Consider the following 144,179-nt stretch of genomic DNA (forward strand, 5'->3'; position numbering starts at 1 on the left):
ATACAAAGCCCATTGAACCAACTGGAACACTACATTAGGTTTCAGTTTAGATGATGCCAGTATAAATTTATATATATTTTTCTTAAGTAGTGCAGATTCACTGTTTATTATCCAATTAACAAATCAGTTTACACCGTAACAGATTCTGTGGTTTTGCAGCCACCGAAAATCATCTTATTCACAGCACAGCAAACTGGTACTTAGAGCGATGTCAATAAATGCTATGGTAACTATCACATAGGTAATTAATGATATTTGATTAACAAGTGCTATTGAGGTATGCAGAGAGTACACATTTTGCTCAGGTGTAGAGTGAATCACATCAAATCTGAGTACAAATCACAAATCTTCTACCTCATAAATTATCAAATAATTGGGCCAAATAGAAAAGCAATGTTCAGTACTTTGCAGCAGTGAGCTGTGCCAGAAACATTAAGATAAAGAAGACATTGATTTTACTTTAAAAGAAACTTAAAGCATGAAGTTTGGATTTTTACTGTTTACTATCCGTGCAGTCGAATAATAATTCTGATTTTAAGATGCATAGAATACATGGGAAAACTTAAAAGTCTTTCAAAGAGATAGACAATAAAGAAAGTTTGAGTAATTAGGTACCAGATACTGTAATGTAGGCTCTAGCAGAGAGTTTGGTGCAGCCATTAAAACAGACAAAAGATTCTGAACATTATTTTCCTCCTCAACACTGTCAGTGGCTCTCTACCTCCAACCTTTATGACTCAAATTTACCTTTTCATGAGCCACTTTTGAGACGCTTGGAAGAGAAGCACTGAGTTCAATGTATTAATGAGCAGGAAAACAAAACTCCATAATAGCTGCTTTCTGAGAACAAATGAAAAAATGAAGCAACCTATTGAACACTTCCAAATGCAAACAGTGTTTCCCTCTTCATCACCAAGATTCTTCTCAGTTTGCCTGGATGGTATGTAACCCTTTCTTACTGCAATAAAGGTACTTGCAGGTATCCATTTCTTTCTGTCTTGGCCTGGTGCCAATTGCTCAAAGTTGTTGAAGAGCTGGAAGTAAGACAATGCCTTCCTAGTTTTGCGTGAAAAAGAGCCCACAGATCATTTGTTAAAAGATTTGTTCTTGTCATCTATCAGCTTGTGTTGTGTATCTCTAGCTAAAAGCCTGTATGAGCGTTATGTGATTGTCCTAGTTTCAGCTGGGATAGAGTTAACTGTCTTCCTAGTAGCTGGTACAGTGCTATGTTTTGAGTTCAGTATGTGAAGAATGTTGGTAACACTGATGTTTTCAGTTGTTGCTAAGTAGTGTTTAGACTAAAGTCAAGGATTTTTCAGCTTCTCATGCCCAGCCAGCGAGAAAGCTGGAAGGGCACAAGAAGTTGGCACAGGACACAGCCAGGGCACCTGACCCAAACTGGCCAAAGGGGTATTCCATACCGTGGGACATCCCATCCAGTATAGGAACTGGGAAGTGGGGGCGGGGAATCGCCGCTCAGGGACTAGCTGGGTGTCGGCTGGCGGGTGGTGAGCAATCACACTGCGCATCATTTGTACATTCCAATCCTTTCATTATTGCTGTTGTCATTTTATTAGTGTTATCATTATCATTATTAGTTTCTTCTTTTCTGTTCTATTAAACTGTTCTTACCTCAACCCTTGGGTTTTGCTTCTTTTTCCCGATTTTCTCCCCCATCCCACTGGGTGGGGGGGGGAGTGAGTGAGCGGCTGCGTGGTGCTTAGTTGCTGGCTGGAGTTAAACCATGACAGTGATATAATTTACCCACTTATGCTATCTGAAGAAGTTGTTTGACATATTTCAAAGGTTACTCAATTATTATATTCTTTACTGTACAAGGAATTAATTTCTTTCCCTAGTTACATAAAAAAAAAGAACAAGGACAATGCAGCTTCTTTTGTAAACTGAAAATATGCAGGGAATACAGAGGTGTGCTAATAATGCTTGACATTAGGAATGTTTTCCATAACAGAAAATAGAAAAGAAAAAGCACTTGTATGCCAGCTAGGCAAAGATTTTAAATGTGATAACACTTCTATTGCACTGTGTAGTTCTAGCATGCAGTTACAAGTACCCAAATACAGTAGAAGAGCATTCTTCAGGTCTAGCTGGGGATAAAGCATCCATTAAAACTTTAAAATTACCTATCATGAATATAAATTGCCTTGCTCTTCATGTACTATAGAAACATACATATGCCATTAAACTAAAATGGATGAAGTCAGGTAAATTTTCAGTGTAGGTATTATGGAGGTGAAATGCTGAAGGGTTTGACTCTATAATGCCAAATGAAATTATTTACATAGCTGCCCATGTTAGAAAGATCCTTGTGTTATATTCTCTTTTTAAAATAAACAAGTGTGAATCTTCAGCTTCGAAGAACACTAGAAAAGGCCAAGTATGAGTAAGGAGGAACTGCTTGTAAATTTCTAAAGAAAAATAGTGCCTAAATACAAATATTTCTGTTTTATCTTGTGTGGAAGTTAGCTTTTATTTTTCAATTTTTTATTTATTTCAATCACAACAAAGTTCTCTCAGATCATGAATGTTGCATAATTACTGTGAACCACAGATAGAAGAAAATGTATTTTAAATATTAACATTAACAACATCTCAGTCATGCTCCAAAGCTCTTCCCTTGTTTGAAGCACTTGAGTAAAAACTGTTGGTCATAGGCAATTGTGTCATACTAAATCATACCGAGAAACTATGTAGTTAAAAACCCCACTACATGCCTATTTCTTCTGATGATTTTTGACCCAGAATTGCAATTGACAGTAATATATTAAATATTGTCACATTTTTGAAAGTTCCATAGTGCATTCTTTCCATACACCATATTTTCTCTGGATTTCATCACCATTAAAGGCTAGCTACCGTAATGAAAGATTATGATATTTAGCTGGTTTTTGACAGCATACCAGAGATATAAATTTTTCAGATCCTATTAACCCATTCAACTGAGGCTACACTTGGTCCAATGTGTTGGCAGTCAGGAACAGTGACCCATTCAGCATCCTTTTAGGAAAAAAGAGGGGAATTTAGAGAGGAAGCCTTGAATAATGTATGACTTAAAATATTCTTTGCACATTTCAAACAAACCTTCTTATTAATAAACCATCAGTGCTGTTCATTTAATCAAGGGAAAGTCATTACTGTGATGTTGCTCTACCTTCCTGTTATCTTCCTCTTCTTCTTCGATGGCATGTTCATTTCTTCCTCTACCATTCAATTCCCTTGGTTTCTTCACTGCAACTTCTTGTCTTTCAGAGTGGTGGGAGCTATTAAACACTTCTTAGACAAATTTATTCAAGCCACAGAATTTCATTCAATTGCCACTTAGTAACTACACCTATAAACTGTGCCTTATTATGCTCTGCATTTTGGAAGGGACCCAATCACTAGCAGACTGTGGATGCATCTCTTCAAATTTTGGCCAACTGCCTTTCTTTACTATATTTATGAGCTTCAGTAGACCCAGTATGTTCTATATTTTATCCCATTTATACCAATAAATATATTTTTCTACCAAAATTAAGTTATTTCTGTTTCTTATTAGAGCTAAACAAGGATTGGGTCTTGGCAGTGTGTTTCCCTAAACTTTGAACAATTAGCAAATATTTTCCCACATTTTCATTTTTCAGTGCTTTGCAAGTGTTGATGTTGGAGCTGTATGTAGAGCTCTGACATCAGTTTCACAAAAATGACCACTCTACATCTACTGATTACTACCCTATTTACATATTTCAGAAAGTTAGCAGCATTGTTGTTAGGGCGGAAGTGTAGTATTTATTTTGAATTGCTGGAAGCAGCTGTAAAGGTAGCAAATTCATAGCAAATATGTGAACAAGTCAATATGTTTACTATTAGAAACTAGCATTTACAGCCAAGGCTTTATTTTGAACATTTCTCCCCAATGATGAGGGATATCATACTTGATACCAATTCTTCTTCTCACCACGGCGTCTTGTGTAAAAGTTTGTGACCTTTGTTTTTATGCCTATATCTCAGTACTGATACCCATGTTGTCACCTGACACTGATTTTTATGATCTCTGTTTATCAGCCTCTAACAGCAGCCCAGGATGAAAACCAGTTTTGAATGGGACAAACTCCTCAGCTCTGTTCATGAACCAACAAATTGTAGAGGTGAAGAAAGAGCATAGACATTAAAAGATGGGGGAAAAAAACCCTCAGAAATCTTCAGACCTTTTTGATAGCCTAAGCAGGTATTGAGGAATGGAATTCTGATCAATTCTTAAAGAACAACCACAGGTTGTCAGTATTAATTCCTCTAAATGTCAGATCACCTGCATAGAACTATTAGGAAAGATTTCTGGATATATGCAGCTGTAACATAAGAGAAGCTGGTCAGAAATGTAGCCATTCTTTTTTAAAGATAAAGTTTTACAAAGTAAAACCAGCTGTGACTTCTTATCAATGTGGTTATTTATGCTTTAGCCATTTTCAAGATGTCAGAAACTATGTTAAACATAGTCACACAGAAGCTTACACAAAATATTTTGACTGGTAAATCAGCACTTTGGAAATATATTTTGTGGGAAGGTTTAGCTTTCTTGCTCTTAACTGAAAATAATAAAAACAGAAACTATGAGATGCTCAGACAAGAAAATGTCTTCAGACCTAACGGGAAGAGAAGAACAAATCCTGATGCTTTTCCTCTTATTACTCTGAGAGAAGAGCATTCAGTCACAAGTTTCTTGCTTCTTGTATTTCCTTTGTGTCAAGCTGACCAGGAACCTTGGATGGCATCCTGCTTGATACCAACCAGCCAGGAATTTCTAATTAACCTTTCTTATCACCAGAGTTATTCACCAGACTCTGAGTCTTCATCATCCCTTTCTATCTCCCTCTCAGTGCAGACCCCCAGTAACTGGTTCCAGACTACAGGACTGCTAAACCCAAGGATACCAACTGCATAGGGTTAGCTGTTCCTAAATGTTGCTAATGCAAGAGATTTAACCTGTTACTTTCTCTGTAAGTGCACTTGAGCAGCAGCATCTGAAGGTTGTCCTTACAGTCAAGATTGTCAATACAGAGCTTAGTACTGGAGATCTTTAAAAGCAAGTCTGAATAACATACTATTATAGAAAATATACAGAAAACCTACTTAGGCCAAGGTTAAGATATACTGGGTATTATGTAGAATTGTGTCTATAGCTGCTGAGGATTGATATGCAAAATTACTGTAGAACTTGCACCATGCCAGGCATAGTGTTAAAAAAAACAATATAGAGAATTTTTTCCTCTTTCTATACTAAGTGCTGTAGAAATAAAGTCAAGTCACTAATTGCCTAGGCATAGGACCAAAATACTTGAAAGATAAAGGACATGCGCTTACCCTGTTGCAGCACACTGCTAAGCGTAGGCAAGAGTTACAAATTTATGGGATTTTAAAAAGTGCTTTTCAGCTAGATCCCTGTTGTCTGAGCATCCAACACAAAAAATAAAAAAAGCTTTATGAAGTTTTACAGAATGTTAAAATGAGGACAAAGGCCAAATGCAAAAGAGTTGCAGAGGCTACTCTGATATGTAGCCAGAAGAGGGGAAAAGGAGTAACTGTTTTCAGGCTCTGCTGGAACATGAGCAGATTCTCAGGGTTTATGCTGAATACACAAGACAGATGTGATGACAGGAAAAAATGAAAGTAAGAAGAATAATCTTGATAACAAAGATGCAGAATTTGGTATTATCTTTATCAAAATTATGTCCTTCAGCACAAACACCTTAACAAGTAGGTGTGCATCTTCTACATAAACAAAAGTTATCCTCCATACAAATATGAAAGAAATATAAAATAAGAGGCTGTTGCCTCAATCTGCAGACTGGAAAACTAGTACAGGGGCAAAGACATGGTGCAAGTTGTCCAGTAATTTTGCATATCAAAGCAGCTATATATACACCATGTTACATAATAAGCAGTATAGCTTAACCTTGGCCTAAGAACTCTTCTTGTAGTTAGGTGACATCTCTGAATTACAGAAATACTCAAGAGCTGATCAATAATTGTTTGTCAGAAAAAACTGTTATGACTTTTTAAATACAAATTGTTTCCAGCAGCATTTTTCTTAGAATACCAACTCAGAGTATAATACCTGAAGAGTGTAAGAGTAATACTTTAAATACCTTTTTCCAAAGTTAGACATATTCCCATATTTTTTCATTTTTTTGTTTCACATGCTTTCTTATCTACTGAAACCTGGGCAAAACATGGCATATAAAATGTGGAAGAGAGAGAAAATAGCAGTCATTTTACTTCAAAGTGTATAATTTAAATACAGAGAGCAGAACATTAAACCTGTTCACTCTCCATATTGGGTCAAAGGTAAGAACTTAAAAAAAAAAATAAATTCTCCAATGCTGAGATGTTTACACAAAACATTTTAAAAGTAAGAGAAAGCTGTAATCCCTCACAGAAAGGGAGAAAATATTTTCAAGCAAGATAACTTCTATTCTTTGATAATTAATACAATGTCATGGGGGAAAAGGAACACCAGATAACATGACACAGATGAGCTGACTTTATTAAAGTGGATGATTTGGTGGGGTTTTGGTAGGGGCGGAAGGGCACAGGGGTGGCTCCTGTGAGAAGCTGCTAGAAGCTTCCCCGGCTCCAAGTCAGACCCGCCTCTGGCCCAGGCCGACCCCATCAGCGACGGTGGCAGCACCTCTGGGAGAACAGATTTAAGAAGGGGAACTGCAGTGAGTAGGGGATCGGAATGTGAGAGGAACCCCTCTGCAGACACCGAGGCCAGTGCAGAAGGAGGGGAGGAGGAGCGCCGGAGGAGGGGATGCCCCTGCAGCCCGTGGTGAGACGGCAGGCTGTCCCCCCCCAGCCCGTGGAGGGGAGCAGATGCCCACCTGCAGCCCGGGGAGAGAGGAGCCCACGCCGGAGCAGAAGAGTGAGAAGTCCTTCCCCTGAGGAGGAAGGAGCGGCAGAGACAAGGTATGATGAGCTGACCCCAACCCCCATTCCCCATCCCCCTGCACTGCTGGGGGGAGGAGGTAGAGAAAATTGGGAGTAGAGTTGAGCCGGGAAGGGGGGAGAGGTGGGGAAAGGTGTTTTAAGATCTGGTTTTACTTCCCATTATCTTTGTTTTGATTTGATTGGTAGTAAATTAAATTGATTTTGTTTTTTTCCCCAAGTTGAGTCTGGTTTTGCCCGTGACCATAATTGGTGAGTGATCCCTCTTTGTCCTTGTCTCAACCCACGACCTTTTTGTTATTTTTTCTCCTCCCCATCCCACCGGGATGGGGGAGGAGTGAGCGAGCAGCCCCCTGGTGCTTTGCTGCTGGCTGGGCTTAAACCAAGACAGTGGACCAAAGAAGTAGGATAAGCTGCATCAGGTAAAGGATTGTGCACACGCACACACATGCATGTGCACACACAGACACACACACACAGAGTTAACATGCATAGTTATGTGCATGATTCCCCCACTGTTTCCATGCCAGAAAGTTGGGACTGCAGAAAAAGTGACACTCTCCAGCTGCTCCATGGTGGGCTCTGCCGGAGGGCTTGGCAGGCAAGGTTTTAGCGGTTGCATCTTGGGTCCTCTGCTTCTACATGGTGTGAGATGTCCACATAGCAGCTTTTCCAAACTCTATTGCTGGGGGGGTGGGGTTATAGCCAGATGCTGTCTCAAATCAATACACGATGATACCACACTAGGCCTTTCCAGCACTTTCAGGTATTGTTCTCCTAGCACTTGTTGATCATACCATGGTTCATCCCACCTCAGTTCTTGCTTGCTTGCTTGCCTGTCAGCCATGACTAATTATGTTTAGTTACTTACTTATGATCAGGGCAAAGGCTGTGATACTCCTGCAGCAAATAAAAAAGATTTTAGAGACAAAAATTTCAAACTAAATATTTGGAAAGGAATGAAAGTTTAAACACCCTATAAAAAGGATTTGCCTTCAGCCATCACAAGTTATTTTGCTGTCTGTATGTCCAGAGATTTTGGAAATCTATCATAACACAGAATATCCAAATAATTTGGAGTTGGGTCTGCCTTGTCCTTGGAAACCCAGTGTTTTGTAATCCTGACAGGTTTAACTGTACGGAATTCCCTTAGGTCTTTAGGAACCTAGGGAACCTTAGGAACTAGCTGAAGCAAGTGCTGTCATTAATGATGCTTTGAAAGCACCCAGGAATAAAGACAGCAAAGATAGGTTGCTAGAATGGATTTTCCAGAGCTCATCAACAAAACATTTCTACTTTGCACATTCAAGATACTTGCAAGGAATGTGCTGACATTGTCTGCCCACAGCACAGCTTTTATGCCTTTCCTACAACAGTTGTGTACAGGTGGAAGCAGAAGCCTGTACCCATGGAGCTCTAGCCCCAGTATCCATGGAGCTCTATCTCCACACTTGTGGTTTTTACTTATTTTTCTATTCCAATGAAGCAAAAAAAGACCTAGTTTCTTTTTGTCAGACTCTTTTGTTTTCTTTTTAATTCAAGGGTTAAAATGATAACTAGGGGTAGTGAAAGTCTCAGAAAAAGATGTCTCTGTGTGCCTCTGGGCAAAAACACATTTTACAAAGCACTGGCATTGCTGATGACATCAGCCCAGCTCTCTGGTGGTGCCACACAGGACACACATGGCAATGATTTGCCATCATTGCTCCTACCTTTGAAATCCTGAGTCCTCTCTGCCTTGTCAAAACCAAGCCCATAATGCCTCAGGTTATTATCCACTTGCCCCACACACTGTCTCCTTTTGCACATGTGCATGAGGTTGATATTCTTAAAATTTATTTTTGAGGATCGTTTTAAGATTTCACATGAAGAGTAGTTGTTTCAGCACTTTTAACAGGCACTTTCAGCTCAGCTGTTTGCCAATATGAATCACTCTTGGAATGTCTCTGGTGAACCTATCTTTACTTCTGAAAACACTTCTTGATCTTTATTCTTATACTTACCTCTTAGAGTCAAGTTACAGATTAATTAAATTCTTAGACATTATTACTTCCCACTCCTCTTACTCCTAATACATTTTTAGAGAAGCAAAACAAAACACATTTCAAATTACCCTAATCTTAAAGTGAAAAGCAACGAGGCACTGAGACAACTACTTCAAGACACGCTTTGGAAAAAGTGGGTCTTAATCACTTATGCCTCAAGGGCCCATATGCATATTGGGTCTAATAAAAAGATTTTGCTACAAGAAGGAACCTCAATTAATATACTCAAAGTATTTGGGGAACTTCAGATGAAAGGTTCTATACTGTCAAAACATTCATATTCTAATATATTCCTTGAGACAGTTTGGCCCAAAGTAAGCATAACTCTCCTTCCAGCTAAAGGCTGACAGATGTATTTCATAATGAATAGTTTATGTTTGAATGAACAATTTCAGAAGCTATTCTGATTTTTTTTTTATTTTATGTTTTCTGAAGGTGAGCATCTGCAATTCTAGTATTATATGGGGGAGAGGGGAGGACAAGCTACATGTAAGCATGTGTGTCTGATTGAAATTATAAAGCTTTGTGCTGGAAGGATCTGTAGCTAGGAGACAGCTAAAAATAACTTTATTCAGGACAGATGGGTGACGTGAGTATGTGGGTGCTATTCAACTGTTTTACTGGACTTTTCAATCCTTAGATGTGTTTTATTAACCCATTCTGAAGATATGTATAAAAAAAAATTTGCCTACATTATGAAAATACAATAGATGAAAGTAGGTAGGGTGAGCTTTAGCAATTTCCACAGCTTGGGCTTCTGGATTGTTTGGGGATTTTTTAATTTTAATGTTCAGGTTTGGGTGATATTGGAAAAGCAAGTTTTCATAATTAGCTTTGCACAATGGCCCTTTTCTATAGAATCTCTACGTTTGTTAACTGTACCCTTTAAATTTCAGAAAGAAAACCTATCTATTTAAAAGTTAATAATACTAAAATTAAATGCCAGCGTGCCCTCTACTGGCTCACAGTATTAACACCAAACAGTAACAAAAATCAAGTATTTGTAACCTGGCAGGAATCATGGTCCAATATCTAAGAGAAGATTGCCAGCTGCATTTAATTTGAAACATGCTGGAGTTGTTAAAAACAGATTTGGATCCCTCCCACGTCTTGAAAAGGTGGTGGCAGCGTAGGCTGTATGCAGCTTGAAGAAATTGACTGGCTTCTCCAGTGGCTGCTGACTGCATGGTAGAGCAAACCACATTGATATTGCAGGAACAAGGCTGCAACGTTATGCATCATCAGTTGAAAAAATGCTTCCTGGGGTATGAAAATAGAAAAAAAGCATGCCCTGTTATATTTTCTACAGTTCATCAAAGCATACAAGTTCAGCAGGGATTGTGAAATTTCTGCTGTTGCATAGTCTTTCCCTGTTCTAGTGCCCCGCAAAAGCTATGACAAAAGTGGTCTACTGGCCTGTATTAAGTTTAGAAACAAGACTGATAGCTGCACACTATCAAGAGTGAGGTCTTCACCTCAGACACCAGGTAAGAAGCTTCTTGAGCAAACTGGAAATACTTGCTCAGAGGTGGCAGCAGGTGATTGCTGACCTTCAGCAAGCAGTGTCCCACACAGGAGGAACATTTTAACACCTGTCTGTGCTTCCAGTTTCGCCTCCTGGTAATCTCTAGAGGTGTGCATACAGTGCTACAAGCCACATCAGCAGACTTGTTTCTTCATGCCTCTTCATACTGCAATATTGCAGATAGCAGCAGGAAGTGAGAACTTTTCTTGGTTTATAGGGAATTTTGGAATTCCACAAACTTCCTTTAGACATAAAGAAATGAAAAATATATAAAATAATGGGATTGTTTATTACTTTTGCAAGCTGAGAAGAAGAACAGAAAAAGAACCACTGATGCTGGTTGCACTGTTACTTGATAGGCCCTCTGACATGAGGGTGTGGAGGAGCACATCTACAGTTAACTTCACAGTCTAGACAAGTGCTGAGGTTGTAACCTCCAGACATCTACTTATGAAACTGTAGTGCATTAATACCTCTAGCTGCCAGACATCATCCCAGTATTCAGTGGAAGTTACCTTCAGCTTAATTCTGTTTTCAGACTCTCAACTGAAAGTTAGAGTATTAATGTTTAGTAAATATTCTTAAACCAGCAAAAGTAAAACTTTTGGCCTTGGGTAAAAGCAGAAATTTTGTTTTGGCTGGATTAATACCATAGTTGTACAGAACAAACTGAACAGATTTTTTCCTCAAATCTACAGTGTAAAGTCTGAGAGCTTTGTGCACATTAATATATATTCTCAACAGCTCTGTGAAATATGGAATTATTAACAGCCCTATTGTACAGTTGGAGAATTAAAACTAAATTCACTGCCCAGTTTCTGGCAACAATTCTCTGCCAGCACTAGAAATCAAATCTATGCTGAGTCCCATCCTAGACCCTTAAACAGATCTGGAAACACATGTGATGTGACCTTGGTGACCCCATGAGACCCTGCTAGACTTCCAGGCCAAAGCAAATAGTAACTTCATGATGCTCCAAAGTGAAAGCAAGGAGCAGTTTCTGGGAGAAGGAGTGTTGTGGACAAGGTGAAATGATCTATAATGTCGCACGCCTTTGGAAGCTTTCTCATTCTAAACAGCTCTCTCAGCTTTACACACAGCTGAGCATAGCAGCTGCTCTTTTGTAGCGGACGTTGCGAGCTAAGTTGTTTTCATGTGGTGTGCCAGCCTTTTTATCCTCCTGCTCAGAAATGTTAAAATGATGGCATAAACAGTCCAGCTGCCTTAGCATTACTCTTCCCTCTACCCCACTCATCACACAGGAACCAGGTACAACATTGGACCAGAAGACTGATGAAGCTGATGCATCTGCAGTTTTCTTTGGACATCAACACTGATGCATGCTGATGTCTGTCATTGCTATATCGTTTCCTGAATGGTTCAAGTTTGCATTATGGTAACTGTGAGCTGCTTACAAGCTACTTCAGCCTACTGCAAAAGGACTGTCAGAGGCCACCTCCTTCTCTCACTCTGAAGAAGTAAAGTATGCTTACAAGGTTTTCTATTAATGACTCTGTTTTCCTCTTCATGTCAGTATTTGTTTTACAAGCAGCTCTGATCACATTTCACTTAAAGGCTAAAATCAGAGAAATTCCAGGAACACAAGTCCCATCTCTAGAAGAGTAGGAGAAGCTAAATAAAATCCCTTCCTCTTTTTCTTACTGAGCACTCTGCTGTTCCCTCATGATTTAGGAAGTATTCATTTCCCAGCATGACCTGAAAAGTCAGCAATAAGAGATGACAATTCTAGCTCTGAAGCTTCCTATTAGCAGATTGAACATCTTTTCTGCCTCTGCTAAAGTTGCTTTGTTCATCATGCAACTCCATACATGGGCTGAATCTTCAGACAGATGATAACTTCTACATTACTGCGGGAGCTTCTGGGTTTCTTCCTGTTCTCATGATCTCTGGAAGGTCCAGGCGGATGGGGATATAAAATGTTTGACTGGGACTGCCCAGCTAGAGTTAGTGCTAAATTTTTGCTGACGGGTTTTAAAGATCAAATCACCGAGCAGATCTTGACATAAATTTAGAAAATATGACTGCATACTGGACTAAGTTTTGCTTGCAGTATTAGCAGAGAATTATCTAGCTCATCAGTTGCAAAGGGTCACAGACGAGTTTTGCCAAGGCTTCTGTGCTTCTGGGTGAGAAACGCAGACACTTGAGGAACTTTAGAAACAAAACCTGTAATGACCACTGGGCTAAGTGGCAACTCAATGGGCACTTTGAGAAACCAAACCTTAGACACAGGCACTCAGAATGCATGTAAAATCTTTGAAACCTAACCAAGGTATTTGTGGAATTCTCCTTATGCAATTAACTCTGTGTAATTATGCAAGCTGTGTATTGTCATTTCCACCATTAATGCCTCAGTACCCCTCAAGTACTTCATATTGTCAACCATTATAGTCATAACTGTTACATGGAGTCATAACTAATCTCCTTGTCACTACACATAGCATACAAGCTTTGGAAGCAGCCACTACAGCAAGCACTGAAGACCTGTGGATATCCAAGTATTCTGATGTACAGCATATAGCAGCTAACTTTTACAGTGCTGTGACCTCACTATTTTCAGTGGAAATTAAGGATGTTCTACCTCTCTGCAAAAAACAAGTTTGGGGAATCTGCAGCTCCAGCTTGGATATGTTCAAGATTTAACTGGACATGGCCCTGAGCAGCATGATCTAATCATAGCTCCTCTGAGCAGGAGGTTGGACTAGACTCCACAGATGACTCTCCAAATCTAACATGAAAGTAGATGCCAGACTTAAAAGTGTTCAATATTTAAGAATCTACCCATTATTTAAGAATCCAAATGTTTTAGGAGACTATGGTCAGCTTTATATAGAGGGAAGTACTACAGAAATACATACAATTTATTATTTTGAGAGTCTTGTGGTGTAACATTCTCTGTGGTTTAACACCCTAATAGACAAACTGATAAAGTATGAGTTAGATCAGGGGACAGTGAGGTAGATTAGATTGAAAACTGACTGAATGATAGCCCAGAGGGTTGTGTTCAGCAGCACAATGACTAGCTGAAGGCCAGCCATGAATGGTGTACACCAGTGGTCAGTAGTGGATCCAGTCTTGTTCAACATTTTCATTAAAGTGAGTCCAGAGGAGGGCCATGAAAATGGTCACAGGGCTGGAACACCTCTCCTATTAAGGGAGGCTGAGAGAGTTGGGGTTGTTCAGCTTCGAGAAGAGAAGGGTCCAGGGAGGCCTTATTGAAGCTTTTCAATATGTAGAAGGGGGCTTATAAGAAAGACAGAGAGAGACTTTTTACCAGGGCCTGTAGTGACAGGACAAGGGACAACTGTTTTAAACTGAAAGAGGGTAGATATAGATTGGACATTAGAGAGACTGTTTTACAATCAGGGTCGTGAGACACTGGAACAGGTTGCCCAGAGAAGTTGTGCATGCCTCCTCATTGGAAGTGTTCAAACTCAGGTTGGACAGGGCTTTGAGCAACCTGATATAGTGAAAGATGTCCCTGCCCATGGCAGGGTGGGAGGGTTGGAACTACTGATCTTCAGAGGTTCCTTCCAACCCAAACCATTCTATGACACCATGATTCTATGATTAATGGTCTGGAAGATTAGGCAGAGTACACCCTCCATAACTTTGCAGGTGGTACAAAACAGGAAGGAGTGGCTGATACAGAAGGTTGTGCTGGCATCCAGAGGGACCTGAACAGGCTGGAGAAATGGGCTGACAGGAACTTCATGAACTTCAGCAAAAGGAAATGCCAAGTCCTACCCCTGAGGAGAAATGTTAGACAGTGTGAAGGTTACATGTCACAATAGAAGTCTGTAAGTGGGACAAGAGAGTTTATGCATTACACTGAATTTGGGTGTAGGCATTAAATGGGTATATGGTTTCAAACCAAAGTATGTGGTCTTTGTGGGGCAGGAGCACAGCACCTAGAGTACAGCTAACAGTGACCTATGAGAAGTCTCTCTTGCAGCCTGTGGAGCTTGGTGTTGATGCTCACCACAGCAGGTAGAAGAAATGGCAAGTAACTGTGGGCTGCCAAGCATGCCCATAGTCCAGGGATGTGCAGACACCCAAGGCCCAGGGAAAGGGTCCCCTTTTAGAGCCATGCCCTCCCTCTGCACCAGTTCTCCATGTCCTCAGTGAACCTCCTGCCACTCTGGTGTGGGAGGAGACAGAATGACTATGGGGATCATTAGAAATTCTAGTAAAATAGCTCTCTTGGTGATGTGAATTGCAGCTGGCGTTTACTGCAGGACCTCACTGCCCATGTGGATGGTCTCTGCAAAGGACATGCCACAGGTCAGTGACTGTAGAGGGACAGGGAAGTCCCACAGAGGAGTACTAGTGATGGTGGTTGAATAAATGGCTGAATCCTCCAGTTTCAGGCAGTGACCCAAAGAACCACCCATGTGTTTCTGCAGGTACCTGGAAAGCAGATATTTTTCAGGGAACTGCCCAGCCCCTCCTGGAGCCTCCCAGCTCATAGACAAGTAGAGACACAGGAGCATGAACACTCTTTTCTTTCCCTGCTTTGTTTGTGCTTCTTTTCTACTCCAGGTTTCACAAAAGGTGAAGAGAGTGAAAGACACAAGCCCCGAGCACTGTGCAAGCGAGTGCAAGTAACATGAGGCTGGCTGCCACTAACCCAGCAAATGAGCTGCAGGCCTGGAGAGGGCTCCTACTGCAGGGACTTCAGCTCGTCCACTGTCTGCCCCAGCAGCATCTGAAAGGGCTATGTTCTGCGTCCCAGAGCTGCCGGGGCTTTCCAGAGCCAGTGGCTCTAGGAACGCATGGCAGAAGCTGCTGCTTCTTTGACCTGCTCCCCTGTGCTTTATCTCCAAGGAGATACTATTAAAGGCAAATACCTTAGAATTTATCTGTAGTTTACAACGCACAGCAAGAATTTATCACAAAGCTGTTCCCATCTTCTGCAACATTTCAGGCCAAATGGTAAGAAAAGACAGCAAAGCCTTCTGGAAATTCCAAGTCTGTGTTTGAACTACCAGACTGCTACAAATTTACAATTAATAAAATAATAATTACAGAGCCTTCTAGAAATTCTGAGCTTGTCTAAGACAACCTACTGGTGCTTTATAGAAACTTAAGATATGTTCATTTCCATAGAATGCACTCAGTTTTATACAGTGTAACCTGGGAATATGCCCTAATTCATTACTTCATTTGCCCATCTCAAACTCAGCTGGGAAGAAGACATCTACACAGTGACTTACACATAACCTGTCCCCTGTTTTCCTAAGTCTAGCCAGTTTCCTCAGCCTGTAGATACAGCAAGTCTAGGAGACATCCTGGAGCAGAACCATTGCTCAGCCTAGTGGTAGCTGTAAAGATTTGGAAGACCTAAGAATAAGAAACCAGGAAAGAAATCGTCATAGCGGTTTTCAAGTCTTGTACATGTAGTTCATGTGGCAAAAGCAGTATGATTATCTGTAAAGAGAGAGTTGTCTGTTTAATCACTAAGCTGAGATTCAAATACAAATTTCTCAACTACCATCTTTCTGGAGGGAAGGGGATATTTTAAAAGGGGAAAAAAACCCACCCTCATTTGCTTTAATCACTTCTTTATTTAAATGGAGAACTATTCAGGGAACTGTTGGGGTTTTTTGCTGTATTTTTCGGAAAGTTTCACTTTGCAATAAATGAGAAAGTCTAAGAAGGTAAAAGCTTCAAGAAACTTTAGGGTACAACAGGAAAAAAAACCCAACATCAAACCCAAAACATTTAGCTATATTCGGCAGCTGATAGCTCAGCACTGGAAGACTTCCTAATTTCCTTAGTGAGGAGCAGCAGTTCTACAGCCAAGTTTGGCAATTAAGAACCCATGTCACATATTTGAAATGTTTCTGAAAACATACGCCTTAAGAACCAGGATGACAGAAGTTTTAAGTCTGCCAGTGAAAAAAGGATGTCACCTCCACCAATGTCTTATGTGCTTTTAGAAGGCAATAGTCACAGGGCTCTGTAGGCAAAGCTTTGAACTATCTTGGGATGTAAAAGCAAACAGCCTCCTCCTTTCTTCCAATCCCTGGATCATACCCTTAATCCTATTACTGAAGCTTTAGATGCAAACTTTTGTCAGACCTGGTAATCTCTGTCTTGGCCAAGTCACATTTTGATCTTGCCACCTGAGGAATAAAGAGTTCTTCAGGGATTACCTATATGAGACAGAGAACAGAGCAATACGGAACTGCCAAGAATTGTGTAACATGTCAAGACTGCGCCCATGTCATCAAGTGATGGCATATAACAGATTTTTTTACTATTCTGTGCATTCCTTCTGGCCCCATTTGTTGAAATACACAATATTTCCCTACACCTTAAAAAATAGGCCCCCTCAGCAGGGTGGGACAGCACTACACACCAATTATCCTTTTCCTCTAAAACACGTAAAATTATCTCTAAGACAGTTGCCTTATGTTTGCACACCCTCCGCAAACACTACAAAATAATAATTGATAAAATAGGGGTGTGGCATGGCCAGAAACATGTGTCTCAGATCCAGTGGCACTACCTGTGACTGCTAGGCCTTGATAATTAATATAGTTAATTAACTGTAACATAGTTCTTAACTGTAGTATGTCACCATTAACGCATCTGTTAAAAGTTTCAGGGCCATCGAGTTTGAAACAGATTGCTTCCAATCACTGACAGAAACTTACTTAGAGGCCAGTCCTAGAATTTAGGCCAGAACTGTAATAAAAAGTAACAAGTAACAGGAGTTGCGTGTGTATACACACACACACACACTTTTTTTTTTTTTCCCAATAGTTTGGGTTGGAAGGGACCTTTAAAGGTCATCTAGTTCAACCCCTTCTGCAATGAGCAGGAACATCTTCAACTACATCAGGTTGCTCAGAGCCCCGTCCAGCCTGACCTTAAACTGAGCCTTGAATGAGGCTCCATGTTTGTCAGACTCTGTCTTGTTCTACTCTGTCAGAGTCTCTGTCAGTGTGCGTATGGACATCCCTTAGACAGGCCTATGGGGTTATGTGACAAGGCACTGGCAGTGGGGGGCTGCAGGGCAGCCCCTGTGAAAGGCTGAAGCTGCCCCGTGCTGGACACAGCCCCAACTGACCCACCGCCAGACACGGCTGAACCCCTGAGGTGAGATGGTCGCAGCTCAGAGAAAACGTAATTAAGAAAGGGCAAAACACACTGGGCAGAGAGAGGAGGAAGGGAAAAATAAGAGAGTGAGAAACAGTAGAGGGAACACCAAGGTCAAAGAACGATGAGGAGGAGGCGGTCCATGATGACACACAAGCAGATATTCACACCATGGCCTGTGCAGGGACCCACCACTGGAACAGCAGAAAACCGTCAGGAGGAAGGAGCAGCAGAGAGGAGCTGTTATGGACTGACCATAAACCTCCCATTCCACATCCCCCTGAGCTGCTGGTGGGGAGGAGACAGGAGTGAAGGAGTGAATTTGAGCTTGGGAAATGGGGCAGGAAAGGTGCTATTTTAATGTTCGTCCTTTTTTTTTCTCACTACACAAATCTACTTAATTTTGGTAATAAATTAGTTTTCTCCAAGTCAAGTCTGTTTTGCTTGTGACAATGACTAGTAAAAAATCTCCCTGTCTTTATCTCAACCCATGAGCTTTCTTATCCTCCCACTGAGGAGGAACAGTGAGTGAGCAGCTGGGTGGGTGTTTGGCATTTTGTCAAGGCTAACCCACCACAATATGTGTACAACAAAGAATATAAAATGAAATAAAATGCTGTGTCGTATGAAAGAAAAAATAAATAAGTTACCATGTCTTCAAGCTCTACTAGGGTGTTTGTGAACACCAGCATTCTTTAATGAGAAACAACCTGTATCCACAAGATCGCATGCTGGTCATCATGACAGTAATTTAATGTACTCAGTGTTCAGTTTATCCTGTTTATGAGGGCCATTATACATATGAGTTTTAGTTGACTGAAACAGTATCATAATGACAAAGTATTTTTCACATTTGCAGGAAATGAGGAATATGCTTTCTGAAATAAAATTCTTGTTAGCTGAAGTTAGCACAACAGATTTGAAAGCAACAAAGTAATAATCCACAACATTATACTAGTTATTCTCTCAGCATTTATTTGAAATATCAATACTTTCCATGATATAGTTTATAGATTAAGCAGTAGCGAATTGTCTTCATTTCACATCATCCAGTACTGAAGTGGCACATTCGAAGCAGCACATTAAACCTCTGAAAGAGTCTGTACAATTTAGATAAATAGAACTCTGGATAACTAAACTAACAGAACTTCTGCGACTGTTACCAAAAGAATGCCAAGAAGCTAGGCACAGCACTGTACACACAAAGTGCAGGAAGGAGGAACACGAGAACCAACTAAACATATGGGAAATGTTTTTGCATATACAGCCACGTGTCTTCAATTGGTCAACACAAGAAAAGTTTTATTTAGTCCTCATTGAGGGCAGAATATGCACAAATGATGTTCAAAGAACACATGCTAGACAGAAACAAATGAAGTAAGGGTCATGTTTGGTTGGTTACTGTATTCCTCAGTGAAGGAGTATACAAAGGATATCTGGTGCTTAAGCAGCATGATTTTGTGCCAAGACTTGACAAGAAACAGTTAACAAATGCCAGTTTTATTCCCCATCTTGCCCTCTTACTGGCATTTTGGTGAGCATGCTCAAAGTTCCTGAAGGGCAAATTCAGGTCGTTTGTGGTCCAAGGTTTTTACTATAGGAATCCCCATTTTATGGTTTACAGCTTACCTCTGGATGGAACTACGCCTTTTAACAATAATTAAGAATACAAAAATGAGAAGAGAGCAGCAGGACACACAGTACAGCGGTTCACTTTGTAAGAAACCAGAGGTTGTACATTTAGACTGTCTCTGTGAGAACAGCAAGCCAGTTTGGTTGGAAGAGACAATTCTGGTTAGTCAATGTTAGACCTGTGTGAACTGTATCATTAGGAAGGGAAAGATGGAATGGCAAGAACTTTTCCCTCTTTTTATAGAGAACTAAGACTGAAAAGTAATACAGTGGTGATAGGCATTATCTTCCCAATACCACCTTCACTTCCTGCTCCTTCACTATGAGTTACCTGCTTTGCTTGCCACCACCTTCCCAGCTTCACCTCAGTAATGGCTCTGGTTACCACCAGGCCAGCATGGCCAACAACCTAACCCACATTATGCTGGCTCAGAAGATACCACGCATCACCACCACGCAGTATGACAACATGTAAACCAAAGATGCTCCGTGGGAATCAATGACACTAACCACTGCAGTTTGCACTTGTAAGGTGTAAGAAGCAGCATTTTGAAAGCAGTGGTACTGACACAACTATCTGGGTCAGAGGTGGTGGATCAGCCATCCTAATTGGGTAATGGAACTAGAATATCGACATAATTGATGGGGAAGAAACCTGACTGGCCATGAAGCATCCCCTCATACCAGTTTTCATCAATCTGGTTAGTGAGGGTAATGATATCACCCTCTTTAAATCCCAGCTCCCCTTCATTTTCTGGTTCAAAGTCATACAGAGCTCGGCAGCATGGCTGATCCATGTGAACACCTATGGAGAAGAAACACAAAGAAACAATGTGCTTAAAAAACTCAACAGTTCAGTATCCTTTTTACCATTGCACCTACTACAGATTTTGCTGTTTCTGGTGTCACTTATATGCTGATGACAGTTCTTTGATAACATCTAAATTTGGACTGCTAAACTTCATTAGAAGACAGCTGTCAGCTTTTGGCAGCCTTCAGTTTTCATATGTGACTGCCAGTACATGTCAGAGAATCCTAAAAGAACCACGCTACAGTCAAGCCCACACCAAAAAGCGTGGCTACAATCAGTTTGGAACATGATTTTTATCAGTTTACAACATACAAAAAATGAAGAAAAAGCCCTAGTGTATTTCCAGCTTTCCTGGCACAGAGATGCTTTGTCTATTTACCTCAGGTAAGTAATGTAAGGGGTAGCTCAAAACAACAGTGAAGATATAACTGTGTCTTTGTCCTTTATTTGGAAACTTCACTGGAACAGCTATACTGTAAACCACTGTATATGCTCCTAATCCTCTGAATTTTAGCATGAGGTTTCCAAAGACCTTTTCTCCCCATTCCCATAAGACACTCGATTGCAGGGCCACCAGTATAGATTCAAAACAAGTTTGAAATTGAAAGCTTTCTAATATGCTAGTTCACGAACATCTGACCATAAACCCTTTACGGTGGCTAATGGGTATTATTATAAGTCATTAGTTAGATTAGATTTTCAAACGTTATATGAAATTAATAAATATTCCTCCCATCCCCCATATTCTCCCCCTTGCCCCAAAGTCTCTATAGCTTCAAGCCTACCAAAAGCAAAATTGTAACTGGTCAGAATATTTAGGATTTAGCACCACTAAATTGTAAGGAATCTTACACCCCTACCTGACTTTCCATAGTAAAAGTTCATGTACTTCCAGTGGTCAGAATGAACCGACACATGCCACTCCACCAGAATGGCACTTCTAAGAGTATATATTTCAGCTTTTTCATGTATACTGGCTTCAGGATGAGTAAGTTTGATTCAAACTTTTTGCATATTCATTTCAACCACTCATTATGGCTAGAAGGCCCATGCTTGAGCTATTTTAGGACAAAAATATTCCATTCCTACAGATCACAACAGAGCAAGTTTTTCAAATACCAGATTTAATTTATTAAATTCTGTAATGAAACCTTCTTTACATATTGCTTATAGTGTATTTTGCTTTATTTGTCTTGAAGACTATTTTGCTGGCATCAACAAGCCTTACAGCATGTGTTTGGTATCCTCGTTGCTACCAGCTGAATTTTTCAAAGACTTAGCAAATAAACTCAAATGACCATAGAAGATTGGAGCCTTGAATGAACCAACCCAAACATATATTAAAGAATTTTCAAAGAAGGCATTTCTATGAAACCAATAAACACTTCAAAAGAAAGAACCCCTATTGCAGAAAATGCTAAATACTGCTCCCTGAAGACAAAAACACAAGAAGAGACACAAGAACATCAGTCTGCACTGCCTTAGCACAGACAAGTGTACATGACAGTACAAAAACGAAGTGAAGAAGAAAATTACTGGTGGCATGACAAGAGCTTTAGCATGCAAGACTCGAGCCATGCTCATGCACAAGGCATCCCCCTTCTTGCTAGCATAGTGAAGACATTACTAGGAGTTTGCAAGATTACACAAGACAATTTCCAGTTGCAGGTGCCACATGGAGATACTGTTGCTGCCTATAACTGGGAGAACATAAAACATTCACATCAGGATGTGATGGGAAGGAAGGAAATCCTGATTAAAGATCTAGTGAAAAAAATCCAGTCTTGCAGGGTGGAGTGTGCTAGCAATTGTCACTGAGGTAAAATGGAATAACTGAGGTCAGGGTCTTAGCAGAGGACAGCCGTCACCATGGCATGCGATAACAGACAATCACTTGTGAGAAACAACTAATAACGCTTTCTTAGTATGTGCAAATATGAAATAAACACTTCTTTAAGATAATAATTATGCATAGTCAAATGCTTAATCTTGCTTGTGCCACTCCCAATTGGACAAAGAAAATAACTCAGATGGCTTTGCTTTTCTTTTTAGTGATTTTTCCTTTCAGAATCTTTGTGTTGTAATACCTGGTTTTAAAAAGCAGGATAAGATTACAGAGGTTTTGAGGGTGTTCAGGATTCTGCATTTTCATGGAAACTTCCAGTTGTTCTTCCAGTTTTCTAAATGCCTATTTTGTAAAGATCTATATTTCAAGGTGAATTTAGTACGGTAGCATCTCTTTGAGCTTCTAGGACTAAGGAAATTTTTGACCCAAAGACTCACTTAAAGCAGTGGATGATCCATGCCTGTTCTTCTGCCTGGGGATGTGAATGCTTTACAACAGTCCAAACAACTGTCTCCCATACTATCCTCATTCTCATTTTACCTCACTATGGAAGAACTGATCTCTAGATGAAAGCATGGAACTTCTGCATTGTAGCAAAACTTTGACAGAGTTGGCTTTTCTTACATTGCTACTGCTATTACCTGATGGTTTAGGTGTGGTGGCATGGGATATTCCCCCATTGTGCTGAGTATTGTCACCAGTTGTGAAATCCAGGCTCATACGGGGTTTGGGCTGGTATTCTCTCCTGGGCTGAGATGATGCCTCTTTTATTCTGCCAAAACACGAAGTTCAATGTCAAGAGTTAGTTTCTTGTTAACAGATGAGTTGCACCAAACATTTTTATTTCCATGGCTGAAGCTCCCATCCACCAATCATTCAGACAAAACAAGTTTTCACATTTGGAGTAATTTTTTGTTTACAGCATTAGTTTAAATTACCAAAAACCACCTGATGTGACTATTCCATGAGGTTGTTAATTTTTCTTTCCCTCTAGGAACCTAGCATTTTGTCTGGATTCCTTTTCTCTAACAATAACAAAGAGCTTCTAATGGAGAAAAACTAGTTATGTGATTAGCAATGCTTACAGAAGAGCTGTACAAACATGTCTGCCCCCATTTTTAGTGTGATTTTTGCTTCTATCCCTGGCAAGCCTTAACTATTCAGTTGGTCGATGCCAACTCTTGTCATTTTGTGAGGAGACTGTGTAGGAACGTACTGACTTCAGTTGCAGACTTAGTTAATTTGTAATTTGGAATACTTGTTTCACAAAGACACACAACTCCAGCTTTCCTGACTCTCAAAATAAAAATATTATGCATCATTCATTCCAACTTATTCTTCTGATTGAGAAATCTAGAATTTCTAGGAAAGGGTACATTTTCAGATTCTAGGGTAAAATCCAGGGAAGGGATGATGACAGAATCAGAGCAGCTTATGCACAACAACAGCCACATATATTTCTAATACCGGATATGGAAGAATGCTTGAATCAAGACCTCCATATTTAAAGGACAAGTTGGTTTCTCTAACCTTCTCTAGATCTGCCCCAGACTTGCTGTTGGTAGCACATTTTGATTTTTCTATTGAAAATATCTGCTTCTAACTTAACTAGTTTTGGTCCTGATAACACTGGTTTCCTCACCATCCCAAATATTATCAATATTAGTCAGTCCCCAGAAACTGCTTTTCTTCTTCATAAACAAAAACATAAGCATATTGAAAACTTAAATTAATGAAGTTGTCAAAATAAACTTAAATAAAAAGGCTTTGCTGTGTTTCACTCATTAACAGAAGTTACTTTTTCAAAACAGTAGTTTTGAAGAAAAAAATACTTAAACCAAGTTCTATTACACTTAATACTTCTGTGAAACAAAAACCATTTTTTACAATTATGAACTAGAAGGCAACAGTTCTAGTGACTTGCTAAAAATTACCCAAAAGCTCAGCATGAGCCATGTTTCTTAAGAAAAGAAACATCTCCAAGGAAACCAGTCCTGCTTCCCAGCTGCTCTGTCACGATACTCTGTCTTGAAAACTGCAGCCTCCTTCTGCTTGATGAAAAAGAGAGTTTAAAAGGAAAAGCTTTTGCTGACCTTCCAGATCTTATTAATTTTATTGCAAGTCTCCCAATGTTTGCCAAGTTTCTAAAGTCCCAGTTCATGTAATCATGGTGTTTTAAGGAAGTTTATGCTTTCCGTTAATGTGTAGAAGAAAAATGAAAATTCTTTCAGTTCCTGAAGAAAGTTTTGAAGCCTAAAGCGCCCAGAAAGAATAGAAGACTTGAGTATATTTTTAAATTTTTCATGGTTTTTGCAGTCGTAACTCATATTATTTTAAAATTCTTTGGGCGATATTTCGAACAGGACAGTCTTAGCAGTTAGAAGACATTGTCCATGCCAAACAAGAGCATGAACAAGTTCCATTCACATCTTTTAAAAACTATGTGGAAAATGGGCAGTATGTGCTGTAGACATCACTGAGAGTGAACTGTAACAAATTTGCTCAGCTTAAAAGTAAAGCATTACTTATTTTCTGCTCCATATGGTCAAAAAAACAGCCCCCAAAACTCAGGGCCATGCATTTTTTGCCACCTGCATATCACCAGCAGGAAAAGACAAGTAGTTCAAATAGTCACAGCTCTACATCCCTGCTTAATCCCTGGCATGAGCATATCATAGTGCTCTAATTCGCGTCCAGTGGTGTGGACAAAGGATGATTTAGCCAGTAGACTCTTTACAATTAGGGATGCATAGTAAATTTTTGTAAAATATTTACTTCAGCTGATCTATAATAGCAGTCCGATGCAAGGTTCTTGAGAAGCTAAAATCATTTAGCTGACGATGAAGAGCTGAAACTTAAAGCAAAGATACTGACTGTTTAGCAGAAGTTTCAAAAGGGCAAATGAATTGATACAGGAAGAGAAATTTGTTGGAGAGAGAGGTATGTTCACTTTATGGCATAACTTCGGGACTATAGAACAACCCACCTACTCCTGAGGATTTTTTATTGCCTCTGTAAAGTAAGTGAACTAGATTTTTTAATGACTATATAAAGTAAGTGAACTGCAGTATTCATTCGGAAGTGCTGAAAATCATTCTGTTAGCTGTTTAGACAGTACTGTAAACTGTATCCAGAAAACAGCCTGCTGGGCAGCCTACCTACCAAGTGCTGCTCCTAATCACAAAGAAATTTTAGACTTAGAACTGGATGAGGCTTACAGACTGTGTGCTCTGAGAAAATAAACACTGACAGACCCAGGAGCACCAGAAACTAGATCTACACTAATGACATCAGAAAACAGCAAAGCATCATGCATGATTAAAAAGCTGCCTTCACACAGTATGTGAGCATTATCAGCTCTTGGGAATTACATCCAGCTTTTAGGAAGAGTCTTCCAGAACTATGTGGACTAAAGAAATCTTTCATATATGTTAAGTTTCCTTGAAGAAGGATGTGTGTGTGGGAAGCTGATAAACTTCTACAAACATTATTTTCCTCATTTCAAGGGGGTACAATCTGGTTTGTGTTGATAGAAACAAAAATTCAAAACCAAATATTCTAAAATTCTATTAAAAACATATTGTATCAATTGTGAGACAGCATTCACAGTTACAGAAAAGGGGATGGAAGAGGTAAATTCAATTAAGCCTTGTACTAAATTTGATCTGGCAATACAGCTGGAAAAAAAGAAGTATTTAATAAAGTGGCAAATGATGGGCATCTCACTACCTGGCTTAGGAAGATGTTCAGGTAGATGAGAATATAACAAGGTACTTGCTTTCAGTTAAATCACATTTAACAGCTTTAGTAAGCTGAGATGCTTTCCTGAACTCAGTCCTCATTCAGTCATACTTAGAAGTATATGCATCTCCAAAACATACAAATCTTAGCTTGCAATTACCTAATGAAATGGCCCTTGTTTTCATAAACATACAATTACCAAGTTGCAAAAGATAAGTGTTGCATTCTACTCATAGGTTTTCTGCCTCTGTAAAACAAAAAATCAGTTCAACAAACTTACAAAAAGTGCATTACCTATCTTCCAGCTTAGAAGTAACTCGCTGTAGGATCTGTGTGGCCTGCTTGTGGTACTCCAGTTGGGCTTGTACAAGAGCAGAAAGCTGGCTCACTTGCTCAATCTGAGGATTGACATTAAAACATCAGACCTTAGGTGATTACTAACAGCTCAGTAATAGCGAGTAAAGACCACTGTCATGCTGACACTGCACAGGCAGTTTTACTTATCTCTCTAAAACCTTGATTCATCTTTGTAGTTCATAAATAGTTACATATCAGTCTTTATTCATTATCATGTCTGGTTATGACCTGATCTGGAATGGTAACTGCAGCTCTTCTGCACTGATCATTTCCATGGCTGATTTGCATGAACAGCAGCCTGCAAACCTACCTCATTCAGTGAACACTACGAAAGCAAAAATGACATTGTAATGAGAACGTAATACACCTTCTCCCTCCCTGCATGTGAGGGGCACAAAACCATAGGAACTATGGTCATGCTTCAGTTGTATTCTGGCCTGTGAAGCAGACCAAAACAGGAGGATACTATATACTCTTGGATGCACAATATCTGTAGTGAAGGCAGGTAGCATTCTACTTCATGAAGGAAAAAACATCCAAAACTCTTGTGTGGGCAATGCAATTGCTAGCAGTTTCCATAATACGTAATGTTGCAATGGTCTAATGTAGACCAGCAGTATCTGGCCACATGGAGTTGGAAGTTACTACAAGGATTAAAACTACAAACTTGCTATACTTCTTTCATTTCAGCACAGCTATATTTAATTTCTAACATACAAATATTTTCAGGTTTGTTATGGCCCCTCTACAGCCATCTGGTAACAAAATTAAGAATTAAATTAGGTGTGTATTTAAACTTCAAATAAATCCAGTCATTTACTTCAATGGAAATATTTAAACTGAGTTTGCTTTGACCACATATTTTGTAAGACAGACTTCAGCTGAAATGTTTTTTTCCTCCAAAAGAGAGAAATTTTTCTTCTCGCTTGATTTTACAGTTTCAACATTTATTATAAATCAAAGTTTAAAAAAACTTAATAGATGCTCAATCCTAAACCACTCTGTAAGCAAAAAATATGCTGCAGAGTCAGATTTGAGCAGTCACATTAACTTTGGCTTTCCTATTCACTATTGCATCTGATTATAGCATAGACCATGGGGTTGTGAGTTCATCATCTCTGATCTTTACCAATCCTCTCAGCAGCCCACACACTTGAGCAAAAGCCTTGGCTCAAACCCTAGAACTACAGCTAAGTAAAAGTCATGACTTACATTTACATAATTTTAAGAAGGAAGCTATTTTAGTTTTGTAAGCACATCAGTGCTTCAGAGGATTTTTGTTCTTTATCTCAGTTACCTATAAAATTAGTCCTTCATGTGCATGCTGTACATTACTATAGCTTCTGAGCCTCTCACTGAGTCCAACAAGGAAGTATATCCTTCCCCATTGTACAGTGACAGGAATCTGTGGCATCATGGATGTAATAAGGCTTTCAAGTTTTAGACTGCTTTAGACTGCCTTCGCTGCTGAACCAGTATCTGGCTCTTCTTAAGATTCAGCTCAAAGATGAACAAGGGATATCTTACATCCATCTCCAGAAGGTTGAACATGCTTGACTCAGCAATTTCTTTTGACTCATCAAATTTCTCCAGAGCCTGGCGAAGTTCTTCATCAGGGAGCTTGCCCTGTCTTTTCTTTTTGTAATCAAAATCCAGACGTCGACCTTCCATTTTCTTTAGGTGATGCTAAAAAACAAAAACCCAAACACAAGCACAGAATAAAGGATGCTCCTCGACTCTCCTTATACTGCATTCTAATCAGGTAGTCCATGTACATTTGCAAGCATGTGCTGTTTGCTGTACATCAACCCTTCCTCAGAAGGGGGAAATACAGAACAATGAAGTAGGTGGTTTTACATATCATTTAAGAAGCTATGGTGTGCTGCTGTCTAAATGACAGACCTTCAACATTAAAAAAAGGCCACGCAGAATGGATAAGTGCATTCACCACCTGTATAAAAGGTATGCGAGTTTCTAGCTTTTTAATTCTGATGCAGAATTACCTGAACACTACGGTTTTTCCCTAGATGTTTAAGAGAAAACTCTACTAAAAGCACAAGTCAGTACATTTTTGCCTGTGTAACAGTTCTCATAAACAAAGCAACACAGAAAATATTCTTATCATTTCCATCAGACCACCAAAGGATCTTAATGTTATCTTTTACTAAAGATTTTCTAGTTTGTTAGCTGATGTAACATTTATGTCAATCTGCTTAGCAGCTGCCACATCAAGCTGGCCAGGAGTTAATGCTACCAGCATAAGCATGATTACTTTAGGTGTTTACTTTCCCTCAGAAGAATCAACTTGTCATCTGATATTTATAAATTTGTCAGCTGTGTAAGTTATATCAAACTGCCTAAGGTATCTTTCTTCCACACCTATTTAACAATATGAAAGCCTTACTGAGCTCAGAAGAACAGTTACTTATACAGATAAGCATTGCTGAATTGGGAGACACTTCCACAATTACAAAAGTAGGTTGTGTCTGCAGAAGTATGCGTGCAAACAGATTTTTTTCTGTAAATGCTGTCTGGTTCCTGGATTACTAATTACGTAATTCATGCAAGCAAACAGTGTTTGTGTTCCAAATTCCTGGGAAAGTTTCAGACACAGTCTTCATACAGACAAAAGGGTAGTGCCAGTATAGAGGCAACTATCAAAACGCCCTCACATGTCATACACTAGAAAATTGAATGTAAACATCTGTTCGTTTATTTAGGGAAATGAGCTTTCAAATGGTAGGATTAGAGTACTGTGCTCATGCCTGCTTAAACTTGGTGATGCTACCGTCAAAAAATGTTAGAATTTCAATCTTTCCCTTTCTAACTCATCAACAAGACAGACAGAACTGAAAAGTAAAACTCAAGACAGAACAGACTAAAATCAAATCATCTGTGAATCTGAAAGCCCATTTTAAGCTATACAACTAACATAAATTTTGAACAGTCTGCACATTTGGCATTATTAAAATGTCACATTGAGGGCAATACCTGTATTTCTCTCAGATCTTTGTCATGGAGATTCTGAAGTGGGTCAATGAAGTTTTGTTTCACTTCCATGTCTAAAGAGTCCTTGACCTCAGAAAGTTCCTTCATAGCTTCTCCCACATCTGCAAGTGCTGGTCCTGAAATAAAAGATGTCCGCTTATCTCAAAATAACTTAGTTCCAAATCACTGTAGAATGAAACTGAGTCATGGAAATTTCAGTTAACATTTCATTTTAAGTCTCAAGTTTAGGAAAGAAACAAAGTATGACACACTGTGTGAAACAGCAACATGGATTTCACACTTCTGCAGCCCCCAGAGTCTGCCTTGTAACACAGCTGAACTTGAGGATCCACGCTGCATCAAGACAGCCTCCTCCACACCCCTTGCTGTCTGTTCATTCCTCACACCAGTGAAACAAACATGCTAGAAAAGAATTACCTGTATTTGCTCCAGTGTTGCCATCACCAGACACTAGACTGCATACAAAAATAGCTCTAATGGAAGTCTAAGTCTCCCTGTTTGTATCAGTGAGACTAGTGACAGTATCAAATTAAAAAATTCTTTAAAATTTTGCAGAGTTTTTTTTTAATGAAAGATTTTTTTGATGAAACTATCGACTTCATACACCTACTCAACTTATAAACTTCAGTAAGAATTATCTGCCTTCTGAGATTTCCTCCAAGATTAACTTGAGGGCCACAAAAATTACCACTCTGCTTTACCTCCTCTCCATAAAAACAAAAGCAAGAAGCTCAAAAATACCCTCCTGGTTTGAGGCGTAGGTTGGTGGAAAAAAATCCACTTTCAAGGAATACAAAGCACCTGAAAACCTGGAAATGTGAGAAATCAGAAGGAGCTTTGTCTCCCAAGCAGGGGATGCCAGCAATGCACTGCAAAACTAGAGAGCCTGCCAGACCCAGGTGAAAAGTGACAAACAGCCACAATGGCTGCTGTTAGTTAAGAATGTGAAAATAATTGCCATATCTATTCTGTTGCGTGCTAGTGCAATCATTAGGGAATACATAGCAATTTGCACAAACTAAATTCTATTAGTTCTTCATTTTCCCTTCAAAAATGTGTTTGAAACTTAGCAAATGAGAGGCAACCAATTAAAAAAATAAATTCAGTAGTCTTTAGCACAAATCAACCTACATCTGCCAAGCTAACTAGTAAATTATATAAAAACCCCAAGAAAGTACCTTTCTCGTTGCAGATGCCTTTATGCCAGGAGCAACATTTTATGAAGATTCAAATAGGAAATTGGATTTTCACAGTCCTATTTGAGGGTCCTGTGTGTTATCATATAAAAATGTCCACAGAGAAGCCCACACAAATAGGACAGAAAGACAAAGGATCCTGTTGTGAATGTCATCTCTTTTAGTCAGACTTCTATTGTTGAAGAACACACTTTTAAGTCTCAGTTTAACATTTTTAACTCAGGCAGCTGTAAACTGGGGCTTGGAGGGAGGAGCAGTTGACAGGTAAGACAGGAATATTCACTAGTGCCTTAAAATGTGGAATTTGGTCAGAAAAAAATGTCACAGTCTATTAAAGACCTATTAGCCTTTATTCCTTGACTGCAATGAAGACAGTAACATTTATTATAAGGATTCTGAGGACAAAAGGGTTTTATTGCACACATGCATAGACAACAATACGATTTCTGAACATGTACATCTTTCATCCCAACACATCCCCAGTAACATAATCTATGACAGAGAGCCTAAGCCTATATGGATATGGGTCCAAGTGGAAACAATTTGACTTTCATACACAAGAAAAAAATCTCTAGTCCAAATCCACAAAAGATACTCAATAGGCCTAAACTGACCTTAAAGGAGAAGTCTGATGAAGCAGAACTCTGATGCTTCCTGCAGAAGTTCTTCCTTTGTAAGAGCGCAACACTTTAATAATGAGAGTTCTATTACATTTTACTGCCATTTTTATTGCATTATAACAGAAAGGGAAGTAATCAAGTTACCAAAGTTGCATTCTTCTCCAAGTTCTCGGCCAAATTTCAGCATCGCGTCTGCCAGCAGGGCTTCAGCCTGAGGGTAACCTGGTCCCTTTTCCTGGCCTCGAATTTTTGACATAGTGTTGATCATGCTGAGTTTAGCTCTGGAAGCTGAAGCAGGCAAGTGACAGAGGTTACAAGCACGCAATAGTTTGACTACACAGACAAGAATGCACTCTTTAAATTTATCTGAGCTACCCACAATGTATTTGAAGGACATTATCTAAGTTTAGGATTAAGCCCTGTTTTTAATTAATTATTTTTAGAGCAAAGGAATGAAATGTTGTTGGTCACTGACTTTTTTCTTCTGCTGGTAGGCCAGAGAGGAGGCTCTGTCCTGAACTTTAAGTCAAAGCTTCCCTTGAAATGACTTGGACAGAAGAAAGCCCAGGAACACTCCCAAGATAGCATGTTTGACGTGCTACAACTCAGGTAGAAAAATATTGAAGCAGTCCCCAAAGCCTTAATCTTAAAATCCTCGGGTACCAGATGGATAGCAGATTGAGCCAGCCTTCCTCTTAAGAAAAAGTCCAGACTAGGTACACTCACAATGAAACTGTGGTGCCCCACATTTTTTAAACATTTGAAAGTTTTTCTGTTGTAGAATATTAAATAAAACCTATGTCCCCAAACGTGATGCCCAATAAACTTTGAAACACTTTTTGCTTTTTATGGGTATTTGGGGAAACTCCTACTTCAATACAGTTTTCAGCTGTACTTTAGCTTGTATTTTATTTCAGATATACAAGTGCAGATCAGAAGAAATCACACAATTATCATAATTGATGAAAACAAAGACAGCAAACATAAAAGAACTAAATTGTTTGATGATGTGCTTTAGTGAATTTTTGCAGCTACAGAATGTGAATGGCCTGCAGAGAGTGAATTAATTACTGGCACTTGACTTCAAATTTTGCCAGCTATATCCTACTGCCAGCAAAGCTGACTCAGTGGCTGTTTCTACCTACATTATTGTGTATGCTACAGGAGGGCAGCTATGAATGCCTCTACCTTCCTCCTTGCAAAGGCTTGACTTTGTTAGTTACTCTTATGAGTTAGCATTTCTGTTTACAAAACATTAGCAGCTCATTTCATTGGTCAAAACTTGACCTTGCACACATTTCTGCAACAAAACAAAACATTAGCAGACTGGAGTCAACAAGTGTTTTGCTCTTAATTTATTGTTGAAAGTGCCTGTCAAGAGATGGTTCTTGTTGCTGAATATGTTTCACTTTGTGGCATAGAAATGTATGCACATAGACACAGAAACAGACACAGGAAAATCAGGCAAGTGTCATAGTACTTATTTTGCCTGAGAAGCAGCTTTGAAAGGATAACATACTTTTAACATATAGTAATTATGGTTTTGATAACTTTCTCACTACCCTTGAGTGCCACCAGATCATGCTTTTCAGCATCTGAACTTCTTGATGCCTTCTGTTTCCACCCGCTACAAAACTACAGTCAGCAGACTGGCTGACTGTTCAGTATAAGAAATTGCATTTTAATGAAATGTCTGGCCTTTAAAAATGGCATTGAAATGATGATGGTGATAGGAAAATACAGAAGCACAAAAGAAACTAAGGCACAAACAGAATCAGTCAGGGGAATGAAGGCAGCAAGCTGAATTAAAACAGGAACAAATGGGAGTATTTTCAGAAATAAAAGGAAAAAATGAATGAGGGAATATAAAAAATGAAGTGGCTATATTCTGGACAGGCAGGTAAGAGTAGAACGCAAAAGATACAGGAAAGAATGACAGATGAAAGGACAATAAGGCAAGGGCAAGAAATAAATCATAAAGAGAAGAAAGGTAAGGATGAAAAATTCATGCTTCAATGAATCATTTAATCATTTAATAATGATTACATTAGAACCCTGATTTAGTAGGAAATCATAGAATACATCCACCAGTGGTCTCACTCCTTCTTTAAAGTTGATTCCAGTAACTTCCATGGGAGGAGAGGTAAGTTTGTGCTCAGTCAATCTCAAAATCCCATCCTGAGCCCTTTCATTTCTATTGCTTTATTGTGCTAGTGCCATGTGCTTTCTTCCCTAAGTTATGTTTCGACCTAAGTGAAGACAGGCAGAGATGTACAAAAAACCACATGGAAGTGACCCGAACACTTGATTCTTTTCCCAGTTGCACTCCCTTTCCTTTACATTGACTTTCATGGTGCCACTAATGATTCACCTTAATTTTAAGTGTTAACAGAGCCATGGCAAATCATAAGAACACTGCCAAAAGTCTTCAAAAGTAATTTCAGCAGTGGGTTCAATTGCTCATTCTTTGTACTTTCAATCTTGTTCATCTGGCACACCTCTTTTTCTTGAAATTATGGTCATGTACCTCTGCATGGAAAGTCTTTCAGCCTTCATCATGTTCAATTTTAGTTATTTTCAGCTGTCCTTCAGGTCTTTTTCATAACTGAGAAGTCTACAAAGCTATCTTTTTCATTCATACTAACCTCAGCCCAACACCTCTTTCAATAAATTCACATTTGTCTTTAATATCCTCTTCCTTTCCCTTCCCTTCCCTTCCTTTCCATTGCCTTCCCTTCCCTCTTCTTTTTTCCTTCCAGCATTAGTTAATTTAACTGTTTAGTAAAGTTAGACAATGCTTCATACTTAATTTATTGATCCTTCAAAACACCATGAAGCCATTTGAACTCTAGCACTGCAGTACTATGTTATTCAAGCATATTGATGTTTCCAGGGCACATCTTACTTATCAAGGAATGTCTGCTACATCCCAAACCCTCTTCTCCCTACCAAACCCACGTAAACTTCTAAAGAAATTCTTCTGTTAAACAGTGCCTTTAAAGAACTTTTTTTTCCATTAAATTTCCCCCTTCTCCCCAATGTAATGTTTCTATTTTTTATGAAAATGAGAAAGCAAACAGGAAATACTGGAAATCAGCATTTTTGGTGTCCCAGATAAATTGTAATATAGTTGTAGGGAGAATTTTAAAAGGAAATTTTTTATTTTATTGAAAAAAGAAGTAATTTTCCACGCAATTCTTCTCACTGTAGGGAGCCCTTTTGCAATTGGCATAAAACAATCTAAGATCAGGTGAGAGCTGAAAAGAGTCAGTCCCCCTTTCCTCTTACTCCATCTGTTACCCATTGCCCAGCTGTGGAATGAATAACGTGATCTAATTTGATATGCAGGAAAGTAAATCTTCCTCCTGCCTATTACAATTTTAATTTTCTGATCCTACTTGCACCTGCCACAAGCAGATGAGGGGATGTGTAGCTAGAGTATGGAAACTGCTCTTTCCTGCAGCACTGCAAACTTACATCAGCCTGAGGTGCCTGAAATCACATCCTTAGCTATTTCCAGAAATTTTGCTCTCTGCCATTGCTGTGAGCCTCCTTCACAATTCACAGCAATCATTATCACTCAGATGTGTCAGGAAGGCAGCCAGAGAGGGGCTGAGCAGCCAAAGCTTACTACTCAGTCTATACGGTGTTGCACAACAGCAGCTTGACAGCAGTTAACAATTTTATCACTAGCCTCATAATGTTTGTCAATCGTATTGCTTTTCCTGTAGAGTGCTTGTTGACTATGAGCAAGGAAGCTGTGGACTCAAGTCATAAACAGTATTTCATCTGTTGACATAGAAACCGTTCTAGTCATCATTATTTTCTCTCTAGCAGTTCTTAGAACTCGTAAATATTATTCCTCCTTTTTTCAATCCACTGGCAGCATCACCAAATTATCCTCCTTTCCTCTGTGGTCTAACATAAAAATATCACCAGTTAAGCTATACTAGCAACAGTCCTTCATCCTACCACACTGGAGTTAAAATATTTCACACTGGTTCAAATTTGTTTCCAGCAATTAGGAAACAAATTCCTCACAGTGAATGAGTGAATTTGGTTTGTACTTCCATGAAACTCTAACATACTTACTATAGGTAGAGGGCTCATTTTACCTTCCTGCTAATTTTATACAAGCATAACTCCATTGACACCGTCAGTCAAGCTGGCATTGACTTATGCTAGTATCAAAGCCCTTATGTTCCTAGATCACTATGGAAATCTCCAAGTTCTTGAATTTAATGGTTTACTTGATTTTAACAGCTCCAGATCACCCCTCCTTGTGAGGATCCTTTGGCAAGAAAGGAGCATGCAGCTCTCCATCAGCCCAATCACAAAACCTTTCTTTCATCTCCCCAATGAAACCAATCATTCGTTTCTATTTTGAGGGTTCAATTTAGTCATCTCTGATTACATCCGTTTAACTGCCCTTTTCTCCAGTTTGGCATCAACACCTGTTTTCCACCCACCCTTTTGTAGTAACGCTAATGAGGATGGGAAATCGCGAGAGGACCAGGTGAAAGGTGTTGTTACACCTTTTCCTGTGCCCTGGAGGAAGCTGCTTCAGAACTTTGTCTTTCTTCCCACAGTCTGCAAGGACTGCCCGGTCCTTTTCCTTCACACAGGGTAAATGACTGGAACAGCGGCAGAAAGAGATGTTTCATGCAGACACCCTCACCGTGCTTGATCCTGATCCCCACCTGTGGGCTGATTGCCTGGCCTCGGCCTATCCCCATACCCAGGGAGGTGCCTGATGCCCAGCGTTGCTCCTGCCGCCCCAGAGCACCCGGGCTGCCCTGCTCCTGGCTGGAGCAGTGGGATGGGCCCTGACTTCCAGGCCCTGCCCTGCCACCCCTGGGGGGTCCACAGCCATCTCCAGCTCCCAGGGAGCCCCCCCATGCTCACAGTGCTGACATTCAGATGCCTGCAAGTAAACACGCCTGATTTCTAGGCATATGCTGCTCCCTCACCTAAAGCAAGACAACACAAAAGGAAAACAGGCCTCCCAAAGCCAGTCTCCATTCCCTCTGACAGCCTAACACAGAAGCCTCTACTCATCTCTGTCTTTTACTTGACGATAACTTCACCAGTTTTGTCTTAACTTGCACCAGTGAGGATGAGATCTGTCATACTCTATTTTGGTGAGAAAGAGTATTTTCAAAAAGTGCTGCAAGTACTGTGAGACTGTGCAATTACATTACCTGGATTGGGCTGAAGATACTCTATTGTCTTTGCCATTATTTCCACAACTGCCCTGCTGGTAACATCCACTTTCTAAAGGACAGAGAGTTAAACAAAAAGAAACATGAAAAAAAGATGTTAGACAAAAGGAAAATGTTTTTCTCTCTTCTTTTTGTTCTTATAAATTCTTTTAACTCTTCTTATAATTTTATTTTTGTTTCCCTGACAGCATCCCTGGTACCAGAATGCTGATAATACCTGGAAAACTACCAAAGCATGAGTCCACCATTTCGGTTTATAGCAGATCCATTCTCAAGTGAGGCCATTAGTACAGAGTACCTGAGGATGTGTCAGGAATTTGATACGACTCGTTGTACTGTGCTGATACTTTATGTCACCCTGGGAAGCATCCACAACAGGGAAAACTTTTTGACAGAATGGTCACTGAAAACTATTTGAAGAATTAGCCATCTTTGATCGCCTAATAACTGGCAAAATGAGGGGAAAGCAGATGTCAATCAAAACCAACCACTGATGAGAAAATGGGCTGTCTACCTCTTTCAGAGTGAGGCCTGGTAAAATTGGGGTAAGGAAGACCAGGTATCACTTAGTTTCCAATTTCAAGAAACCTATCAGCATGGATGCACTGACCATTTATTTCCCCTAGCTGACTCCAGGAAGAATTATTTTATATTTAGGAATTTAAAATACTTAGAACTGAATAGCATTACTTTTTTCTACTGTAATAGGAATTCTTGCTTTCTTAAGAAGTACTCTGCATCAGCTTCCTACGCTGCACGTAGCAAAGTATGCAACTATTCTCCCTCTCAGAATCAGGCCTCAACGAAAAAATGCTGCTTTGGCAGATTTGGGGATCTCCATAACCTGTCCTGTACTCTGCATTTATGAAGACACATTGCATTTCTCTGCATGGTAGCTTGTGTCTCACAGGGTGAACTCCTCTACCATAATGGCAAGTTCCTATTTTAAAAAAATAACACCTGAGATGGGTTGGTTGCAGCACGCTGTGACTGATGTCTTTCCTGTTTCCTGTTGCCACTGCCATCTGCCAGGTCTTGCTCTATGCTTTACACAAAGAAGCAGAAGAGGTCTGCCAGCCCTGGGTTAGTAAGTAGCTGAACTGCCTGGTAGGGACCGCAGAAATGGCTAGAAGGCTGCAGAGGAGAGTGGGGGGTGAGGGAACAGAAGGCCAGAGACAGGCAGAAGGAGCATGTCCGCTGCCTGCAGAAAAGCTGGCAAGGAACACGGGGCCAGGCAGGGAGCGTGGAGGCAACTGATGAGTTTACTCCATTCTCTTCTCAACTCTCAGTGCTCTTATCTCCTGGACTGCCAACCCATGCCGCCCACAAGCACTACGTGGGACTCACCCCTGGCTGTTGCAATGTCCTATTTTCCACTCTAAACCTTGCATCAGTTTTCTGAATCTGTTAACATCTTCCAGTTTTGACGGCAGTGCCTATACTTGCAGCACATTTGAAGGGAAGCTGGGCAGAAGGGGAGAAACCAACTCTGCAGTACTTTTGCTGTAAGAAGTACAAAGGATATGCCCTTCTCCTTTATTTTTCATCCAAGGTTTTTTTTCCTCATCTCACCATACAAATGTACAGATAAACAGCTTCTGTTTCTCTTGACCGGAGTTATGTATCAGATACATACCCTACAAATCACCTAGCAGTAGCTTGTGCTGCAAGATTTGATAGTACCTTTCAAAGTTGAGGCCAGAAAAAAACCTGCCCCTACTGATCCTTCTAACTGAAATATTATCACCACCACACACAGCTGTGGCTTCCCCTCCCATAGAAACACTCAGTGCTACCACTGCCTGCCTCACCAAGCAGTCTGTTGGGGGGTTAGCCGCATCTACCCAAGGCACTCTGCCAGTGGAGGCTGCCTAACAGGATGTCTGAACCTATGAATGAATATCCCAGTGCCATTGTCAACCCCCTTTGGCAGACAGCTCTTGCTCCTCTTGACTGATGCTCAAGGTGCTGAGAATGACTGGCACCCTTTGCCATTGAAATTACCATCTTGTAGACAGACTCTGTTTTCAGAGATCCTCTACAATGGATTAACTGAAACTAATTTGTAGCTGACAACAGCCTCAATCTCTGAATGAAATATTGGCATTATAAAGAGTGCCATATACTACATATGCCTTGGTTAGAAAACAAAAAGAGGTAAGAAACAGAAAGCTCAGTCCTGCTAAATATAAGTTAAGTCTTTCAAAATTATTCAAGTGATTGAAATTCCTGTCCTAGAAAGGAAAAATGAATGGTAATAATGAACAGACACATCTGTATTTAGACTTACCCTTTCCATTTCTTTGAAGTCATCATCTAGCTTGGTTCCTTCTGCACCTCCTACTTTTTCACTCACTTTCTGCAGTTAAAAAAAGAACAATAAACAGATTCAGCAATAACTGAAAAATCTAGCCACCGTGTTTTCCTGGGGAAACGTTTTTTTTTCTCTAAGTTGGTACAACAGTCAGACATATTATTCTTTCTGAAAAACTTACTTCAAACACACTTTAACTTAAGTTAAACAAACAGAAAACAATATATTACTGCTTAACTCTCAGAGACCCAATCTTCTGCTGGTGTCAGAAGTACATACTATCACGTCTTTGCCAAGGTCACACCTCTATTTCTCTGTTGAATGAATATCTGTACCCTCGACCTTATCAAGCAAATAATCAACAATGACAGATCTGTATTCAGCAGACAGAAATATCCATGGTTGTGTGTGCTGATGAAAAAGGAGGTGACTTGATAGAATGAAGTGGGGAAAGAATTAAGGCACTAAAAATTTTCTCACCAGAGCTGAAAAAAGGCCCCAGCTCCTTTGTCCAGCCTGTATCAACAAAACATCATGGGTAATCATAATGCCTAAGCACAGAGCAAGAAGAAACTCCCAAGCCCTGACTCTAGCCACCCAGAAGGCAACAGGCACCCATGCCAGAGAACTCTCAGAAACATACTGACTCAAGCCACAACCAGACCTTCACCATCAAAAATCAAGTTTATAAATAAAAGTGATAGATACAAAAACCCCTACATTCACACCATGCAAGAGCTTTGAGGTTCACATGAGTCATATATAAAATACCCAGCTGACACATCTGTTAGAAAGAATGAAAGGGGACTTTGGTGCCACGCCTTTAGCAAATAGCCCATTATTTTATAAAACACTCAGTTTGAAAACTAATTAGAAAATGTTTTTGTGCTACCGTTCCATTTCCCTGATTCAGAGGAACACATCGAACTGAGTTTCCCTCTACTGTCAGTAAAAGTGACAGCAACAGATTTGAATGGTAACTGCTATGCAGCACCATTCAAAATGGATGTTAGCAATTGCATTGTCAGTCACAAAGTGTTTTTAGTGGTGTAATTCCACAACTAAGTCAGGTGCATATGATCCAGTGAAAGTACTAATCTTTCACTGGGATGTTTATTTGTCATAAGAAAGTCATCAGACATATGACTTTCTGTTTCCTATCCATTTTTATCTCTTTGTACTGAACACTATTTAATTTTACAAACATTCCTAGATGCCTCTGAATCATCTTTAGACTGTTTTAACTAAGTGTAACTACTGATTTCAGTGAAGTGACTCCTGCAATAAACAAGGAGTAACGGAGGAAAAATTGCACTTTTTTCCTCTTGGTTTCAACCACTGTGTTAACTCTTCTATGGCTTTCTTTTACTATAAAGGAGAAGACCCACAGTCAATCACTCACCTGCTGTTAATAAAATCCAGACATTGGATTAATTTCAAATTCACTACAGTTCAGTCCAACAAAGCTGCAAGTGCAGCATGGCCAAGTACTTACTAATGCAGGCTATAATTATCTGTGCAATAAGAAATGGCTGTCAGTTCTGTTTGTTTTCTGTCAGCTCCTTGCAAATTGGTACCCAAATGGTGCATTAATGAGCCATCAATACTATGAAACATCCTGAAAAAAAAAGAACTTTATTTATCCCTTCTTTCCTATACAGAAGGAAAATCCACGCAGACACTATTTTATCGTTAATCTGAATGCAGATCAGTTTGTGTGGTCTGTATGACTGAAGTTGTTCCTTACAGAGATTAGTGAAGTGCTACAAAAAATTCATAGATTTCAAATTCAGTGCTGTTAGGAACAATTCTGCAGTGGACAAGGTATAGATTTAATGTCCTAAAAGGTGCTATTCATTTGCAGTTTCTGTGAAAAATGGCAACAAAGGAAGCATAAAAGACCAGAAGCTTTCTTCACCAATCCATGAATGAATCTTCTGCAAATGGACCTCCTACTACAAATGATACAGCAAAATCTGCACAGGACTCTCTACCACAAAGATTTCAGGTCCCTAAAAACAACAGTATGCAAATATGCCTGTACCTAAATATTCAAAACAGATTTTGAATAACTGAAGTTCAACTCTAAGGATAAAAAGTACCCAAAGGTAATTAATGTTCCAGCCCTTTTTAGCTGTTGCTTTACTTTTCATCATTTTGAGATATTTTCATAGTTGATGAGGATTTGCAAAGACATGGCACATCATCCGCACAGATGCCCTAAAGATCCCATCTCACATCTACAAACCATAGCAATTACTCCTTCCTCCATATTCATCATTACTCTAAGCTGAGGAATGTATGACACTCTCAATAGTGCAGTTCTGTAGCCTGCTGGAGTGGTCACTGCTAAGTCAAAAAGGCAGGTCATCCCTCTCTCCTAAACATGCTTCCATTTCCATTTTGTCCGTATTAGCCTCACATCATGAGTCACTCATTTAAGGTGACTAACAAAACTATGTACCAAGCAGAAAATTCATTTGTAAAGCTCTGGGTCAAGTACTGTTACAGAGGACAGAGGTGAGTCAAATGAGAGACGAGCTGTGAAGACTTCAGCCCTTCTGGAGCTGGGTGACTCTTCTTTCAAGGTAGTTACATCATAGGCCCTCAAGGAAGTACTTTCACCTCCATTATCCAGGAAAAAATCTGGTTTGGAGAAGCACTGACAGATCACAAGAAAAGAGCAGCCGAAGCAAAATCCCACTTGAAAATTCAAATAGTGGCTTTTTTTCCTGAAGGCCACAGGCACTCGCAGTCAGAGATGAGAACTCAAATTAAGGATTCAAATTTAAGAAAAAAAAATATTAAAAAATTAAACCCTCAAAAGTTCTTTCCTGTTAGGGCAGAAGGGGGAAATCTACTCAGAAGAGGATATTAAGCTCCCTTTACAAGGTCATTATCTAAAGTCGTCAGGTGGGAGCAGTGGGCCTGAAAAAGGCAGCCTAAGCATTTGCAACAGAGCCTACATCTATGTCATCACTGTATTGATTAAATTTAGAGATATTCTTCAGCACGTTTATATCCATCCTCCAAATCAACTGTTAAAGCATTTCATTAAGGCTACTGCTCCACCATGCTCTAAAATTGCCAGATTTGATTATCCTCGGTCATGAAGCTATGCCAGCTAGAACAGCTGGGGATCTGCTCTCGTGCTAAAGATTCAGAAGCAGTCAGAAACATCAGCAGCTAACAGCTACAGCCAGCCAGAAAACAAAAGACTCCTTTGCCATGTCATTTGAGTCAAGGTTTCAACATTTTGGTTCTTGCTTTACAACAGAATGAAAATTAGGCCCTTTAAGATGTCTTTCAAAACAGTAATACTTCGGCTCCTCCTAGTCCAGTCCAGTCCAGAATTAAAACCTAATCTGATACCACAGCCAACTGTAGTTATTTTGTGATCATGCCTTCTCTTTCAAATGTTGATTACCTATTCCACCTTGCTTCCCAAAAGCCTTACAATAAAATTATCATTAAAATATCAATATATTTTCATGAAAAATAACAGAGTCAACATAAAAATATTTTCTGGGTGGGGGAAAAAATGTCATGAAAACATTTTTTTATGCATCAAAAATATACAGACCTTTTCTACACCGAAAAATGTCGTGTTTTACAGCTGGGATCTCCATATTTTATATGACTGAAAACAAGTGCTATGTGCCTTAGAGCAAATTCCAATTTTATAAAGATCCCACTTCCACTCAGGTAGAATATTAACTTAACATCTGCTGGTCAGAATGGTTTCAGTAGGGACAACAAAAGTGGCATGAATCCTACACTTAGGGGAAAAAATAGACTTGTTTTTTTCCTGGCAGATAATATTAAAAAGGCAGGTTTTTGGTAAATGCTGACAGGATCTCAAATATAAGCCATAGTGGCAGGATTGTGGTTTGGTAGATGGCTTTCATGTGAAACAACAAAACTTATTAGGTCTTAGTTATGGAGCCATTTCTTTCATTTTTCATACAGTTGTGCAACTGACCTTTTTTCTGTATTGCTGTGTCATGATGCAGCATGTTATGCAGGACAAAAAAATGCTTGTGCAGTCACTATGAATATGCTGAAAATTCCAGTTGCCTTTTATAGAATACACTGATGATCACTTGTACAATATCCCATACAGCAGTCCTCTAACGACGATGTGAATCTGATGCTCTCGTCTGTCACTACTCACAAGACATTAATGTAAATCAAATGTGCATTAGATAGCTATTCCATGAGAATTACATTCTTCAGTACTATGACACTACATTGTACTAGAGTGCCTTCTGAACAATTCACACTTCAACCAACTGCTACCAGAAGGCCTTGCACAAGTATGATATGCCACTACCTACTTGAAAATGCAGCAAGATCAGCATTAAACCACAATAGTAGTCACCTGAGTCTGCGGCTCTATTAATTTAATGAAATACTAGTTTGGCAGCATGTATAGAAGGCAGCTTTGTTTCTATACAGGAGTAGAAAACCAGCTTTGAATAGATTACAAACACAATACACCACCTTTTCCTTTGATGCAAATTGAATGCCCTGTTTGCAAAGCAGTCACACCACAGTAAGACTGAAAAATGTAACAGTCTCTTCATGGCATGCATTCATAGCTCCAAATATGGAGCACAGCAACATTTTTACTCAAAGCACACAGCAAACTCTGATCTACTTCTTTATACCTTTTATCATTACTGCCATCCTAGACTAGTTTTCCCATTCGGATATTTTGGAGATTGTCCTTCCACAACGTTTCTTATCTACCACACAGTTCAGTTGCCATAGCATAACTTCTCTATCCCTAAAAGGAAGGCTGTTGACACTAAGTCCTGTCAAATTGCCACACAGTGGACAGGGTGGTAGGAAAAAAAATGTTATTAATATGAAAGCTACAGGAAACAGTAATGAATGGACCTTACAAATTCATGATGGAGAAAAATAATGCTCCTGTAGTTCATGCTTTTTAAATGCAAGTCACCCTGTTGATTTCTTATTCCTGATTGCTTAGCATCTGTTCCATTTCCGTGCGTCTTCCATGCAGTTTTTGCCTTTTTGACTTTTGCTTGTCACTGTAACTGTTCGTGTTCTGGAAGCACAGCAACAGAATTATCTTCAGGTTTGTTAAAGATTTTCAAACAGGCTCTAAAATGCTGTGATGCTTTGTTAGCTTTGCAAACACAGGGAAGACATAGCTGACTTGCAAAAGAAAGTAGTGAGAAATACACATTTTAATAAGGAGAAGTCTGTGTACACATGGTGAAGGTTTGCCAACACTGTAGGCTTTTCAGAAGGAGAAAACATTTTAAAAATAACATTTATAAAAAGCACAGTGTCTAATCAAGAATTTTTTTTATTCTCTCTGTCACTTCACATGCTAGAATAAGATAAAACTGCCACTTGCAGGCTAATTTTTCTGTCTGTTTGATCCTGCACAGTTTGGCATTTATGGTATCAGAATTTGCTACCACAGAAAACATGTGACATCTGCAATTCAGATTTATGGTCGTGGCTCTGGCTCTCTGCAGATAATGAAGCATATTTCCTTGTGGCAAATCACACTTGTGGCAAACCACATTCTCGGCAAATCACACTCTCGGCAACAACAGTAAGCAAGAGAGGAGATTTTCTACTGATTTCAGATAAATTAGAACAGGGACTAAAAGAAAAACTCACCTCAAAAGCATATGTAAATTAGCTGTATTTTAGACTTCTCCTCCTTCTCCAACTAACATCGGAATATAAAAGAAAAGAAGGACCTTTTCCAGATTAATCTGGAGATAGCTTAACTTCAGAAACATTAAGAGGCTGTAGAAAATACCAGTGTTGGTTCACTGCTCCTTATCCTGTACTGGAAAGGAATTAAAAACTGATTTCAACTGAGGTAAAGTGATCTTGCTCAAGCTTTTCCAGAACAGCCATCTAGATGAGGGAAGTCCTGATTTACAAGTCAAATGATGTGATATCATTAGTTTTGGAAAGCTTCAGGAAACTCAACAGATGTGATAAATCTCACCAGAAGCCAGAAGTGTCTGATTAGCCTTACACTTACATTGCACTCATCGTTAGAGAAACTGAGCAAAACTCACACTTTCATTAAACACAAAAGATTTCACAAGACAGGAAAGCTTATCGCCCTCTCCCTTGCATTTCAAATTCTTTGAATTTTATTCTATTTTTCTTTTAATTTGTAAACACCTTGTGCAAAATAGGGACTGTCAATAGGACATGGCATGAGAATGTAAAATAAGCCACTTCAGTAGTAAAATGAAAATAGGATCCCAACTTAACACACATTTGAGATACAGTTATGCCCATTTACATTTCATTAGAAAATTTCTCTTCTTCAGCTGGGACAGCTAAAAGGGCAGTCTGCAATGCCAGCTGGAGCTCATCAGCAGAAGATCCTTCCCTTGCAGAACTGAGGAGCACAGTGACTCCACTGCTATCACAGAAGCTATAAGGGGATATGAAGACAGGGTGAAAGGCAAAAGGGAAAAAATGGGAGATCCATGTATCTCCAGGGAACTTCACTGTTTATCTCCTGTTTGCACTGAGACTTTCATTATGCCATTGAAGCTTTGCTTTCTCCTTTGGCAAAATGAAGAAATACACTTGCCTACCACATGGGAAGATTGTGAGCAATAACTCACACCTGCCACTGCTTGCCATCAGGAGCATACCTAACAGAAATGTTTGTGATGCAGTTAAGGTAAGCATCTGCCAGGCAAGCCTGAGATTGTCTTTTCCTTTTCCCTCTGTCACTCAGCAAATATATTTAATCAGACAATAATATACTCCCTCCCCTGATAGCACTGAAATCACTTTCTTCCTGCTAGAAATCTTTGTTCGCTGGCCTGTTCCACCACAACACCACACCAGCCACAGGCTGGGTAGGTTTATTCTCCCTTAAAAGCTCCCTTGACTCCGCTGTTGGATGCGGAATGTCAACAATAAAGTGCATGATTCAAAGATCAGGAAGCGAACTGAATTTTGGAATGTCAAGAAGAAAACAGAAGGCTATGACTGGACTCTAAAAGGCTTGCTGCCTTCTGTCACAAAGCATTTTCTAAGTACCTTTTATATGTATACAATAGCTTTGCCTTGCTAGTCCTCACAGCTACTAGTAGTAGGGCCCATAGCCCTGTTTAGAGCCCCATTAACAGTCTGAAGGCGGTCAGGAAGCCAGGGAAATTGGCTATAGATGTGACATACATAAGACACAGGAACTGGCAATGCTAAAGAAAAGCCATTGCTAAAGCTTGTCAAGTCATGAAGGAAATTGTTCATGGGATAGGATCTCCAGTAACGCCAGTGATAGTCTGGACCAAAAGCAAATTAGCACAGTGGAACTATTTCTCCCCCAGAAGGACAAAAAGAGATCAGGGTACCAACCTCGAGCATTGTTGCAGTGTAAGAAATACACATTTTGAACCTGTCCTGCATTCTTACTCTTCTCATTTAGAATCAATCCCTAATTTGCCTTTTTTTTTTCATTTTCAGCTAAACCTGTCAAAGGGGAGGGAAGAGGGTGTCTGGATCAATCCTTTCTTCAACCTGTCTGATCTAGCATTTTGCTTGCTAACTACTAGCAAGGACCACACTGCAGAATTCCTGCAACTCCAGCATCACAGGGGGAGTCATTCACATTCAGCACTAGCACACAATAAATACGAAAGAATGCCGCAAGCTTCTGCACTGACAGGAGTTACTGCAGAGCCTCTGCTGCAATGCCGCTGCATCACACTGGAGGCTGTCCACTGGTAAGTGAAATAAAGCAGGGTGAGAGCAGGGGAAGAACTGCTGAGGAAGTGCTGGTGTAGTAGTGCCCTGTGCTGTATCTCTGTATGGAAAGTCCCTGCACAGAGGCACCCACCATGACAGATGAGGTAAGTACTACACTAGGGCAGACAAAAATTTAAATCAGTATTACACATTTCAGGGACAGAGGTGTGCTGATAGCTGAGACACCACAGTGCATCCACAACAACCAAGAGAATCCATTTCATACATTTAAACTTATTACTGAAGTTTCGCATTGTTTACCCAACACACACTTTAGGAGGTCAGTCCTCTGCAAACTTTAAGTTCAGCCAGAAATCTGGTCACAACCCCCACACCTTTGCAGTTTAGAGTGGCCTCAGGAGTTGGCAAAGAGAAGCTGGCAAAAGTTCAAAAGCTGCCAGAGAGCTGAGGACAGTCAGAAGACCGTGTGCTTTTTTAACACGCTCTGTCCCCAGCAGGGCAACAGTATGAGAAACAGAGAAGACATTGGAATTAAAAAGGTGGCTGTATTAGCTAGAAGATGTGCCAATCTCTGCCTTTTTTTTTTTTTTTTTTTTTTTTTCAGTACAGAAAAGAAGCAGAGAATCTATTCCCATATGTTATCTATTCCCACATCATATTTCTACTTCTGAGGACAACAGTCCCTTTAGTGGACCTGTGGGCAATAAAATGCTCAGAAATTTTTTTAGTCCTATGCAAAGGGATCTGGATTCAGACCCACAATCCTTATGAGTTCTCCACAAAGCAGTAGTGGGAGCCCTCCCCTACACTGCACTGCACAGACAAAGAGGACATCGGTGCTCTACTTCCCAGAGTGCCAAAAAAATTGGTAGCTACCTGAGTGTTTCTTCAATGTAAGTGGCTCACACAGCTGCATGGTGATACGGAAACTCTGAGAGAGGGGTAAAACTAATACAAGAACACTAAGAGTTTTGGGGGTTCTCAGAATTCTTGCCTTCTTGCACAGCACCAGCTTTCTCACCTGGACCGCTATGCATTGCTCCTGACCTATCACGCTCTGTTACCATAAATAAATAATGTTTTTGTATTTTAGAAGGAGAGTGTAAACCATCAAATTACATATTCACTCAAACTTCATACTTCTCTCATGTCTCAAAGGAGGAATTTTAGGAAGCTTTAAGGGGAAGATGCTTCCTCTGGCTAGATAGAATTGCAGCTTTAAATTTTGTTGCTGCACTTTCAGGCAGGTGAGCTGTGGATCTTAAAACCGTATACAGAGGTGTATGACAGTACACAGAGCAGAAAAAGAGAGAAAGAGAACACAGAGCATGTATCCATCCAGCTAGCATCCTAATCTGGAGCCCAGGTACAGCATGCTTATGCATCACAGAATCATAGAATGGTTTGCATTGGAAGTGACCTTAAAGATCATCTAGTTCCAACTCCCCTGCCATGGGCAGGGACACCTTCCACTAGACCAGGTTGCTCAAAGCCCCATCCAACCTGGCCTTCAACACTTCCAGGGATGAGGCATCAACAACGTCTCTGGGCAACCTGTTCCAGTGCCTCACCACCCTCACAGTAAAGAACTTCTTCCTTACATCTAATCTAAATCTACCCTCTTTCAGTTTAAAGATCATGATCCACCTTATCTCAGCTACATACATTAAGACATGCTTGCTCCATCCACATAGCTTCGAAGTTCAGCAGAAACAAGGATCTCTTCCTTCCCACTGCTTCACTTGGCACAGGCATACCTCATCACACAGCAGACCCAATCTGGGTACAGGTGACAGGTGGCTTAAACCATCCCATGGTTTCTCAAACCATGTCACCGGACTGCTTGAGCTCACCTACTCCATTTCAGCACAAAACTGTTTCCTGCAGCAGTGGTTTAAGCTGCCAGCTGGGAGGCAGAGTTCACATTCACTCCTCATGAAGAATGATGTTTAGCCTTGGCTACTGATCCAGCTAACTTACATGCACTAAACATCAACTTTGAAAAACACTACAGTATTTCACATGCACGTATAGTAGGTGAAGAGTGCTAGGGCACAGTTTATACCTTGCTAAGATCTCCACAAAATGTGGAGTCCAAATATCTGATCAGCATTATGCAAGCAGTGATGCAACGATGTACTGTTGATTGGTAAAGCAGACTCTACTATACAAGACTTTGTTAGGCAAATTAACTACTCATTTTTACAGAGTATTAAAGCTTTGGGGGTGTTGTAATTTCTTTCTCTAAGTACAGGAATGAATTAAAGTTTAGCAGAAATAAATATGATATATTCAGACCAAAAAAAAAGGCAAAATAAGAGCATGAGAAATTTACAGCAATTAAATCCCATAGGCATATTTTATAATTCTACATAATGTACACCAGTCTGCATGTCTTCTGCTGAGTGAAAGTCAGCCTAGTCCTTAACATCTGGAAATGTGAGAATGCCAGCAACATTCAGAAGCTGCTAGAGGCCAAGAGAACAAAACATGGCTTAAATATGATTCATCGATTTAACAGCTGTACAAACTGCGCTATTGTGAACTCATCCCTACTACATTTGAAAGTGCTTTGCTAGAATCTGTCAGTGAATTGTTATCTGCCAAAGACAAGATGTTTAAGGGAGTTTGTGAGGAAAAGCACGTCTATAAGCTGTTGCTGGTACTGATGTACATTTTATTTCTGGTTGTTCCTATTGCCACAATGTCTAAAAGATTGCAGTCTGTACAGCACAACAAATTGCCAGTCCAAACTATTTGTATATCTTATGCTGTTGGCAGTGTTGATAATTATTAACTACATACAGAGCAACCCAAAGCCATCTACCACTTTCAGTTTGACAGCAGCACATTCAGAAATTGCTGAGATCTGCTTTAAGCTTTAACTTTTTTACATGAGCACTACATATATTAAGCTGAATGATCTTTCCTTAAATTCATGTCCTGTATCTCACACTCACTGTGTAGGAGCAATATGTGCCAAAGCACTGGCCTGTTATCAGGGGCAGGTGAGCACTACAGTACAACAGTAATGCTCAGACAAGCTCTGGCTATTTCTGGCGTGACACCCTTGATTGATTGATTGAAATTGTGGTGTGCCTTTTTGCGCTTCTGAGATGTACGCAAATGAAAAAGATGAGAAAGGGGACTGCATGTGTTAGGACTGGATGAAACATATCCAGATATAAGAAAAAAATGACCAACATCACCACCTAGCCTGACTGTGTACTGTGTGTGAGCATGCTGCACAGCACAATGGCCAGGACCAGATGCAGCCTTGCTTCAGCAGCTGTAGCAAGGTCAGCAAAGGGATTCTGTCAAAGTCCCTAGTGGCGAGGAGAAGCAGCCCCTTCCTAACAAAATGAATGCATAGCCACAGCCCTAGAGGATTAATAATTAAATTTGAAGATGATTATTTTCCTCCTTTCACCACTGTGTGTATCAGCTACCAGTGACAAAGGACATTTTAAAATGTAAGGAAACAAAACCTGCATAAACAAGAGACCCAAGACTCGGCTCTGACCTAAACAACAGCAATTCACCAGCAGCGCCCCTGAAGTCCCGGTAGTTACGTAAATATACGTGCATTAAGCAAAAGCAGAGCTAAGCCCAGTGCTCTCTGATACTTACTTGGAAATTCTAAGAGGTACCGAAGAAATAAGAAAAATGACTACAAAATCCCCCTGGAAACAAATTATACTACAGCAATGATCTCACTAACAGGCTCATGACCAGTCAGGACTAGTCATAATACAACACGGATCAACACAACAAACTCTGCTTTAGAAGCAGTAATAGTAAGTGTCTATGGTTCTAACTGGTATTCGACATGTTGATGCTCGAAGGCGGCTCCTCAGACAAACAGAAATGAAAACCTTTCACTAGGTTTTTACCTAATTTACAAAGTAGTGTCTTAATACCAGGAGCGATATAGAGATTTTTGAGAGATAACAATGAAATAGGCATTCTTTGCTAACATTACCTCACAATTTGTTTGAATGACGGAATCCACATGAAAATATAATAAAAGAGAATATTGGGCCTGGTAAAAGGACCTGTGGCCAGCTCAAAAACTGTAAGTATTTACACTTTCGACTACCTCAAGGTATTTACACTCTTTTACGGTCTTTCACAGTCAATATTTCGGTCTTTTACAGCAGCTGAAGCTCTGAGCCATTGTGGATGAAATTACATACATACCTGAAGTTTCTCAGAAAAGAAAAGAGAAATGTTCTTCTTACAGTGCAAAGTCAATTGCTGCTTTTTGCCAGGTTATATCCCCAGTAATTATAAAATCACGTGAGCATAAACTATGGCAATGAATAAGTTCAGTTTTATAAAGCTATTAGATTCCATTAACTGTTCCTAAAACTATTATGAAATCTTCATGAACTGGCTGTGCAGGCTCATTTACAGCCCTTGAATTTTAAAAACAGATTAACAAGATGCGAAAGTGGAACTGCGTACATTTCTTGCTTAATACAAAAATATGAAAAGTGACAACAGATTCTTTTCTGAATTGCCTTCTGAGAGTTAATCCATTGTTACATTCTTCTCTGCCCTTAGTGTCTGGGAGTCCTCTGCCAGCCCACTATCCATAATGAAAGTATTTTCACACTGCATTAGCCCATGCAGAAAACTAAACAGGCAAGGTAGATTCCAATGTGCACATGCACATGCATGTAGACTACTTTCAGAGATAAACTACATCTGAAAAATACTGAAGCCTCCATAAAAAATAAGACTTTATGAACGCTGACATTTCATCCTTCCTAAATCGCACCATAGGCATGTCCCATCTGAAAGAAGGGCAATCACCTTTTAGACAGTGCACTACAAAATAAAACCATAGCTACATAAAGGGAATAATATTCACAGCTCAGAGTGCAGAAATGCATGCATGGTAATATACTACTTGGTACTAAAACCCCACCTGATTCTTTCAGCATGCTAATGCAGGTGAAAGGCCATCTGAAGAGTGCCTTTTTAGAAAGACAGCTGCATATTCATGTCAAGTACAGTTACACAGCAATAGTTTAAATCGGTCTCATGCCATTTAGAGAGACCACATCTGTCTTTGACAGACTAGGAAAGGCAGCCCCTGTGGCCCACTCCCACAGACCCTGCTTGCCTGCACATCCACAGCCATCTCACTGACACCTCTTTTCTCTGGACTGAATCTATTTTGCGGTACATAGCTGACATAAGGCAGGCTATACAGTCCTTCCCACACGCACAGGGACTTTCCAGCTTCTGTAAAACACATAGAGATTACTACGTGCTACCTGCAAAAGAGTTACTACCTGGCAGGAGGAGAGAGGGGATGTAAAAAGAGCAAGGAAAGCAAAGTACAGAGGAGATACGATCTTCTGTTGGTGTAACATACACAAATTGGCTTCCATTTTACAACACAAGTAATCCCAACACATGCTCTATCCTGCCCCTGTTAGTGAAAAACCCATCTCCTTTCATTTTTTTTCTTAAAAAAGTCTATATTATGTTGCCAGGTGCTGATCTGTTTTGTGCCAGGTTCTATCCCAGAGGTACCACATTTCATCAAAAGGTATCCACGTACTTTACAGAATGAGATGTAAGGGACATGTAAAATAAAGCTTTTAAATGCATAGGATTTCTCTTCCATTTGAAATAACCTAACAGAAAATGTTTTTAAAGACAATCACCTTACACTACAGGAGAAAATAACACTTTTTCTTCCCTCCCTCTTCCCCATATTTCCCATACTGGCAAGTACTAAAATTTGTCTTGAATTTTAGGATGTAAATGTCTTGCAGTCTGCATGGGATATTAAAGCCTGTATGATCCTTTATGTCAATCTGCTAATTAAATTCAATAGAACATTTATATTCAATACGAAACTTACACAAAGTTATTCTGTGGTGGTGCAAAGGCAAAAAATAACAAAAAATGCAGACCAAGTGAGATTTTCGAATGTCTAAATTCAAACATCACAACCACAAACAAAAATACAGCAGTAGCCTCTTGATGTAATTAGTTAATGAGCCTAATTAGCCCAACTACCCATGTGTTCAGAGTTACTGTCCATTGTGCAGACAGCTATGCCACTAACATGTTCATTATGCCCAAGCAGTTTTATCTTGGGGGAAGACTAAGTTGGGTTCTGTATCTTCCACAGACTTCAGACCTGTAGTTGGTTGTAAAAGAAACGCAGAGATAGAAATGCTACTAAATACTTAACTGCGTTACTCTGCCTTGGAAGCTGCTTAGCAGTATACTCAGTCCAAGGTAAAAAGTAATTCTTGAGAAATCCTACATCTTTTACACTGTTGTTTCTTGCTTTAAAATCCTGTGTTTGAATTAGTTTTCAAAGGCAACATACAAGCAGAAATTATACACAGAGGTGGTTGGCTTGAAATGTATAAATATGCTTTGCTAGTTTTGAGCTGTCTTAATGCACCTTCCAATCTAAGGAAGATCCTACACTAGCCTGCACAAAACATTCAGTAACACGCACAAGCTCCTGGCATTTGTCACAGTACCACCCGCAGCTTATTGAGACTCTGAGGAGCACAGATTTTTCACTGTTACCTGCTTATGATGGTATCTCACATTTACATAGTTTTAAAAATACTGTGAACTCATTTATCCTCACAGCTTTCTAGAAAGCCAGCAAACAAGGAAACCCTGTATTACAACTGATACTGTACCCCTTACAGACAGCTTCAGACACCACTTCTGCTCATATGTAGCCACCCATATGGGTCTCTGTTACGCCACTGGCTTTACAGCTTTTTTCTGGTGAGGTATCCCACTGACTGAGCAGGACCTATGCCAAGTCATTTAAACACCTGTGATCAGATTTCAGCATGTACACGTTCTTCCCTACACCACATCAGCAGAAGGGTGGATTAATTAGCTAGGATCCCAGTTTCCACCACATCTTGGAGTTAGAAAGTTTGCAAAGTACAAATTTTGTTAGTGGAAAGGTAGCAAAACTTGCTTCCTAGCAAACATGCTGTAGCTTCCAGAGCTGACCTTTTACCACAGAGATGGGCAGAAAGATTCCGAATTATTTAATTCATATAGGATCAAGCAAACCAGCAGAAGTGATGGCTTTTTAAACATTTGACCTGCTCAATGGATGAGGGAAACGCTGTGGATGTTGTTTGCCTGGACATTAGTAAAGCCTTTGACACCGTTTCCCACAGCACTCTCCTGGAGAAACTGGCTACTCATGCCTTGTACAGGTGTACTCTTCACGGGGTAAAAAACCGGCTGGATGGCTGGGCTCAAAGAGTTGCGGTGAATCGAGTTAAATCCGGTTGGCGTCCGGTCACAACTGGTGTTCCACAGGGCTCAGTACTGCACCCAGTTCTGTTCAATATCTTTATCAATGATCTGAATGAGGGGATCGAGTGCACCCTCAGTAAAGTTGCGGATGACACCAAGTTGGGTGGGAGCGTTGATCTGCTTGAGGGTAGGAAGGCTCTACAGAGGGATCTGGACAGGCTGGATCGATGGGCTGAGGCCAGTTGTATGAGGTTCAGCAAGCCTAAATGCCGGGTCCTGCACTTGGGTCATGGCAGCCCCATGCAATGCTTCGGGCCTGGGGAAGAGTGGCTGGAAAGCTGCCCAGCAGAAAAGGACCTGAGAGGTGTTGGTCGACAGCCAGCAAATATAAGCCAGCAGTGTGCCCAGCTGGCCAAGAAGGCCAATGTCATTTTGGCTCGTATCAGAAATAGTGTGGCCAGCAGGACTAGGGAAGTGATTGTTCCCCTGTACGTGGCACCGGTGAGACCGCACCTCGAATACTGTGTTCAGTTTTGGGCCCCTCACTACAGGAAAGACACTGAGGTGCTGGAGCGTGACCAAAGCAGAGCAACGAAGCTGGTGAAGAGTCTAGAGCACAAGTCTTATGAGGAGTGGCTGAGGGAACTGGGGTTGTTTAGTCTGGAGAAGGGGATGCTGAAGGGAGACCTTATCGCTCTCTACAACTGCCTGGAAGGAGGCTGTAGCTGTAGCCAACACCCTCCAGGGTGTTGTTCTCTTCTCCCAAGGAACATGTGATAGGACGAGAGGAAATGGCCTCGAGTTGCACCAGGGGAGGTTTAGATTGGCTGTTAGGAAAAATGTCTTCACTGAAAGGGTTGTCAAGCATTGGAACAGGCTGCCGAGGGAAGTGGTTGTGTCACCATCCCTGGAGCTATTTAAAAGACATGGAGATGTGGCGCTTAGCGACATGCTTTAGTGGTGGACCTTGGCAGTGTTAGGTTTATGGTTGGACAGGATGATCTTAAGGGTCTTTTCCAACCCAAATGATTCTATGATTCTGTAATAAATGCTGCATTCTCCTTATCAGTAATTTCATTTTTAAAGTTAGTCTTATCAATGTCAAGGTTCTCCTCATAAGTCACTGATCTTAAGTTCTTGAATCTCTTATGTTAACAAAAAGATAACTGGAGTTGATAATGTACTAACCACATTTCAGAAATACCAGCCCCAAATGGAACAGCAATGTGTGGTGGGTTGACCCTGGCTCAACGCCAGGTGCCCACCAAAGCCATTCTATCACTCCCCCTCCTCAGCTGGACAGGGGAGAGAAAATATAACAAAGGCCTCATGGGTCGGGATAAGGACAGGAGAGATAACTCACCAATTATCATCACAGGCAAAACAGACTCAACTTGGGGAAAATTAACTCACTTTATTACCAATCAACCAGAGTAGGGTGATGAGAAACAAAACCAAATCTCAGAACACCTTCCCTCCACCCCTCCCTTCTTCCCGGGCACACCTTCACTCCCGAATTCTCTACCTACCCCCTGCAGTGGCGCAGGGGGGTGGTGAATGGGGTTTACGGTCAGTTCATCACGCATTATTTCTGCCACTTCATCCACCTCAGGGGGAGGACTCATCACACTCTTCCCCTGCTCCAGCGTGGGATCCCTCCCATGGGAGACAGTCCTCCATGAACTTCTCCAACATGGGTCCTTCCCACGGGCTGCAGTTCTTCACAAACTGCTCCAGCATGGGTCCCTTCCATGGCGTGCAGTACTTCAGGAGCACACTGCTCCAGCGTGGGTCCCCCATGGGGTCACAAGTCCTGCCAGAAAACCTGCTCCGAGGGCTCCTCTCTCCACAGATCCGCAGGTCCTGCCAGGAACCTGCTCCAGCGCAGGCTTCCCACAGGGTCACAGCCTCCTTCACACCCACCTGCTCCGGCGTGGGGTCCTCCACAGGCTGCAGGTGGATATCTGCTCCACCGTGGACCTCCATGGGCTGCAGGGGGACAGCCTGCCTCACCGTGGTCTTCACCATGGGCTGCAGGGGAATCTCTGCTCTGGCACCTGGAGCACCTCCTCCCCCTCCTTCTTCACTGACCTTGGTGTCTGCAGGGTTGTTGCTCTCACATGTTCTCACGCCTCCCTCCGGCTGCCGTTTCTGTCTCCCAGCAACTTTTTTTTCCTTCTTAAAAATGTTATCACAGAGGCGCTACCACTATCGCTGATTGGCTTGGCCTTGGCCGGTGGCAGGTCCGTCTTGGAGCCAGCTGGCACTGGCTCTGTCGGACACAGGGGAAGCTTCCAGCAGCTTCTCACAGAAGCCACCCCTGTAGCCCCCCTGCTACCAAAACCTTGCCACACAATGTTAGACATTTTGAAAGAGAAACTTTTAAAGAAATGTCAACCTTGCAATGGTTTTGTATTTCATTATTATCTATCAGCTGCTGTTTGATACAATATAATACAATTAGTATTTAACAACTATAATGCAGTAGTCCACAGTTAAAGCCATTAGCCTCTTTGCTTTAAGCACCATTTTAGTTTATTAATAAGAATACATAAAAGCTTTGCCTGCTCTAGGGAGTCTTTTGCAAAAACACCTCCCTTATGGCTAGAAGCACCCTGGCTCCAGCAGGCCTTCAAATGCTGGAAGTACACTGCTGCCAATTGGAACAATGCTACTTCCAACCCTGCTCAGAAGAGGTTTTCACTATGCAAAGCCAGGTGACCTCCCTACACCTGGACTCCCCATACAGTCAGCAAAGCTGGAACTCAACCAGTTTAACACTTTTTTTAGATAAGATATAGTAAGAACAACTTAGACTTGAAGATGGCTGCTGGAATAAAAAAAAGCAGTAGCATAGTGGCTTGCTGAATTAAAGCTACCATTGCACATGGAAGGTGGGAAAGAAGGAATGAGTGCAAATATAGCTACACTTTAACCATTAACATTCTAAATATGCAAATGAAAGCATTTTGATCCTCTAAATTAGATGCAAATGTGGAAGGTCAGAAATTGTTTCCACAAAATCCAATGCTAGCAAGCACCGTAACAGTATGCCACCTGTTTCCTAGGTGAATTATCCTCAATACTTAGCTCTACAGGATAATGGCATTACAGCATCCAAAAAAATAAAAATTGTTCCTTCTCCTTAAGCATAAAGAACTATTTGTGTCTTCAGCTTCTACATTGCCAACAATAATTTGGTGTGAAATTTTCAGCATAGTTGTTCATCATGTAGTCACATCCTAATACAGGCATTACAATACATATGAGTACAGATTAAGTTTGGTTTTTTTTTAATAATAATAAAAACTATATAAATATATATAATATACATACAAAATGTAGACACGTAAGTGCTAGTATTTCTGTCTTTCACTATTAGCTAATGGCAATGCAAACCCAAGGATTTTAGTGGTTGAAAAGTATCTAGAACTGAAGCTAGGGAGTATGGAGACAGAGAAGTCATACTGGCTTTTGCAATATCTCATTTTTCACACTTTATTTATGCTGAATATGTCACTCACTTTGAAGTTGTGTAAACTGGTGGACAATAAATAAGCCATGTTGTGAATATGCATGAACCTGTGAATAACATTTTCTCTGTGTCCCAGTTCCTTAGCTACTGTGTGAAATGATAATACCCAGAGGAATAAACCATTTTTGTATCTTCTCCTTAAAGTATGCATGAGCTGTGATGGGATCTACAAATCAGTCGTGTTTTGCCTTCTTATTATGATCCAATAATCTCATATGGCAGCCACCATATGCCAACACAAGCATGAATAAATGCTAAACAAGAGCTACAAAAAGAGAAGATTCTTGACATACAAATTTACCAGCATTTTTCAAAAGCCAAAAGAATGACACACACATGCAACACTGTGAAAATAAGCTTGGTATACGCAATCTGACAAATCGGGGCAGATTAAAAAAATTGTATGGGTACATATACTAGTGGTGCTCTCAAGACTTATTATCCACTTACATCCTTCAAGCCTTACATTCTCCATTACCAGCGTGTGGGCCATGACAAGGTGGGCAATGACCCATTGAATCCTGTCTGTGTTAGGACTTCCAAAAGAGCCCCATGGGAAAGCAAGCTATGGCCTTAGCAGTGGTGTGGAAACAGCAGCCGGGAGAACACTGCCTTCCAGCACCACAGAAATGTTCAATAAGACAACTGGTACTGCCACTACACTTCTGAAAGGGGACAGCATGTTGGGGGGGATTAGGAGAACCAAGGCCAACAGCATCTCCTTTTAAAGATGCCAAAACCGCACAGGTCAAAGTCTTCTTTCTAAGGGAAAAAAAAGACTACCCCCAGCTATACATCATCTCTTGCTCTTCCCCACGAACATGAGGCAATGTGTAGTGGTGGAGCTGTCAGAAAAATCATTACAGGCTCTCATGACCTTGTGGCCACTCAACCATTTGCTTTCATTTCCAACTACCACATACCACACTAGAATCTGTTCACGTATCAGTTCTGCCACAAGCCACCCTGACTTTGTATTTTTACAGTTTCAGCATCACTACAACTGGAGTCCTTTGCTGAGATAACCTGGCAGTGCACTCCACTCTCATGACTGATGACCTACTTTATTTAGCAGAAAGTGGGAGGATGAGAAGTCTTTGCTGCTCTACAGTTTCCATTTCATTCTCAAGCTTATCTTACCACAGCATAGCCACTCTGAGGGATAATGCTACTTTAAATTACTGAGGAAATTGAAGAATTACTGTGCTTAATGCAAAAGAGCATGTAATTTCATCTTATAACAAACACTGTACTTATCTTTAGCAGTAACTGATAAATTTCTAATTCTTATTTGCTGTATAACGTTCTCTTGCGAAGTTGGGGTTTTTTCCAGTTCACTTTTCCTTTAACATACGAAGTTGCTTCTGTCAAACAGAGCAAAATGAACGGTTAGAATTGCAAATGAGTGTTTCTTTCTCTTATACTGTGGGAATATCAGTGAAAAAAGACAGTTTAAAATAAGGACATTATGCCCTGAATAGCTTATCAACAATAAATTTTACAATTATAAAATTTGAAGCTGGAAAAATAAACGAGCACAAAACAATTAAAGTTCCAATTTTGCTGTCCTGACACAGGAAAAATTCCTAATTAAAATTCAGAGAAATTTTACCTCTAAAAGACTCCAGGATTGGGACCAAATGCACAAACCATACAAGCTGACAGAGCTAGCTATTTTTTGAAATGAGGCTGCTAATGTTTCTATGTCAGTGTTCTCTGTGTGAAGAGTAGCACTTACTTTTTCCTCAACTTTTCTCTCTCTTGTGTATTTGAGCTGTAAGTCTGTCTGGGTAAAGCTGAGACTATTTTTATGCAGAGTATACATCATCATGCTAGTTCAGCCTATCAAGACTATAGGCTTGGCACTGCCTAGGCACTAGGGCCGAGGAGATGTATAACTTCATTTTGACAACCAAAATGCAGCAAAACTTTTCCAGCATCAAACTGCCCGAGTATATGTCCAAAAACTAAAAACCTCTCACATTCCTCATTACATGTAAGCTTTATAGCCTCCTGCAAACTGCAGACAAAAGCAATGAAAGTGAAGCTATTATGACACTAGGCGTCTCGTGTAAGACAATCAAGGAGATGACTGATCTGAGGTCTGTTTAAACAGCTCAAATGATACAGCATGACAATGTCTTGTTCCTCCCTGGAATCTTCTATGTAATAGCTTCTGATCATTCTGATGCCCTTTGTAAAGACAGTTGGGAACCCACAAGATCAACGCCTTTAATAACTGCAGAAAGATTTTTATAATTTAGGGCATGTGAATGATAACCAGAAATAGTAACTGCCAGTACACTATAGAGTAAATTTAGAGATGTTTAGGATTTCTCAAACAGTTTGACAGATCATGCCAATTGGCCAAAAAGACTTTTTTTGGACAGGATTCTACCAGTTTCACTATGACCTGAAAAATGTCTTCTCCACGCCAGGACAGAAATTCTGTTCAAAACTGCACATAGGAAGTGACCCTGTAAGGTCACTCAGACAGTCTCTTTTACAAAAAAAACTAAAATGTGGGTCTCTGACATCTCACAGCCTTAGCCATTCAGTAAAAAAGTTATGCTTGGCCAAATTAACATTTGGAGGCGAGGAAAAGGGAGAAGAAGGAACTCACACAAAGTGGAGGAGGTCCAAAAGGAGAGATTAAGGTCATCCAGTTCACAGGAGAAATTTGCGTGAACAGAACAGTACATATCTAAGTAGGCTGCTCTCAGCTTTTTCCACAAAAATTCTGTGCTACCTCAGAACTGTTTTCAGCATCAGGCAAGCTAGGAAATTTTCTGTAATCTCAAAAAGCTGCACAGGGCAAGAAAATCATGCTCTTCCTCGTTTGACGAATTTGTACCTTATAGAGTTTCTAGGTATGTCATGTTTTTAATAGACCCTAGGGAAGATACCTTGCTCTGGAGGTTGGTGACAAGTTGGTTCGCCAACACCTTTCCTGTCACGATACTGATTGCACTGAGAACTAAGTCAGCAGATAGTACGTGCAGGTTACAAAGTAAGGTAAGAAAGAAAGGTGGAAGATAACATTACAAATGCAGAATGTGTGAACCCCTCCATATGTGTAAATTAAAAAACACAGGCCTGGTTTGCCCTACCATGGCATTGGTGAGGTTTCATTGTGTGATTCCCACTTAAAAAGGTACCAGAAAGAGCTACAGTAACTAAATACACAAGAGAAAAACAATTTGTTTGCACAGCAAAAATATCAAGGAAAATTGTTCATGATCTGTGAACTTAATTATATAGCATTTCTTAATTTAATTAGCCATTATAAGTCCATTCATCTATAGCTCTTGAGAAACTAAATGATAACTGTGCTTACTCAAGCAAGAGCATTCCGGCACTCATTACAAAGTTTGCTGCTGCTAAGACACAGAGATCTTCCTTCCATTTGTATATAACCACAAGTTATAAACTATGTATTTTGATTGCACTGTAATAAGGTGTTTGAATTACTTCATGGTAGCCTGCTGCACCTAATAAAAGGTTTTACTTTTAAGTCATCACCTTTTACAAAGGATAAAATAAGTGCCAATTATTCACAGCAGAATGGTAATTTCCCATCACTTCTGTCACGTCTTTCCAATGGAGAAAATGGTAAGGGTTTTCAGACAGGCTTTGCTGCTTTGTGGAGGTTTTAGACAAAAGCACCAATGCAGTGCACAGGATTGGTGGGTTTTACCCCAGCTGGTATGTGTAAAATTTTTTAAGGACTAAACAGCAAGTGAAACCTTGGTGTCTAGGCATCCCCCTCTCATGCTTTATCTTCAATTCTATATGCTTAATTACCTCATGGAAATACTTTGACCAACAGAAGCAACAAAACTTGCTGATGTTAAGGATGTTGACAAAGCTGCAAAATTGTGATTAGTATCAAACATGTCTTGTTTGACACTGCTGAGGCACACGTGCATGTCTGTACTGCATAATGCAGCCCCATGTCAAAGATACCCAGCTACCTCTGGGAAAGCTGGCTTATCAACAAGAGCATAGCACAGTGCTGTGGTGAGCAAGTGACCTCAGCTTGTTCAGGGAAATGGTAGATGTTGTCCACAGGAGGTGGTGAAGGAAGGCAAAGGTGTGCAACAAGCCTGGCAGGCCTTGAAGGGCAGCCACCTCTGAGCACAGATAAGGTCTCCATACTCAGGATAACAAGCAAAGACATCAGGAGATTGGCCTGGCTAAGCAAGGCACTCACAGCTGAGCTTCAATGCTGTACACAGGAGATGGCAGCAATGAGAGGCTACAAAGAAGGAATATAGAAACCTTGCGTGGGTGTGCAGGGACAATGTTGGCAATCTTGAAAGCCCAGCTGGAGCCAAAACAGGCAAGTGACACCAAGAGATGCAGGAAGAGCTTCTATCACTGTATTAAAAGAATACACGAGACAAATGGAGGCCCCTTGCTGAACAGGGTAGGAATTATTGCAAGGGGTGCAGATAAGGCCAAGATACTTGGTGCATTCATTGCCTGGGTGTTCACCAGTAACGTCTTCCATCCAGAAAGGAGCTACTAGGAGTGGAAGAAGAGTAAGTCAAGGCTGTCTTGAGAAAATGTGATTACTATGAATCCATGTGACCAGATGGGCCGCACCCATGGCTGCGAAGCAAGCTGGCCAATGTCTTAGCAAGGGTGCGCTCTACCATTTTGGAAAGGTCATGGAGATTGAGGGAGAACCCTTCAAAGCAGAAGTAGTGCAAATATTGCACCCATCTCCAGACAGGACAGGAAGGCAGATCCAGGGAACCACAGCCTCATTTTAGTCCTTAAGAAAATCATACAACAGGTCCTCTCAGTAGCCATTTCTGGGCACATGAAGGAGAAGGTGACTGGAAACAGACAGCATGGATTTGTCAAAGGCAAACCAACGTGATTGCCTTCTGTGGCAGAATGACTAAATCTGGGCATGAAGAAAGCACAGCAGATGTCACCTATAGTAATTTTACCAAGACTTTTGAGAGCATCCAAGTAACCAGGCCGAGGCGCTACAGTCTGCATGAACAAGTAGATGAGTGAAAAAATGGCTGGATCATCAGTCTCACAGGGTCATGGTTAATGGTTCATACTCTACCTATAGGCTGGTAACAACTGGAGTTCCTCAAGGGTCTGCCCTGGAATCTCATCAACTATTCATCACCTGTATCAGGGACATGGCTGCCTGGGGAAGCAGCTCTAGGGGACAGCCCTGGGTGCTGGTGGGTAGTGAGCTGAGCCAGGGCCAGACATGTGCCTGGGCAGCAACAGGAGTCAGCAGCGCCCCGGGTGGTATGAGCATGGCAAGGCCCATAAGAACAGCGGCACAAGCTGAACACAAGAGGCTCAGGCAGGAAATAAGGTGAAGCCTTTTCCCCAGGAGGACTGCACAGCAGTGCAGCCAGGGCAGGGGCCTGGACTAAAGACCTCCCGAGGTGTGTCTGTCACAGGCTAGAGCTGACCATGAAGGAGTATACAATTTCACTACAGTGACAGAGACAATTGGTCCTTCTGAGCAGGAGTAGCTTAAACCCAGACTTCAAAAGTTTGAGCCTTCCTGGGACATCTGTTGAAGTAATTTATGGAGCTAAGATTTAGGTTCCCCAAGTCAAACAGCCTTTACTAGAGTGAGTGTAACCAATCTTAAATTCTGCTGAAATCTGTGCCTCAAATTTTGTGCCATAATCATAGAATCATAGAATCATTTGGGTTGGAAAAGACCCTTAAGATCATCCTGTCCAACCATAAACCTAACACTGCCAAGGTCCACCACTAAAGCATGTCGCTAAGCGCCACATCTCCATGTCTTTTAAATAGCTCCAGGGATGGTGACACAACCACTTCCCTCGGCAGCCTGTTCCAATGCTTGACAACCCTTTCAGTGAAGACATTTTTCCTAACAGCCAATCTAAACCTCCCCTGGTGCAACTCGAGGCCATTTCCTCTCGTCCTATCACATGTTCCTTGGGAGAAGAGAACAACACCCTGGAGGGTGTTGGCTACAGCTACAGCCTCCTTCCAGGCAGTTGTAGAGAGCGATAAGGTCTCCCTTCAGCATCCCCTTCTCCAGACTAAACAACCCCAGTTCCCTCAGCCACTCCTCATAAGACTTGTGCTCTAGACTCTTCACCAGCTTCGTTGCTCTGCTTTGGTCACGCTCCAGCACCTCAGTGTCTTTCCTGTAGTGAGGGGCCCAAAACTGAACACAGTATTCGAGGTGCGGTCTCACCGGTGCCACGTACAGGGGAACAATCACTTCCCTAGTCCTGCTGGCCACACTATTTCTGATACGAGCCAAAATGACATTGGCCTTCTTGGCCAGCTGGGCACACTGCTGGCTTATATTTGCTGGCTGTCGACCAACACCTCTCAGGTCCTTTTCTGCTGGGCAGCTTTCCAGCCACTCTTCCCCAGGCCCGAAGCATTGCATGGGGCTGCCATGACCCAAGTGCAGGACCCGGCATTTAGGCTTGCTGAACCTCATACAACTGGCCTCAGCCCATCGATCCAGCCTGTCCAGATCCCTCTGTAGAGCCTTCCTACCCTCAAGCAGATCAACGCTCCCACCCAACTTGGTGTCATCCGCAACTTTACTGAGGGTGCACTCGATCCCCTCATTCAGATCATTGATAAAGATATTGAACAGAACTGGGTGCAGTACTGAGCCCTGTGGAACACCAGTTGTGACCGGACGCCAACCGGATTTAACTCGATTCACCGCAACTCTTTGAGCCCAGCCATCCAGCTGGTTTTTCACCCCATGAAGAATACACCCGTACAAGCCACAATGACCATCTCATGTGCTTTTTCTCTGCCTCTAGCTTTGTTTATGGACTACAACCCTGTTCTTAGGACTACTGAAACTTCTGTAAGCTAAGAACTGTTTGACCTACTAAACAGTAGAAACATCAGTATATATAAAGTAGATATGGTGAAGTACCGATTTTGTACATCCTACCAGATTGGATGTATTACATGATCTCTGCCTAAAACTAGAATAGGATGCCCAGCTTTAGAAAAAAGCTCAGGGAATTTAAAGAATCTTTTGGTAGAAAAAGCAAATTGGAGAGATCTGAATTTGAGTGATCATTAGTGCAAAATTACAAGAACAGTTTGTTTGTTTAGAAAAAGCAGTGGCTAGACAGCTGATTTTCTGGGCAAAAAAGAAAGCAAATGCCCACATCATCTTGCAGAGTATGTAAATACTCTAAAACGTAATTTAGGAATTTTTAAGTGAAATTTGCATTTGAAAATCATAAGCGATGTATCTGCATTCCTAAATGAATTACCATTAAGGGAACAGGTCAAGCCTTTCCCCTACAGAAACAAAATTTTGACCAGTGCAATTAACTTGTAAACTGTGAAGCAGATTGTAATAAAATAAGAAAGTAATAAAACTTACAGCAGTTTGTAATAATCTGTGGTAAAACCCATCAGCATAGATGGATACTCTGCATGCTGATTGTTGTAGAAACTTACCAGAAATTTGTATTTAAGCTTCAGACTCTGTTCCCAGTAAAAGTCCAGTTGAACATTATGCACAGAAATGCAGCATACCAAATCATGTAATGTTTTATACAATATAAGATAGAATTATTACTTATTGCTGTAGCAATTGCTGAGGACTTTCTTTTGGGTTATATCTGCATGTAAAAAAAAAGTATGCAAATACACAAATATGTCCCTGGACTGCACACATTTACTACCATTTTTCTATTTAAAGAATTGTTAAAGAGATGAAGGATAATATTTTCACTGTATGGGTCATTGCTAAACTAACTTTTAATTGCTTTCTGCTACAATGCAACTGGCAGGTCTCACTGATTTGAATATAAGGTATTTCCTGACAGGTGAGCAGCTGTTGCACTTACACAATGCATGCAAAACCAGACCTAAGTTCTTGTCTCCAGGCTCATTAAGCTGATTTCTGCATTAGGCCAATTTCAGTAGAAATGCCACTGGCACATGTTTCCTAAATTAGCTTGGCTCAAATGAAATACTTAGAGAAGAAAAGCTTTTAAGACAGTAAGGCATCACTAGGCCACAACACCAATGCAGAGCTACAGAACTGTCATCTCAAACTACATGCAGAAAAAGAAATCTGCTGGCTTCAAGGTTGATAATCATCAAGCACCATAGGTTAATATAAAGTTTCAGAAGCACAGTACATCATCCTGTACTGATTTATAAACTGTGAGTATGCATAGAAAAAAAATTGAAAAAAGACAACCACCTTTTTAAAAGTTGTACTCTCCTATAGTGATGGCTGTTGAAAACACTGGGACATAAGACAGATCCCTCAAATCAGTGACGAGTGAACTTTTTTGTTGTTTTTCTTAAAAGAGCACTAATAATTTGACAAAATGGTGAATTCTTGCCAAGAAAGGTCACTAAGTCACACAAAAACACTTATTCAAGCAAAGCAGTGGACATATGCTTTATTTTTACAATCTACCTGTCACCAATTTGACATACAATAAAGCCCCACTCCTGTGTTAGACCTAAATTAGGATTGCACAGAGGGGAAACAGTATTCATCATACAGAGATTTGTACAATGTCTTCAGTAACCATTACTGCACAGAAGTCAGCATAGATACAGTTTTATTGCAACAACTCAGAAGTAAAATGTGTTTTCATTCAAAATTTGGTTTACTTTTTTATTACAATTGTACAATTTTAGACTTTATAAAAATTTATCTCTCAGAAAAGAAATATACTACCAATATAGGAGTAGAAAGGTTTAAAACCACTATCCACACCACAAGTTGGTTCTGGTTTTCTGCAAGCACTGTCAATGGCAGGTAAAGAGCAGAGAAGTCCCAAGTATGCTGTCAGACATACAACCATCCTGACATGGCTTTCTCCTGTGTTTGGATTTGAGGGGCACTCTCTGAGGTATCCTAACTCAGTCTTATACAAACAATCTTGCTCTCACTTCCCACACAAGTAGCATTTATTACTAGCTTGTCTAATTTATTATCAAGTCAGCCACGACTGTTTTAGTTTTGCTTAGGAAGATGTTAGATAAGCCACGAGTCACAAGAGAGACATTATACAATGCCATGAACAACTATTGACAACAGGGATAACTCATAACTATTCTTTGATATTCAAGATGATGATACAGAAGATCTTATTTTCTTGGGAATATCACCATTATGTGAAGCTCTACATTGATTATTTTAAAGACACAGAACATACTATGCTATTGTCTGCCGCAGCTATTACACACTTGTTAAAAGTTATTATGTTTGTATAAAGACTGTTCAGGATGAACCATGCTCCAGCTTCATTTTGCAAGGCGCTGCATTTGTACCTGAGCTGAGCTAATCCTTCATTTGAAAAATTGCAAGATGTATCTCTGTACACAGTTTAGATTCACCTACATCAGCTATATGAACTGTGGTAGAGCTGTGACTCAGTGAATGCTATCTTTGAGCTGTGTTTCATAACCAGGACACAGCTCTCTCCTCGTTACAGATGGTGGTGGGTTTTTTTCCTTCTTGGACATGCCACTGACTTATTGCAAGTTCACCATGCTGTTAACATCTAACACTACTGAACTGAAAAGTTTTTTAGAACTTTGTAAGGGCTATATAAAGACTTTTCAGAGAGTAGCTATAAAAACAAAAATTAAGAACAGCAGTAGATGCTTCAATGTCATTCTGTAACAGACAATTAAAGAGCATCCACAGACTTTGTGCATGAAAATAATTCTCCCTGGGTTGTTCACCTTTTGCAGAGTTGATGTGTGTACACTATACTTTCACTTCAGTGCTTAATTCCACACCCTGTTTAACTCTACAAAGAAAAATGTGTTTGATTTCAAGCCTACTTTTAGAGACCACCTGTTCATAGAATGAAATCATTATTTAGGGTTAATAAACTCTGTCTAGGAAAGGTCCCAGAATGGCTGAAGTGCATTAGCTTCGATGGAGAGACTGCTACTGGTCATTATCTAATGCTACCAACCACATGACATTGTAAAGAATTCACATGCACCGATTAACCCTCTCAGTGACCTTGACATTAGTAGAGGTGGTGTGATCTGAAAGCCCAAAGGCTTAGAGATTTTCAGGGCACTGTTACTAATAGCTGACCTGCCAGACACTGCTATGCCTTTCCTACATGAAAGCTCTTAAAAAAAAAAAAAAAAAAAAAAAAGAGAGAAAAGAAAAGAAAAGAAAAGAAAAGAAAAGAAAAGAAAAGAAAAGAAAAGAAAAGAAAAGAAAAGAAAAGAAAAGGAAAGGAAAAAATAGGGGAAGAGAGAGAAAAAGAGGAAGAGAAAAGCAGGAAGCCATCTTGAAGGTGCAAGAGGTACAAACCAGCCAGGGAGCAAGAGAGGATCAGGAAATGGGACAGGTCAGACTCTTAGACGCAGAATGAAACAAAGCACGTATTCCTTTGTGTAGGATTTAGTGGTATTTCCTCTCTTTCTCTGTTTTTTCTCTACTATGGATTATGATTGCAATTTAGCCCCACTTCTAGAGAAAACAAGCCGTTGAAAGAAGTTCACTATAACATCCTCTCTCTCTTCAGATGCTAAAAAACTCAGGTTAAGTGTTGTCTTTGTCAGATCCCTAAGCAATGTCTCAAGCTGGGTTCAAGGACAGTTCTACAATACTTCTCAAACCTATAATGTCATTTTACAAATCTCAAACTGTCAGTAAAGTTGCCAATAATATTGTTTCCAAGAAATACAGGTTAAAATTTTACTTTTTCTGACTTCTGAAATGAAAGAGATACCTACTGAAAAGTACAAATGAAAACCACACAGAACAGAACTGTAAAGGCAATAAAAATAATATTCAAAGCTGCAGGAAAAAAGAAAAGCAAATTGTACCAAACTAATGAATGATGAAACTTTGAAAGTGCAGAAACAGAAAACTGAAGGTAAATTGCTACAAGCAAGAATAAAACAACTTATAGAGAGCAAAAGAAATGCCAATGCATGCAGAGATTTTTCAGCTACACAAATCTAAATTGGAGAAGGATACCCAAAACAGCAATGTAAGCATGGAGCTGTGCAGCTCATATTCACCAGCATAAAAAGTACCAGCCCAGGTGGTTTGAACATGAGGGAGGAGGGTCCCAGAGAGTGTGGAAAATGACAGCCAATCGGCAGTTTTCAGGTAAGGAGGCAATATGAGCAAAATCTCTAGCAGATTAAGAGAATATGCACAATTGTCCTTATTGTGTGGTCTACATTTCCGCTAAGCTGGACAGGAAGGAAAATTTCTAGTACATTTACTTGAAAGAGACTGGACTAATTTCTTCTTGGGGTGAATTTTACCTTTTTTTATAAACTGAAGGTCTCTACTCCACTTACAGTTCAACACAGAGCTGAATCCACCTCTGCAATAGGCATCAAAATGTCTCAGGTAGTGAGAAAGGATTGATTTGAATTTGGCTAGCTGAAAGACAGTGCTAGCCCTAAGCAGCCTGCCCTGAGACTTGCAGTACCAAGGACACCACCCAGTCACACCTGCCAACAGAAAGATGTGTTGCGCATACTTTCAGGAGGATCTTTGTGATTAATAATGCTGACATAGCACTCTCAAAGCTATGGGAGGGTCTTCTGCAGAGCTGAATCCTTCACGTTTTCCACACTCTGGTTTTCATTTTGTGACTGAGTTAAGGTTTCCTAATAGGCACCTGGTGAATTACAATAATTCTATTAAGTAGAAACTAAGTAAGAAAGGGGTGTGTTGCCACAGACCCAGGAATAAGGATTTTAATTCAAAAAATCCGTAGGGCTCTAGACAGGGATCAGGATCTTTTTGTGCTATTAGAATAGTTAGATACAACAGAGTATTTGTTGGAGAAGCAGCAAACATTTATTTTTTAACTTGGACCTAAAAGGAGTAAATACTGTGTTAAAATGCTTTATCATTCCCTTAACTGAACTCTTTCCCTCTCTTTAATAACCACCTAAACCAAGTTTCAAGTTATTATTTTTCCTCAGTCTCACACAGACCCAAAACATTTTTTTTAATCCAAGCAGTATCTAAAGCTACTGGACAAGGATTACCTCCCAAGCAAATATTCAATATCCTGAATGGATTCAATGTTTGTTTCTGTTTCAAATTAATCCCTCTGTGCACTGGCTGGCTGTCTAACAGCAAGAAAAGATGTGCACGATTGTAACACTGTCTTTCTGCAGTACTAATGTTAGGACTTTTGTGAAAAGAAATTACCAAAGTACTTCCTGTATTTGCACGGGAAGTAAATTCAAATAAACCATTAGGTAAGATATTATTCCTTTGAGTAGGAAATGAAATTTACAGTAAAACTTGGAATCTGAAATAGTACAAGCTAGGTTTTTTATACCATCCCATTTAGCTCTTCTTCACTATCTAAAATGTTTGCCGTGTTTATTTTTATGATGGAAGAGATCTTTCTGGCAACAAAAAGCAAGCTGAATTTTTGCAAGACCTTGAACTGGAAGAGCATTTCAACATCTGCAGTCTCACCTTCAGCTAAGCACTTGGCAATGGTCTTAGCAACACATTATAATTGGTTTTGTTTCACAGACTTCCTGCAAAAGGAGTAATTTTGCTTATACTTGCTATTCTTGCATGCAGGATGGGAAGCCTCTTGAGTCAGAGAAATTTCGTTGTTTCAAAATGATCTTTTGAAGGGACATAGACTGAGAATGGACTAAGTTCTGCAAGAGTTCCCCCCCAAAAGTACAGGATTTCTCTGCTGTCAGTTCAAACCATATGGAGGACCTCCCTCAATTAGTTAGTGAGGTCAGAGTTTTTTCCCTTAGATTTTGCACTAAGTACAACAGTCCAACCATTCACCTCTGATGGTCTTTGATTTTATTTGGTGGGTTTTGATGCCAAGTCCCTGATTCAGTGTACTTTGCACTAGGTTATAGGGGTTCCTCTGCCCATCATCATTCCTCTGATCTTTCCCTGAGCCTTGGTGGGTTTTTGTGTTTACTGTGATCAGCGATTAACCAGGTAGCCTAACATATACCAGTTCAATAGCTGCTCATCAGAATATACATACTTCCTCCCAAATGAAGAGAGCAGCACACAGCTTCTAAGTAAAACTGAAAAAATGCCAACCCAAAGTCACTAGTCCAAAAAACCTTCCCCACATTTTTCTCCATGACATACTTGAAACCTCACAACTCCACTATAGTTTTTGTAGTATTTTCAATCCTAGAGTACATTAGAAAGAACCTTTAGATAACACCACTGTCCCAGAACAGCTGACTGCCAACCCACTAAATAACTCCAAAGCATCACCTACACAACGGGCCTTACCATGCTCCATACCCCATATGCAGGACACGTTGCACAACATGCCCGGCAGAACACACCTGCAAACTCTCAGCCAGTTTGTAAACCCACAGGCTTTTAGTTCTGAAAGTAAACACTGCGATTCCACTTTGCTACACAAATGCAAAAGATTGATGGGAAAGTGAGGGTCACAGTAAACAGTCCCTTTACCTCCTGACAGGTGAAATGATGCCTTTGTAACAAAATGATGCAGTGCCTCCACACATCACATCTACCAACACCACCAGACAGTCACAACTCACAGTTTTCTCAGCATTCTGTAACAATTCTCTACTATTTAGCAAGTCTCTAACAGCATCTCATTACTCAAAGCTGAGTAGCTTCAGTTTCATGGGTATTGAACTCCACGAATTTTTATAGATATTAAGGTTAAAACTTGTTTGAGCATTTAGGTAACTACATATCCAGGTTGGGCTAATTTTCCTACATTATATTAGCTTTAATGGGAATTAATTGTCTAGTTGCAAGAATACTTCCCATAGAACTGAAAATACTAAACTGGGATTTTTGATCCCCAAATTTGCTATTCCCATGAAGAAGACCCTAAAAACCTTTACAGATGAATGAACCATGCAGGCTTCTTCTCCAAAAGTTAAAATAGTATATCTTAATGAAATAAAAGGAATGTGAAACTAATTGTCCTGTGTAATCAGATTGCTGAAACAAAAATAATTAGTACAGCTCTTTACACTTTCCTGAGAAAGTCTAGCAAATACTGGCTCCAATACCAATTAATTCAGCCAGGGTCAATTCTATCAGCAGGTAGAAACACCAGAAGGTCTATGTGGAAAATGCAAAAGAGAACAATGTATTCTGAATTCTGCAGTGTAAACAAAACATTAGAATATGCTTCCTGCCAATACCTGTCCATTTGTATATCAAAGAAACCTTGAATCTATAAACAATATTGCTGAAAAAAAAAAACCTACAAAAAGCCAAGTTCATTAGCAAGCAATTTCAATTTATGAAACTGGCCCACAGGGAACATAACTTGAAGAACAGTGCTCTCGTTCTGTAGGTGTTGAATCAGGGTATTGATATAACTGTACACTAATATATCACAGAAACAAATCCATGTCACAAATAGGAAATGGGCCAGGAAATTACACTACATTACCAGATTCCGTCTCTAATCCAGCACAGGCAAAACCATGCACTGAATTCTAACATTTTTTACACACCAGAGCACACAACCCCAAGGATTCTATCAAACAGGCCCATTAGAAATAACACTTTGGGGTTTTTTAGTCAAAGACTCAGATAAACTGTCACAGAGACTGCTTTTTCAGGGAGGACAAATCCCTACAACAGTCTAGACACATCCAGACTGCTAGCAGCAGAAGCTTGTTTATAAGCTGCTATCTCACTCTGTGTTCACAGTAACATCCTTGGTAGTTAAAAGACTAATTAATTCCCTATATGTGGTCAGTTTTGTTTTATCTCTGAGTAAGGATAAGCGGGATAGCATAACGCTTTGCAGCAGACCAAGAGCGTCATTACTTTTAGCTCCACCTACACAATTCATCTTGATATAAGCTGGTGACTTAAAGATCGAAGTCTGTTAACCTCATTACTAGTGCTGAGTTATTTAACCACTTTCACATGGGTCACTTAATGACCTTAATAAATCATGTAAAAACATATTCACAGATCTTATGTTATCCTAGGTTACATTAATCGCTTTGTTATATGTCCACTTGTTGCTTCTTAGAATCCAAAATCATCCTTTTAACACAGCTTTCCTGAAGCAATTTCTTCAAATATTTAAGCATCAGCTCAACTTGAAGGTCCAGTTTTCTTTTTTTTCCTGTACAAAGTTTATATTATTTCACATATGTAAGAATTAGAACCAGTGTGCTTTCTTAAAGCAGGAAATAAAAAATACACCTCAAATCTGTTCCTACCACTATCTGCAAAAGAGAAGTAACTTTCTGATCACATTCTGTGCAGAGTCCTTTGCCTACAGAGAGAGACCCACTGTGACAGGTGATGACATAAAAGCGAAGACAAACAAGTCTTTTTTTGTTTCTTTATAGTGTAGACTTTTAGTCTTAAATCCTCTTTTCTTTATACCAAACAGAATTTTGCTTCAGGAAGCTATCAGTCCTTGTTCTCACCTTACAAAAACTTTCTGACTTAGATAAAAGTGACACTGGATTCTCAGCCCTGAAGAGGCTTTAAATTCTGCTTTGTTTTCTGGAAGAAGTATCTGCTTTTTCATAGCCTCTCTAACATAGCACTGAGAAAAAAACTTTAATCAATTGTAGAGTGCTTTCAAGCTGAGGTGCCTATTTCGCAGGGAAGTCCTGAGCCAGTGATTTAACAGTCTGCCATTCCTCAGCTTCCCTATTGCAATTTCTTATTTGCAAGGCTCAGACTGACCTCCATAAGCTCCAGTTATACAGAATACAGCTTATCAGCTCTTTACCAGGAGCAGCAGGTCAGCTCTGTACTCTCTCTTCTGCTGAAGTTTTGAATTAGCTTTAAGACTAAATTGTTGTCTTGTAAGATTGTCAGTGATGGCGGTCCCAGATCCCCCTCACAACTTTGCATGGTCTATAGGACTCATACATCTTGCAAGACAATAGTTTATCTGAAGAAACATATAGAACCCAGTAGCTATGACAGCTTTTGCCTCAGAGCTTTGTACCTTGCAAAAATGGAACCTGGCCCACCAAGGTTGAAAAGTAATACCCCAGGCCTGAGTCTATGATGCAGTGCAGCACTGCACATGCAGTTACAAAGTAAAGAGGGTAGGTTGGCATTGGGAGTCTCTGAAGCAAATACTGTCCCAGGATGGATGCTTCATACCTTCAAAGCTGTAAGAAAGCAAGCAGGGACAACCAGAATTCAGTTTTCAGTTTCAGCTAGCCTTATTGTATCAACATTTTTTCACTGATTTTTAGGTAAGTCACAATCAAAAAGAAATCATTTTCACAGGCAATTTTGCCTGAATGTTTCAGAATAGGTAACATGATTTACATGGGATTGCTATGTGCAGTGTACTGCATATCTCTATAAAGATATGCAACTTCAACGTTATCACTTTTGCCATGAAAAAGTTTAGCAACTTTTAAATAGCAACTTAATAGTTAATAAATCATCTGTGTTTTAAATTCACTGTGTAGCTTTGTCATAAGCATTCCATGAGGTAGAAGCTTGAAAAAAAGATTTCAGACAGGAGTTAAAATACAGGTAAATTCTTCCAAAGTTACAAAATAAGGTGTTCCCAAGCAGGTATAAAACATAAGAAAAAAATGGAAATTGCACTGTCTTTTAAGAACTAAAGGATATTTTGCATTATCATGTTAGAATCAATAGCTCAGAAGTATACTGACTTCCTGTCAGTAAATATAACTTAATTATGAGCAGGTTTTTTTCCACTGTTGTACATTAGCATTGGTTACAGGCTGTTTAATGAGCTTCCTGAGCCATTCTGAAATACTTAGAAGAATGCCAGTGCATTGTATTTCAACAAATTAGCTGAAAACAATAGTTCCTAGAAAACTAGGCTATTCCTTTCAAGGAATACTGAAACCTTTAGCACCACAAATCATAGGCTCTCAATATACTCCTGTCCTTATTCTTTTCCCATTTTTGCCCTCCAGGTGCATGTTTTTCTTCATGTATGAGACAGGTTTCTTTTATGCTGGTACATTCGGGTTTATACTTAAAAAAAAGACTTTAAAGTCCAAGGGACAGTCTTGGAAATGAAAAAATTAAATACTAGAACTTTATCAGAAGTGTTTCAGAAAAGCCACACCAGAAGCTGGTAGTCCTGACAAAATGTAGTATTGGAAGTGATAGCTCTATCATGGATAGATTTAGATGTGGATTGTCACAGACTTCCAGCTGGGTACCAATGCCAAAGAGAAAGAAACATAGTAGTCACATCTGCCACAGTTCAAAGGCAAAATCAGAGATATATATCACCCTTTAAAGTAAACATAATGCAGTCCGTGCTCACCTTTCACATGCTCACATACTATGTGCTAGAACACCTTAGAGAAGATTGTCTTCAAATACAGAAGTTACTGATCTGTCATGCAGCTGTGAAATCAAACATACAGGAAAACATGATTTTGTCCAAGTTCAGTAAAGAAATAAGGGTTGTTACATAACTAATATATGAACTGTGCCACTAAAATCATGTTATTAGGTGGCTTGCTCACACTGTCATGTGCGATACAAACATGCAGCACGTAACTCATCTGTACGCTGTGTCAGGATGTTCTGTGCTGATCGCAAGGAGCTATCACGGGGCCAGATTTATTTTGTACAAATGAACAAAAAGGAAAAGCAAACTCCAATTGAAGACCCTGGATCACAAGCAGGAGTGTTACCTCTGTGGGTCTTTCCGACAGAGACGGGTTTGACCCGCCTGACAGAGAACCTGGTACTGACAGCTCTCAGCCAGCATCTCTGTTTAAGTGCCAGGCTGTCCCTTGGGGGAGGGGTGCCATGCCCAGGCTGTCCCCACACCAGATACTCTGGAAATGAACCTTGCTCCTCCCCACATTCTTCCTCCCCCCCTGGAACTTCCCAGGCATTTTGCTCAGCACACACAACTTCACCAGCAGTCATGGTCCATGGTACATTACCACCCTGTCCCCTGCCCTCCAAGCCTGTTCCTGGGGGCAAACGCCCCATCCCCATCCCCCCCCAGCAGACAGGGTCACCACGAGTGGGCTCAGGGCAGGAGGTCCCCAGGTCTTTGCCACCCCAGCACAGCAAGAACAGCCGGTTCTCACACTGGTTTGCCCCCAGAAGCAGATGCCACCAGATGCTGAGAAAAGGAAGGATGTTTTTTACACTCATCTCCTCCTGCCATTTGAAAGCCAGTGCCTAATATTTGCATTCAAGTACGAAGGCCATTACCTGTCAATCCATCGCACTTTACACTGCTGTCAGCACAGATCGATGCATATGCCTCTAAGGATACAGGCACAACTTGTTAACTGTTAGCTCTGCATTAATGAGGAGGAACTCTCCTGTCTACCAGAAATGCATATATACGTAGAGTGTACAAAACAAGTGGTTTATATAAGATGTTCTTTTTCACTCAGAAAATCGTTTCACATTGAGCAAGTGGACCTAAGAAGCTATAAGATTATTAAAGTGCTGTTGCCTGGATACAATTTTTTCCTATGTCATTCCCAAATGACTCAATAAAAAATCCAGGTTAGCTTTGTTCTTATTGTTCAACTGAAAAGTAAAAATTCCTTAAACTTCAGAGAACTAATCAAGCAATTGTCTTAAACTGAAGATATTTATTCTTTAATTGAAGATATATATGTAAAAATTTAAATTTATTTAATATTTATAAATTTATTATAATATAATCTAACCATAATTAATTCTATCTATAATAAATTTTCTTTCTAATCAGTTATTTACAATCTACAATTATTTCTAAGATACCATCTATATATTTCTTTCTAAAATATTGTCTACATAACTTTGTATTTTACAGATATAAAAAGAGATAAACTAACTTGCATGCATAAAATTGCTTTAAAGATAATGAAGGATTTATAGAGACATATTCAAAAATATAAGAAATGACACAATTAAAATTACTATGTAATAACTATGTAATTTTAATTTGGCTCTCTGTACATCTGCATTATGATACACAAATTTTTACTATTTTTGTGCTAGTTGCAGCTTCATTATAATATTCTCATTCACTGTACAGAATGGGCAGTATTCACTTAAAAAAACCCTGGGTTTTGCTTTGTTTTAGCTCTGCTGTTCAATCTGTGTACACTTGTCTTACCAGAAAACCGTATCCTGCATAAAGATTAAGTTTTTCATAATGTTGTTTCCCAACCATATTCATTAATACCTAAACTGAGTGCTACAAAACCATGTTTTAATTTATTGTAATAACAACTCTATGGGATTGTGGAAAACCTTACTTTTTTGTGTTTGCTAATTAGTTTCTGACATTCTTTCAATTTAGTATTTACAGATTGACAAGAATACATGATCATAAACACCTCTGGGGTTATGTACAAAGCTTAACCTCTGCTTAAAGAATTTTTTTTGCCCACTACAGTAGAGACAGGGGCTTCAGAGTTTTACTCAGCCATTTCTAGCTGCATTGCTGATTACCGAAGGTGCTTAAGAGAACATCACTTACCTAAATATAGCCCTGATGACCCTCAAATGTCCTCAGGTCCCTTCAGAAACTGCATCATATTTTAATTCCGAAGTAATGAAAGATGCACATCACAAAACATCTGAATTATTCCAGCTGACTATACTGAGAATTAAGCAGCTAAAGATCAATACAACTCAAATGGGATTAAAAAATACGTGCACCTCCCAAGTAAGTGAAAAAAAAAGCGGTTATTTGCTTGTTTGTCACATGGACTTCTGTTTCAAATTCACAGGTGTAGTTGAAATGTTAATAGTGACTGATGAAAGGTCTTCCTTTGACTCCCAGATATGATTAAAACTATAGAAACTACTGTATGGCTTTAACTGCAAGACTTACCATTACAGGCATTCACCTGAAAAACTCTCACCTTGAATATTAACCTTATGCAGCACTATAAATATGAAAGCAGTATTACATTTTCAAGTTGTAACTGCAGCAAATTTCTCAGTTTCTGACTTCATGTTATTGTCAATTAGTCTCAGCTTCAAGAGCCAGCAACAGAAATGCCACCTCAGGTGATTCATACCCCTTTCCCCAAGACCTAAGTCAATATGCACAAAATTGCCTACTTGACTTCAGTCATGAAGTATGCAATAAGTACAGACAAAGATCAAGAGCAGAAAATACAAAAAAAAAAAAGAAGAAAAATAGAAAAATAAGAAGAAAGGGAGGAAAGGAATAAAAGCAGAATGTGAGAAGGAGAAAACAGAAAAGAGAAAGAAAGAAAGAGAGAAAGAAAGAAAGAAAGAAAAAAGAGAGAAAGAGAGAAAGAAAAAATCCACAAAACATGCCCTTTTAATAGCCCTTGCTTGCACAGTAGTCTCTTTACCTAGTGTTTGATGGAACAAGCATAGCACTTACAACTAACTTCCTGACTGCAGTTTGCTGCTAATTTGTAGCATAACCTGGAAAAAGTAGTCTTTAATGAAGTCATAATTAATTTTACTATATACAGTAACATTCTGTCCAGTCACCTGCAGCATGCGCTGTCCAGTCACACAGTGAAAGACCTTGTACTGCACCCCCAAAAGTGAAGGTTGTCATGGGTACTGCTACTTCAAAAGTCTTCACTTCTTATGACTAACGTGGTATGTTTAAAAATAGTATTATGACAAAACATAAGATACAAAAAAGACATCTCTGGGCATGGTGCTATGCAAACACAGTAAAAAGATGGCCCTTTTGTTTTTCTCTAAACTATTTACAGTCATACTATATAAAAGAAAAAAAAATTACTTGGATTGCTTTTCTATACATCTAGCAAAAGCACTCCCTAATGTCTTTAAAAAGACACCATTTCTAAAAGCATGATGGAACACAGGGCAAAGTCCATTTTTAATAAAATGCACAAAAAATTGAATAATTATCACACTTAAAATATTTGCTACTGTACCATCTGGTTGTAGTAAGATTTTTTACACATGCAAGCACATTTGAGTGATCTGGGGGCTTTTTATGCTATCGGGAGACTTTATCTCTATGAATTTGTGAAAGTCTTCCTACGGCAGTTATCCTTGGCACCTGCAATATGACTATGCAGCTTCACCTGGTTCTAGTGAGGGTATCTGCATTACAAAGTTCTATTAGACTGTCTAGCCTGGCGCTACTGTAAGGTGCTGTATGATGTACTAGGTCTTATCCCAAATCTCCCACTGCAGCATTAAATCTTAGCTGCTTTTTAAAGCTGGTAAGAACATATCAACATAGGGAGATTGGGATTCTCAGGATACTACCACCATAAACATGAGCAAAGCATTGAAAGCTACACCCACATCTTCGAGACCCAGAAGCTAACCCAGACATGTAGCATCACATAACAGATATGAGAAGTTTGGGTCTTAATTAGCTGTGAAAGTCCTGAAGAGGAGGCACCACCAACAAAATAGTTTTTCTTTCCAGATGTAACTAATCAGTACAAAAAATGCGCCAGTTCATACCTGCCATTATTGCTGTAAAGCTGTAGGCAGGTCTGCCCTTAGTCCATGAAATATGCATTTTCATGCTACATACACTACTACGGTATTTTCCATTAGAAATGCCAAAGAATACAACTTAGGTAAACTGTCTCAGAAAGAGATAGTTTGGGCCATGGTTCCTTTCCTCATTAAAGGAAAAATCCCATCATAAAACAAAGCAGGGCAGCAGTTGGCACTCACTGCCAGGAGGAGGAAGGCTGCTGGTCAGAGTCTAGCAACCTGCAGCCCAGACAAACTGCTGTCCTCCACATTTAGATCCAGAGTCAGCTTCAAGGATGCTTACTACATTTCAGCTGAGTTTTCACATAGTCAGCCATTTGAAATACATATTAAAATGTTTCCTGGTGATCCATGTAAGTCATCTGCAGCCTGCAGGTCCAGGGCATTGTGCCTCGCAGCTGCAGAGGGACCTTATACTTACACTGGTGTGATATAGCTGCCAAGGATGTTTCTCTCAGCTTGAAGAAAAGGATATCTCAGGTCATCATCTCCTCCCTGAAGGCTTAACGACCAAATATGAAGCCACCTACTCCTTAGTTATTCTTCCTTAGTGGCTCCATATGAAAATATGCCATCCACCATAGCAGCCAGCAGTAATGGAAGCCAGTGCTGGAACCTCAAATGTAATTCACTTACAAAATAACATACAAAGTAGTGCACTCCTCTGTTTTATAATCATCAAAAAATTCAACAGAATAAAAATGCAATTCTTAATTGTATGATACATACAAAGCTGTGCATACAGCATAATGACAGATGCTCTTTCCATACCTGTTCACTTACATTTAAGGGATGAGGTGGAACACACTTTTAAAATTTCCCACATAAATGTTCAAATTTTCTTTTATTCTGGAGTAACACTATCAAAGGCAGTATACTAGAGGAAGAATGAGCACTTCTAAGGACACACAGCATGAAAGCAGGAGGTGAAAAAGCATCACTTACTAGTCCCCAGTGTTTTCCAGAAGATGCATGTTTTAATTTTTCCTTGAAATGAAAAAGATACAATCTTTCTCCTAAAGACAGCTCCAAAAGAAACAGGATACTTTTCAAGGCTCCCTGTCTGCATAATATTAGCTACACACCACTCTCTCCTGTGACATTCCATGTGCTAAAGCTACTTGACAGACTCGTTTTGGAATATTCAGTCTCTTTAAATCAAGTAAAAATAACTTAGTTTCTGCTGACAAGTGCTGATACTGTTCAGTCATCTGAAGAAATCTAGACACAGTCTTTAATTACATAGCATTGTGTCTCTACCGTAAGGTAACTCCTATGATCATGGTCTGTCATTGCCACATTCAACTGGCACAGAGCAATCTCTTAAGGGAGGAACATTACTCATGTTCAATTTCCAAGAGCCTGATTTCTTAATGAATCCTCAGTGCCACCTATTAGTTAATTTCAAATGCACTGATAGAGTTGATCATAAAGGATAAAAAATAGAAAAGAGACAGAGGTCCTTCTGTCACTTGCTGAATGGTTATTTTTAGAAAGTTTTAAGATAGGAACCTGCTTCTTAAGCTATAAGTATTATAAAGGATCATCAGAGTTGGAGATGATTTATTGCTTCCATTTGTTATGGATGATACGTGAATAATCAAAGATAAGGTCAAGTACCTGCACTCTTTCGTTTTTTGAACCAGATAGGGAGATACCTGTATGTCAAGAGCCATTCACTGTTCTGGGTTTGTCATGGATTTGGACTTTCGCAAAGTACATTTCCTTCTTGCAAGATACTTCTGAGGATTATATTCACCAAGTGATTAAATGAAATAAATGCAAACAATAACACAGAGTTTAATTAGCACATTGACATTCTTAACACAAGCTGTTTGCTTACATGCAGTGTCTGTTTATCTGGAAGGGAACAAGTGCATTTGGATAGTTTACCAGGGATTTTGACTAATACAGATGTAAGTAGCTGTGAAATAATCACACCTCTGCTTTTATCCTTATGTCTCCGCCCCATTCCTGCAGAAATAGATTTTATCATGCCCACAACAATCTTTAAATAGAACTTCTGTTAGAGTGATCCTGCCTGGTGTTAAGTCTATGTGGCTTAACTGGAACCGTGATAAATGTGCAGGTGTCTACGTGATCATGACAGTAGTATCAAAATGGAAAAGCTCAACTTTTGAACAAAACCAGGAATTAGTAAGAGTACTTCCTTTGCGTCTCTTTCTCAACTATAATCTCTTAAAACTGAAGGCTGAAACATTAGTAGCAACCTCTTTTTCTCTGTTCTCGCAAGTCCAGGAGGGTAAAAATAACATGCTAGCAGTCTGTATGTCATGGACTTACTCTGCTTTTGAACTCTACAGATGAAGCTGTAAGAGCAAGAACTGTGTAAGAAGGATTTTCTCTGCCTGCACATCAGCAGCAATGATACACCTTTACCAGGCAAACTGTGCTTATTAGGGTTGATTTTTTTTCTGCTTGCATATAAATATGGGTAATGCTGTGTCCAAAGCACTAACAAAACAGCCTTTGATTTTACTAACGTACAATGCATATCCCATACAAATTATACTTGCATAGGAGAGCTGTCTTACAATTTGACACAAGTAAATTGCCTATCCCATTGCCTCCGTTTCCTCACCTGTAGAAAACAGATAAAAATCTTTGAGATACTGCCATAGGAAGCACTGTAAGTGAAAAGTGCTATTGCTGTATGAAAAGAGGATTTGTTCAGCTAAATCTCCCAGTCTCCTATGAAGCCATTTTCTCTACATGCTTCTCCCCTTTTTGAAAGCAGCTTTTACAAGAATGATTGCATGTGATTTCTAGAAGAACTTTGCATCCACAAATATTCATGGAAGCAGTGGAAATTATAGGCAACTTCTTAACGTAAAGCAAAACGTGGGTGAAGTTAGACTCAACAGATGCTATGCTACACACGTTCCTCTCAGAAAAAGACTAACAGCTGTTGAGTTCTGCTTTGTGGGGCCTAGCTACAACAGCATGATAAAGAGCATTGGAACAGATACATAAACTTCTCACTTGACTGTATTTGACAGACAGGTACCCTTATGGTCACAATATCTGGACATATTGATGCATATTCTGTAAACTCATTTCCTTTCCAGTCCCACTCCCTCCTTTCTATACTGCAGAAGATGTCTCCAAAACCTGTTTGAACTGATTGCTCTAAATGCACAGGGTTAATTGTAACCAGCTGGCCCAGAACACAGTACACATTTAAATACCTTGTGAGGAAGCCAAAACATTAGACTTCCTTTTTCTTCCTCCTTTCCTTACTGTAGTTGCTGCTAAAACCTGCTTTGCTCCTACGAATGCCAGCAGGCCCTGGTGTCCTGTGGAATGAGTTGTTCATGATGTTTTGCTGAAAGGGAAAACATAGGTATCCACTTATCTGGAGACCTTTTAAAGTACCACTAACAGACACGTACACCAAAACGAGCTCAATTTTCACTCGTTTGCTCTTCCCATGTTTCACCTTCCATCCACAGCCAGGGTTCTGTTCCATTAGCAGCCTTCCAAGCCCTTGGAGAATGGTTAAGGGAATGTAGTAGAGAAAAACACTTTCAGTATCTGCACAGTTCTATGTCTTCAGTTAGGTTTTTATTATAACATTAACATTTAAGACTCTTTGGAGGGTCTTGGTGAGCATTAAGTAACAATTTGGTATAATGAAAATGATATGGCAGTAAAATAATTTAAGCAAGAGATGTTGCAAATATTGACTCCCTGCCCTCTCCTCAGTCCCTGGATAGAAATCTTCCAAATTCGATATGGTCAAACCAGGTAGGGGAACATCACATCTCACAGACATGTTCCCAGTCACTCAAAAGGTCACTTGTTCATTTGTTAGATCTGCTTCAGGAATAAGGTGTAACATCCCTATTTTGGTGACTGAAAGACTGCTAAGAAAAATAGGAGACACGGCCATTGAAGAATTCTCCCATTTTCTGAATGAGTGTTATAAGGCCTGGTAAGAGAAGTAGTACAATGAATCCACTACAAAAAGAGAGATGACCATCCCAAAGTGAGTATAAGATCAGATCTTCTCACTGCATAGAAGGCATGAGGCATTGACCACTTCAGAGAGATGACCATCAGTTTTCTTAACCCCAGTTCTTCTGAAGTATAAGCAAGGTGCTCAGCTACTAATTTGTCTAAAGGCTAGAATTCAGCTGGTTATCTGTAGAAACAGAACTAAAGTCACTGAGAGATTTTAAAAGCCAGTAAAAGTTTGGATGCATTCTGGCCTAGGGGTAAGCTGAATAGGATTTTTCAGGATTTCAAGTTTGGAATTTCAGGGACAGATTTAAGCTAAGTCTGCTTTCAAATCCAGCTGTAAGGACAAATGGCCTGCAAAACATATATTATTACCATTTGTACTGGAGAAAAGAATCTACCTGATTTTTATTTCTTAAGTTAAGTTTGAAGCCTGACATTGTTAAGTAAAAAATCATTGCATTTAGGATGCCAAAAAAACAAACCATAAAAGGCAATTTTAGCTACCTTCCAAAGTAAAACTATACAACTTCATGGTGAGTATCTCCTAACACTGAAATGCAGCACCTTCACAAAACTTTGTTAGTCAAGAAGTCATAATATATAGAGAATTTCAAGATCCTCCCCTAGACTCAGAGAATGGTAAACCTATGCTGGAATAAAAATGGCTTATAAATTAATGATCTGTTTTCCCTGATGTGTCCCAAATAAAAAAATAAGATGGCTGTTTCATTACCAGTTTTGATTGCCATCAATGCCTGAGCACAAAGCTCTTCAGCCAAAGAAAATAAGACTGGCCCACAGAAGTACTTAAAGTCAACTGGCAGGGAACTGTGGCTGACTCTTCTTCAGTCTGGAGGAAGCAAAAGTCACATGATTCCACTTAAAAGTAGTGATGACTTGTGGTCCATGACAAGTGCAAACTGCATCCCAACAGACCAGGAAGAATCAGAGAGGAGACAAGCCTAGTGATTGAGACACACTTTATTCTGCTCTTGTTCCTTAATATCAGAACATAATGCTCTTCCAGTGTATCTACCATTTCAGGACATTATAAAGCCCTGTGTAACTATCACATTTCTATGAAAACCTAAGTTTTTACTCAAACATGATGCTTAAGCAGATGGCATGCTCCTGTAAGCAGTTCAGAAGCACAATTTTTACCATGTGAGAAAGGCTTACAAGCATTTACCCCTTGCAATGACAAATACAACAATTTAAGAAGATTCATTGCTAAGAGACCATGATAATGTATCTTGCAGCAAGAAATTCAGACTGAAGAAATGGTATAATAAGCAGATGAATATCATATACAGCAATGACTAGGTGCGATACTTATTTTAGGCAACACAAAGGTAAGCATATTCTGAATGACTCATTAAGAATGCATGACTCCAGACCTATATGCATCTCAGCTAGCAGCTGTTGCCTGCTTAATTTAGCAGCTAACAAGAAAACTTGATAGTTTGTAGTGAGACAATGGTTTATTGTAGGTTCCAATTTTTTAATAAATTTATTTTGCATTTGTTGAAATATTGCAACCAGTCAAGCAATAAACCCCATGTCACTTTCTCCATATCACATTTTTATTTTGCCTGTTAAAATTTTAAATGTCTCAAAAATGCACTTTGGTTTAGTCCACAAAAAAATTAATCATTACGTAACAAATGATGGATCTTTGGTATAACATAGAAGTATGGTAAGCCATGTTACCAGTTAATAGAGTAGCTATGGCAAAAGGTTTCTTATTCTAGAGCATAGAGATCTGTTCCAGAGTCTGTGATGTTTTAAACTTGTTTCTCCTTGTCCTTAATTCAAAATAAACATTTATCCAAGTCCTTAGATGGCAGAAAGTCTGGATCTCAGAGGAGCCTAGAAAAGACTGTATCAGAAGATGATACTAGGATGCTATGTATCTGTAAGCTTCACACCACTGCATTAAAAATGTGTACTTCTTTTCAACTATGACTCATGTTTGAATAAAAAGCCTGTGGAAAAGAGCATGCCTTCACAGACACTTGAAAAAAATCTCAAAACTTATAATTTCTGTTAAAAAAAAACAGAAGGTTCTTCTGTAGTTCATAGGAGCTGTGAGGAAGCTCAGGATGGGTACACTTGGTTGTATAAGCAAGTAATTAAAATTACTTACTTAACAGATACTCCTTATTGCATACACTGGTGGTTTCACAGTATCACCACATTACATTATGTAATGAGGAATTTCATTAGTATTTCTTCTGCCTATGGTTTTCTCCACAGAAAGTGGTAAAAAACTCATTTTGGAGGCACAGTGGAAGACATCCAAGTATCAGTGCAAATAGGATTCCAAGATGAATGATTGACATCCCACTAATTTTCCAAGTGGGGAAACTGAGGGTAAAGACAGATGATTTGGTTTGCTCTTGGACATAAAAGTCAGCAACATGCCATTAATAGATTCTGATATTAAGTATTAAACAAAAGTTTTTCTCATCAGCTGGGTTTCTTTGTTACATATGTCTGTATAAAGCAATAGAGACAGGTAGCTTGTGGCATAGAAGCAGATTTCAAATCACTGAAATTTGGGCACTTTAAATAATCCTATACTCAAAATAACACAACACTACTTCAAAGTACCCAAGCTCCAACCATCAAACACATTTCCAAGTACTAGAACACAGTTGACCTAAGTATGGAGACATTGAGATGACAACGATACAAATTGACTTTGTGACTTCTGCTGGTAAAACCAAAACCACCGTGGAAAAAAATGGACTAGTGAGTCTTTTTTTTCAGTCTCTGTTCCTGTTTACCCAAAAAAGGTTAACTGTGTGAGGATAAGTGCAGAAATAATAGGACAGCAGCCACTGAAAGACACCTGCATGACATACTACTTTAGCAGCTATTACATTGTAGGAAAGCACAGCTGACAGGCACATTACTTGCTTGTCTGCATATGTTCAGAAACAAATCAGCAGCAAGGAAAATAAAATATAGGTAAAATATTACGTCACAGAAGTGGTGTCCCCACCTCTTCACCAGCTGATTTAAACTCAGAGCTGCTCACCCTCAACTGAATAAAAAGCCCACAGTTTTGCTCAGTTACTAGTCAGGCAAGGTCTTACTGAAGCCAATGGATTTATTTCTTGTGTAAAGACTGAATAAAGGCATCAAGATTTACTCTACAAATGGAAACTCAAACATTTAATTAGTACTTTAACCAAAGGACTGTATTATGTAGTAACATTTACACATTAATTTTTCAAGGTATCATTTTCATCTCTCTTGCATTCAATAGAACTAGTAGACTTGCTGAATGAAGTTAGTTTTATGGTCTGATAATTATCTTAAAATGTTCTTAACAGCATCAAATCAAATATAGTCAAAATACATTATCTTTACCCATGTTCCACCCTTTGCTAGGTAGAAAAACATGACTCAGAAAAGGTATTATCATGTCCTTAAGAATTATAATCTAAAAGCCTCCTACAGCCCATCCTTCTGTGGAAGGCTTTATAAGCAAAGCAACTCATAGCATACCAGACCATACCTCTTTTCACACATCTGTAGCCCATAAAGGGGAAAATACACTTGAAATAATCTCCCAAGCAGAGGAAAATTTTCCTAATCATACTTCTTTAAATTTAATGAAAGAAGTTAAAACTTTACTTAAAGAGCTGACAACTCTTGTGAAAGTGAAGTTTACCTGAAAGTTTAATTTTTATGAAAAATAAAAAACATAAGCAGAAACGGAGTTTTACTGAAAACATTTTAACCCTGCTTGTTTACTCCCATGTACCAACTCCACTGAAGACGGGTTTTCCATGGTCTGTGAATTAATTTCCAGTGAACATCACTGACCCTGCACTAGGAAAAAAAAAACCCACACTACTAAAGAAACAAAACTACAACCTGTATCCAAATGTTGAAAAAAAATTAATCAATCTTTCTTGGATGCAGTTGTTTGTGTCTGGACAAGAGATACATACCAAGCTCCATGATCATTATGTATTCTTATCAAGTAAAGAATGCCAACTACCATCACAGTAGAAAGCAGAGGTCCGTGTGAAGTAACAAGCCTATATGGGTCTCCTTCTTCTCATAACTTGTCCTTTAGTTATGGTTTTAACTAAGATGAAAATCAACTCAGAATCCAGAAAATGAGAAGGGGAAACATCCTCTTGCGGCCCTGATTCATACACAAGCTGGAAATTAAATAGGAGAGTGGAAGAGTTAAGACTATCACTAACTAGAAGTCATCACTAACTGATAAGGGTTTGAAATAAAATCCATGCAGTTCCTGCCATAAAACATAATTTCAAAATGAAGTTGCATTGAGAAATCTAGAAAGGAGATTGACCAGTGGGAATAATCCTTGCAGGAAACTAACATGCAAGAGTTTAGGAAGACTACAAAAGCCATTTGAAAGGAAAGTTGTTTCAAATTGCATGTGTCTTGATAGGTGGAGAAATGTTTTTGGTATACATATGGTAGGTTTCACAGACTCACAAATAAAAACCAGAAAATAATGTTTATACCTTTTTAAGTCTAAAAAGCATGTAAAATTATGCCAAAGATGTGCACTTCCCTGTGTTACCCAAAATCGATGCTTTAATTTACAAACAAATACTAGAAATCCTTTGGAGTAGACATTACTGGTGTCTTTCCATTTTGATACAAGTTGACACAGAGAACCAGAGAGGTAATGGCATCTCTAAGATGTCAGTTTTCCAGGGATTTCGCTTTCGGCTAGCCACAGACATTTCAAAGCTTATGCTTCCTTTTTTTCAGAAATAAGCATCAATTTCTGAAGCATAGCTTTGAATGTACTTTGCTAACAGTTCAGAAATACTGGCCAGTATTTCTGACAATTTCCATCTGCTTCACAAAGACTCGTCAATGTTTTTTTCCTAAAAAAAAAAAAACCAAAAAACCCACCCAAAACTAAAAACCTATGAAGATGACATGTAAAGAAAATGTCTCAAGATTAGTGATATAATCATAACACATCAAAATTAGAAGGCAAATGAATCAACTTTACATTTTTGGCCCAGATCATCAGACTGCAAATGAATTTTTCCAGTACTGTTAGGCACATATCAGAGTTTTACAATTTCCTATTTACTGGCACAGATAATCTCCAGGAAGCTTCTGCTTATTCCAGAAGCTGCAGCAGTTAAATAACAAGCTAAGACAGCTGGGTTCAATTTAGGCTGCAGATTACTCATTCACTCAAAAAGATAACCACTGTTAGGCTGGTGAAAGCCAGCACTGCTGCTATTACTGAACCCAGTTGCTATGTCCAGCTTTTTTCTATTTAGGACATGAAGGAAATACTTCTAAAAGGCTACTATTTTCCAGGGGAAAAAAAAAGGACACAAATTTAATTTGTAATCAATGACAATGCTTTCTCAAAAATAACTACCATACTTAAGATGCCAGGTTAGTATAAATGAGATTAAAAGAATAGGAATTTGACATTTACAGCTTTTTTGAGAACATTTGTAAACATCTCCTATATTTTACTCTGTAACTGATTTGCCATTTTCTGCCTAAAATCTTTGCATGCTGTGGAAAGATTTTGGGAAGGGACTACTATTATAGATAATGGTATAATTTTTTTCTTATTTAGCTCATAAACGAATTATAGTAGGAAATAGCAGGGTTACTCAAGGGTGAGTGTAGCATCTCAGTCTATGTACTTTCATTTTCCAGCTCTCTCAATTTCAATTCCCATCCACTCCTTTCCTGTCAGAAATCTCAATTGGTTTTACACTGACTTGCACAAAGGCACTAAAAGATTCTCTGCCATATTTTCCATGGGATATTTGGAGAAATCTTTATTCAAAGTACAAGTCCTAGGGTTTGATATCATTCCATATAGGCTTAAAATCAAAATCTCTATCTAGTTTTTAGTACAAAGTAATCACTTGCCAATTTCTGATTTTAGTGGGGGTTTTGTTTTGTTTTGTTTTTCCATCTGAATACAGTAAACAGAATACCAGATTCTGGTGAAATACTTAAAGACAGCTTATGGTGAAATGTGTTCATCAATTACTCCCATTTGACTCCAAGCATTTCCCACGTGCCTAATACATAACTTCACCAGATGTTTTAATTTATCAAAAAACTATTCTAGGGTGTGGGCCTCATCCTATTAAAGGTAACTCCTCAGAAACTCTTTGCAAGGCAGAGAGAGGAAAACGACCAGTACTGTTGCAAGAGTATCCAACTGCCCTATTGCATTTTGATTTATTTATTTGTAGAACATATTAACGAATTTTGGAGTGACTGACTAAAACTATTCCATGGCTAAAGCACCAGTTGCGCACAAAAAAAGGGCACCTGTGCCCTAATATTTTTTTGACTGAAACCTGAATCATGCCTTGTAAAATTTCCTTGCATGATCAAAGCCTAAGTGATGGCATCTTTTGCTATATGGGCAGAACTTTTTGTGACAACTTGAGCTTCTTCTTTAAGAGTTTGCACATCTTCACTACTTACTCATGTTTTATTTCTGCATGCAGTCATGACAGTTACTTTTGGAATATCTCATCTGTAAACTATATAACTCCATGGTTGCACACTGATGACTTCTATTTGAAGCATCCATTAATAGGTCAGTATCTTAAGAATCAGAGTGCCCTAAGTCCATCCATCACAAGTTAGAATATCACTTCAGTGCAACTGTGACTTGCAAAGTTTCCATATATTCAGAAATGGAAACAAATAATCTTTCCAGTATTAACTGGTTTCTGGCTCTGAATCTGAGAATCAGTTAAATTACAGTATGATAATTATTTTTTACCGTTAAGTTCTTATTTTTCATGTTTAAGTTCTAGTGGCATTTCCCTGGTAACACAATGTGTTTAACAGCTTCTGCATAACAGAAGCTCTTCAATACAGGGACTTTCTCTGTCATACAGATGCAAGCATATTCATGGCATAAACAAGCAGTTTAATTCACACCAGTGAAAGCTCACAGGTAAGCCTTCAAAGATACATAATCCACACCCATTTAAATATTGTGCTTTCCCAGTGCACATTAGTATTACAGCCATCAAAAGTTCATCTGTCAAAACATGATGAAAAAAATTTCTACAAAATCTGAAAGCTTTTGAAACTTTATTCACCAGCTATAAGTAGTTACAGGAGGGCCACAGCTCTATCCTTGCTTATGACTGCAATGGAGATAATCCTGGCAGAAAGTAACGTTTGCTGTACATTGGTAACTTGCTGACTACTGGTTCACTGGTTGTATTACAGTAGCGTATTCTCAGATTCCTTGATCCTTCACAGTATTCACACTGGTATTACAATCCATCGCTGAAGCACCATTTTCTAGTAGATTAGAAACCAGGAGAAATGACTCAAGGGAATAGCAACAGACCGCAGATTTAAAGGGACATTGTGAAGGCTGATAAACTCAAATGTAATTCCTTGCTGTGTATTGTTATTACAGCAATGCTATGACGTAAGATGCTGTAGTTGCAAGAAGCATACTTCAGAAACACTGTATTTTGCCAGCAGGTCTACAATCATAAGCCAGTGTATACCAAGTCGGAGAAAAAAACATATAGGAAAAAAAAGTTTCCATATACAAGCTTCTTGCAGGAAAAATGTCTTTAAACAGCATCCAAACAGTATAATAACCCCCAGAAAGAATCTTTCAATTCCTATTGCTCTCACTCTTTTAATTAAGAGCACAAGTCTTGTAAGCAGCCTTTGAACACTTTAAAGAAATACTGAAGTTGCCTTAAAAAAAGGGGCTCAATAAAGGAAATAAGATACATGAACTGTAGAAGGGATACAAAGTTCACAAATACCTACAGCACTACCTGATTTAAGTTCACTGTTATTAAAAGGACTTTTAAAACATCAAACAGCAGTGCTCATAAAGCACAAAGAAAATAGTTTACAAATCCTTTCAGGGTTAAATTTTAATGACGCTCTTTAAGCCAAACATCCAAGAATTCGAGAGTTGTTATTACTGGAATATAATGTCAGCTTTTCGTAACAATGCTGCACTTAACTATTTTAAATTATAACAGAAATTATTAATATTTAGTATTTAAGCAAACAGAACTGGAGACATTTCAGGCAAAATCTGCATCTCGCCGAGGTACACGGAAGTTTAGAAATGGCAAAACGTTGACAACTATTTCATGATATCACCTATTCACTTTCCACGTATGCAGCGCCACAAATAAAAAATAATAATAATGAAAAAAAGGACTTTATTCTAGATGCCTTGGCCTCCTAAGGGTTGTCCTTAACATCTTTTATAAAAGGCCGTACGAAACGGAAGAGCCGTTTCTAAATAAATGGATAAATATAGGCCGTGACAACAGTGCCACCGCACAAGGCCAGCACGGCCAAGCCCCAGGCCAGCTGAGCCCCCGGCCCGTGTTTGTGGGACATTATGTAACCTGCCGATAAGCCACACGGAGCTTATCATACCCCGTGACTAAACGCGGCCTTGCCTCCTATCCAGCAAATCGAGAGAATAGAAGTCGCTTGCACTGCTCTATCAGCTGGCAAGAAGTCAGTTCAGGAGGGTAGGGGGCAAGGCTGCCCCCGACGAGGGCTCGCAGTTCGTAACTTCCCTGACCGGGCGACCTCCGGCACGCGTCCTACTGCCGTGCCCCGCCGCGACACGCCAACAGCGGCGTTACGTAAGCGCGGTAATACTCTTACATCAGCTGGGAAAGGCCAGGCAGGGGGTGAAGCAGGGCTCCCTTGCCCCCGCCCCGCTCCTTCCTCAGCGCTTGTAGTTTAAGGTAACTGCAGTTTGTTAAGTGAGGGGCTGCGCCGATGCCGCGCCGACGTCCCCCCGCAGGCAGGCAGGCAGGCAGGCAGCTGTCCGACCCCCGCAGCTCCACGGAGCCGGGGCGGCGGGGGTTGGGGGGTGGTCGGGGGCGCAGCCCCACTCCCCAGCGAGCCGCCCCACGTCCCACCGAACACGACGGGCAAAGGGGCTGCTCACAGGGCGAGACACGAGAGAGAAACCGCACCCAGGCACAGGCGCTGCAGGCAGGCATCAAAGGTGCTGTCGCCTCAAGCCTTCGAAAGACTGATGAACAAACAAGAAGGCGGTGACAGCTTAAAGAAAAAAAAAACTAAAACGTGAGAAGCGTGGTAGGTTTGCTATTCGAGGACTGCTTAGACTATGTGTGCTCAAGGTAAAGCTTATCTAGTTTAAGATTCTGCTTACAATAGAGCATGCTTAAAGAGTCACAGACTTGCTAATTAAGGACATACATCCACTAGAGAAACGAGGGGTTGGCAAGAGAAACAAAGCCCCTGGTGTCCTCAGATGACGTGTGACCATAAAAGCACAAAATGAGTAGGGGTATTCTTCCCCAAACAAAGACCACCAGAGACCGACACGCAGGCATACAAGACTCTGGGATGATCGCTCAAGAGAACAACACATCATGCCTGCTCAACGTAATGAATATGCAGCAGTTAGGTGGAACACATGTATTAAGACAGGCGTGGTGTTTTAACTGTAGTGTGTAAGTCTGGACTGAAAAACCTCAGTAGGTGTGCTCGATTTGTGGAAATCTTCCACCTTGCACCCTGCGCAGAATAAAGCAATGTCTCCTTTCTAAACACACTTTGTGTGTTTCGGGAGTTACTTTCTCATCACATAACAGTGCCATCTTTAAAATTTTCCTAACAACTGCTGAAACTCTTACACTGACGTGCTGCTCTACACCCTAAAAACAGATCGATGCAAACTACCAATGTGGTTCTTTGAAGAATGAGTTTAAAACGGTTCAGCATAGTTGCTTTCAGTCCTCAGAGGGAGACAATGTGTTAATTAATGCCACTGACACAGCCTCAACAGCATATTTGACTATTTGGAGATGAGGACAGTGACAAACTCTCTACAGCAAAAACAGGTTCTAAGTACAGCTCGTCAGGAATTGAATGACGCGTGTCTCTTAGAAAAACAATGGAGATTTTTCTTCTGCTGTCAGTGTCCCTGGGTTTATCTCTGTTTGAGCCAACCACCAATAAAATAGTACAACTTTTTTTGAAGGTATGGACAGCATCATTTAGCACTGATCCGCTGATGGCTCCTTCCTATCCTCTATCTCTGCAGCATGTGAACCAGCCATAGCCCCAGCCAGGGAGCTTCCAGATCCAAGATTAACCTGAACCATCTTGTACTTTTAGTCACGGATGTTCCTCATTTAGCACCCAACAGTCAGCCACAATAGCAATCACCGTTTAAGCTGGAGCCAGAGCCAAGGTGTCTGGCTGAGATTGTAACAAGGCTTCCTCCATTCCTATGTGTATAAAAATGAATTGATTACTTCACACTGAAAAACTGAGCTTTTCATTTCAAGATGTAGTCTTGAATGTGAACTTTATTCATTTATAGCCATAAGTGCAAAGACAAGCAAAGTATTGCAAAGATCTCCTTTTTCCTTGGTGAATCCTTGCAGGACCCAGTGTTTATCTGACTGCAAATTCCCAAGTGCTTATGCTTCCAAGCTATTAATAGTGAGAAGGTGAAGGAATAGCAAGCATAAGAAATTGTAGCTTGTTCTCTGTACCCTAAAAATGCCATGTCCGAACAGCAAAGTTATTAACTTTGTATTCCTTTGCAAGAGTGTGAGGTTTAAATGGAATATAATATTGAACAATCCACTTACACTGACGATGTCACTGTTCCCTTCCGGCAGTCCCAATCCACATCACTATTCAAAGCGCAACTCACTCTTCCAGTCAGCACAGAGAATACACAAAATGTTAGGACACATTTTTTTAATGTAATAAATGCTTACTTTGTCTGTAAACCATTTTCCGGCTACCAGCGGATATTCAGATCCCCATACTGTGTGTCTGTGCTACCAGGCTCTCAAGTTACAATAGAGAGAGACAATGGCATGAGATGCCTGGGGAAGTCGGTAACAAAATAAAAATTCCTTCATTTCTAACCAGCCCACACTCAGTCTAAGACTGATCTCCCCATTACTGAAGACAACTGCAATTTTCCCCACCACTTTCAGCTACAGAAGGGATCCAGCCCTACATGCCAGTAATAAAGCCTTTTCCATTTCCTGGCTCTTGTGACAAGCAAGAAGTCAACTGATGATCCCAGATTACTTTGTTCTAAGAATGTACTAAAATGACAGCGGACATACTGCTGACATCTTGAACAAAGACTTCATGGACTGAGAGCTCAGAGTCTTCCAGAACCACAGCCCAAGCTTAACTCTGAATTATCCTAAGGTATCATACATGATCATGCTGAGTCGAGTGAACACCTTTCTAGTGGCCATCTACGAAAACCTGTTTGGTACCTTGCACAGTGTGTATGAGTACAGGACTTCCACAAATGAGAAATTCTCACTGCTGCCTCCTACCACTTCAACCCATCAGCAGTCGAAAACTCATTTCAGCAGCATAACACTCCTGATTATTAATTTTTTATAAGCCCTAATGACAACTTATCTCTGTCAAAGAGATTTAGCAGGAACTAGAATGACAGGGGCACTTTTACCACTAGGATCACCCTAATTGCCTTAAACATCCCTGTAGACTTTAGCAAAGAAATCCTGGGATACGTGTCCAAAGCATCACTGCTTCCCGCTCACCCATAAGCCAGCTGCCACAAGGTGGCAAGGCAGAGAACAGGCTGTTGTGAACCCTTCAATTCCCTTTGAACTACTGCCAACAGTCTGCACTGATAACTAAGTGAAGAAGTATGGTATATGTAACATAAGCACTCAGAATAGCCTCTTCCGTTTTCTATTACATCAGAGTTTCACCTCCTTCCTAGTGAGAGACGACACTAAAAGCTAAACCATACTGGTGTTAGTAGAATGCTGCCAGGCCTTTGGTCTGGCTATGACAATGCTATTCATTCCCAGCTTCCACATCTCCCTGTGGTTGCTTTCCAGACAAGAAAAAACTGAGGATAAACAATTAAGCAAATTTCTGTTTCAGTATTTTTCCCCTTTTAGACTGCAAAAGTAAAAATTAACAAAAATTAAACCCACAAGTACTTGGCTGAAGCTCTGGATCTCCCCACTGAAACAACTGTTTATCATCGTTGGAAGTATAGATCATTTTTTTCATCTAGTAGGCAACTGATGGTGCTGTTTTTAAAAAATAAATCTTTTAGTGGAAAAAAAAATTAAATAGAAAATGAGCCTTTTATCTGCTGCTGAAAATGGTGATTATTTTCCACCAGTTCAACAGTACAAATTAGCTAAGTTCTTGTTGTTAAAAGCAAACTATTCCTCTGTGTAGTTGTTTATGAGGAATTTATATGATTCCATCAAAAATGAAAATGAGCTCTACATAAGGTACTATTAGAAAGACTGAAAAACCAAACCGTTTGACAGGAGGAACTCAAGTTCCTATTAAATTTCATTGGACTTCACCACCATGGTGAGAATTAATCTTAAATGATAATACTACTATTACATACTATTACTATGACCAGCTTATATCAACAAGGTTACTATTAGATGTTTTTAGAGAAAAGCAGATGTCCTATTGATAGTTCTGTGAATGCTCTGTATTTTCCTGTATGCTTCTGTTTTTATACAACACCAAAACAGATACACGAACAGTATCAGATTTGTCTTCCACCAGCTTATTGCAACATGATTATGCCAAGATGGACTTCTCAAAAAGTCTGAACTTCTTTTCTCTTAGCATGTGTTGTTAATTCCTGCAAATTATTTTTTTTTTTTTAATGCTTCTTCAAGACTAGTATCAGGAGAGTTCAAAGGAAAGATGGAACACAAATACAAAACAAGATTTCCTTCAGTCTCCCTCTTGTAGTGGACATTTAAAATATTTCTGAATGGAAAAGGGATGTACACTAAATAGCGTTCTGCTGGAAGAAAGGTAAAAGTAGACTACAGTCAAGCTTCTCCACAGAGAGCTTTTTCTTAGGCTGAAATAAAACAAAAGCAAGAGCTGAGAGTAAATGCAGCTTCCCTTTAAGGGGAAGTCACAGGGGAGCAATATGCTCTGGGCCACCGACACATAGCACACTCCATGCTGGAAACCACAGACTTGACTGAAAGTGCTCCCAGCCAAAACAGGCATCACTGTTCCAATGTCACTGATCTCTATGCAAGTAAGCACGAAGGAAAGAACAGTGGAAGACTCGATTTTCAAATCAGCAGTGGTTTGAGTAAGCCTAGAAGAAATGTGACTTTGTAATGTCCCACAGACACCATTAACATGCTGATGCAAATTTCAGGTCAGTACTGGCTTTTCAGCCGAGTATCTTCTTCTGTGATTCTGGAATTGCTAAAGCTCAAGATAAATATATTTATGTAGTCTCATCCATAAAGCCAACAAATCAATGTACTTATTTTTACTGTCTCATTTGAAAACTCCCTTGACAAATGGAATAGCCTTTTTTTCATTTCCTCTACCTATGGACTGCAATAAATCACATTCATTTAACCCTTAGTTCACCATTAATTCATCTACTTGGCATAGTAAGTACCTAAATCTCAAGCATGTGCACTGAGATTAGGGTATTTTGAACATGACCAAAATGTCAAATGGACTTTTCTATATAAAGTTAAATTACGAAGTTATTATTTTATTGATGCTGTTGAACTTCTACAATACCCTTCAAATCATTCCCCATCCTGTCTTAATTAGATACGCTATTCCTACAAAACACAATTAGCTTGAATCTTCCCTACAGATCCACTTTCTTCAGATTCCCTTTGTAGGCCTCCACATAGTTTAGGGGGAAGAATAGCAGAGAAAAGATAATAAGCTTGAAAGCCTTGAACAATGAATAATCCCTTTGACAGTGCTGGATTCTGCAGAGGTTAGTGCTCAAAAGCAGTTTAAAATTATTTACTAAATTAACTGGAATTTGTGCTTGCTGCAGACTAAAAGCATGCAATACAACAGTTACGGTGGCTTAGCTGTGCTGTGGCACTTTGATAATGAGCATCACTGAACGTGTCAGAGCCTGAGATGTGTCAGAACTCTAGCTATCATTGCATCACAAAGACACTCTCATCACACAAAACAAGATGGAAATACCAATTGTCGTTGGTGTAATTTGGACTTTACAGTCAAAAGTGTTTGTGTATTACCACGCATGACTCATTTCTTAACTAATTGTTTACCACGATCTCCTAAAGTTACTTGTGTGAACATGAAGGGGATTATTGTGGTATGTCAGCATTTCCTATAAAGGCTGCATTCCCATCTGGAAATGCATCAGCATTTTTCCTCCCTCAGGCCAACTCTAAAAACGTGTATTTTTTAACCCCAGCATTTGTGTTTTGAATGTTTGTGTTTCTCCCTTTTAGACAGCTTACAATGGAAACTTAAATTTTCAAGAGCTCTTTTTTTCTGTTCCTATGAAAAAGTCTATTTATATGAAAGGACTTACTCAACATCCCTGTTTTACGAAAATTAAATCCCCAGTTCTCATAATTGCACAACTAGAGAGCTTCCAGAGGGCATCCTGAGAAGAAGGATAGTAAACACTCTTACTTGTTTTAAAATGCCAGTGAGGCTGTATCTACCAGTCTCACCCACTAATCCTCACTGTTGTGCTTGTCTTCAACCTGTTTTTGTCTCCTGAACACAGTGTTTTCCGGAGCGATACTCTACCGAAGCCTTCTTCTTTTCCTCCCACAACAGTAATTCTGCTACCACTTGCATCCCTGATGCTGAGGGGTCCCTCACTTAGCCATCTGAATCAAAACTGACTTTGCTGACTGAGGCAGCACCAGGGCTTCAGGGAAAGGCCCAGAGGATGTGGTCCTCTCTGCCATTATGAAAGGAGCGACAGAATTTATCACCAGGTAAGTTCCCTTGCTCTTACTATACACTACTTGCTAGCAAGTAGGCTGTGGTTTGCAATGTCAGTGGATGTCTGTCTTGCTTTCAGAGCCTTTCAATTCTAAATAACCATTCCACTCTAAGAAACTGAAGCTGCTTAAGAAAGAACAGCAGACAATCAATGAAACCCTGGCTTAAAAAATGCTTGCAAACGCGTACTGAAACTTCTGTGCCCCAATTAAATGCTTCTAAGGACTTTCTGCCTACATTCTCTACATCCCATGGATAAATGTTTCAGTGTATCAACACTTCAAAAAATTTTGTGAAAATTTGTAGTTCTCAGCAAAAATTGCTCTATTCCACAGCTGGTGTAAAAGCACTACTCCTGTCTCACGTGATTAGTTATTAGCAAGACCATCTCCACAGGACAAATCAGCCAGGGGCCTCACCAGCAAAAGAAGCAACACTGGATTTGGAACATACCAGTGAGGATCAGGGAGGAAAATCAGTAAGAGAGGAGTGTCTTCCAAGATACAAAGCCACATATATATCTACTTACATTTCATTTAGTCATACAGAGAATACTTACTCCCACGCACATATATGTGCTTTAAATATATCACAAGCCTAACTGGGCTTTAACTACTGTTCAATTACTGTTTACTAGTGAAAGAAGATGCTGTAACACTCTCAGTTTGACCTACCGCTTACCTCAGAATCACAGACAGCTGTTCCCACTACCACCACAGTAGTTGGCACCATCGCTGGATATATTATTTCATGTTGTTTTGGGTTTGCGTGGCAGGGTTTTGGTAGCAGGTGAGGGGGGCTACAGGGATGGCTCCTGTGAGAAGCTGCTAGAAGCTTCCCCGGCTCCAAATGGCACCCGCCTCTGGCCAAAGCCAAGCCCATCAGCGACGGTGGTAGCACCTTTGGGATAACATATTTAAGAAAGAGAAACCTGCAGCAGAGAGGAGAGTGGAATGCAAGGGAAACCCCTCTGCAGATACCGAGGTCAGTGCAGAAGGAGGAGGGGATGTCCCTGCAGCCCGTGGTGAGACAGCAGGCTGTTCCCCCCCAGCCCATGGAGGGGAGTGGGGGAGCAGATGCCCACCTGCAGCCCATGGGAAGGACCCACGTTGGAGCAGAGGAAGGGTGATGAGTCCTGCCCCTGAGGAGGAAGGAGCGGCAGAGGCAAGGTGTGATGAACTGACCCCAACCCCCATTCCCCGTCCCCCTGTGCTGCTGCAGGGGAGGAGGGAGAGAGAACCGGGAGTGGAGTTGAACTGGGAATGAAGGAGGGGTGGGGCAAAGGTGTTTTAAGATGTGGTTTTACTTCTCATTATCCTTGTTTTGATTTGATTGATAACAAACTAAATTGATTTTGTCTTTTTTTCCCAAGTTGAGTCTGGTTTTCGCCCATGACTATAATTTGTGTGTGATCCCTCCCTGTCCTTGTCTCAACCCACAAGCTTTCCTTTGTATTTTCTCCTCCCCACCCTACCGGCAGGGGTGAGGACTGAGTGAGCAACTTCTTGGTGCTTTGTTACTGGCTGGGCTTAAACCACAACACATGTCCTCACTGAAATTTTGAAGTATTTGTGTTTTGAATATTCTTCAACACGTCAGAGGTAGCTCAAGGAAGAACCACTTATTTGAGAATTCAAGTTCAAAGAAAACCAATGTGCAGAACTTGAAGTAGAAAAATAATCTATTTTCTTTCCCAAAATACACAGAACAAAAATTCTATAATATATTACAATAAAGTAACAATAAAGATTAGGATTTTAAGAGATTAAAAATTGCTTCTATAGTCAGAATGAATTAAGCTACAGAAATTACCTATACAAAAATGTTTGATGTGTTATGTATAAATATCTATCTCACAAGCTCCTGTTTACTTCAACATATCAAAATCTGTCTTCCCAGTCTTAAATAAAAATCTTGAGCCTAGACAAAAAATTTGAAAGCACAACTGAATGTTTCAGGAAGCACGACATTTTCATCACCTGCGCAGTGCCTGAAGACCAGGCCCTGCATCCTCTAAGAACCTGGAGGTCTGGGTTGATCTCCAAGACATACGTAGACACTGTACCCCTGAGCAGCCTTCTGCAGCCTGGTCTATCCCCCAAGCTAGCCATAACTCAGTATTGCTTCAGGCTCTTTGGCCAGCGTGAGTGACACTACATGACCATCCTCCTGTCCTTCCTTCTTCACACTCACCACTTCTGGCAGATCTACACTGCATACTTGCCCTGACATAACTATCTTAAGTGTTGGCTGGGAACTGACTTACCTCCTGACCTCCAGACCTCTGTCAAAAGAAGTCATTTGCACAGAAATGTCAAAGCAATTTTTTTTCTATACTTTGTTTTACTTGGACTGGCTTCATAGTAGCTTTAATCACAATGGTATTGTTAATACAGCAATCACGGATATTTGCCAGGGTCATATACTAGTATTTCCATATTGGTACAGTGATCCTTGTTTTGCTAGAGCCTTCCTTTTCCACTGCCACCGAACAACACCCTATAGACAGAGTCTCTGGCATGCAGAGCTCATTTTGTGAAATTTATCTGGAGCTGACTCCCTCTACTCAGTGCAGAAAAACCAAGTTGCTGTCCTGCTGGTTTTATAAAACTACTCCACTAGGGTCAAGATATCACCGAGCACAGTTGAGTCATCTCTGCAGTTTTATATACGGGAAAACAATTCACAAAGTAGAACTGGAGGAGGTGAAATTTAAGGCAAACTTTATAGAGGACTCAAGAATAATTTTCTTGACAGTCTTAAGGATTGGTTAAAGAAGTTTCACGCTCTGCTGTTGTGAACATAAATAGTTAAAAACATATTATGCAATGGAGAGGATGTGTAGTACTTAATTAAAGCATCCATTATCCATGATTTCGATACTGTCTTTCACAGTATCCTTCTGGACAAAATGTCCAGCATAGAGCTAGACAAGTCCATAATATGTTGGGTGAGCAACTGGCTGATGGGTCCAGCTCAAAGAGTTACAGTAAATGGGGTTACATCAGGCTGGTGGCCAATCAGCTGTGGGGTTCCCCAGGGCTCAATTTTAGGGCCAGTGCTCTTTAATGCAGGAATCGAATGTACATTAAGCAAGTTTGCTATACTAAATTAGGAGAAGCTATGGACTCCCTCAAGGGTAGAGAGGCCTTACAGAGGGATCTAGATAGACTAGACAGCTGGGCAATCACCAACCATATGAAATTTAACAAGAGTAAGTGCTGGCTTCTCCACCTGGGATGGCGTAATCCTGATTATACGTACAAATTGGGGGACGAGAGGCTGGAGAGCAGCCCTGCAGAAAGAGATCTGGGGGTTTGGGTTGATGGCAAGTTGAATATGAGTCAACAGTGTGCCCTGGCAGCCAAAAGGGCCAACCATGTCCTGAGGTGCATCAAGCACAGCATCGCTAGCCCGTCGAGGGAGGTGATTGTCCCACTCTACACTGCACTGGTGCGGCCCCACCTCGAGTACTGTGGGCGGTTGTGGGCGCCTCAGTATAAGAAGGACATCAGACTACTACAGTGTGTGCAGAGGGGGGCAACCAAGATGGTAATAGGCCTCAAGGGCAAGACTTACAAGGAGCAGCTGAGGTCCCATGTTAGGAGGGATATTATCCCAACACCACAATGGAAACAAAAGGCCATAATACTATACTTAGTCTACGGGGCAATTCACTTTATTGGTTTTGAAATTTCTGCATTTTTATTACTTTGAAATCTTGCAGTTTTATATAGTATTTTCCTAAAAGCTCATGAACTTTGAGGCAAATTATTACTTGAAAATGTCTACTTCATGGACTTTTAAAGTAAGCATTTGGCCCCTGCACTTGCTGGAAGACTTGGAAACATGAACACCGAAATCTTCAAATCTAGAACAATACAAAACCAGTCCAGAAGTATTTTTTTAAACTCATGCTTTTAATTCAGCCTCTCAGTAGCATAATGGCCCACCTCATGATTTTTTAAATGTTCACAGCTGACTATGCTATATATCAAAATAGTACTGCTTGTCTCATTAAACTACCATAATTTGCAACTTGGGTATGCAACATAAAATATTAATCACCACTTCAGAAGCTACTTTTACCTCTTAATTTGTAACAGGATAATGCTTTGCTTAGGTCTGCTCCAAAAAGCTTGCTAATGTCTTTTCTGCTAGTATCCACATCTTGCCCTTTTGTTTGTTTTTGCAGTGGATACATATACAACAGAAGCACAGTTTTTAGATATCGTGCACTGGTTGGATGGTAGCAGCAGCTTGTCATTTGCTCTGACCTACTCTTTCATTCTACAGTCTGCCCAAAGAGGTACTGCAGATTACCAGACGCAGGATGTATACATCTAAATATCTCCTATGCTGACACATGAAAAAAATGGACAAATACACAAAACCACATATCTCCTCTGTCTGAGTATAATGTGAACATCCTCATGGCTGGAATGCTTGATACATAATCATATACAGATCTGTGAATAGGTGATGCATTGCAGTAATTTCACTGCTAGTTCCACAAGGACAAGTAAAGCAGAGGAACATGAAATGAAAAAGGCTTGCATGTCTATGGGGAGACTCTAATTGGATTCAAGAATTTTAAATCCATCTCCAAATGCAGAGACACAGAGAGTGACTCACAAGCCTTTCTACAGAGCATGCGGAGGTGAAAGCAGCAGGGAAGATGAGGGTTATGTGGGCAGAAGAACTGCTATAAAAACAAATACATTTGTAGTGTAAAAAAGCAAGTAAAAGTAATGCATTTATATGGCTCCTAGGAGCTTCATAGTTCCTGGGAGAGGACCAGGACCAGAACAGAGGAAGAGTAATTGCCACATACAGCATCACCCCAAAAGCAGCAAACTGCCAAGGCATCTGAAAATAGGCAAAGTTGGGTTAGTTTCAGTGGCACGGCTACTTTTCATGACGTCACTCAAGCAATCAAGCTGTAAAACTGTGCGTACCAAGTTAGTGTTGTTTAAAGGAAGTGTCTGTCACACTCTGGTTTTGTCTGGTTTTGTCCTCACAGAAGCAAGGACACAGGTAGAGAACTGGGTGTATATGCAGGATGCCACTAGGATACGCCTATCTTTATCATTACTTGCAGCATGAGCTATAGCAGTTTGAGGGCAAAGCAACCTCTGTGTTGTTACACGCCCTCCTGGACCTCCGCTGTGTGCAGCGGCTCCCTTGAACACTCCACTGAAAAAATACAACACAGGTTATTCAGGTTGAGGTCCACTGCTTGGACAATTCTTTGCAAGTGATTAGTTCATATTAAAGAACCAAGATCACTTGTAGTGCTGCTCAGTGATGCCATTAAGTCTTACACACAGAAAATTATAATAGCCCTAGAAAACACAAGTAAACAGAAGGAACAGAGCTCTCATGAAGGCTATTTGCCTAAGTACAGATAAGCATCCTTTCTGCAGCGTGACAGTAAAGTACACCACAGAGCTGACATTTCATTTAGAAAGATTTAAAGAAAAAAAAAATATCTATCTACTTTAGATGAAAGCACTCTGTAACAAAAAGGGCTTTCTGAAAACTTCAAAGATCCACGCAGCCTTGAAAATTTTGACATCCACATGCCCCTACCAAGCAAGACTGCAGAGATCACAGTGACTCTATAGAACCAGAGACACATATAATGAGATATATAGTAAAATAGTGTATTTGCTGCAGTTACTCCTATATACTGTATCATCTTATTGCAGGGACACAAATGTCCCACCACATAAAGAAAAAGAATTAGAGCATTGTTAATGGTTTCTTCACCCCACTCACCAGTATGTTCAGGCTTCAGTGCATACTGAGCTCTGGGAGTCAGTATTATCAATATCAAACACAGACTAAACCAAAGACAAGATACCTAACTGATCCACAGAAAGTATTAGCTACCTATATATTTTATTGGCATGACCATACCATTCTATTCTCATGTCTCAATGAAAGCACATAAGCCACACAATTAAAACTTAATAATACCTGTCTCTAAGGAACACAGACATGAAAGATAACAGATCAAGAACAACAGCATGGCTCTAACACTACTCAGGGAATTGAGAGTAGGACTGTCTCTTTTTAATCTTTTTGGGACAGTGTAACAAACTGTTACTGGGTTTTTAAAAATTTCTTTTCCTTTAACTTCTTCTCTAGTGTGAATGCTGATGGTGTATTAAAAAAGAAAAAAAAGTAATGACTGCTTTTTCTCCTGAATTCCAGCTTTTTTTTGTTCTCAAAATTATTTGTAGGGTACCATTTAGACCTTGAATGCATTAGAAGAAGTTGTGACATTAAAAATCATTTTATCTTCTTCAGAATCATTAACATACTTCATGATCAAAAAAAAAAGGCTCCCAAAAACTGCATGGTCAAAACACACAATACTAAGTTTGTTCAAACTGCTCGCTCTCACCAGTGGTTTTTCAAGCCTTTTGAAATCCACAACTCCAGTTCAAAGATGACAAACAATATACTTGTGCATAGGTACAACAGTTAAAATTGCACAGACGGGCACTACTTCACTTACGTACTAGCAATAGGACTTCTGCACTTGAACCGCTACAGCCAGCATAGACATCGAAGAAATATCCCATAGACTTCCCACAACTTCATTTCCAGGAGTGGTCATAGTCCTCCTCATAGTGCAGGGCAAGACAGGCTTAAAAGGTTACATACCAAGGAACGATTTCTTCCTTTCATTGTGGCAAACGCTGTAAACCACAGCCTGACTACCTAGGGTTTCTCCAAGCCCCACAGGTGACAGACACACCTAGGGGTGCTCTGAGGCATCTCCCACTCTTTCACCAAGAACACACTTTCACATGCTAGCTGACATGTAGCTTTTGCATAGATAAAATAGAAGACACCCTGGAGTGCTCTTTTTCTCTGTTTTTAAACCTGAAGGTCACATTCCTACACCTCATGGCCAAGTCTGCTCCACCTATATGTCTAGCAAGTTAAGAAAGTCCCCACAAAAAAGCAAATTCAGGGACTGACCCTGTGGAAAAGCCTTTAACTTTCATGTCTTGAGCAAACCTATGATTAAATAGGAGGTACACCTACCTGTTTGAAGAGAGAATGCTTCTCACCACATATATTAACAAAACTATAAATTCCTTCATGGATTAAAGTATTATTCATGAGAAGCAGTGTTTATTACAATTGGTCAAGCTTTTGTGAGAACTTCGGGAAAGTGCAGCCAGACAGCCCAAATTTTAAAAGATGATGAAATATTATCAACTCATTCTCAATGCAGATACCTCTTCAAATAAACTCTCTTCATCTAAATCTTCAACTCTACAAAGAAATTAAATATAAGGACTTAAAAAAAATAACATAAATGTACAGGATGTCCCCATCTTTGTTCTATCACACACAACAAATTAGCTGCAGTGCAAATGAAGGATGGGAATAAGTCTCCAGAGACCAGGAAGCATCATGCTCTTGACTATTCAGAGTGATGCAGAGTCCAGAGACTTCCTATACTCACCTAAGATGTTCCAGTTCCTACAAGGTGCTTTGCCTATTGAGTGTAGATTAAATCCTTCACGCCTGCCAGCCCCACTGATGGCAAAATCTCAGCTGGCATCTCATGGAGAAATAGTAGGTCCATCTCTGGCTGAAAAGTGCAGTTTTAAACCAACATTTTTCAAATCACTGTCAAGAGGCAGGTATGGCAGTACCATTACTCACCAGCACTGTACACTTGGGCAATTTAGCAAGTCAGGAATTACACATCATGCCTCTGTAGCAAGACCAGCATAAGGCAAGATCATACTCCACTCTCTGGGCTCTGGTTCCATGAGAGCAATGGCTCCCATCAGCGATAAACAAAAGAGATATATAACATCAGTAAAAAACAGTATAAACAGACATTTGCCCTCAGGGCCACATTTACAATAGCCATCCTTCTTGGCATACCAAAAGATCAAGAATTCACAGAGTTTCCTCACCAGTTTGCAGCTGGTTTTTCAGTGTCACAGCTTTGGCATACTGGTGAGACAAAAGTGATGCAAAACAGGGAGAGGAATTCACAGCAAAGCTTGCACTGCCAGTGGGGATCCCTTAGTTACTAGGAATATCTATTGCCCAGCTTTTAGCTGGGTGTGCAGGAAAGGAGTGGTTAAGAATCCTTTACTTTTTAGGCCAACTAAGGCAGATATCAGAGCTCACGACAGAGCACAGAAGTTGTTCCTCCCCAGCCTCCTGGGTTTGCATGATCCAAACCTTGGAGACGTGAACAATCAGTGCTGTAGCATGGCACCCAGTTCCTTGGATCTGTTGAAAAGGATACTCCTCGATGGCAAGATGGCAGTGTTACCCAGAGCACTGGAGATCACACACTGCTTTTCAGGAGTCAATAGCCTCTCAGTATTTCATGGCTCTGTAACAGTCCCCACATAGGTCTGTGCCTTAGAAGATACAATCTAGTTCTTTGAAATGCGCTTAAGGTAAAGAAACCTGCTCTGCCACATGTGTTCACTATTACACTGTTTGTTTCTTAAAATACAGCCCTCTCTATCCATAAAACTATATGATTTATTTTCCCTGTGGATGATTTTACTTTTCTTCTTTTTTCTACCTGCACCCTTGCTTGCAAAGGAAGTTAGTAGTGGCCAAGCAATTTAGTAAATTTAAAACTGAAGTCAACCCATCAGCTGAACAGAGAGCTTTTCACACCTGTGTGAAAACAAGACTTTAATTATTCACATGACATAGAAAAGCCCTCCTGGACTTCAAATATTTCCTGCAGTTTTCACTAGCATTGGGCTTGTGAAAGTATTTTAAGTGGTGCAAATAAATTGAAAAGATAAATGCTTAACAGCTACCAAGTACTTTTCCAGATGCATTAGCATTTCAGTGCAGATCAGGAGTTAACTTTTTAAAATAAATCTCACGGACATTCCCACTTCCTCCACTATGATTTAGATTGCTGAGCAGTCTTGTAGCATGTGAACTGGATTTCTTTTGAATGAAACTGAAGCAGAATTTTTTCTCCAAGAGCTCACCTGATATGCTTCAATCACTAGCAGGCATTCAGTCCACAGGACCAGACTAGAGTTAGTCCAAAATCAAATTAGAAAAAAATCATAAATCTCCACTGGGGTACACTGCGTCCTATGCACCAAATGTTTTGTTCTACAGACCCATGCCTTTGGCACTGTACTACTTTCCAACATACACATAGCCTCAGAAGTTCAGGTCAGCTGCTACATCCCTCAATCTGAAAGAAAGCAAGCAGGCACAGCTATGCACCCGTCAAAGATCTGGCACGCATTTTAAACTGGAACCGCTCCCGGAAGAGGTAAGTTCTATGGAGAGAAAATGGCTCAGAGGAATTATTGCCAGGTCTTTGCAATGGCTGTCATCTCTCTCCTGCTATGTGTAGTTTTCCCCTCAAAACTCTTAAGTCTTATAATCATATGGTTATAACAAAACATTAGCTTTTACCCTTAAAAGAACTGAAAATTTAAACCCTGAAGTCAAGACAATTCAGATAAGAAGAAAAAGGAGACAGCATTATTAATTTTTAAAATATCTTGATTCTGTAATGTTTTCTTAATGTTTGGGATTATATGCTGCAAAAACACTTGGTTAAAAACAACAACAACAAAAACTTTGTTAAAAATGACCTCTGAACACTTAAAATAAAATAAGTAAGCAATATACCCCAAATAAGCAGAATTTAGTCTGCAGAATAATTTCTTGCTGCTGAGTAAAGGCATATAGCACACATATTAGTGAACATCTCCTATCAACACCCAGGTCACCTCCATTGTTCATTTGCAAGAAGTCTCAGTAGTAGACAAAATTCTGTGAAAATTTCTGAAAGTCTTGGTTTGCATTGCTTGCTTGCAAGACCTTTGATATTACAAGAACTCCTTCTGCTTTTGTGATTTTTTTGTGATTTTCTTTTTGCTTTTTTATCTACCTTTTAAATATTACATTTAAGCATTAAAAGCCATACTGCACTGTTTCATAATTTAGAGCAGTTGTTAATGACAGCACACTTGCTGTTTAAGAATAAATAAGGTATCAGAACAAACCCCAACCTTTCCAGCCTGCAAAACAGACACATTATTTCAGTAGAGCCAAGAGTCACAATCGTAGTCACAATGAATTAATTGCTTAAGTCCCAGCTCCTTGGTGACATCGAGATGGTGCAGAGGAAACTAGGTCCACAAAACCTGTCAGAAATTCCTCAGATGTCAAAAGATGGCAGAGAAAAAGAGGCAAAGGTCAGTTTTTCCTCCCTTCTGGTCGGCAGAGATGTGGGAAGGGAAATGGTTGCAGAACAGTGCACTGCAGTTTTGCCTGTTGGCACCGGCTGGGGAGGGTTGTGGTAGGAAACAAAGTTGCTGTAACTATGCTCTGATTTCTTTATGTCTCTCCCCTGACGCCCCAGCCCCCACACCTCATCCTTGGGCTTTTTTGTCAGGGAGGTAGGTTTATCTATGATAGGATAAGACTGAGTTCCTGTATCTTTCCCTCAAGGCTTCCCCACAGCTTAGCACAGGGCAGCCAGAAATGGCTACTATTTGCTTCTTCAATGTCCAGAAGGTAACCTCCAAGACAAGCCCATACAAGCAAAAATGGGGCAACAACACTTCAAAGCACTCTCAGCTCTCACCTGGGAATAATACTAAAGAGCAAGTTGGCATTAGCTTATCCATGCTTATTCACGCTGCTAAGTTTCAACGCAGCACATCTTAAATCCATAATCACAAACACAGTCACTCTCAAGGGAAACAATGGAGACTTTAAACCAGAAAATAGACACCTCAACCAACTGCTGACCTCTGACAGTGATACAGCCACAGTGTGCTATCCTACCATGACTATTTACATGACATAGCATTAAAGAATAGAAAAAACTATGAAAGAGTCATAATCTTCCTCACATGCTCTTCTGTTAAGTCCTCAGTGTAGTGCTAATAAAATTCCATAAACACAGCATGCGAAGTCAACACCTGCTCCCACTCTTCTCTGTTGCTGGCTCTCTGCTACCTGCTCCTTCACATGCTCTCAAAAGACCTAAGATTCTAGCAGGTTTCGCCTCTGGCTCGGCAGTCCACAGGGTTGTTACTCAAAACTACTCATCTGGCCTTCATGCTTTAAAAAAAGCTCATTTGATACGCATGGCTTCTCCCCCAGCTGACTAATTTACCTTCCCAACTTCAATTTTATTGCAAGAAAATGAATATGGCATTTAAAAGAAACACAATTCTCAGTAATAATATTTTACAAAGGTGTATCACAAAGAAATATCAGGATGAAATCAGGAAAAAAAAAAGTTTACAGCAGTGAATCTGTTTCAGTTCTTGCAGATCAAGAAGTTTCCCTGGACACAAGTGTAGTTAATCTGCAAACACAAATAAGAAAAATATGGAACTAGAATAGTCTGTTTTATTGCATCTTCACTACATTTTCAAACCTCTCTTGCTCCAATGTGCTGTCCAAGAAGAGAGAGAAAAAGTCCTTCACAGAATGCAAGTGAACAAGATATAACAGCACGTGTCTGCGTGTCTCTAGAGAACCTTCTGAAACTGCTCGGGAAGACTGCTTTTTATAAAAGTTGCTAGAAATTACATATAGCTGATTTTAATGTATGATTTGGTAAGTGGTCTTGTTCTCAAGATGAGAGGAGTAAATCAGCAATTATCCTACTAGGGCCAAAATTACAGCAACAGAAATGAGAGTAAGGCCAGCCCTTGGACATCACTGAGATTTTTCCTATAGTTTGGCAGATATTTTCAAATTTAAGTCCAACCACATTCCAATTTGTTTTTATCTCAGAAACTTATTTTATTATTAAAATGGATTCTGCAGTGGTACCAGTAGGTCCCAGTCAGAAACTCAACCCAAGCATGCTTGGCTGCTTTCCTGACCAGTACATCTGCGATCTGCATCAAGAAGTACAACAGCCAAAACCCCAGCTCCTGGAGCTGCGGCCTTCTAGACCTTAAGCACCACAAACACACCTATGTCCAGCGATTAATAGTGATATGGGGAAGGAGGATATATAATCTCGTCACTTATGTTAAGCACTGAGCAGCACAAAGCAGAAGGACAGCTCCTTTCCTAAAGATACACTGAAACTCTTATCTTAGAATCTGCACCAACGCTTTCTTGCACTAAAGTAACAGAGTCTTCTACCTACACCAGGGTTATGGAGAAGTAAGAAAAACTGGGACAATCTTGCCTTTAATCAAGAAAAGCCATATTTCTGCACAGCTAGTAAGTATGTTACTGCATTTTGCCTTTGCAACCTAGCCAGGTACCTTCAGTCACTGACAGCACCGCAGGCCCCAGAACAGACGTCATGGCATTGCAGAGAGCTGCAGGAATATGCTAATACAGAGATCAGCTTCTGCCCAGCACAGTTCTGAAGTGTTTGAATGAGTGAAAGGTTTGAAGCAGGCACTTTCCTGATCAAAACCTAGCAGAACCTTTGGCAGTCAGCACTGGGGAAACTTCCCACATGCAAAAACATAAAGACTCTCACAGCCTGCTCAGGACAGCAAACTCTTCCTAGAGGAAGGAACAAGCACCTGAGTCATGGAGAACTTATTTTCCAGTGACTGTCCTGCAGTTTTTGTTGAAAGACTACCCCCAAATCAGGGCAGTGGAGGAGTATTTCCTTCTCCTTATTCTTTCTCCCCTTGAGACAGCAAATCTGCAACAGATGGGCTCATCATCTTAGAAACAACGTTGGCTTTTCTCCTCCTTAGTCACATTTGATTCCACCTATACTGACAGACACCATTAAATCCACGCTGACCTCTTTAACCCAGTGGTGTTATTTAGGCTGTATGTCTTTTGGGAACACTGATCGTCTTTTCTGCTGGGCTGGAACAATACACGGTATCACAGTGTCCAGATCAGGAACTGAGCATCCTGGATATAGTAGGCCAATGAAGCAGGAAATAGCAAGTGCTGGCTTCATTCACTGATGTCTGTCATTTCTTCTGCCTCTAGTCAGAGTTATCCATACATACCAGAGCATAGAATCTGCCTCTGCTCAGTTTTCAAGTATTCCTGTTGCGGACCTCCCCACTCTTTCATCCTTGTTCATCTTCTTTTTAGGTATCTTACTCCCACCCATCTCTACAGTTAAATAAAAACGAGAATACTCTCCAGAGAACACCAAAAGTTCTATAGTCTATTTCAAGTGTTAGAGGTTTTTTGGCCATCAAAGTGCAGCCATTCCGAAACGTGCCAATCCAGACCTTTGAGGAGGGATGTGAAAATCACAGCTCTCAAATCACCCTGACTTAAATTATTTTGAATTACAACATTGCAAAACAAAGAAAAGAAGTCATGTGTCTTTTGATATCAGGTATTTGTGGCTCTTACTTTAGTAAGAGAACCCCATTCCTACCATGCAAAGCTTAACTTTTGGTGCCATGTGCCCTTTTTGTAGCAGTTTACATAGGTGAAACAAACCGGACAAAACTGATAGAGGAAAATATATTCTTCTGCATAAAAAGTTAAAAATCTACATTATCTATCTAAGCTTGCCTCTGCTTTCAGCAATTAAGTCTTCCTCTCCTCCAGAAACTCACATTTTACCTGTCTATACTTAAGACAGGCCAGATGTATGGCATATTATGCCTACTGCTTGCAACAGTCATACCCAATTCTGACAGATTTGCCTCATACACGGCAAGATGCTTTTCAGCACTTCTGCGGAAAAGGAAGGAGATTTCCCTGCCAGCCTCAGAGCAACATGGTCATATTTTAAAAACCAAGGAACCTGAAAGGAGGTTGTAGTAAGGTGGGTACTGGTCTCTTCTATCAAGTAACTAGTGATAGGATGAGAGGAAATGGCCCCAAGTTGCACCAGGGGAGGTTTAGATTGGATATTAGAAAAAATTTCTTTACTGAAAGGGTTGTCAGGCATTGGAACAGGCTGCCCAGAGAAGTGGTAGAGTCACCATCCCTGGAGGTGTTCAAAAAATGTGTAGAGGTGGCACTTCAGGACATGGTTTAGTGGGCATGGTGGTGTTGGGTTGATGGTTGGGCTTGACTATCTTAAAGGTCTTTTCCAACCTAAACGATTCTATGATTCTATGAAATTTAGACCATAAACAATAGAGGTAAGATCCAGCCATCCTTCCTGAGAGACAAACTTCCATTTGTTAATGGTAGTGGAAGGCTCCTTGGGGGATGGAGTCTAATCAGTGAACCACGTACACGTGTGGTTATTCTGCATGTCAAGGCACATTTCCACATTCAAATGTTTTGGTTCCTAATAATATTTGCATATTGTTGAACATTCATGGTGCCTCAGCTCTATTTGAGAAGTTCTTATTTCCCTTCATAACAGTAGAAAGTAAAATCTAATTCCACTCATTCCTGGCCAATGCTAGAAATGGGATGAAGCAACCAACAGAAAACTCACTTTGGACTTGCTCCTAAGTACTGAAACCTCATTTCACTTCAACTGGAGCAAGACCCAGGTTTAACTAACTCTGTTTTGATGCCAAAGATAGCATTCCTAGAGAAACACAAATTTAGCTGGTGAATTAGTTGAGAAAAATACACTAACTACTCATCTCTAATGCCCTGGCCAGTTCTATGCAAACACTGTCATTCCAATGGAAGGACAGGGCTCAGTCTCCTGTCCTCAGATAGCTTTCCAAACAAAATCAATGAAGTTGAAAAGCTGTTCTTCTACTGGCAGAAAGAAATCCATCCATTGTGGAGTTATACTTGTAAAATTGCAGCACTTCAAATTCAGTCCTTAAATTATGGTGCCATAACTTTCCAAGACAGCCAAGCTCTAAGTGACTCATCTGGAAAGACAAACACTATTTTTGACATTTATACCTTATGAATTATTAACTGGTTTGCTGCATCTAGATTGATTTTGCATGAAAAGGAATTTTTGGCACATACCTTGAAGGCTGAAAATTGTACAGACTGGGAAAGAACTCAGCAAAAATATCTAATTGGCTAGTGCTGCTTAAAAGAGCAAGTCCTGGTAGTCTACTGAAAGTCATAAAAGATGAAATCAAGAATAGTTTTCAGAAGAATTTTCAATTTTCTTTCTAGGGAAAAAAAATCCCACCTTAATCTCTTTTGGAACATGTTCTGTTATCAGCCTGTTTTGTTGTGGTGGCTCTCTTCCCCACAGAATCAGAACAGAAGTGATGTCCAGTGCGTAAGGATATTTTAAAATGGAAAATAAATTGTGTCCCCAGTGTTACTGCACAACACTAACCAAATTTCTTAACACAAAGGTGAAAAACAAGTCCTATTTTGAAACATCTAGATAAATTGTTTTCACATTTAAAGACCTTTTGCAGTCACTGGGAACTGGAATTTAGGCAATCAAAAAAATAACAATTGATAGAAAAATAAATAAATAACATAAATGATTAAAAAATCAAACTGAAATCCACAAAAAGATGAAGAAGGAAGAGGAGGATGTAAACATTTTTACAGTGTAAAGTGCTTTTCTGCCCTCAGAGTAGGGGGGAAAGGTGGGGGGGAAGCCAACATTTTTCTCTATTTTAGAACTTCTGCTTGCAAAGGATTCAGTATAGTATCTCCATTTGACAAAGTGATAACAAACCCAAGGAACATATGACCAAAACACAGCCCAGTGGAAATTGCCTCACTATGATACCTGCTGTTTTGCTGACAATGAACCTAGCTAGTGGCACCTATCTATTTTGAAATAGATGTGGATTCACTTCACCAGCCCTTCCCTGGTGATAGGCCTGTTAGACAAATCAGTGGTTGAATTTCTTGTTCTTTCAGAAGGCCCTCTGGCATCACACCGTGCGGCCTTTACAGGCTGCCACTAGCAACACCGCTCCTGCCTCAGCAGCACCTTTGCTGGGATCAGATAACACCCCTTCTTTGGTGGGGGAATGGTGATGGAGAAAGAAGGTGAGAGCAAACTGCTGCCCCTCAGTGTGACCCATGTGATGCTGCAACTACTTCAGCCCAATTTCAGTCTACATAACAGGAAATTTTTTTTAAACACTATTTAGTTATATAGATATGGCTGCCATCATGGGCACAAGAGCATCATCAGTATTACCTCAATTACAACTACGTATCCATGAATTATTCAGTCCAGGTCTGCCACATTGGTTTCCATCCACAGACAAAGTGAAATTATGCTGAACTTCAAATGGCCACTTCTTATTTTTTATTTTCTCCCATGCAGGTCTATAGAGCCTCCATGAAGGGAAAGCTTGTGAAAAATGTTAGCGCAGTAAATATGAATTTCCATCTTTTTTCTCCGCTTCAGGAGGAAAAAAAAAAAGTTATTTTAATTCCTATCACTTCTGTGACAGGTTGGATGGATTCCTCTGACGTGTGCTATAACCTCAGGTTTAAAAAAAGCTACTATTTTGCCTCCAAGATTAAGTGCAGGATTAGATAAGCACTGAAGGCTAGGTGATTCTGCTGTGGCAAAGATCATCACAGGAATACCACACTGCAGCTCAGTTTTCTTTAGTCTGCATACCTCCATGTATTTAAGAGAGGATCAGCACCACCATTGACCATCAGAGACCACTAAGTGAGAAGAAAATGAAGACCAGAGTCACAGAAGTTGCCGGAAAGCAGCACAAAGCAAGACTTTTTAGTTCCAGAAGAACAGTTTGGAAGGATGCTTTCGGCTGCCCCTGAGGGTACCACAGACTTTCACTGAGAAGAGGGCCATGGGCCTGCTTCATCAGGGCACTTCCCACCAAATGCTGTCCATTCACAATTTCTCTTCAGATGTACTCACAGAGTGGCAACAGCTCCTTGTGGCCTGCAAAGCATATTTTCAAGTCCTTCCCTCCTGCTGAGCTTTTAAAAGTCAAAGACTTCACTGGCATGCTACTAGATCATGACAGTCAGTGTTCAAGCTCCTTGACCCTCCACCCTCCACAACAAATGTGTAAGACCACCCCAGCACTTCTCTTACATTTCCACTCGACAGCTATGTAAAACTCCAGAATCTTCAGCACAGTAACCTCTGCAAAATCTGCTTCGGTTAAACCTGTTCATGCTGCTTCAGCACTTTTATGAAGCATGCTATCAATCAGTATGCTAGTCATGAGGGCACATTTAAATCTTAAAGACGCTGTTTTGCACAAATGACCAAGAGCAGCTAGATCTTCCTTGCTGTGTAATACTTCTAACAAAGATGAAAGTCAAGATTTAAAACAAAAATCTGATGCAGGCTGTGTTTTGAGCAGTGTCCACAGATACTCTTTTCCTCCACAGATCACTGGGAGAAAAATTGGAGATGGGTGTCAGTCAGTGCTCCAGCTTTATTACATACATACATACAAATGGAAACTGCTACTGCAGTGACAGATACTTGAGAAATCCCCCCCCAAAAACAAGCCATTATCTTTTTTGTACACAAAGCAGCAGTTCTTCCAATTAGATTTAGAAACAGGGTTAGAAATTGGAGCTGACTGTTTAAGCCATAAACAGCTAGGAAGGGTTACGCAGTATTCAACTAAAGGGCAATTTAGATTAAGGTCAATTTTTCACCCTTTCAATTATGTAATATCAATAAAAGGACACATGGGAATGATGCCAAATGTGAACACTGTATCTGGCAATCAAACTAGAGTGCCCAAAGAAAAGGAATTTCCCTACCTGCTGTGGAAATAATCACCTCCACCATTAAGTAAATATTTTTTCTAAAAATATTCTTTATTCCCAGATCAAAAATTTGCTCCCTCTCCTTGATCTCAAATTGTACCACTCCGCACCGAGAGACACCAACAGACTGCTGGTGGTACATGGCTCTCGAAGAGAAGTTTCTGACAGCCCATTTGGGCACTATCCTCAGAGCCACACCACTCTGCAAACAACTCTCCTCTTTCCTCCACCTGCTCACAAGTTTCCACGCCACAGGAGGAGGGAGCTCTTTTAAGTCCAACATAAGCAACACACAGTGCAGCAGCCACACTAGAAGTATAGCACTGTCCAACTTCCCAGACCAGCTCGCATACATGCATGGGAACTGACCATAACTTGGTGGGTAAGGCTGAGAGGAAACATGGAAGGAGATAGGCAGTCCCAGTGTGAGTCCAGCTTCAATCACAGTCAGCTGGAATGGACAGGTGTGGTGCTTTCACTGGAAAAGCCTTGGTGGCAAGCACGCACAGGTCCCACTCAACGCTGCAGGACAGTTAGGAACATACTGTGAATATGGGGCTTGATGGGGATTTAGGAAAACACTGGTATCAACACGTCACTGTCCACATTCTCTATCAGTATGAAAGGAATCGTAACAATTGGTTAGTTGCAGTTTGAGAGTCTAGCATGTGTAGAAAACATGCTGTGCATAAAGGAGGCTTGCTTCACCCATTCCAGTGAAAAATATTTTACACACTTCTGACCAAGGAATTTAAAAAACATTCAGCTAGATGAACCACAATATAAAAATCATTTGACAAGGAGATTAATTTCCATCGTACTCGTATTCCCACTGATTTTAATGGAACTGCTCACAAGTTTATGGTGATGCCGCACACTCAGAAGGTTTGGTGGATCCATGCTAATAAGCAGATGCTCTTCCAGGACGCTTCCAAAACAGATTATCAATGTTTTCAAACTCTGCCTCAACCCTAATGTGCTCTCTTTTGCAAATGAACCTACGTAGACAGATTTGAATCAATGCAGAATCCCTATGAAGCCCACAGGATTTTGTGCTATGTGGGTAATAGCACAGCAAGGCAGGTGTCTTATTTGCTTCTTATTAAACACTAGGCTCAAACTCTTACTTCACAGGCTGCCTTGTTAAAGAGGGAAGCGTGACACTTTCCACCTAAAAGTCAGGGCATGTAACAAGCTACTGACAACTATGAGTGGAGTGGAAGTCGCTTCTTCAGCTGTTTCTTTCAGTAATAAACCTGTTTCTCTATAAAACTGTATAAACTGATGACTTCTGTCTCAGTGTTAAGACAAATTAAAACAGTTGTATCATAAAAACAGAACACAGGGAAAATAAATTTTATTACAGGCCTTTTGGTTCAAATCACTACATTTGGACAGCTATTTAAATGTCGGTCACATTTATTCAGTGGTTCCCAGGCAAACCTCGAATGTGGCCATTCCCAGCATTTTTGTTCATTTCTTTCCCTACGAAATTATTATTTTCTGAAAGCTTGAGTGTGCCTCACAAGAGCCATATTATGTAATCTATGCAGTCATGTGGAAACAAAGCTCATGCTATTTCAAAACAACTCTGTTCAAATGCCCCAGACTGTCAAATCTGCATGACCCAAAATGATTCTGGTGGTTTTAAAACTGTACACAAACCTGTAGGAAGCAACAGTCTCTCAGTCACACTGACATAGCACTAATGGCAGAGGAGTTTGCATGCCTAAATAAAAAGGGACCATTTCTGGAAGAACACTCTTTGGAGCAATCTTCTTAGCTCCAGGATGTCTGACAGATTTGCAGCAGCACAGTTAACATTCAAACAGGGTTACTTCTTCTTAGGTGCTCTGCGGGTAACAGCAGTAAATGAATAATCTAACCTGCTCCATACTTGTCAGTCTAACATCTTGTAATTCTGCATGAATGTCATGACTTCCCAGACTTACCCTCCTTTTACAAACTCAGGAATATTTCTTCTAAACTTTTTAATGCTGCACAGAGGTAGAACGGTTAAAAGGCAGAAGGGTGAACACTCCATTCATTCTAGAAGGAGCGAAGTTTCCTCCCACTTTTCAATGACTCACTGCTGCTGCAGTCGGTGCATGGAATTTGACAGGTATTAAGTTCTTCAGCATGGCTTCTAGTAAAAAACAGAATGGCAGTATTTCATGCAGGTTAGTTTGACACTTTACAAGTCAAAAAATGACAAATGAAAACAATGCTTGCATTGTATAAAACAATTCAGACATGGAAGTCACATAATTTTAAGTTATGCTATGGAAAGCAGACTTCTGGATGAAAGAAAAACTTTTTAATAACATTTAAATTGTGCCACAAATCTTTATACTTCTAACTAGAACTGTATTTTGTATTAGTAAATTGTATGCTCATAATCATAAACTCTCTGTGTGTAAGGCATACAAATGTTACAACAATAATAGCATTAAAGACAGAAAGAAACTACACCGGAGACTTCAAGAATTCACAATGCTAAACTGGGTTAAAGGACACAGCAACCTGAGAAATAACTTGAAATTGTTGTTGGTATGATTTAGGACCCTATTATGACAGCACATCATACACAAGTTCTTATGTGAATAAGAACCAGAGGAATAATTCAGAATTTTTAAAAGTTCCAATTTGTTTGGTCCTATCGGGGAAGCTTTATTCATACTGGCAATGTCAATCCATATTTCACCTGAGGATTAATCCCTAGCCAAAAGGATTACTCCCTAGAGTAAGGTCAGCATGACTAAGTCCTGGATTTCTCACTCATACTGAAAACAGCCAATAAAGAGATCAACCTACTCGTGAATCATTCTCATACATGAATGTGTCTTCGTGGCCTGCATACCATCTGTGAAAGTCAAGGCTGGACCCAAAAATCCCTGGGTCATCTGATGTCAGGCTCCTGCATCTGGCATCAAAAACTTGATATTTTGGTTCCAGCCAGCTAAAACTCTTCCTTCCTGAAGTATTGCTGACAATCAGTGTGAGAGTGTCATCTGAAGGACAGAACAGCATCACAGACCTCTTTCACACCATGCTCCCTCCAAAAAAGATGTTTACCTCTGCTGCTGCAGAGGCATACTCATTAGCTTACAATAATGGAGAACTAAGACTTCTATTATTAAAAAGTAAACTTCTACTTGCCTGCTTCTTAAATTTGGATGACACAGACATTGTAATTCTTACTTTCGGCACCAGAACTCAGCGCAGCAATGATAATTCCTGGGCTTCTGATAGCACTGTAGGTAGGGGGGAGAAATAACAAAGAGCAGCAGCAGATGGGTGCTGCAGGATGGGCTCAGGCACTCTTAACTGCTCCTTACCACATCTGTCATGAGTACAGCAGGTTTCTTGTGAAGCTTATTTTACCAATGATGCAGCACAATGTGGTATGAAAGGTGAGACACGTCGTCATTCGATGCCTGCATGGGCCCATGCAGGACTTGACGTACCCCACTGCATTCAGAGTCATAAGGGGTATTGGTGTAATTGCAAGGCATGGAGATTCGGAATTTGGACAAGTTCTCGTATTAGGGACCATTCTTTCAGGAACACTTCCCCACAGTGCAACAAAAGATGAGATGAAAGAGATGAGATGGATGAGAAAGGGAAAAACACGGGTGTTGAAAAGCATAACACCTGCGGCTACAGACTGCTTACAGTGACCAATACCGTTACCTGAAGATGCCTGCAATGACAATTAGCAGGAAATAACCGGGGATCTTGCACTTAGTTGCAAACAACAACAACAAAAAAAAAGGCACATTACACTGGTCTTGGTCTCAAATCTCTAAATCCAAACAAATTCGCCTGACTTCTATGAAATCATTTTAGATTTATCCCCAAAGCACGCTGAGTCAGAACCTGATTCAGAAGCTGTACTCTTACGGACTGTAACGGACAGATTTTGTATTATGAAACAACTCGAAGACTGGTGAAACATCCCGCCTGACCTTCCTGCAATATCACACCCTGCCTAAAGCAACAGGACCAAACCTCATTATTCAGATTGCAGCTGTGGTCTGGAGCCAGAAAACAAACAAACAAACAAACAAAGGTCACGTTTATTGCCAATTTACAAAGTCAGGCCAAGGAAACGCCGACGAAAACACGGCGCACAGCCCTCGGTAAAGAAGGTCCGAGGCCCCCGGTGGGTATCTGCCCCAGCGGCCACCCCCGCAGCCTCGCAGCCCCCTCCGTGCCCGCGCTGGCCCCGGCGGGGAGCCCAGGACCCGCTCCCACGCCCCGGGAGCCCCAGCCCGCCTGCCGCAGCGCGGCCAGGGACCGCGGGGACGGCGTGGGGGGGCGCGGGGAGCCCCTGCAGCCGGACGGCAACCCCGGGCCCTCCGCACGCGTGCAGCCCTGGCGCTCACGGAAACGCGCGCACACACACACACACACGCAAACCCCCGGACGCCCGTGCACTCCCACCCGCGCCCGCGCACACTCACGCAGCGTGCACACTCCCGCCCCTCCATGCAAACCTGCGGACCACTCGCGCACCACGCACAGCTGCGCACCGTGGGAACCCCTGCACGCTCGTGCACCACACACGCCCGCGCACATGCGTGCATACCCACGCGCGCTCGTGCACCGCGCACACCCCCGCATGCCCACGCACGCGGGCGCCCGGCGCACAGCCTAGACGCAGCACAGCACCACGCAGCCGACGAGCGCCCCGCCGGGCACCCCAGCGCGCAGCCGGGCACCGCGCACCCACGCGTGCGCCCCACGCACACCCCTCGCCGCGCGGGGCGGGGGCGGGGCCGGCGGCTACCTGGGTCGCTTTGTGGAACTGCTTCTTGAGCCCGGCCACCGACATGGCGAGGGCGGCGCGCTGCAGCCGAGGCGAAGGGAGCCGAAGGGCGATGCGGTGGTCCCGCCGCCGCCGCCGCCGCCGCCGCCTGCGGGGCACGCCACCTGCCCGCGCCGCTCGCGCTGCCCGGCGGAGGCTGCCAGACGGCGGCGGTGCGGGGGCGCCGTGACGTCAGGGCGGGACGCACCGCCTTCCAGCGGGCGCGCGGGGCCGCCCCTCGCTACCGCCCACCGCCCCCCCCCCCCCCCCCCAGGTGTTGGCCGCCCCGGCAGTCGCCCGCCGCGGGGAGGTGTTGGGGGGCTCCCGGGGCCGCCGTGCAGCGCAGGAGCCGCACCCCCGCCGGCCCGGGGGTCCCCCGCCCTGCGTCCCCGCCGCCCCCTCAGTTCGCGGGCAACGTCGCCACACGCGCGTTCGAACGGCCGGACCCAACGGTCGCCCCACCACCCCGCCCCCCGGAGCCTCCGCAGCACCAGGGTGCGCTCTCGTCCGGTACGGCCCCCCCCCCGCCCCGGCCTGGGCCACAGGCGTGGGGTTCCTCGGCCGCCCCCCGCCTGCGCGGACCTCGGCCTCGCCTCAGCGGCCCCCCCGGCAAGGAGGGGTGCGCCTGTTCCCTCAGGACGTCCTCCGCGGGAGTGAGCCCGGAGGGAAGGAACTGGCCGAACAGAACGAGGAAAGGCGAGGAAAGCGGTAGCAGAGGGGAGATCAACGTGGTCCAGACCCCCAAAGAAACGTTTGTAGCCACAGCGGCTTCTTCGGGCCCGATTTGCCTCGGACCACAGGTGGTAGTCGAACCCTGGTTAATTGGGATCCCTCAAAAAGTACTGTTTTTCTTCTCCCATCACAACGTCAGTGACGTGTAGAAAAGCAAATCTAAAGCCTCCTCGCTCTGACCTGCTGGTGTGACTGTTGGCTTGAAGGTAAAAAGCCTAGACCCCAGATGAAAGCCATGTACTTCACCAGTTCGGTGCTATAAACGCCAGCAGAACAGTAGTTAACAATTATTAGGCTCTGCCAGCGAAAGACTAAACAACGTGAGCCATTGGATCCAAACATGATGATCTTCTTCTGCAGGCTGGACCAGTCACTGCATACGTGGGCTGCAAATGAGCACAACCAGGAGGCACGCTCACACAAAGCTCTTGCCAGGTGGTTGAAAGCAGCCATGCTATGTCGGCTTTGTAATTCCGTCACAACAAACACTCAAGCTAGTTAGATGGGATGACAGCATTTTCCAAAAGTACCTAAAACTGTTTCTAAACTCTGTGTGGACTTGCCATGGTGCATCATGCAGGCTTGGTGCACCTAGCCAAGCTGTACTGCCTCACTCTTCAGGCCCACATACCATCTCAGCTCTATGAGGTATGGGGGAAGCAACTACACCACATATCTGGGCATCCAGAGGCAGAGCAATGCCTCCAGATCACCGAGTTTTACTGACTTCATGCAGTTCTTGGAAGCGACTTGCAACGAGAGAAAGGATCTTGAACGCAAGTCACATCAGTTCTTTTGGAAGTATTACTGAAATTGTTCATCGTGAAGAATGGCAAACCGAGAATATCCCTCTGCTCACTGTAGGGTGGGAAATTATAACAGCCTCGTCCTGGGCACAGTAGGAGACATCAGTTTCTGGCCTACTCCCAAGTCCACATAGAAACACTTCCAACCACTTCAGTATTAATATTATTTTAAAGGATGAAAAATGAGACCATATGGAGATTCCAGGCAAGGAGTGGGAGTTTCTTGTGCTAGCCATTGTGCTTTTGACAGAAAACTCCCATTGTACCTAGTACTTGGGAGAGGGCTCTATAGTCTGCAAGCACAGTGAGAGGTAGAAAGTAGACCTATGAAAATTATAAATGTCGTACTTTTAATTATTTATATAAAATGAATAATATATTTCTGTGTTACTAAATAACTGGCATTGGACGGTTACATTTGAGGATCTGGCATTTGCTGGCTATTTCAAAAGAGTACCCTCCTGTCTGCTACAAATTTTATGTGAAAATTGTGTGAGTAAAATAACAAATAAGAGACAATGTGGGCATAGAAATGTCCACCAAATTCCGTTTCTGGGTGATAAGCTGGAGATACAAGGCCTCATTTTCAAGGGTATTATGCCCCTGCAGCTCCTACTGCATGTCGATTGAAATTACTAGTATGCTGCCTGGCTATAAATCAGCCCAAATAGTAGTTGAATGCCCTGACTCACCTTAATTTACTGGCTGTGCATATTTGTATTCTCATAGCTGAATCTAACAGTTTTACTTGTGCTCACGCTTGTTTTTCTTTTTTTTTCTAGAACATCTATATTCCTGGGAGCAGAAAGTATTACCTTTATTAAAACACAATTAACGTGTGTCAGTGTCAATGGACTTAAAACTACTTTGAGTAAATTAAATGGTGACACATGTCGGCCAACGGGAACTTAATTTAGTGTCTGCTCTTTAGTATATCATGTTGTTTCTGATTTCTTCTCCTGGAGCAATCTACATAAATAATGCTTTGAAATCAGCTTCAGTGAGGTGACTTCTGTTTTTAATAAACTGTAGTGAACAATAGCAAATGATGTTTGCCTATAATGTATCACATCTCATTTTAAAATATTCATATGTATTTATGAGATCTGTGTGTATATATGTGTACCTCTACATATTCCAACTCCAAACCCCATTTTAACATTAGTAAATGTAATAGGCTAAGCACTTTTTATTCCATACGGTAAAATAAAATTCTAACAAAAAAATAAATTAAGAAAATGTAATTGTTGCATATCCAAGCAATAACCAAATGCAGTAAGTGCTTTTGCAGGTGCAACCCCAATCCTGTCTTTTGCGTACACTGTTATGACTTCAGGTTATTATCACTACCGTTCTTACAAAACACATAGTTGATTCTCCAAATTTAGAACTGCATGCTACATCAAGCAGTATTGGTTTGCATTATCTAATGATTTGAAGAGCAAAAATCGTTGCTAACTTAAACCTGTCATGCACGTACAATGGGGAGTAATACACAGGAAATAACCTCTCTCACAGAAAGAATTGCAAAGACCTGTAGTGTGATCTTGTAAAGACTGATAGTGTGGTAAAGATCATACAAGAAATGCTTTTATTAACCTACATGATAATATAATTCCAAAGAATTTAGAACGAGGTTCTTCTCTGTTCTGCCAGTTGTCCAGTCATAGACACTTCAGTTTTTTAAAGAATGCAAAGAAGAAAACGGGGGGGGGGGGGGGGGGGGGGGGGGCGGAATCTTGTGCTTGATCTTCAAGGGAGCAACTAAGTTGAGGTAGTTCAGATGTTAAGCTACAGATTCAAAATGCCCAATTTTCAGAACCTCTGACAGGTAAGCATTGTCAGAGTTATTGGGACAGAACATTTCTGAAAACCCTACCTTGGCTTTCTCCAGCAGAATGCACAAAATTTCACTATCTTTTTGACAATGTAAATCACCTGAACTGTGTTACTCAGCAAAACATGGTGTAAAAATCTTTTATGGCTATCTAGGTAGTAAATAAACCTCTTATAAATGTCATTGTAACAATTTGCAGATCACTACAGTGTTAAGCCTAATGGCAGAACAAGTTTTCCATTAGTTCTTTGCAACATTTGAATGTTGGCTGTAATCCATGTTTTCTTTAACACGCAGTCTAAGCCTTGTTCCCATTCACTCTGCACCCTGATTTCAGTCTTATGTTTCTGTTACTTCAGTTGGGCACAGACAAACTAAATGTGCCCAGTTTTTCTCAAAATCTTCATTTCATTCTTTTACAGTGATGTTTCACTCCTATTGTCTGGCCATTCTTAGACTAATTCTCAAGTTCTCCCTCACAGTGTCCTCCAAGGAACTTAAATCCATTTTACAGACAGAGAGTAAAGGGGTGACACAACTAGGTCATTTGTAGGGATTTGGGAGTTAGTCTGCTTTCTGTTGTCCGGAGGTGAAGATGCGTAGCAGAGCGCCAGCCAACTGCAGCCTCTACAGATACAGTATTTGCTGGGGTCTTTGCAACAGAGATAGAGGTAGAAATCTAGGAACCTTCCAGAAGTGGCATGAGGCAGAATAGCTGCCATGCTGTTGTAACTCCTTTCCTAAATAAGATGATTTAAAGATGCAACTCTACTGCACAAAACTGAGCTCTAAAGCCAGTAAGAATTAAATCTGCACCAGCACTCACTGACTTATACTGGAGAACTTGAGTCAAAAGGAATGGCACCATTGTCTCCTGAGTCTGCTTTGTAAATCTCACATCCAAATTCTGAGCAAGTTAAATATCTCTTTTAGAAACTATATGTTGCTACTATGCAGGGTTGCAGAGCTATTCTCAATCTGAAAGCCATTTTGTAAAATAAGTGGAAAAATTCATTTCAGTAGATCCCAAAGAATTTGATCAATTTTTTTTGATACAAGCTCCTTTTTAGAAGATTTTTTTCTTAAAACTCGGCTAGCTAATATTTCAACAGCACAAAGGGACCTAAGGCATAATAAGGTCCCTTGATAAGTTGCCTACCAAAATAAAATTAAATGCTAAAAATACAATAAAAACATTAGGAAAAAGTACTTCAGCCAGAGAATTAAAAAAACTAATTCCAGGAAAAGGTGGTGTGGCTCTGCATTCTAGGTCCTTGCAGAATATGCACTGGAAGCAAATTACTCTGTTCAGTACTGAGGTAGTAAAAGCACACTGAAAAACCAAAGGTCAACATAATCAAACAAAAAAGAAACCTTCAGGCATTATGAATACAAGTTTTTCAAAATAAGTAACACAGAAATACCAAAATGTACTTAGAGTGTTCACTCACATTTCACTGGGGAAGAATTTGAATAAAGTCCCTTATGGTGCTCAGTCAATGATTTTACATGAAATCTTTGTTGACATTATCCTCACAATGCTTGTTTAAGACAGAAAAATATAAAACAACCTTATGAATGGGAATTCAAGGATGTGGGGAAGGTTTAGTCAATCACCCACAATTGCTCAGGAACCATGTAGCTCAGGCAGAAACTAAGCCAGAAACTAAAACTTATGTATCAGAGTCCTTGTTTGAAATCTACTTTGAGCTACTCTACTACAGGGCAGCTAGTAAATATGGGTGAATTCAAGGAGTGTAAATCAGCAGGCACTGAATAATTGTATGAACATTAAACCAATGTTTAATTTAAAAAAATATAAAACATGATGGCCATGGAAGTGTGATACATAAAGGAAACAAACAAAAAAATCCATTATTGCATTATCTCTTAAAAAAATTTAATTCTTCCATTCATCAGGAACTGTCTTGGCAGCTTCTGAAGGTAAGAAGGTATGCAAGACATAGGCACTAAGTTCTAAGCAAGGGAAGATGGAAACATCTAACAAGCAAAGAAGCAGGACAGAAAAATGTCAATAACCCCCATCCTCTTATTTGAATTACAGGAGCCATTTCATTTCACTTCACACAAACGAATAAAATGAAGCAGGATTAACAGCATTGTTCCTATCAGTTAAGTGTTATTGTTCTTCCAAACACAGTAGTTTACAAATTAAATAGCTAGATTTTTGTGTTTGTTTCAAGCATAAGGTAGATTATCCAGGTTCAGTCCTGATAGATTTACCTTTCCAAATCATCCATCTCCAGTCTCATGGATTTAGAACTTCAGTTTTCTTTCTTGATCGATGATTGACAAATGAGGTTTCCTATAAAGTCCAAGAGCTCTTCTTTATAAAAGTACCCAAAGCTCAATTGGACACAGTACCAATACTCTGACAGTATACTTCCTCAACAAGTGTTTATTAAAGCACTGCTGGTTTTTTTGCCACCATGCTCAACAGAAAACAAGGTCTGTGTTCTTTCCATAGTATCTTGCTAACAAATATTTTTTTGTTTGTCTTAGCTGATGAGAGCCTTTTCTGACAGCATGGTTTTGATAAGATTATTGCTGAGCACTGTCCTGTTCCTAAAGATACTTATGAGGTTCCCTTCCATGTTGAATGAGATCCGTTCCTAATCCTGCTATTCTGCACATATGTCTTGCCTTGTCCATTTTAATTCCATATTTGAAAAATGCAGGACAATGCAATCATGAATCTTGTCATTGTGCTTTACCACCAGCAGTAAGCTAATAAGTTTCTGTGAATTGCTCCACTGGTTATGAAGGGATAGCATGGATTGGTTCTTTTCAAGCTTCAAGTCTCTTTTAATTTCAGCTTTGCCAGTAGTTAAATAAGTAGTTAGACCCCTCATTCACTGGATGCTGGCTAGTCTGGATAATAAATAGATCTTTAAGATACACAAATAAAATTAATTTTCAGCCATCTTCATTTTTTTCACTAGCAGTTTTTATCTATGTTTTTCAGCAGCAGCCATTTCATCATAACAACTAAGGAATATCAGAAAAATGCCTCCAGACAAGACACAGGCCATTGGCCAGTAGATCTAGCACCAGTTTTTAGCTAAGGCAGTGTCCTGGTTTCAGCTGGGATTGAGTTAATTTTCTTTCTAGTAGCTGGTATAGTGTTATGGTTTAGATTTAGTATGAGAATAATGTTGATAACACACTGACAACTGTTGCGGAGCAGTGTTTAGACTAAGTTACAGATTTTTCGGCTTCTGATGCCCAGCCAGCAAGAAGGCTGGAGGGGCACAAGAAGTTGGGAGTGGACACAGCCAGGACAGCTGACCCAAACTGGCCAAAGGGATATTCCATACCATGTGACATCATGCCCAGTATATAAACTGGGGGGGATCGCTGCTCGGGAACTAACTGGGCGTCGGTCAGCAAGTGGTGAGCAATTGCATTGTGCATCACTTGGTTTGTATATTCCAATTCTTTTACTATTACTGTAATTTTATTATTGTTATTATTATCATTATTAGTTTCTTCCTTTCTATTAAATTGTTCTTATCTCAACCCACAAGTTTCACCTTTTTCCTTCCGATTCTCTCCCCTGTCCCACTGGGGGAGAGGTGAGAAGTGAGTGCATGGCTGCATGGTGCTTAGTTGCTGGCTTGGGTTAAACCATGACAGGCAGCTAGTGACACAGAATAACCTAGCTTGATTTCAGAGATGCCAGAGCATCTTACACAGATGCTCTGCTTACATGTTTGCTGCACCATCTGGACATTGGTGCCTTCATAGGCCAGAAGTCCTGAGAGTGGATTTTGGATACCTTCAGGTTGTTTGTTGTGCAGACAAGAGGCATGCACACACATCCATGTGTTTGCGTGTGTGCAGTACAATAAGAAATGTGCCTTAGGTATGCAGCTAGCTTAGATTTCTGAATCGAAAATTTAATCAGCAGAAGAATTGGGCTTAATTGCTCGTATTCTGCCACTTGCCTTTTTGCAACAGTCTATCAGCTACTAAGCTGTGCAGATGTTAGCATGGCCATATCCCCAACTCCCAGGAGGCAGAGCACAGCAAAAAGGTAAGCATCATTTGTTCTTGACAAAATTAATGAGTGCTACTTGTGATCTCTGTGTTGGTGACCAGTTCCTTGCAGCACTGTATCAGCAAGACTGTCATAAATAAAGCACTGCAGCAAGCATAGTCTTATTTCAGATAACTTAATCTAATATATGCATAGTGATATATTTAGTCTGTTTGGTTCATTACAGCTTACATTACATATAGAAAAATAACAATATGTTCAGACAGAGATTGTGCAGAGTGAGAATTCATCACAATTTCTTGGATGGACTAATATATATATATATATATATATATATATATACACATGTGTTGCAAAATTCTTACTCAGTTTTTCATTCCTATGCTATAATTCCAGTTGTGCCTAAATGACTGTTTTATATTTGCTTTTATTTTTAGTCCATTGGAGATATTTTTAAGTATTTTAACCTTTAGGAGCTTTTAACCTATTATCTTTGTCTCTTTGTGATGCACATGCAGCTAACGCAAACTAAAGTAGACCGTCTAAAGAAACTTCTGGCTCTTGAGACTATAAGCCCTGAGAATCAGCAACTGGCCAGTTTTTCCATACTTTCTGCTCACTTTTCAAATTTCTTTTCTTTTGTGGAAGCATAGGTTGATTAATAGAAGACAAAACATTCCAGACAGGTGGGGTGGGAGAGAATTACAGAAATACTAGATGGAACTGGGGAACCTCTGATGTACACTTTTTTAGGGACATGATTAAGGTGAAAATATCTTCAGAGATTCCAATTACCAGTGCAGCCAGCATGAAACAACCAAATTTTCATGGCAAATTATATTAGAATATGAGCCTTAAAAACCAAACAGCTCTTCCAGCTCTGCAGCAATAGCTGAAGCCGTGAATTCTGGTTCAGTGATGTGCCATTAGGTCTCAACCTCGTCAGAACAAAATGCACAATTTCCTGCCCACATGTCTCTGTTTCACAGTACTATGACAAATCTGTGTGAGGTTTTGGGCACTGACTGGTCCTTCTGTACTATTGAATGTCCAATAATAACTGTAACCAGACAGCATTAAAATCTTAGCGTGTCCAACCATTTGTGGTGGTGCCCACGGGTCCAGGGGCTATCCCATCTGTGCCTGTTTGATATCCTGAGAAGAATTATATGCCACCCCTGACACAGATTAGTAATGAAGTTCACAGACATTGTGACCTATTCCCAGCAGTCATTAATGCAAGAATGATGTTAAGATATTAATGCAAGCATATGGATCCACAAGCTTGAAAATTAACGTTAGTTAGGTTCAATTCCAGAAAAAGTGTTTCTGAGACTTTTGCCTGGATCAAATAGGTCAGACAAGGGATAACAGAAGCAATGGAAGAGCAATTGGTGTACTCAAAGGCTTCAGCTGAAATAAGATGATCCTGGAACATCTTGATTTTGACCTGATGCTTTGACTATTTAGTAGTGTGAATGAAACACCCAGATCCCTCTCCCTCCTTTCTGAACTGGTTTTTTGTTTGGGTTTTTTTTTTTTTTTTTTCTTTCCACTGGTTAGGTAAGGATTACCAGCTCCAGTAAAAACCTTGCAGTAATTATCATCTAAGAATGCTATGTACTGTACTATGTAACAGATCCCAACTAAGTGCTGAGCCAGGGACCTCAATCACAAACACATGTGCCTTGAGTTCTCTAGCCTTGATGTTCTAGCTGGAAAGAAAGAGCATTTTGCTGTGCAGCATACATCACGCCCCCATTAAGTGGAATGTTCCTACACTCACTTGGTTTGGTACTGTAAAAGCACCTGTGTTAATAAGAGCCTAGGATGCCCCAGGTTCTCTGTCCTGTGTTACCCTCCCCTTAGTGAACAAACTTGCACAGACTGCTGTGTAAGAGAAGCTGAAACAAGGAGAGCATCCAAACCAGAGCTTGGCATTACCCACACAGCTGTCACTTTATAGATTCCTTTCTGTTAATTAAGTGATCAGTACAGTTCTCTCAGCTATCAAGATGATTAATATTCCATCTTTTCCCTGCACAAGAGAGGCTTTCAGAATTCCAGTATAGGGGTTTTTGTACCATTTGTATGATCAGACTTGAGTTATAACAGAGTTTGTACAGAAAGTGAAGAATTGACCACCTATGCATTTCCAGTGGCTACAGTGGAGTTATACTATGAATGAAATTGGGTTGTATAATTGATTAGGAATCACAGTTTGGACTAGCCTCAAGGCTTAAACTAGAAAGAAAAGGAAAAAAAGAATAAATTTTGCTGCTTCTACAAAACCAAAATAGATAACAAACAAGTCCCCCACCTCCACTGACTACAAAAACCAAGAAACAGTTCTGGTCTTATGCTGTGGAAACAAAAGATTATTACTCTCTTCCCTACAGCATCTGCTCCTTTGCTACAGGGCTTCTCAGGCATTCTCCCCAAAAATGCGACAGGGTAACTCACAAAAATGCTGTGGGATTATCAAGGTGTATTTTCTCATAACTTTTTCTACACCTGCATGAGGGAATCAATGCAACCTGAGCGGGCAGGGTGAAACAGGCAGAGTTCCTGTATGCATCTTCTGAGCTTGCACTGCATTGTAGAGGAGACAGAGCCTCATAAAAGCAGGCAGCAGACTCCTGCCAGAGCATGATGGTTTTTTAGAAAGGCTCCAGTATTTAGACTTCATTAACTCCAGAAATGCAATAATGTAGATAGCAGTGCAAGTGTTCAGTACTCCGAAAAATAAATGTAAATGTCCCACAAGAAATGGCAGCCAAAAGTCAATGAGAAAAGAGTGAATCTTGAGCACTGTGCAAACTTCTCAACCTTTGCTGAGCAGCCTAAAGAGGTCATGACTCTTGCCTAGCCTATGTTTTATAATATAACATCGTCTCTGGGATTCCATGATACATGGCCTCTTTGAAGCACTGGCTAGTTCAATTAATACCTTCCTCTCTGGATTATAGCCAAAAGTTACAGTTTTGTGTTTCCTGTCCCACCTCCAGCATATACACCCACAACAAACATCCTTATTCCAGAGTACAATAATGATGCATTTGAGAATTCAGAAATTAGCTAGTTCTCATGAATTGAGATATGCCAGAGTTTTAATATCCAGCTATTGCAGGGGTTCACAACCACTTCCACCTGTAATTTGAGAACCGTGCATTTTTTCCACCCACTATAACCACATTTCTCTATTCTTGTATAGTTATCTGTGTAATACTTGAACCACCACTCCTTGCACAAAAGAAGTAAGTTAGGCAAAAAAAGGTGTCTTTTACTATTCAGTGGTGGATTATACAGTCCAAAGACACAGTATTTAGAAAACTCATAAGCATTTTCCCAGTTTTTCCAATGGGCTAGCCTTCCTCTACTTTGAGTTCAAGTGTGATGTCACAAGGCTAAACACACAAGGCTGTAAGTACAACTCTGATTTGCATGAACGTGCTGCAGTATTGGAGGCTATGGAAATCCGTAAGAGAGAAAGAAATGGACATCTTCAATTCATGTAAGCATATTGTATTGAAAACAAGGGGAAAAAAAAGAAATTGTAAAAATTCAGGAATAGTACACTTCTCACCTGGCTTTAACTATATACAGCAGAGACATAGAATCATAGACTCATAGAATGGTTTGGCTTGGAAGGGACCTTAAAGATCATGTAGTCCAACTCCCCCATGCCATGGGCAAGGACACCTTCCACTAGACCAGGTTGCTCAAAGCCCCATCCAACCTGGCTTTGAAGACACTTCTAGGGATGGGGCATTCACAACATCTCCAGGCAACCTGTTCAGTGTCTCACTACCCTCACAGTAAAGAATTTCTTCCTAATATCTAATCTAAATCTACCCTCTTTCAGTTTAGAACGGTTACCCTTCATTCTATCACTACACTCCCTGATAATGAGTCCCTCTCCCATCTCTCTTTTAGGCCCCCTTTAAGCACTGGAAGGCCACCAGAAGGTGTCCACAGAGCCTTCTCTTCTCCAGGCTAAACAACCCCAACACTCTCAGCCTTTATTCACAGGAGAGGTGTTCCATTCCTCTGATCATCTTTGTGGCCCTCCTCTGGATCCGCTCAAGCAGGTCCATGTCTTTCTTATGCTGGGCACCCCAGAGCTGAATGAACACAGTACTACAGGTGGGGTCTCACCAGAGAGGACAAGAGGGGCAGAATCACCTCCCTTGACCTGCTGGCCACACTTCTTTTTATGCAGCCAGGATATGTATGGCTTTCTGGGCTGTGAGTGCCCATTGCTGGCTCTTATTCAGTTTTGCATGCACCAATAATACCCTCAAGTCCTTCTCTGCAGGGCTGCTCTCAATCCACTCATTGCCCAGCCTGTATGTATGTTTGGGATTACCCCGACCCCTGTGCAGGACCTTGCACTTGGCCTTGTTGAACTTCATGAGGTTTGCAAGGGCCCACCTCCCCAGCCTGCCAAGGTCCCTCTGGACGGCATCCCTTCCCTCTGGAGTTATCAATACCACCACTCAGCTTGGTGTCATCCACAAACCTGCTGAGGGTGCATCTAAGCTATCTTTACAACTCTCTTTTTAATTAGCAAAGAGACATATTTACTTCTAGAGCAGAACTTAACCTGATTTACTTGTCTATTTTCAAATGACATGAATTGCCTTCCAGATACACCTATTCTCTCAATGGACTCTAGAAGATAACTAGACAACCAGCTTAGACGTAGGCTTTTTCCAAAGCAGATGTCTAAAATTAGGTGGCAATAATATTGCTGGGGACAGAGGAGAAGAGAAGACAGTGTGGGTGGAGGAGGGCAAATACATTTGTTTATTGTATTAAAAGTAGTAAAGATATGCAGAAGACAGATTTTTCACAATGGTACAGATGTAAACATAGATGTTTCCACTTATTGCTAACTGGAGGTTGTAGCATTAAACCGGTTGCTGACACTCACATATCAGACAATGTTAGACTCTCAAGATAAGTGAATTCAGACAGGGTTTCACAACTTACCTGATAAGCTTACAGGATGCAATTCCTTCCCTGGAGAGACTCTGCAAACTACTATGAGGGGATTATTTAATTCATTACAAAAATAACCCTAAAACCTCATAATGACAGAAGAAGAAAGGAGAGACTGAAGAGCTAATTAGAAAAATAATTAGAGACAGAAGCATTTTAATTTGTGTTGCTTATTTTACAATATTTGGGGAGTCCTTGCAAGTTCCTTCTCTTTTTTCCACGAATACTTTTTGTTTGTTTGTTTGCAGCTATTTCAGATACTCTTCAGTCTAATTTACCATTTGAAGACTGCAGCTACTTGTTGAAAAACCTACTTGTTTATTTATTTATTTTTTTAAACTTATAAGTGATCTGTATTTCCTGCCCAATAGCAAGTTTAAAGAGGCAAGTCTTGAACTGAGGGCTGCTTGCATCATATCTGGAAGAAAAGTTCTTGACATAAGAAATCAGTAACTTAAAAATGTATGATACCTTTGGAAGCAAAAATCTCTTTCTAATCATGCCTTTTCCTCATGGCTTGAAAGAAACATCATTTGTGGGTTTGTACTTGGTGCAACATATCTCTGTGCTCTTTGCCAGTGATGCCACATTCACTACTGATCACTAAATGTGTCTTTTATATGCAGCGCTGATTTACACTCTCCCAGTGAGACTTCCATACAAGATAAACACTGTATGCAAACAGCAAAAGTTAACTGTATTTAATTGAGTACCCATGATATTTTGTTGAAATGCATACAGAGCATATTTTATAGGTAGGTTGTTAGAACAGAGGATGTGGTTGGGAAGATCACGCAGGTTTTTGGTATATTTAGAAGCCTCAGTGACTTTGTGCAGAAGAGTTTTTTCCAAGTACGCCAGTCTGGATAACTAATGAAAGGGAGTATTTTTCTCTGCATAGCTGAGGGACCTGCTAAAAGGTGGTTTTATCTTTCGGGGGTGCAGTCCTTGCTCAGCACATTACGTAAAACATGGTATTGACATTCTGCCCTGAATTCTGCTTCTATTACTTCTTGGTCTATGCTTCTTAAATTAAATTAAGTCCTTAAATTGAGAGGAAAACCCATTTTAAGAATTCCTATTTTTGTGCACACTTTCCTTTGCAAACTGAATTTTAAGCCTAGTGAGAAAGTCAGGCCTGCTGTAAAGGAGATGGAATCAGTAAAGAGTCTTCCCCCAAGATTGCATTTGGGTTCTTGAAAGTAACTTAAACAAAAAAAAAAAAAGGAAAAAGAAAAGTAAATTCTGCAATGAACTAATCCAAGCATTAAAAACTACTTCTTTAGCTTCTTCTTCTGAAGAACAATGACTTGCCTTAGGCCTGCTTTGAAGAGAAATGCTTTAGGTGCTCCTTTCCATTTGTTGTTTGGTCTTTCAGAGCCCATTAGGGTCTCTAGAACTGCTCAAAGTGGTACTGCCCTGCACTTGCCTCTGCCATAATGCTTTAAAATTGGAAACTGACCTTGGGTCATGGGTCGTGTAGCACAGTACTGTCATCAGACCATTCTTACTAATGTCCTTTTAAATACTCTATCAACACTGGTGCATACAAGGCAAAGTAGGCCAGCTGCTCCCAGATGTTGATGGAATGCCAAGAGTGCAAGCTGATAGTCAGAAATGAGCAATTGAAAGAAGCACTTACTGCTTTCTCATTCAACATCCAAGACTTCAGGCAGTGCCAAACTACAAATATCTTCAGGTCAAGCTGCTTAAGGTCAGTGGATTAGCATTAAGAGTGAACAATCATTAGGCCTTTAAACACTCACATCATCACAATTAGTGGACCTGCTTGGAAAAGAAAAAAGTATAGAATAACTGCCACTGAGGAATTAAATCCATCAGCTTTATATTGTGATTCTATGCTCAAAGAATAATAAGCTAAAATTTTTGCAGCTTTGTTCTTAAAACTCTTAAGAGGTTCTTATTATAGATCACTTCCAAAATCTCAGCATCATGCTTTCTCGAGTTATTGCTAGCATGTAGGAAAGGGCCAGGCACAATTGTTATTCTAAGGAATATTTACAAAAAGCCCCAAGTCCAAATATTCTGAGTTCCTTTTCAGTGTGATCTCTCCATTATGTTGCTTTTAGCATTGCTTTTATCGTGTTTAGATAGTTCCAGTATGCCACTATAGAAAGAGGCTAAAGAACAGTAGTATATCAGATAAGGTATCCAGCTTGTATTAATCATCCAAAGAGCAGTCTTTCACATAAATTTTCAAAACAGCCATTGACAAACTCACAGCCATGAAAGCTCTCTTTCCTTGTATATTTCCTCCTGACTTTCATTCATTAAAAAAATTATTTTCTTACTGTCTTTTTCTTTTTTTTCTTTCATAATCATTCTTTCCCTGCATATTTTATCTTTTGGGTGCCATGTTAAACTTTTGTCTCACAGCCCAGGAAGCCATACGTACCTCCTGACAGGTCTTGACAGCTTTTTTGCTCTCCAATTCACAAGTTAGATTTGACTGCATCTGTATGCCATCTTTGCCCTTTGATCTTTCCATTTCCTTCCCTTCAATCACAAGGATGTGGTAGGAAGTTACCTGCATCTGGTGGGAGGATACCATTCTTTTTCACATTGGAGAGAAAGGAAACTAGTACAAATTAATGTCCAAATTTTCAAAGAAACTCACTTAAAAACAATGGCCTGTGCTTATGGGTTCCTTCAGAGATAAAGCTGGGGGATTAGTAACTCCAAGTACATTATCATCTTAAAGAAGTTGATTACTGTTGTGTCTGGTCTGATTCAATCCATGAGTAAGATTTTCATGTGTATGCTTCTATCAGATAATGGTTACCAATATATTTTTTTATTTGAAATATAAAAGCCGATGTATGAAGAGGCTTCAGATGGAAATTTACACATTGTCTTCCTTAGTAGATGAGAGCAAGATTAGTGAGAGATTTTGATTACTGCAAAATAATTCCTCAAATACAAGAAACAGCATATTATCTGTGCAAAAGTGACAGCGTAATTTCCAAAGGGGAGGCAGAATTATAGGATGATTTACAAAGCTGTCTCCTCTTTGATGAGTGTAGTAATCTTATTCTGGATGTAGTTTCCAAAAAGAAAATTTAGCACAACAAAGAATAGTTTGCCAACTTTGTGTCTATTATGATCTAGTTATCAGTGGATAAGCACCCGTGCTTTTCAGTTGGAAATAAAGAAATAGAAGGAAGACCTTTGGACTTGCCTTTTAAAACAAATATATGTAGCATTGTTTTCCTTTGTTTCTACTCCTTGTATCTTTACAAATTTTGTAGCAGTGTCCTGTGCTTAGATTTCAAATTAAAACACCTGGTTTGAGTTAAGAGCAATTTCAACATCACTAGCTAACCTCAAGGCACTCTCCTTCTTTGTGTCATGATCTTTACAAGGGGGGCTGAGACTGTTCATACAGACCCTGGCACTCTAGTATCTTTCTCCAAGGGAAAAAAAAAAAAGCAAACTCGTGTGCTGTTATTTAGGTCTTTTGAGAACTGTTCTGAAAGGAAGAAAAGGTTTTCGGACACAAATGATTTTCATTTACCATGTTAGAGTAAAACATTTTGAAACTCTGTGTCACAAAGTAGTTTTAAATATTGCTGTAACAACAGTTTGCTACTTAATCGAAAGCTTCCTGGAGCCAACAATTTTTCTATTGAAGTTAAGACTAATTTGTTACTTGTTAATATTTCTGCCAGGACCTCACAGGGCATTTCTACAGGAGGGTAAATTTGCAGGAGGCACCTGAAAAGTTCCGTGGTGCACTTGCTAAACTGTTTCCATTTGTATTGGCTTTGGGTGGCAAACTTTTGGTAGGGGGGGCTTCAGGGGTCGCTTCTGTGAGAAGCTGCTAGAAGCTTTTGGGATCTTCTCCAGCCTTGGCACTCTAAGCATTCTTGAACAGATTGAAAGATATGTTTAACACACAGCAACCAACAAGGACTACTTTGATTTCTGTGTTCCCCAAAGAGCAATGTTTATTCTATTTAAATCAAAAGAGGAATCTTATATCTGAAGCCAGAAGAATCTGACCCATATCTTCATTCTTGCCGCATAGGAGAACTTGAATTTAGGCATTTTAGTATTACATCTGGGTCTGGACAGGGCATCTTGTTATACAAAGCCTGTTGCAGGTGAACACAAAGTAAGTAGACCTCTCATAGGAAAATTAAGACATGAGGATAAAGTTCCTACCACTTCTTCCTCCTCCCCAAGCTTGTGTTTTTCTTGTCCTCTTTCCCTGCCCCTCCATGCTATGACTGGCTGGATTTCTGCATCTCTACAGCAAGCTGGGTCAGGAAACTGACACAGCTGAAAAGTAACCAAAAGAAAGAAAAAAGGTCCAGTTTGCATTTACCTACCTAGCCAATAGCACTAGCCCAAAGGGAGTAGCAGGACATGCAGCCAAAGCAGGGAGTGATGGAGAGATCATCACTTTCAATGGCAGCCAGCATTTCTATTCATTTAGGGTGACTGTAGAACCACAACCTGAAGAATGCCTGGTCACCACTTACTTACACAGGTAAGAAACCCTAATGGGGAAGATGGAGCAGTTAAAAGCCCCACTATAGTTTAAAATCTGTGCAGCTGGGTACAGACTTTGGCTCTGCAGAGATGGGTATCAGAAAAGTTTTAAACAAAAGTTCATTTTGCAAGAAGAAAAGAAAACAGTAGTTGGTTTTGAAGTACATGATAAATTAAATGCCTTTTAGTTAAGTTGGGCAATGGCAACTGAGTTCTATGAAACCAGGGAGGATAGCACTCCATACAAAAGTGAAATGTAAGAAAATATATTTTAAACAAAGTGTAAAAAGAGCATGTGGCTAACCTAATTTAAAAAACAAAACAAAACAAAGAGTCCTATGATTCTGAAGGGCTGAACACCTACCAAGAGAGCAGATCCAGAGTGGATTCTGGGACAAGAAGCTCAGAGACGTTATGGGGGCCAGGCTGGGAAGGGGGAACACAATGAATTCCTGACAGAACAATAAGACTTTGTCAGGGACAGGAAGTCAGAGTGCGTAATGAAGATAAGTGAGAGTTCACAGTACTCTGTAACTGAGCATCCAATACTACAAGAAACAGTATCTGAGGAAGACAGGTCTTATGGTTTATTCCCAGTGGGCAGCTGAGCCCCACGCAGCCACTTGCTCACCACCCCTCAGTGGGATGGGGGAAAGATCAGAAGGGTAAAATTGCAAAAACTCATGGGTTGAGATAAAGACAGTTTAATAGGTAAAGCAAAAGCCATGCATGCAAGCAAAGCACACCAAGGAATTCATTCACCACTTCCCATTGGCACGCAGGTGTTCAGCCATCTTGAGGAAAGCAGGGCTCCATCATGCGTAACGCTTACTTGGGAAGACAAAGGCCATCACTCCTAACGTTTCCCCTTCCTCCTTCTTTCCCCCAGCTTTTACTGCTGAGCGTGACATCATATGGTATGGGATACACTTTTGGGGTCAGCTATCCCAACCTCTGTGCACCCCCAGCCAACTTGCTGGGGGGAAAGCTTGAGAAACAGAGAAGGCCTTGATGCTCTACAAGTACTGCTCAGCAATAGCTAAAAAGTTGGTGTGTTATCAACACTGTTTTAATCACAAATCTAAAACACAGCACCATAAGAGCTGCTCTGAAGTAAAATTAACTCTATTCCAGCCAAAACAAGTACAGAAGGTTAGATGGGCAAAAGTTACATACAATAAGAAAAAGTAGAGACATATATATGGTCAAGTCAATTCTTAATATACATGAAAACCAACGAAGAAATAAAATACAAAAGTTTACAAACATCAGTGAAGTACATTCACTGTACAAAGATGACACCACCATGTGCTCAGATGAGTTCTTCTGGCAACGGAATAAGGCTGGACAATTGTGGTACTTATACATCAGACACTGGAGGCAAAACCAGTGTCATAGTAAAGCAGAAAGTATGGTAGAGGAGGTGAATAAGATACAGAGTGATGAGGTTATCCCGATCTAGCAGAATTTAGATAAATTAGTTCTGTTCCATGTACTTTCCCCTAGCTACTACTAGTATCAAAACCATGGTCTAAATTAACCTCATTCATGGGTTAACCAACCAGCAAAGTGTCCTGGACTGCTGCTTTTTGGTCATGAATTGTTGCCTAAATGCAAAGATCTCAGCATTATCCCATTCCCATGAGTGAACTCTATAATTTACCCTGTGACTTGAGTTTGATTAGGAATCAGCATCTAAAGCATAGTCCTCTTCTTCATTAAAAACTATCACTTCTTCATGATTGCCTTCTTGGTTTTATGGTTGGGTTATAAAATATTGACATAAATATTACTGATTAATAATTAATAAGCTGATGAGAATAATTATGGCAAAATAATTTTCTGTAAGAAAATGTTTTTTCATCAATGACACCTGATATTTTTTCACAAGCAGAATTAGGACAGCTAGCTTGAATGGGCAACTGTATGAAGCCTAGAACATGTTCAATACCTAGATTACATCTAGTACCAAGTTTAACTCACAGCAGTTATCAAATGGTTTGTATTTTTCCTTTTGCTTTAAGGTGGTTGTTATGGCAAATGAAGGCTACAAACAGATGAGCTCATTAGGAAGAGTCAAGGGCAGACAAGGGAGAACATACACATGTATATTTCATTAAGCCAATAAAAATGATATATAAACCACTGCAATGTCAGAAGCAATTTACTGCTACTCAGGCTTGAACTCTACTGAAAATTTCATGAGCATTGATCAGGATTATTTTGTGGGACCATCTATAGACATGTTAAAATTGATTTATTTTCCTCTCTCTATTTTGACAGACTGCTGTGTAACCCCTGTAAAGTAAGTGCCATTGGATATTTCACAAGAAGGGAGGCTTGTTTTTCTATCCATCCACACTTCCTTTTAAACCAAGTCATTCATTACTTGGGGGCATCAGCAACTGATGAAAAGGTGAGACACTTTTCATTCACTTGTTGGAAAGTCACTGTATTTTTAGCAGTGTTTTAGGATTTATGACTCCAACATACAGACCATAACAAGAGGCATATTCTTTTTGGTTTATGTGTGTAGCATTTCACACATTATGAACAAATATTATGCAGTAAGAACCACATGCAAGAACAATTAGTCACTATTCTTTTTCAGTCAGCAGGTTTCAGAGTAATAGAGCTGAAAAGTGAATAGCCACTACTTGTCCCTGTCACAAAATCTACTTAAATGTTGAGAGGGAATAGGGAGTGAAGGAGTAAGTCAATAATGTCAGATTTTATTACTGGATAATGTAATGTAAAAGTTACATTAGAATTATGATAAGCTTACATCTCAGTTTGTGAATGATTAAAATTTATTTTTTTAAACCATATTCTATATTAGTGTGCTTTTTTTCTTGGAAATGTTTGTAATACACATAACCTAACCACTAGAAAGTGCTTCTCAGGCTATCTCCTTGCTGCAGAGTTTTCCCATCCTTGTCATAGTATCTGCATAAACTTCCAGTTCTTTGAGCATAGATTCAAAACACAATCACTAGTCATTTAGGTTCAGGTATCTAAAGTACAACCTACTGGCACAGGACACTGTGCAGCAAAGCAGCATGTCAGGAGACGTAAAACATAGCAAAAGCAGCATGGGTGCCCATCTCAGCTGAAAGAAACATGAACTCCACAGGCTGTCATATCTGATTATGATCTGTGATCTGCATGGTGCAGCACTGGAAAACAGAGTTTTGGACTATGACTGATTCATTCCATATCTGTGGATGGACACAGTAGTCTTGTCCCCAGACTTCAGTTCCTTGGGTGTAAAGTGTTCCTCAGATGTAAGACATAAATAATACTAGATAGCTCATACCAGTGTGTTGGCTTTTACCATTGAGTTTAAATATTAATTACCAGCCAGATACTGATGCTAGTCTGGTGCCAGATGCTGCTGTCATGTGCCAGTCTCCATCATACAACTCTGTAGATAAAATCTGACCGATCTCAATAGTTTGTGGACAAAGGTACTTCTTATATTGAGGGTGTCAGAATTAGGCTTTGATTAGCTTAAACCTGCAGCACAGAACATCCTCTAGTTCAAAGGCATAAATAAGAAGGTGTTTTGGAGGCCACTGGTAAGCTGTTGAATAATAAACTTTGCATATACAGGAAGCTGGGAGACTTCATTTAGGTAACAATTGTGATAAAAGTTATATTAAAATTATTACTAGGCTACGTTTATTGTTAAGGTGATATTCTTGAAGAACTGAGCAGTGTCTGACTAAATATAGGATCATTTTCCAAGTTAGCACAAGGATCAAAATTAACAGCAGACATCCAAGAACAAGAGTAGAAATAAATCATAATGAATTACTACAGTTTGGAAAAGAACAATGAATCAAGGAAAATACTGCCTGTTAAAATTGAAACAAAACAAAACAAAGTCATATGAAGAAATCAGAACCTCCTGCCAATAGCTTCTGTGTCATAGCAAACAAGTGACTTGACAAGGTCTTAGACAGGTTCAGAATAGGAGGGATCCTGACATTTCATTGCTCTGCTAACAAGATCCAGAGAGCTCTAAGAGTAGCAAAAATGTAAAGCTTAAAATATGGGCAAGACAACTTCTTCAAAATCACCCCAAAATGGATTGTTTTGAGACTTTCCTTCTGTAGAATACACAGCAGATGCAGATATGAGAAGGCAGGAAGAAGGCATTGCCACTCATCTGGTGCTTGCATTGCATCATCATTCTTCATTCTTCTCATAACAGGGTCAGCACCAATTCAAGAGGCTCTTTAGTACCCAGGGGACATCTAGTGGGCTTAAAATTCAGCACATACACAGTTCCCCTCCTGGGTTGTACCACTGCAAACCCTTCATAAGGATGAATACCGAAATCTCCTTCTTAGAGAGCATGTATTCAACCCTCAACAAACTGCCTATGTCAATCAGTAGATAAGCCAGGGTCACATGAAACCACACTAAAGTTAGTCTGCATTGTATCAGGATGGAGTTTGTATTCTGCCTTGAAGTCTCAGTCTAAATTATTAAATCGTCACTATGCCAAGTGTCTGCTGAGTTTCTGTCATAATGCCAGGATTAGTTCTGAACCAGACCTCACGGATGACATATAAATCCTCTTTGCATAGCACCCTAAGTACAGATGCTATTCTGGGGGAGGTTAATAGCAGGAAAACCCATTATCCAGTTAATTCCATGCAAAAAGAAGCCTTGTAATGGAACTTAGCCACTTCCTGTACTCTACTTGTCTTCATAGTGTGTACTTCAGTGCCATCCAGTGTTAGATACAAGGTCATTTACCTAGAAAAATTAATCTGCATTAATACTTCAGTTCCTGATTTACTTCTCCAAGTTCACAGTACATATGTCCAATATCCACCCACTTACTGTTTTAAAATCTTTTAGAAACATAGTTTTTAATTCAGTTACAGAATTTCAAGCATTAAACATAGAAAAGGAAGAGGATCACAGTGATTTGAGAAATTCTGTGTCCTGAAAAAATGAAAGATCATGTGTCTTAGTGGCAGTTCAGATCAATTGCAAACAATGTGCTCCCTGTTTGTTCATTGTTCAGGGGGAAGGTCTGTATTACCTGGAGGACATAGCTGTTTCAGTCTTAAAAGACTGAGAACTTATCCTATAACCACTTCCTTCCATAGCAAGCCCCTCTAAAGTCTTCCTCTGAAGGAGAGTATTTTATTGACAGAATGTTTAAAAAAATTATCACCGCTTATTTTTCTATTTGAAGTGACAGACAGAGGAAGAGACGATGGCATTTCATTTTGCTGTCTTTAAAGATGATGCTCTTCAGCCAGTGTTGAAATGATGTACTAAGTTTTTTTCATGAACTCTAGGAGTTCAGACTCACACTTCATGGGCATTCTTATCTAGTATTCATTACTTCCAAAATAATATATGAAGCCAACAACAACTAGATCAATGACATATAAACATTCATTAGCTTCACAGCCATGTAATCTTACCTGTGAAGGCTTGGAAAGACAGATTAGGACCAGAGCAGGAGCCAAGAAAGAGCAAGGAATCAAAGCAGAGCTAAGAGGGGAGCAACACAAAGGAGCCTGATGGGTGTTACATCCCAGTTTCTCAGGATGCTGACGACTCAGGTTCGCCATTTCGCAGGTCAGGATTACGGTGAAACAACACCAGGGATCCTTTAACTCAGAAACCTCAACTTTTATTCCCTCACAAGAATTGGCATGAAACTATGTCAGTAAACTGTGTAACATGTGCTAACAATACGTCACGAAACATATACTACAAGCCTTGCTTATCTGGGGAATCACTTCAGGTAAGACAATAAGGAGATCTCTCCCGTTGGGTCACGAGGTTCAGAGCAGACCCCCTTGCTTTCTAGACTCCTCCTCAGAGAGGAGCCCCGGGGCGGCTGGATCCACTCCTAGTCCCAGACTTGGTCAATGGTTTATGTCTAAAGGGATGAGGTGTAGGGATTATGGAAAAAAAAGAGAGAGAAAGACAGAAAGACTGCGTCTGAAGGGATGAAGAGTGGGGGTTATGGGAAGAAAAAAGAGAGAGAGAGAAAAGAGAAAGATTTCACCAGCCCCGGGTCCAGCGTTGGTCCAGCCAGCCTAAGAGTCCAGTTCCGGAGGGTGCCCAGATGTGGGGCTTCAATTCGTGTCCTATTATCATCTCCTTGCCCCTCCTTCAGGCAGGCACTCAAACTCATTAGGCTAATTAGGTGCCATGCATGCTTTGTGCTTCCATAACCTTCGGGAAATGGGTCGTTGGGCTTGGGGGTCGTTTGGGGAGTAACTTCTCCCTCCCTGCAGGTGTGACCCTTGTTTGACATTTGGCCAAACAGGGTGAGCTGCCCTGCTCAGCGTGTCAGAACAGGGAACTGTGCACCCTCTGGCACAGCATGGCCTCTGTGTCCTGTTCCTGACCAATTTCTCACCTGAGGTTTGGTTCCTTGCTAGGCAGGGTTGGCTGTTACACAGACTCCGCCATTATACAGAACTTGCCCCACCACAGTGTTTGAGACATTAACTCCTTCAGTCTCTCACAATGGGCTGAAGTGGGAAGTGAACTCTGCTCTGCTGGAAAAGCAAGGAAAAGTGCTGTCAGAGCCATGAGGGTTTTCTGGGAACCTTCACCTGGCACCCCCAGCCCCTCAACCTGTCCTGGGCTGCGCTATGCTGTAGGAGTGCCTGTCTCCGGTCCTGTCCCCTGCTGCTGCTGAGTTGTTGTTTGGCTTTCCTGGGCTGACGTTGGACACGAGTCATCACTTCACTTTGCCTGACAATTGCAGGCCTGTCACTCAGCTGGTGGCTGTCAGCACCCTGCTCTCGCAGCTCTCTGGCAGGCGCTATGGGAGCCATCTCGCCACGTCTGGGACCGGGTGCTGGAGGAGACTGTGCTTCTGGAGTAAGCACATGGCAGGACCCAGGGAAGTCAATAGGGTGGAGCTCTAGTCCACAGGATCTTTGGGTTTTCAGAGCATTAAGCTGGTCTGTACTGTCTGAAACAGATCACAGGTCCCCAGGGCCAGCTCTTGTCTTGCTTGTGCCAGCCGGTAGCCTCACTTGCTTTTTAGTGCTGGGAAAACATGCACGACAATAAGAGAAACTGACAAGAGAGATTCCAGTCTTGACCCAGATGCTCAAGTATAGGCTGTATGGAGAACACAGCAATGTACTCCCAAATCCGTATATTTCTTATGTATATGATATTCTGCTAGTACAACCAGTTTTAATTTCTCATGTATTTTTTTCAGAAGTCGAAACTATAATTTTGAAAAACAAGTGCAGAATCAGTAGCTTCACTATATGAGCACCTTAAATTAAATTTAATAGAAATACTAAATCATATAAATAAGCATTTAACTAACCATTCATCCTATGCTCCCATTTACATTTGTAAAAGGTACACTGTATAGAAAATCAGTATTTTCAAAGTAAAAAGAATTTGAATTTCAGTTGACACCTGTAAACCTCAATTTTCATATTGATAAGCTATAGGCAGAGCTCCTGTTGACTACAGTTATTTCTGAGGTGTGGTCATAAACAGAAGAAAAAGACCTTGGTCATACTTAAGGAATGAGGGTTAATCCCTTGAAATAACCAGTTCAACATGAGTTCCTAATACAGATTTGTAGCTAAGAGGCTAAATGTGATCCTTGCATGTGTAACTAGAGGAAGATCAAATAGAATAGGGAAATAGAACTACC

The 144,179-nt window shown here is 40.4% G+C and overlaps 1 protein-coding gene across 1 annotated transcript; it reads right to left on the reverse strand.

The window, feature by feature from the left end:
- Nucleotides 1-18,595: 18,595 nt before the first annotated feature.
- On the reverse strand, nt 18,596-119,788 carry SH3GL2 (SH3 domain containing GRB2 like 2, endophilin A1). The gene is made up of 9 exons (XM_030004674.2): nt 119,575-119,788; nt 38,368-38,436; nt 36,057-36,129; nt 31,000-31,143; nt 29,022-29,155; nt 27,558-27,716; nt 25,968-26,071; nt 22,574-22,704; nt 18,596-20,080 (listed from the first exon to the last, which is right to left on the reverse strand). Exons 1-9 carry the CDS (start codon nt 119,617-119,619, stop codon nt 19,881-19,883), a joined length of 1,059 nt encoding a protein of 352 aa, XP_029860534.1. The 5' UTR covers nt 119,620-119,788; the 3' UTR covers nt 18,596-19,880.
- Between the last annotated feature and the right edge of the window lie 24,391 nt (nt 119,789-144,179).

The sequence above is a fragment of the Aquila chrysaetos genome, chromosome Z (assembly GCF_900496995.4).
Source record: "Aquila chrysaetos chrysaetos chromosome Z, bAquChr1.4, whole genome shotgun sequence".
Classification (NCBI taxonomy): domain Eukaryota; kingdom Metazoa; phylum Chordata; class Aves; order Accipitriformes; family Accipitridae; genus Aquila; species Aquila chrysaetos.

Bases quoted from the DNA above. Each gene is read 5' to 3' on its own strand.
- SH3GL2 (XM_030004674.2), bottom strand. From the start codon at position 119,619: ATGTCGGTGGCCGGGCTCAAGAAGCAGTTCCACAAAGCGACCCAG. The intron at 36,130-38,367 runs GTAAGTCTAAAT...TCTGTCCTTTAG, and splicing joins ACTTCAAAGAAATGGAAAGG to AAAGTGGATGTTACCAGCAG. The intron at 31,144-36,056 runs GTAATGTAATTG...TGCCTGCTTCAG, and splicing joins GTATCTTCAGCCCAATCCAG to CTTCCAGAGCTAAACTCAGC.